The following is a 144,179-nucleotide window of genomic DNA, read 5'->3' as shown; positions in this document are numbered from 1 at the left end:
CTGCAGCCCCATCAGATGATTTATACAAATTATAAAATGGACTTTTAAGAACTATTAGGCCAGATTCTCAAAGGAAGAGTAAAGGCAAACCCCAAAGGATAAGAATTCAGTAAAGCACCCTGGCTAATGAGTTCACCAGAGAATAAGATGATACCTTTGATTGTCTGTATTATACAATAACTGACAGAGCTGTGGGATTCACTGGGGGAATTGTAGGTTCCTTCAAAGGCCCAGCTGAGATAATAGCATTATTAGCCGCATAGCACTTATTAATTTTTAACTATTCTTACACCACACGGGGATCAATTTCCCGATCTTGACAATGGGAAGTATTACATACCTCCCTGGATTAGTTGTTCTTTTTGTCTTCGGAGTCATTTGAGTAATTGCAGCAACTCCTGGGGAGAATTATAAATGATTTATTTTAATAAATTTGAAGTCTGCAAAAACCCCAATGGTTATAAATGTTCAAGCCAAACACATAGAAATCCTCACAATTCTCAGCTGCTTCCACTAGTTGTAAATTGTACCCAAGTTTTTGGTAAAACGTTGACATCTGAAATATTTATTCTAAGAATAATTAATCAACACAAGTTTTGAAGTTTTGCTTCTTGGAAAAGTTGAGTGTTTTCTTGTTTTCCCTCACTATTTCTTTTGATCAGCCAGGTGGCTGACACATGCGGAAACCCATCACCATGCTTAAGAGTGTCCAAACGAAACCCTCATTCTATAGAGGGATTAGCTTTAAAATTGGTGATGCTTTCCTTTTTTCATGGGGGGCTGGGTGGGAGGTAGCGGGAGGGGAGAAATGTAACTGAAAACTGACAAGCATTTAGACAACTTCCAGTTCCCACAGCTGCTCAACTGCTGACAGGCACATTTGTCATGGCATGAGACAGATCTACACGTTCTATTCTTTTCTCTCGGATGCAATGTGGCACCCAGGTACCCAGCGATGGTTCAAATATCAGCACCTCCAAAGCACGAACACCTGTATTGACGGCCTTAAATTCTGAGTTCTTCGTACCTTTCCTCCATCAGTTGGATTTCACTTTCATCGAAGAGGCTGACAAGATCTATCATTTGTTCAGGTTCTTGTTGGTAATACTGTACAAGCTTCTTCAGGGGTGCATGTCAGGTTACCTGCAAGATTTGGTGTTTGCAAATCTGAGGTGCGAATATTGCAGTTTCAACCCCTTCGTGAGTAGTTCATGGTCTAAGCTGACATGCCAGTGCAGCTCTGGGAGAGTGGTCATTCACTTTTGGCCCTTTACGGGATATTGCTGTGTGCAAATCGGCTGCCACGTTTGCCTACAAAATGCATGGTCACCACACCTTACTGTAATTCCTGTGAGACGTCCTCCTGACATGAAAGGTGCTATATAACAAATGCAAGGCTTATTTATTTTGGTTATGCACGTTATTAAACATAGGCAATCCTTTTTTGCGAGCTTGATAAAAGCAAAATACCTGTACATTGTTTCCTTACTTTGATTCAGAACACAGGCTGAGGCAAGTTATCTTGAAATGCAAGGGGTAGATTTTCTTTCAATAATGTAGCTGTTGAGATAGTGGCATTTGTTCATGTTTTGTAAAAGGACAATGACAGTTGTTACAATCTATACATATTGATTCTGTCTGATAATAAACAATTTGATTAGCCTTCATCCAACAGCCATTTCAATCACTGCCCCTGCTCCAGACCTGCACTAGAGCACCAGCCGCTCAGCTCGGGCTACCTCAAAATAAGAAATCCTAGTCTGATTAGGGCCCCGGCTTCAGTGAATTGGACAAGACAGCGGAGCGGTCAGGTTATTAACTCCCTCAGAAAATACTCTGCTCTCTCCCTAGGGCAATGCTGAATATTCTGATATGGATCGATAAGCAATCTCCGGTATGTACAAAATGCCTACAAGACTCATTTGTCTGTGCACACTCTCCCTTTGGCCGATATAGCACCTGCACTACATGTTCGTCCTGTTCTTTTTAAATAATGACCCGGAGTGCTGGAGATACACATCAAATCCAGTTCATCATCCTCACCGCTGTGTTCTAAGTGAGGTTAATGCTCACCCCTCCAGTATTAATAAATTAATATCAATCTTTTATTCCCCTGAAAATGCCTGTACCTACAAAGTGCAAGCAGCACCAGGCAATGCATAGTCTCATTGCTCTTTGAAGGAAATTGTACAGAGGAGAAACTTCAGATCTGCGTTAGCAGCACAATAGAAAACATTATAAATTTGTCCTATTTGTATATAGACTACATTTGCAATGGCAGATTTCGATAAATGATTTCTATGCTTTGTTTGCAGTGTTTTGGATTATTTTATTTGAAAATAATAATTCAGAATTGCAGAGATGTTATGAAAATGTATTTTGACAACCTACCCAGATTCACGTGCCTGTAAGACTATAAATGATTGAATTTTGCTCTTGCAATCGATGATGTTGTCACTCGAACCTCTCTGTAGGTCTAATATTCTGCCTCATCTTCATTTTGAAGCCGTTTCTTCTTAAGCACAATGGAAAACCAGCTTCTAAAGTATGACTCAATATAAGAATTTTCCAAAATTTTGCAGTCTTAAATTTTATGACAAAATGATCTTATCAGTGGAATTTCCAGTTGATTTTCTTGTAATCACTCCACCCTCTGCTGCCTGTGTAATGTGCTTATAAACTGCTGATAGCCATATTCCAGGTTGATTGCTGGGGAAGTATGACATTGTCAGACTTGCCGTTCTTCGGATCAGATGTTATACCGAGGTTCCGTCTGCCTGTTGAAAATTCCATGGCACTATCCATAATGAGGGGTGAGTTTCTCCTGTTGTCCTGCTCAGATTGGCTGCCACATTCACCTGCAAATACACAGTCACTACACATTAATTAAAAGCTCAGTGGAGCGCTTTCAGTAGTTTCGACATGATAAGATGCTATATCAAATGCAACAAAATAGTATTATTTTATTAAAAGGGTGCGAGAGCCCCCAAAATATCTTCATAACTCTTCTCGTTGAATAGTTGCGGTCAGGCAAATGGTTTGTGAATATGTGATCCTGTTTTTTACGGGGAGGTTTTGGTTTCGAGGTGACATTCTTAGAAGTGATTCACTTCATGGGTTTCTTTTTTCACTGGATAACAATGGGAAGCTGAGAGTGTGTGCCAAGGTCATTCTGTATGGAGCTGCAACATTCTCCTGCGCTCTAAGTCCCATTGCTTGTCAATGGAAGTGTGCGCATGAATATGTTATGAAACAGGAAGCCAGTACAAATCCACTTGTCAAAAAAAAACAGTGTGTGAAATGGAAAATCTTGAAGAATTGCACGGTTAGTCAAAAAGAATCTGTAACCGGACTGACCACTTTATTTGTGAGTGCAATGATGCGCGCATGTGACATTGTTGTCTGTTTCCCTGTGCTATCCTTAATCACAAAATAGAAGAAAGTCATGTAATTTGACTCATCCTAATGGTCAGAGGGATTATCCCAGAAGGATGGAGATATCCCAGTCAATGACTGTGTGGGGAACACTCCCAGCTTTGTTCAAATGGTTTCACCTGAAAGCCATTTGCTGCAACAACTGAAATACATCACCCCCATGCTTAAGAGTATCCAAACTTGACTGAGAGTTCTATGTATGCATGCCTCCTACACATTGATATTTTCCTGTGTCTGGAATGAAATGCGTACTCTCTCCCCGGAGGCATGTGCCCTGCGTTGTGATCATAATAGATATGTCTAATGATAGAACTGAACTTGGAAGGCTCGGTGAGCTTGCACTGATCTGAGAAATGTATTTTGTCACAGCAACTTGTCTCATACATTGGACTGTACCAGCTGAAGCAGAAAGCTAACAGTGAGTGCTACAGCCACCTTAGCTGGCAGGGTGTAGATTAGAATACGCCACTCTAAATATGATTTTAATTCCTCACATAAAGTTCTTATCAGGCTATTTGTCAGCACTTTGAAATGCTATTTTTTTACATGAATGGTAATATATAAATGCAAGTCACTTATGAAATCAAAATTTACAACAAACGGGTGTTCAGCCACCATTAGTAGAAAAATCAATTAAAAAAAAGGTTTCAGACAAAACTGCAGTTAAATGGATTCTTGATCCTATGATGACTGTGGTTGATAACATATTTAGCAGTTTTTAACAAAAAAATCATGCAAAATTGAAGGTCATTTTGGAATGGAGACTGACATTACAACAACTCTTCTTTTGGATGAGACATTAAACCAAGGTCTGTCTTCCTATGTGTAAGTATGCCGTGAATGTAGGAGTGCCTAAGGGCACATGCACACTCAGGGCACACATACCCTTGCCCTGGATTAAAATTTTGCAATAGATCTGATAATTTCCATCAATGTACAAGCTCTCCGAATATTACTTAAATAAAATTGAATGTCCGATGATTATCATTCGAAAAGGTAACATTAAAATAAAGTTAACGTACTGAAAACCAACTGCCGGCTTGCAAGGATCTGATCTTTATTCACAGTAAATAAATGTAGTGAAAATGCTCCAAGTTAACATTTCTGCTCCAATTTTCCATTCTGAGCTATGCATTCTATTAAGAACATTATGCTGTAAGAGTTGAATGTCTTACACCTCCCGGTTTGGAAAGGCTTTCCAGAGAGTGTGATGGGGGCAGGCTTCGTGCTCACTAAGTGTTGATCTTTACTCCTGAAATGGCAACATCTGGAAGCAAAAAGAAACAAATATCTTAAAGTTCAAAAAGAACTAATCTGTAGAAAACGATTAATTCATATAAATTCTTCCCTATATTGAAAAGTAGCAGGTCAGCATTGGTAGAACTAATCATTTGTTCGGTTACGCTTTGTTCTACTACAATATATATGTTAAAGCAACTATTATTTTACTATCTGAGGATGTTACTGATCAATTACAATTGCTGTTGAGATCTGACCACACTGCCTGGTTCTTACTAACATCACTGTTGAAAGAAACACATAGCAAGTTGTACAAATGCTATATTTTAACACTTGTTCTTGTGCCTGCCTGGATTTTCATTAGTTGTTGCTAGTCTTATATAGAAAGTCACCTTCTCCCATAGTCACTTCAGCCTCCCCCCTTGGTTGGCATCCAACCCCATCACTGTGCAACTCTGATACTTTAGCCCCATGTGAATATTATAATAATAATAATGATGCATATTGTAGTAACACACAGGGCCAGCAAAGATTATTAAAGTCCAAGTGGTCACTCCAAAAAATAGATTTTTAAAAAAAATAATCCTCAACTCCACTACCTCTCACATCTCTCAAATAAATGTTTCCTTATCTATTTCCTTCTTGCATTTTCTGTCACAATGGTCAGTCTTGTTGCAGTGGATCCTAGTACAGTTGCAAAACGTGGAAAATCAGTATTCAGGCTAACAATATGAAAGCCTAAATGATATGGTACTCCAAGCAGAATGTCATTGCATTGCTATGTATATCGTATACACTAACCAACATCAAAGGTTTTAGGTGATATATAGAGTAAATTTCCCACAAATTTGATTTAAGACTTGCTGTTGAAGTATATTTGGTGCAGTTATGTCGCATTAGACTCAATTTATCTATCAGCACTTTGCTGCTATTGATTTATTTTTAAATTAGATGAAGGCAATCAGTAAATTTCACCCAATCAAATACCAAAAAACATGGAGGAGATAGACAATTTAGGGTAATCAATTGAGATACTCTGTGATTTGCTGGCGTTCAATGCAGACTATAAATTTAGACTATATCTTGCAAGTTAGCAACTAATAAAACAAGTGGTTCTGACACAAAAAAAAACTTAGAACACGAGAATATAAGAGAATGTGGACTGGAAAAAAAATCCATTTGGCCCGTCTGGTTCTACAAGATTACAACAAGAGGTTTCATCCTTCCAGAATGCCAACTCTACATCTTCCTATTGCAGCATCAAGCTATTTTTTGCATGAATAAAGCTTCTCTATTGGTATTTTTGGTAGTTAGTTCTAACTGTTGACAACTTCTAGGTTAAAAAAAATATATTGGTGGCTTTCTGTTTCTGTTCTCAACCCTAAACCTATGCCCTTTTGACCTACCGTCTTCATAAAATGTTGTTCTAGGTTGGTTTCTCTATCCCATTGAATACCTTGGAAGCCTCCCCTAAGATGTGCCTATGCAAGGCTGAGGAGCCCTTGTTTAACTAGTTGTTCCTCATAGCTCATCCCTCTTATATTGCGAATCAACTTCATCACTTTCCTTTGTACTAACTCTTGGTTTTTGGCAGCCCTATTATATCATAGAGACTTGAACTGTACACAGTGCTGTTAGTGAGACTTGGCCAAAGCATGGTGGAGATCCGAACTCCATTGATTTGCCAATGTAGCCCAAGCATCCTGTTTAAATGTGTCTTGCTGCCAAGTCATTGAAATATAGTGAGCCATGAGTTGACTAACATCCTTAAGTTCCTTTCAATTTTCTTGTGCCAAGTTCTCTCCCATCCAATGCAGCACCTCTAACTAATGTCTTACATCCTGCATGCAGTACATTGCATTTATCTGTTACATCCCCACCTCTGCATTAATGTGTGCTGCTGCCGTCCAAAATCATGCCACTTAAATTGTGTTTCCCTATTGTATCAGTATCTTGCTCTTTTTGAATGATTACTCATTGGTGGTTTTTCAAGAACCCTAGATGTAGGTGTTTGCCAGAATTTTTTATATGCTCATTTGTACTAAATGTTCAGATTGTGCTTTCTTTAGCTATGCACCTGATACAGGAAAAAAGAATGCACTTTGGTCGCTGCTATCAATTCCTTTCTTTAAATCAAGCACTTGGACTATGTTGCAGCAGAAGCCAGTTCTTAATACTATTAGCTTAGGTTGCCCAGCTGTGACCAATGGAGTCTTTCTGGCAGTTCATAACAGCTATTAATTATCTCAATAACTGTGTTGGCAATGGCATGTCTGAACTCTGCAGTTATCATAAAGTTGTTGCAGAAAACAAATGTTGAGAATACAGGGCAATCATTCAAAGTAACATTCTACAGTCACATACAAACTGGCTAGATGATTGGCAAATTGAGCTTGGATGTGTTTGGTAAAGGGAACCATCAAAATCAAATTGCAGAAAAGGAAAGTTTCTTGCATGTGCAAATCCACTAAACTCTGCAAGTGGTGTCAGATTGTGCAGAAGTAGTTAAGATGACAATGAGATTGTTAGGGATATAAGTGGATCACTGGAGCATACATTTACAAGAGGCTGGACTGACATGTTGGGAGTGATGAGGAGACCATATGTGCAGCAGGTTCTCAACTTTGGTTGTTACAGTACAATTTAATAATAATAATAATCCTTGCATTTGGAGTAAGGAAACTTGCCCAACATTTCTCCCTGCCCAGGAATTGAACCCAGGTCCTATTACTTGTGAATCGAGGTGGGTGCTCTAACACTAAGCTACAGTATTTATAATTATATGGTGCTGTTCATGTTTGGAGGACATCTCAAAGTGCCAGAACTGTTATTGTTAAGAAAGGATATAGAAGCAGAGGAAATGTCCATCAAAAATTTTCAAGTTGTGAGCCACAAAAAGAGTGTTGGATGTCAAAAAGCTTACAATGGAGGATTTTCGCTGGTCACAGGTGTACTGCAGAACCCAAGCAATGTAAGACGTGCCTGCTCAAGGAGATCCCTCATTGCTTGTCTAAATTCATATTGGTGGCTAGAAACGAGAGCTGTTCTGCAGGTTGGCCTACCGGTGAAATATACAGATGAATACTTGGCCATTGGTATGTATGATGTCTGCATGAACAGTAGGACACAACCAGAGAGAAGTTGTATGATTTACAGGGAGAATCTTATCAGAATAAGGGAAGTCTGACACGAATGTTGTGACTGAAGATTAAGAAAGTTTAACCTGTACAGCATTTTAGAATGAAGAATGACTGTCTGAAGTGCTCTTTGTTGGTATCCATTGGGTGTGCATGTGTAAATATCACTTGAATTTCAGGAGGAAAACGAAAGGTGTATCAGAGTGAATTCACTGCAAAGATCCTGCTGATGCACAGTCCATTACAGTATAACATGCACTGAAATCTTACAACTATTTTGTTCTTTAACTTCTTCCAAGTTTACAAAATATAGTGACTACACGTTACTGTAAATCCGGTGAAGCACTTTGATACGCCCTCCTGACCTGTAACAGATGTAAGGATTATTATTTTAAGGATTATTATGACTGACACATCAGTGAGCTGTATGTTTTGTGTAATTGCTGATAACTATTCTATTAAAATAGGCTGGGGATAGTGACTACAAAGCAACGCATTAAGCGTAGGGTTCAGATGATATCATAATGCCAAGAACAAAGCTAAAAGCTCAACTAGTTTATAAACCATGTCTGAAGCCTGAGATGAGATCACAGCTTTGAATTCACTCCCATTTATCTGTTGTTTTATGACATGTGGAGTGGATGGGGGCAGCTGCATTGTGTTTTTGCCGTTACTATTATAATAAAGTAGTTGGGGTGCACAAAATCTCAGCCAGTGCTATAAATGGGTTCAGTTGCTGTCAACACTCCCGCATTTACTGTGAACGAAAGGCAGCTTGGTGCATCAAAACACCAGCCACACATATGCAGCGTGCAGGAAGTGATGTTGATGTGACCTGATGTTGGCTATTTTGGCTTCCTGCGTGTCAGCTTCCAATTTGAAGCTGACATTCATATTTTGGATTTTTTGAGTAAGGTAATGATGGGGTCCAAATCCCAAAACATGTTACAATGGGGTTCCATACTAAGTTTTTCAGTGCTTCTTTGGCTTCCAAAGTTAAATTTCCCTGAGTACAAATTCAATGTGTTGTATCTGTTGTCACTCCCTACCAAGTTATATCATTATAGTTTAACAGATCGCCAAATTTACCTGATGTAAGTCAATATCACAATCATTGCCTGTACAATTTCAGACACAGAAATGTGTCCGCTCACGTGTACATACTCACATGTGTATTATAATTCATATTTTATTTGTATCTGTATACAAATGTACGTACACATCCCAGGGAAAGTATCTGCAGACGAAAGTGCATGTAGGATTTGTTAATTGGTGTCTGAAATTGCAGTCTATATGTCCAATTCATTAAAATTCATATATATGGCTTTCAACTAAGAAGTGCATTCAGCTGCTATCCAACAATCTAGTACCGGATTTTGCTTCTGAGTATTTATTTTCTAAAGAAGCTGAAACAGATATGGTATCTGAGAAGCTGACAGATCGGTATGCGTGTAAGCAAAGCCTTTCAGAAATGTGCAGCGTGTTATCAATATTCCTGATTTTTTTAAAAATTGACAATTTGCATAGTTTCTTTTAGCAATATCTATAATAAAACATCTATTGAAACACAGTAGCAAATTTTTAGTTGACTAAATATTGCCCGGGGAAAAAATCAAAAGTTTTTTTGATCAATTTGCTGTGTTTCCAAAACTTGTTAGTAAACCTCCTTAATGTAATTTAAGACTGATGTACAAGGTGCTGACTGAAATTTATATTGGGATAGATTACTTATTTGACTTACTAAAAGTGTTTTTTATTTTATTATCCGGTGTCAAGGAGATCATCTTATTCATTCATCAGATTGAAAAGAGCGATCATTTTAATCAATCATGCAGCGTAGCTTAAAATCACTATATTCCATCCCCTGATGTTGCTGAAAGATCATTAATTTATCTCTTAGGATAACTTAAACATAATTTTATTCCATTACCTGATGTAAGTAAAAAGCAACTTTAATCTTTCACCCAAACTAATTGAAAATCATTTGTTCTTGCTCACTTGACACTATTGAAAAGTCACTTTATTTTCCGTACAAAATAACTACAGGGATAATTTGTGTTTGCAATGAAAGGGGAAATCAGTTTAATATTATCTTAAGAGAAGCTGAATTGCAGTATGACTGATGGAGGATAAGCCAGACTAATTTAAGGGTACTTCTCCAATATACGCTTCAGTGAAGTTTTGGTTTAGGGCTTCATATGTTATTTTAATGCTATTACCAAATTCAAGGTGAGCGATCTTGAGAGATCTTATGTTCCTAATGAAAATATCCTCATTATTTTATTAATCATGAACATTCCTGGTGATTTTTCTTTGAAAATTATGAGAAGCTGAGGGCTCTTGCAAATCAGGTGGGGGAATTTCAATCCCATTGAAGTGAATGGGAGCTTGTGGTTATGCATATGGAGGCAACACTTCTCGCAATGTTAAGAATAGTCAGTGCGTAGAGTGCGAACATTCAAATCTGACCAATTTTGGAGCAATTTTAATAAATAATCCTTGTATTTATTGTAGCACCTTTCATATCAGGAAGATGTGTAAAAGCGGCTCACAGGTTTTACTGTGAAGTGTAGTGACTGCCTTCTTTGTTAGCAATATTTAATCTGTTTTGGAGTTCTTTTTCCAATTGTGCTCATTGAGGAACAGGAGCAAGGAGGGGAGAAAAGAAAATCACAATTTATCTGCAAATCACAAGAGGTGCCAAACTATACCTCAACATTACTCCTAATGGTGAGATAACGACTGGTGTTGATTATCTGTACAGAACGTTTACCTCAACAAGATTACATTTGTATAGCGCCTTTCACGTCTGGAGGACGTCCCAAGGTGCTGGACAGTGTACAGCATTTCAGACCTGAGCTGGGGTTGGGGGGGGAAGGGAGGGGAAGGGAAGGGGGGTGGCGATAGCATGGTCGAAGAGGAGGGTCTTGAGGCGGGACTTGAAGGAGGCTAAGGAGGAGGCAGGGTGGAGTGACTGCGGGATGGAATTCCAGAGGTTGGGGGCAGAGTGGCTGAAGGCTCTCCTGCCAATGGTGAGGTGGGTGGGTCGGGTTTACAGTACAGAGTTGAATAAAATCTTAGTAAAGAATAGAATGCAGACTTGAACGCTTATCTTCTGTTGATGTAGTGCTCCAAGACACTACCCCACGTGAAGGGCACTATGTAATTGCAAGTTATAGTTGTTGTTGTTGTTGCTGCTGATATTACTGCAGCATTTTACATCTGTGGTCATACTAAGGATTCAGTTGGGTTTAACCCTTTGTCTAATTACAGTTATTAAGATTAAAGTTGTAGGAACTGAAGGCTTGGCCACCAATGGTGTTGTGGGGAGACTGGGGACGCACAACAAGCCCAAGTTAGGTGATGGAGGTGACGAAAACAGGGTAGGCAAAGATCAGAGAAATGAGAAGGTTCCAGGGAGTGGATAGATTTATAGGTGAGGACGAGGCACTTGAAATTAATCGGCTGGCTGACAAATGTACAAATGCCTTACACATTCCAATCGCATGTTCGTGTAATGCAACAAAAACAGCATTCAACAGCTTTTTCACGGGCTTTCACCATTCCTCTCAGAGAATCATCTTCAGGTTTGCAGATCATATAATTTATCTCCATTAATTTCCGACATCCTTTATTTCTTTTCATTCAACCCAGCGTCTCTTTGTTGCTCGTGATCTGATGGTTCCTGTCATTTTTATGCGGGATTCTACATAGACAACAATGAGGTTGTTGTAACACCCACCGGTAATCATTATTGGACTTCTTTCCCATTACCTCCAACTCTTTATTAAATCTAATCGGAGTATTGGCAAAGTAAACATGCTGGTAAAATGCTGCTACTTTTGAGTAACTGGTGTTTTTACAGATAATGTCCCCACAGCCCCTTTGTCACACTACTGTCAGACTGCCATGGAAATGCACTCCTTAGATATCTTAAACATGTTCACACACACATACACAAACAAAATCTTTGAAATGTCTCGATCTGCTGTGGGATTTTGGAAAAGAGCCTGTGCTCCATCAATATCCCACACTGGAACTGAAGGTACTAGCATCATTTCTTTCTCAATGTTGCATTCACATCACTTAGAGGATCTTTCCAATCCTACATACAAGTAGTATATCACTGTGGAATGTTGCCCTTTGAAACCATTGAACGTTAGATTGATGACCACTTTCTGTTGATTAAAAGTTTGTAGCTGAATACTTACTGACCACGCATTGCCAGTGCTAACCATTTCTTAGCACCAATTTCAGACATTCATTCTCGTGTATAAAAATGATTTAAAATTATACACTTTTATTCAGTGGCCCTTCAGAGCAGGAGCTAACTGAGTGCCACCTTTATCTTGGTAAACATCTTGAACTGGTCCTTGAAACAGATTAGAAAGTTGTCTTACTATAAAATAATCCTTTGGATGGAGAAAAAAAGTGGGTACTAACACAATGAGCTCAGAATAGACCTTGAATCTATCCTTCCAGCCTATTCCTAAAATGTCAAATTTTGATGAATGTTCTTTCAGACACTTAACACAACCTATGGGCAGTCAGTTTTCTCCTTATGAACCTCCGGATTGAGGATCTTTTTAAGAGACACAGAAAAACAGAAAGCATTTATTTTTAAATCAAAGCCCATGTACTTATCAAAGTTTTGTATGTTGAGTGCTGAGGAATGTCAGTTTGTGAGCATGTCTGTGTTGATCGTAAACTTCCATTTATCTGGGATAGATTCACAAACAAATGTTCGAGGTGAAAGGCAGTGCACTGCCCAATCCTACAACATTTCCATTCCACAAATATTCCTCTTGGGATTTTAAATGGTCTCTTGATCCAGTCAAATTTAAGTTTGAGAGTGGTACAGTTTAGCTTATTTTGTGTGTGTGTATGTGTGTGTTGGGGGGATGTCTGATTCATTGTAAATGAGAGGTATATTGATGATCTATTCAGTCACTCATTAGCATTTTAAAGATGTGATTTTGATACTATGACCATTCTGTTGGTTCACTGCAGTATAGCTTTGGATACATTTTGTTACAGTTTACCTTGAATTGTCTTGCGTGGTTCTGACAACGATAAAAAGCAGATAAATAGTTAATAGATTAATACGGTACTCCTCGCTTCTCAATCACCATCTAGGGTGTATTACCATGAAGAGTGATTTCAATCCAGGGCACTGGATTCATTTGAGAAACAGTTGGATGCTGTAATGATATGGTAGGATTGGCTTCCTGGATGATGAGATCAAAATGTCTGATTTCATGTGGAAATGTCTTGTGATCTTGTAACAGTTTTTTGCTGATTTTAGCAAATCAACTGAATCAAAGTAGCTTTAAATATTCATTAAATCTCATGTCTTGCATGTTGATATTAGGGTCATTGGTATACCATTTCTATGATTGGAAAATATAAACCTGTTTATACAGGAGATGATCCTTGTGAATTTAAGGTAACCAAAGCATTGGTCTTTTTTCTAGTGTATTTATGCATAGTGTGCATTTATTTTAGCACTATTCTATACAGAGTAAACTCCCGACAGCACAAAACTGAATTGCACAAAAACAATCCAACGGCAGTATATTTTTTTAATTCAACTTCACTAGCAGGTGAAATTTTGTTAGTTTAAAGAAACACACCTGTTTTCTGAAGATTATAGGAATGATAGTGTGAGCTTGTGAGGTGGGGGGGGGGGGTGGAGAAAAGGGAGACCATTTGGAAAGGAATTTTGCAAATACAATGAAATTCTAACAGGAAAGTGGTTAATGCTCATAAATTATTAATAGCCTGATCATGGATCACACATAATCAATGTTGAGATCTATAATTGTTGTGCCTCTAGTTTATTATTAGCATAGATTAACTCAGTCTCCTTACTTAGAATATTTATGACCGTGGAACAGCAAAATACAATTTCAGCTCCAATTTAATAGAGGGGTGTATTAATGGGAGGATTCCTTCATTAAGGAGCGTGACTCTTTCTGTAATCGGAAGTATATCGCACCAACTTGCAGAAATTCTGTTGGGGATGGTAGGTTGTGTAACAAGCTTCTAATTTCCATGGAAGGAAATAACCACAAATTAGAGTTATCCTTTAGCAGCTCAGTATTAACTGGGCACAAAATTTATGCTTCTCTATACCTTGGTGTCCTCGTCCAATTAATGCTGTCGGCTCTTCATATGAAATCTGCCACACGTCTGCAGTTCTGTCATTGATAATGGTAATCTTTCAATTGATTAAGAAAAAATAATACTGAATGCACCAGTTTCACTTGCTGCAGATATCTTAATCAACAAAACAAATCGATTTAAGAGCTAACCAACTAGCACTTTGTGCATTTAAATATGTTTTGAATTGACACTGGAAAATATTGAATTTATTTGTTACCGTGCAGTTTTGTCAGTCTCCAATATTTTTGGGGGGTGACTGACACACCAATCTGAGCTAACAGCAAAAGCAACTTTGTTCATTCCAGTTGCAGCACAGTAATTCATAAGTTTTGATCTAATTTCTTTCCAAACTATTAATGGGATGCTGTTGAGAGTTAGAAGACAGTAAATATTGTCATAACACCATTTGGGAAAGTAAATTCATGATGATGGTTTAGCTAAAGTTCATCTGAAGTTTATATAACTAGGTGATTACAGGTTTAATAAAAACTATAACAGTTGAATAATTTGGAATAATTATTAATGTGTGTAAATTAGGAACAATAATTCAGTATATTCATGTAACTTGAATAATGCTAACATTTGCTTACCAAAATTTTTTTTACTTTAAATCTTGCTATGCAATATTTTTAAATTTTTCTTGTTTTAGTGATTAAAATATGTATTTTCTTTTGTGCGACTGTTGGAATAATCCTTGCGTCTGATCCGATATCTCGGCGGATATCACAAATCATACATAAAATAGAAGACCAACTGCTTGTCTTAACTCCATGGCATCAACAATCTGGCCTTTGTCCTACAAAAGTAAAAATAAATTATTTTAATTGTTCTCTCTTCCGTGATCCACAGGCATTCATCGTCACGGGGTTAGAACATCACTCCTAAGATACAGGAGGCAGTGACATGAAAGAAGATTTAGGGCCTCCCAACCAGCTCTTATGTTGCTCAGATGCACTAGTCCCCATCAGTCTTTTTGCTTCCTGACAGAGACAGCAAGCAGTGTAGTGTCTAAAGTGAATCTCTGCTTGGGCCTTTATGTGCCTATTTAGTTTCGCTTTCAAAGGATAAATTAGTCTGAATGCAGCTTTGCACTAGAAAGCTATCCAATTAAATAAATTCAATTTTAATTTGCCTTAACTGGTGGCTGATTAATCATAGCTAGCACAGAGTTATGCTCCTTTAGGTGTTTCTGTAAGTATTGTTTGTTTCACTGGTAACAGACTTTGAATAGGTAGGAATATATCTGAAAATGTTGGTGTTCCACTCCTGTATGGACAGGGCTCGTTGCCAATACGCTTTGAGCAAGTTATGTTCCACCTTAAGTGAGCAGGAAACAAAAAAATGCTCACCAGCTTACATGTAACTTTGGTTGTGTTTTCCTCTCCTCTCTGATCCTTCATTAAGTCTCTTCTTCCCCGTTTATCTTTGTGCTGTCTTCAAACCTTTTTTGCATCTTTGTGTTTTTTTCCTGCCCATCTATCTCACACTGTTTAGATTTGTGTATATGATGCGTTTAACCTTTGGCGTAGTTTCTTTGGCATAATTTCTTAAGTGTGAAGTCTTCACACCATAAGTCACATTTATCCCAAGATTTCTTTATACTTCTAATTCCTAGTTTTCTTCTTCTGGTTTATTACAAATAGGGCTGTAACTTCAACACATCCACTTTCTTCATGATTTTAAAACGACTTGTGTCAAATCTCCCCTTTTCTGGTCTTTTATTCCAGTGAGGACTGAGTTTAGCTCCCAGTGCATCTCTCGCATCTTATTGATTTGTGACCCGGTAACATTATTGTTGCTCAATCATTTTTTACACGTTGGGTTTGATTACAAAAATACAATGAATAACCTCCCAACTGACAAAGGAAATAAAATATTATTTATTACTGACATACATTGCAACTTTTAAAGGCATAGATAAAGTTTATCAATTGAACTTCAGTATGCCAAACCACAGGGTTAAACAGCATTAATAAATAATTGGTCGCCTTATCCTTTAGCATCTTAGAAAAAAGTTATGCTTTGAACAATAGTTGTAATATTTTCATTAGTGAGTAAATTAATTGTCAATTAAGTAGGTACTTACTTACAACTGAACAGAGTTTGAATCTCACGTGTAAGTTACTTTTTATCTGTGGCCTAGATACTTGCAGCACAATTTGCCAGCGAATATCTGAATAGATTGTGCAATCATAACTTCCAGAAAGTTACAAATTATGTGGATTATTACACAGACTCAGTAATAAGACTATATTTATTCTTGATGTATGCAAATATGCATAATTATTCAAGATCTACATCAACTGAGTGGGAGTGTGAAATAATTTTTTCTGAAATGTATTCATTCATTATAAGTTGTGATGACAGCTACTGACTAGTATTTCTTGATTCTCTACTAAAAGTGCAGAAGGAGCATATGTAAAGATATCCATGTTTTCTGACAAGACTGTAACACATTTAAGAGTTAATCCTTTTAGTTGTGACGTATTATTTAAGCAACAAACCTCCCCGAGCAAACTTGTTTGTGTAATACTGTACCTATTCTCTTTCTTTTTCTTCTATTTTACGTTATGATTTTGATGATCAGTATTGCTAATCAAATAATGTTTGTTGCTTTATGAAAGAAATACCACGTGTGAAGATCTTCCAGGTTAATTAAATTGCCTGTGCAATATGACTGCCTTGCTTCATTTCAAAATTGCTTGGAAATGAAAAATACTTCAGTATTTGAAGTGCTCTCTCATTCTATACATCTTCCTGATTCTGTATTTTAATAAATAACATGACAAATTGACAAAAAAANTTCTACTGCGCAGTTCTAACAAAGGCTACATGTGCACTTTCAGAAGTGTAAACGACATCTTGTGCTCGGAGGCTGTGTTTACTTTCCACTTTTAGCTGTTAGAGCTGTTTTGAACGTTTTACTGTGAGTCATTGTTGGAACCGAATTGTTCTGTTGGTATCATCCATAGTAGAGTTATGGAAAAGCTATGATCTGGATTTTCTCCTCTTTTAGGGTTCAGGTCAAACATATTTCAAATAAAACAATTGGAAAGCTATTCTTTCTGACCTGAGCATTTGCAGTTCCTGAATTGTTGAAAGCAGAGTTGCTGAGGCAGGGGAGGCAGTGGTTGTGGAGCAGGCCTGAAGCACATATTATCCAGGACCAGGGATAGCCTTCAAAGGACAAAGGTAGCCCACATAATATTTGGGAGTAAATTAATGATAGCTCTCTTCACAGTTGCATCTCCAATTTGTTTAGTCTACCTCCCTACAGCATCTGATGGAAGGAGATGCTGATTTTCATGTTAAATGTCTCCCCAAAAACCAGAGTCCTGCTTCTGATGTTTGTACAGGGCAGCACATTTCCATGCTTTATTGTGGAAACCAGTCCCATGTTAGTAATAAAGGGATTGGAGGGAACGTGGAATCACATTGTCTAAACTAACACCCCAATGTGGTGCTGGAGATGGGCTGGATTGTTGGAGGTGCCATCTTACGGATGAAAAGTTAAACCGAGGTCTCATCTGCTTGTTCAGGTGGACGTTAAAGTTCCCATTGCACTATTCGAAAGGAAAAGGAAGTTACTCCTGGTTTGTTTGTCAGAGCCAACAATCCCCCAAATAAAATTGATCAACTCCCTCCATGGCTGTTTGTGGGACATTGCTGTGCGTAACTGGCTGCTGCATTTTGCTCACAAAATAGAGTCAATCCACTTTACAGTGTATCCTGAAAAGCACTTTGAGACGTGCTCGACAACATCAGGCGCTGCATCAAATGCAAGGGTTATTATAAGGTGAATAAAGTAAAAAGTTGCCTGCTAATAGATCCCAATGCTACTGCAGCTATGTTGTTTTGCAATGTAATGTCTCTTTCCAAATGGCTGAAGCCAGTGTGGCCTTCATCTTGTATGTTTTGTGTGTGTGCCTTGGGGCATGTCTTGTCTTCTCAAGGTGAGAATTGCTGGATTGGCAGCTGTTGTAATTTCCATTTAATCTTCCCATAGAATCCTTCACATTGTTTCTAATATTCAACATTCAAAGTTTTGTCAAAATTGTTTCCCTTTTTAAAAAAAACTTAAACAGGCCAATAAAAACATTATTGATGATAAGTTTCTATCTGCAAGAAAATAAAATGTACATTTCTATGAAGCGTTTGTCAGTGTAGAGAAACAATAACTAGTAAAGGGATTATTTAGACTGCTCGCTGGTTAGTATGGGCTGCAGGGTAAGTTAAAGACATAGCCGTGGATGGCTGGCTACATCTGAAACTATCAATGCCATAAGGTTGCCATCCCAGAACATTTGCAAAATCATTTATTTATAACTCAAATCTATTGTTATGACAGCAGGCAAATATAATTTAATAGTAATTGAGCTTGTTTCAATAGCTGTAGTTACAACACAAATAGATCATATCTTTTTTCCTCTTTTCCTTTGCTAAGTCTTGTACGCTTCTTCCATTAAATAAATTAAGTAAAACCTTAACAAATGGTTGAGGTGATGAAAAACTGCTGCAGTGACAGCAGGGGACACATTGAACGATCTCCTTATGTGCAACAGCATGAATGTTAGCACTGCCAGATGTACCCACACCGCCACTAGGTTGTCAGCTGTTGTGACATGTAAACCTGATATCCCACGAGCCAGGTGCTGAGCAGTGACATCAGGACACACCTTGTAATGAGCTGTGAAAAATATCACTTTGTCAAAGATTGAAACCATTGCTGTTGAGAAACTGAAGAGAAAAAAGGCAGCCCTTTGAGAATCTATAGAATAAGCTCCATTAAACTAATGGTTGGTAATATAGTAGTGTAGTGTTTGGTGCATTCTGATTGTCATTACATATACAAGCTGCTACTGATGTAATGATGAGTCATAACTTATCATTGAAACCAATTATTATCAGGCAGAACTAACTAAATAAATCAGACCACTGACGATTTTGCACTATTTTTGTCTTGTGTGCAATTAAAGTGTATTGGAAATGAGGTATTAGTGCCTCATCTCTCAGACAGACGTGAATCTGCCGGATATATTCCATTCCAGATGCAATAGTATCAAATCAATAACCCGTTCCTTCAGTGTATCTGTATCCAGCTAGTTTTTGGAGTGCCCCAAACTAATTTCAAGTCAGACCCATTGCAGACCGCAGAGAGAGGAGACTTTTAACACATTGATCTGAACTGAAGCTTGGAGACCTTGTGGTGAAACAACAGCAAAATAACCTACTGTGCCCCATATATTTTGTACCAAATGTACAATTCTAACCTTAACTCATCACTGCGAATATATCGGATTGAGTGTGACCTTTCAGGTTAGGAGGACGTCCCAGAGCGCTTCATAGGATTTACTGTGATGTGTAGTGACTTTTTTGTAGACGAATGAGCAAGAAATACCTAACTTGAGGGTGGGTAGTCAATGTGAAATCCAAAGAGGTTACTTTGATCTTCTGTAACTTATAAGTAAACGATAATAATAAAGTGCCTTCGGCCTGCTGTTATGCCAAAAGCTCATTCTATGCATTGCAACTGTAAGTGTCATCCTTGTCTGAATAGAGAAGGGTCATCCCGTTTGAAGTTATAATCATTAAAATCAGTTTTCCCAAGTTCAGATAGTTGCATGTTTCACAGTGCATTTACTGTTTTCCAGTCCACATAGACAGTGCGCCAATGCACAAAGCATAAGAGTAATAAGTTCCCACCCTTGCACCCTACCATGTGAAAAACAACTGACATTAATATAGTGAAATGCATGTTATTGCATTTTAAATCAAAACTACTTTTCCTGTCTTTTTTAATTTATTATGAATTTTTATTTTACATAATATGCTATTGGATGACTTAATTCATGCTTGGTGGTAAATTAACCTGTTTAAAAGCTCTTTATTGTGCAGTACGTATAGGTAATTGCCTCATATTTATTCCTAAATGGCCAGACTGACTGAGGCAGGATATTTGCACCTTGATATATTGATAGAAATGTGTTAGCGTTTGGGAGACTGTGGGACTGCGGTGGGTTTGAACATGTTCATTCCATCACTGAGAGCTGGCCAGGTTTGAATCTAACCGAGTCTAATAAATGCAAATCTCTCTCTTTCAAGCGCCAAGAGGCTTATATGAAAGTCTTGACCTAGCTCCAAGTGCACTACACTTGAAAGCGCCAAACTGATCATAACTCGGCACTGATTTTAATAATAATAATCTTTGCATTGGATATAATGGCTATCACGTCGTTGAGACGTCTCAAAGCGTTTCATTGTAAAGTGGATTGACTGTGTGTTTTGTGGGTGGCAGCCAATTACACACAGCAATTTCCACAAACAGTCGTGGATTGAGTTACCCAATTTTTTTTGTCTGTTTTGAGGCTTTGCAGTTTTACAGCACTCCAGTCTATTACCCCTGAAAGCAATCCACCAATCGACTAATGAGGATTCCTACTTACTACTAGGTAAACTGAGGCGTGTGGAGTAAAGAAACTTGCCTAAGGTTTAACCTCGCCCGGGAATCGAACCCAGATCCTCTCGCTTGCGAGTAAAGCATGCTAACCACTACGCTATGGGACTCCATTTTGTACTACACTCATGCCCACTTACATTATACCGAGACGCATAGTAATAGGAGCATTTCTCGCAGGTGCAATTGGGTATCAGTGGTTATATTACAGCCTTCCACCATATCTCAAATAGAAACCGCAGGTCTCCTCACATCCCTGTTAATTAGGTTTCAATTTCTGAAGTAAAGAAACATTTTAAGGGAGAGACCATTAATAGCCCCTATGTCAAATGTAAGGACTATTATTAAAATGCCAAAAAGATTCTTGCACCTGTAATCCAGTACTTGTTTTTAAAAATAAAGTGAGAAATGAATCCCACCATAAATGACAGTTCAGGAGAACTAGCTACTAACTGTCTGCTGGGTAATAATCATTGTGAATTGTATTGACAGATTGGGCTTTGCTGGGTCATTATAGGTTGTGATCAAAAAGTGTGGAAAAAGTTCTCATTATACTTTCCAGACATTAATTTTGGCATTTTTATACTTGTATCCTATTAAATACCTTAAGTGCCTTTTGATAATTGTGCTTTGTAGTTTTACAGCACTCCAGTCTATTCCCAGTTCAATTTCCTCTCTTACCGGTTGTTTGAAATATTGATTTCTGACAGATGAAAGCAAACAATATAATCTCATATGCACACTATAAGTGAGTACGTTGAGGTGAAGTAATGCTTCAGGGAATGGTCATATTTGAAATGTTTTGTTTTATTACATTTTGTCAACAGAATTTACATAATGCAGCTGTTATTTATGTAAAAAGCTACACTCTTGACAGCTAGCTGATATTACCTATTCCTGATATGCTTTTGCATTTAGTAAGATAAAAGAAGAACCCCCTAGGTGATTACAATGATTGCAACAGCTTAAATCGCTGTCGGCTGACTTCAAGCAACTGTGATTTATCTTCCTGAGCTGGTGGAGCTCCCTGTCAGTTAACTCTCAGAGTACCGTCTGCAAGGCTTGGAGGCTTAAAGCCCATTTACTCTGAGAGATCAAATACAGTTCGGACAGTGTGAAATTACCTGTCTGATGCATGCAGTCGCACGTCCGGCGTAACAGCAGGAGATGAAGAAGAATTTAAATCAGAATGTTCTCACCAGTGAATCTAACATGCGGTTTAATTTCAGTTGAATACTGAAGTAAATGCATTTGTGTTTGACTTTGAATCCGGATCTATAAACTCTGGTATAAGCGGGTCTTCAGACATAACATCAGGTACAGAATGTGGGAAGCTGTACCCTCGGATTTCATTCAGATGTGGGGGCGGCAAAGTCCCAAACTACATCAGTCTTTGAGATTATCATTTAGATTAGGTTTGGGACCATTTTCTTTGTAATGTCCTTTTCCACATTTAAAACAAATAAGGAGATCAGAGTACTGAATTCAGAGTGGCAGTAAGTACTATTTGCCATTGTAATATTTTATTTGGTTACGCATTTATTTTGACTTTTTTTTGCGTCCAAAATATGACCAGATTATTTGCAAATTTGTTGCAATTCTATTCATGTGTATCAACGAACTCGCTTTAACAATGTTCATTCAAGACCTGGTATCACCCAAGACCTATTGAAAGGCATAGTGGGAGTGAGCCAGAAACTATTTGCACTGCAGTGTTCATTCGGCAAGGATGAGAATCAAAGTGCTTCCAAGACCACTTCTTCAGCGGCCAAGCTCCAATGCCATTCACTTTCAAATTGCACTATTTAACCATGCAATTTCATGCCAGAGCATTATATCAATGTGCGAATCATGTCAAAAAGAGCAGTATAGACACGGTTAGGATTTATTCACAGAGCAAACTTGTTTGGCACCTCATTGGTTAATTAGCCATTAACCTTTGTTTTATAACCAGGATTAAATCTGAATTTTCAGATATCTTTTTGGAACTGTCTTTCCTTTTGTAGTTGTCCTATGGAGGGCTTCTCCCTTGAACTAGCTTTTTTTTTGCTCTGCATGTTTAATTTCAGATTTACAGCAAAATTTGGACTGCATAGACAGACACTATTGACTTTCTTTGACACGTGTAATCCTTTACTTCATTCCAGACACTACCACTGTACAATCAATCCTACGTACAATCAATCGTACGTGCCATCAAATGCTTGGGAACACATTCCACTATAGGGGTGATGGCGGTCTAAATATTAAATTCTTAAATCAGTGCCATGTTTTATTCTCGTAATCAAATACGTTTAATCTTTTGCTTTAAAGGGATGTTGAATAGAATTTCCAACAGTTTTTAATCAGGCCCCCTATGTATTCTTTAGATTTTTTTAAAATCACCTCCTGAGCTTATTTCTCAGAGTTTGTTCCAAAGTAACGAACCTCAAGATCCGATTACATGCTACTGTGCAAATGCAGAAATGACATTAGAAACTGTCAATTGTGATATTTGCACAACAAACGTGACTGAAATGGATTAATAATTGTATTTAATACTGTGCTTTATTCTTCAAGTATTATTATAGCACTTTAAATAAAGAACTTTATAATTCATAATAATTATTCTTGATTGGATACGGCACCTTTCGTTTTGAGAGGGCATCTCAAAGCACTTCACAGGATTTACTGTGAAGTGCAGTAACTGTATTTTCTAAGCGAACATCCTCAAGTACTCAAATTCTCAAATGCTCCTTAGTCTGGGTACTTCATAACGGATACTAGTGAAGAATTATAGATAAACTTTGACAAAAGACAGTGAGGAAGATGTTTTGCACTGTTGGATCTTAAGATCATTGTTAAAAATTGCATTTTTATAATTAAATTTCTAAGATACAATTTGCCCCTGAACAGTCTACTGTAACCACTGGTGCGGTAAAGTTAAGACACCAATCCTTTTTACTAAATGTCTTTTTAATATGCAGTCAATGATTCCATTAGTGGTCACAAATCTAACCTATCATCTGGTCTCCCTCAATCTCCTAACTAACTCCAGGTAAAACCTGGGATTACATACTCCCTTTTTTCAGTGAGCCAATAGGGATTTATTTTGCAAAACAATTTTCTATTCTGAATTTTGTGGGTGAAAAGGAGGAATTTTAGGCATTGAATTAACACCGGCAGATTGTCCTTCAGCACCAACGCCCGAAATTGCACTCTGTGCCTATGCGCAACTATACTTTTGCTGCTGTTTGTGAAGAGAGGAATTTTGGAGATGTTTATCCAACATCTGCCACACTGCAGTGCGTGCTAGATTGTAACTGAGTTTTGCAGCCTTTCTTCGGATTGTACAACAATGTAACTCACCAAGAAGCAACTGTTTTGTTGGTTGGCGGTTTGTACAGAGCTTGGCTCAGTTATATCTTACTGGGAATTCCTTCCAACAGCAAATTCTATATGCAGTAGTCATACTGGCAAAGTTGAGAAGCCTTATGCTCATGGCTGGAGGCTCGGTTACAGAAATAAGCCAAAAAAGGATGTGCAGTAAATTGAGACACATTAGGAAGAACTGCTATTCACTTCCAACAGTCCTATATACACCAGGCTCTGTGACTAATTTCATACCCATGAAATTTAGCAATAAGTCTTCACTTTGGTCTGTTAGCTTTGCCTATGTTCTCATCAATAAGCTTTAGCTGCATTATCCCCTTTTAAAATAATTTGTAGAAAATGTTAATGGTATCCTCTGAGATAGTCAATGACACACAATGATTTGGGTGTTTGTTTTCGAAACCTTACCGTGCTTCCCATCAAGCATGTTAATCCGAAATCCTGGAAAAGGATTGCAGTAAACATTGTTCATCTTGCTATGCTGTTTCATGAGCTCCTGTTAGAGGCTTAAGTATTACAAAAAAACTTTCAATGTTTTGTGTGGGGTAGATGTTGTTATCAGGGAGAACTGTATAATAAATTTTTTTGACGTCCCTAAAATGAATTTGTGTTAGCCACTAAAATGTCAGCTGAGCTATAACGATGGAAGAATGGCATTGAAAACATATTGTATATAAAGTGTACAATATATTTTTGTCAGCGTGTCAGTTCAATGTAGATCAACTCTAGTTTCGAGATCTACAAATAACGCATTGTAATTATATGTGGGACAGGGTCAGCAATCAATAGACTGCAATATCTGCTCTCTGTCACTCACCTACCGTACAGTTCATGTGATGAAATTGCATCATTGTATTCAACAATGTTAAGTAATAGATAGCCAAAGAAACCAGCGAGGCATGGCATTGTATAGGTGCTCACAGATCACCTTAATTCAACTATTTTCATTGTATGTCTGATTTCATCAACACTTGGGTCTCGAGGGAATTGTGTCAGGGGGAAAAAAATTACTTTTATTGTAATCTAATGATTAGTACTTACACTTCCCACCTCTATGATATGGTGTCAGATGTCACTGCTTCTCTGTGTCTGCCAGCTCGCTGCAGCAGATGGTGTCTTCGTACAGCCGAGGTAGGGCAAGACGATTCTGAGTCTGTTGCGGTGGATTGCGTTTTATCCACATTGTCTGGATATCCTCTCTCCACTTGCCATCTCTGTTTGAATCAATATAAGAGGATTTAGTTTCTTTAATGTACAGGGTCAATTTTGCTTATTGAATTTTATATCATGAAGATTGTTTTCCACTTGTTCTGAAGTTGTGCAACAGTTTGAAGATGTTCAAAACCATATGTATCCCCATTTTAAAATATGATATTGATTTTACTTCAGGCTTTAGATGGCTTAATTTTGCCAAGTGGAAAATATTGGGAATTTCAATAGCTATTTAATATGTACCATACCCACCTGGGCGACCTGCTGTAACATGATGCATATGATTTATTGCCATATATTAAAGAATCACAAAAGGTAATTCATAACTGTTCGGTGTCCACACACTGTAGCACTTATCAAGCCCTGTTTGTCTCCCAATTCCCAGTTCTTTCATTGGAAATAGAAAGGGTATAAATGAAATAGATATTGAGCGGATAGATGATTAATATCTGCACATTCCTATCATATCATGCGCTTAATGTTAATCCCCAGTCAGATATCCGTGCATAATATAAGTGTTGCTTATTGATTAGTATATACCTATGACAGATTTATAGAATGGATTGACGGCACAATGCATTTAATCCAAATCTACTGCATTGCTGTTGTAATTTTGATATAAGAATAAAGATAACAAATTAAGTTAAACCATGAATTGTTTTAGAATTCTGATGCTTCAGTACTGCGTGTCCTTACTGGAGGTCCTTGGAGAAAGAATCCGAGACCTGAATTTTTCCCTGATCTCAGCATTAAGATCATTGTCTGAGTTTTTTAACATAATGTAGTATTTTGGAACAATCTTAATATCAATCTTGATTCGGAAGCCGGTTTTCAAAAGAATTGTGGAACACTGTGATACGATCAATAGTATACCCGAACAGTATCTGTAACCTGGTTACCATATCACACTCCATCTCCACTTGAACCCACAGTCCAGGGTGACGTTCTAATACAGTGCTGGATTGTGCTGCATTGTCAGAGTCTGCCATCCTTTGGATTAAACGTTAAATTGAGACCCTATTTTCCTGTTCTGGGGGACTGTTAAAGATCCCATGGCACTATTTTTTTTAAAAAAGGAGATTTTCTACCTGTATCCTGGCCAACAAAGCCCCAGATAAAAAATAGTTGATGATCGTGGTAACTAAATGCTGCATTCGCCTGTAAAGTACACAGTCATTAACACTTTACAGTAAATCGAATGAAGCTCTTTGAGCATCCTCCTGATGTGAAAGGTCCTGTTTCAAATGCAAGGATTGATGCATTATTACCACCATTGGGTACTGGATCTCAAACTGTCTGAAATTGAAGTCAGCCTCTGTTTGCACCTTGCTCACACGTTTTAACAGCAATTTTGCAAATCATTGTTGGTATTTTGGAAGGATGAGCTCAAATAATAACAACAATCCTTGCATTTGATATAGCACCTTATCACATCTGCAAGACAAAGCGCTTCACAGGATATACTGAATTGACTGCATATTTTGGGGCGAAATAGGACACTTCTTCATCCCCACCTCTCCAGTGATCTCCAGATTTGTGCATTTGTTTTTAAAAGAACTTTTTGTTGTTGTTGCAGGATGCACTGCATTATTGGGGAGCAATAAACCAGAGTGCCCGGAAAATAGGTTCAGGTCCTGTAATAAGAAAATGTGAAATGAAGAAACTGGGTAAGTACCAAGCCTATACTTATGATAACATTCGTCTGATTTCGTTCTGATGCCTGAGCTACCTGTTGATTTGTATCTGTTGGAAAATCTAAACACTGAGACTTCTTGCATGGTTAGGAGGACGCAGCAGAAATAGAAAGAAAACAACAATTTTTATTCATATTGATTTTTCAGTGAGATAAGTCTTGCACCTGGGTTCCTTTTTGGTTACTAATGAACCTCTTAGACATGTAGATATTATGCAGCAGCTATAGACATTATATTAAAACTATGCTGTTTACTCTGTTGAAATTAACAAAGAAACTGCTGCAAAGGTTATAAATTTTATATGCATTTAGTAATTTTTTTCAGCTTAACAAAGTGAGGGATGCCTAGAATGGAAACCTTTTCCGCTTGGCATCCAGTACAAAAGACTCCCAAGTTCCCTCTTTCTTTGTCCCCCAAATAATCCTTTAGAAGCTCAGGAGTAGGATCCATTTTTTCCGGTGATTTTGCCAAATACAAAGTGGCCAAAATTTCACTTAATTGCTACGAACTGGATCACTATTCAAGATATGCAACTCGAACACATGACAAGAAGCTAAATTCAGTCACTCTGATTAGGCCTATCTCGAAACGTAATGTGCTATGTAGGTCATATTGAGGAGGCCTAAATCAGGCAAGGCAACCTGGTGGACAGCATTTCTCTTCTACCCCTCCTCGTCCCAGGGCAAGAATGCTTCAAATGATCTCAGTGCAGTGGTCCCAACAACAGTCGTCATGGAAACTCAGCCAAGGCAAAGATGAAGTTACGCACTGTCCTGAAAAGTAGCTTTCAGTTTACAGTGATATCCACCGATTTAAATATTTGCAGAATCTTAGACAGAAAGTGTTTGCATATTTTAAGGGCAACCAAATAATTTGTTGTGCTAATGGAAATAAACTGGTTCCTACAAGATACAGTGGCCCCTTTCTTCAGGTTTGGAAAAGTACAGCATACGTGATTAACCGTTAACTTTAATCCAGCTTTAATGTTTTGTCTTTAACTGGTTGGTTTCTCTTCAAATACTGGTCTATTTCCACAAAGAGTATTTTATGTTAGTGTGGGAAATGTGTTAAATGTCAGCAACAGCTCCATGTAGATCCAACATATTATACGCAAATAAAAAAAATCCTTAACTTGATATAGTGTCTTTTACATCAGCAGGACGTCTCAAGGACGCATCACAGCAGATGCTGTAAAACATAGTGACTGTGCGTTTTGTAAACAAATGCAATCAATGTGATTTAGTTTAGTAAGTAGTTCACTGGCCAAATTTGGCGTTGGGTTCATAATATAAAAAAAACTTTTTCCAGCAAGAAATATAAACTAAAACATTCAAAGTCTTTGATTTCAAAAGTGTTCATTTAAAAAAGTTAAGTGAGAGAAGACTTTTTAACATTGGTAACATGAAGGTATATCACTAATTAAGACGTGTGGTTCAATGTTCGTATATTAGCCAGGATATGGCATGGTTTTTATTTAGATAGAAAAATGGAAATTCACTCTTCGGTCCTGCCATGCTTCACAAGATTCATAGCTTTAGCTAATGGTAATCATTTGAAACACTCAGATGGGGAGATAAATTGCCAACAACTAATTAAATTCTTTCAATAGGGAAGAAAGTTGCTGCAAGCTATTTTCTACTAATTTCTTCATTTGCAGTACAATTAATTACAATACATCAAGTTGGATACAAACCGCTAGATACTTTTAAATGTGTTCATTATGGGTCCACAGACATTGTTAATGTATGGGGGCACGCATGGGGTAGCTAGCCCTCTGGGAGATCTCAGATAACGCTTGTATGGATACAATATCTTTTTAAAGTTGAGATATTGGGTTTTGTGGTACAGTGCATTATTAAATGTACAACTGATTTTCTAAATTGTGTGTGTGCTTATCAGGGGTATATACGTCATGCAAAGTGTACCGTATTGTGAAGACATTTAGTTGGAAAATGCTGTTTTTGTATTTATAATAATAGGACAGTTATAGGGTGTTTTAAAGAACTCAGAGTATGATATTTCCACTGGCTTAGGATCGTATACATAAATAGAGACTTGTATTAAGTTGGGTGCCACGTTTATATGAAAACCTACAGACTTAACCATTTCCTAGCACTGAATGGGTATGTATCAGTTTTCCGTGAAAATGAGGAAACATTTTAGTGGAAAAGAATTTGAAAGCTGTTCCTTATTATTCACATTACATGGCATGCAACAAAATAAACAAGGTACAGACTCTGCCGATGGTATAGTGGATAAAAGTTCAATACTAGACCAATGTTAGAGGTTCAAATGCTGTGCTGAGTTGATCTGAACAGGCAGTTTGGCAAAGGATTCCTAAAAATCCTTTACATTTTATCCGTGCTTTTCTGCAACTATTCTAGGGTTGTTATTTTACATGAAACTACCTGGGTTGCCCAAGGCAAGAGCTGCTTTTCTTCTTCTTCCCATAAGTCAACAAACCAATGTCTGATTTTTTTGGGGTTATTTTACATTTAGTAATTCAAGCAAATGTCACTTCATAATGAATTGGGGGTATGTTTGATCAAGGCTGATTGTGCAGTGCTGGGTGTGTGCGTTGCTGTTGGAGGTGCCGTCTGTCAGCTGAGACGTTAAGCTAAAGTCCCATCTGCTTATTCTGGCGCATGTTGAACATCCCGTAACAATATTCAAAAAGAGAAGGTAGTTTCTCCTGGTGTCCTCATCAACAAATCCCCAGATAAAAGTGATCATTCACATCATAGCCGTTTGTGGAACATTGCTGTGTGCAAATTGGTTACTGTGATCACCGATAAAATAACTTGCAGTAAATCCAGCTTTGAGTTGTCCGCCTGAAGTCTCCAGAAATGGAAGAAACAATAATTCTGGAATCCAGAATGGAGGCTTAGGGGTAAAGCTGGATGTCACTGGCAAACGTGCAATCTGACCCCTTGCCTGTGGACTGGGTCTATAGTTGAGGAACGGGAGAGCCTGCAGGCCCCTATATATTTGGATGTTCCAAACATTTCATTTTGCAGACTGGTTTAGCTATGTTTGTTCAAGGCTGCGGCATTAGTACTAATTTGCAGTATGATTAGTGAGTTTGTCAGTACTTTTTATACATGGCATTAATCTAAGTCAAGCAAAGATAACTGAAAAGAAAAATAGTCCAAAACTGATATCAAATATCAACAATGGACTGGTATTAATTAACTTGAATTCTAAAATACAAATTTATACAAAGAATCGTTTCAGAATTTTTATTACCGTGTCATATGATTAAGTTCACAGAATAAGGGACACATTATCTGCTGCAGATCTATTTCCCAACGCCTGTTATTGTTCTATTATGCCTATAATCTATGTGTTCTGAATCGGAGGGTTCTAGGTATGCATGTGACACATCTGTATAAATTGTGTCTGTGTTTACTGTTTGCAGATGATGTTCATGTGAGTATTTTATTGCGTGGAATAAAATGGATGCAATGTGAGACTATATCATATTCATATTGTGCAAAACAGAAGAATTATAGGTGGCCTTATAATTCAGTTTTCTGACACAGGCTGTCCACCAGCAAAATGTGGAATAATCGCCATCAAATGCTATCTTGTGCCAGTGTCCCCTTCTCTTTCACCTTTTGCCACCCACCACTGCTGCATAAACAAAAATTGTATTTAAATATCCTTATACGTTGGAGGTGGGGAAGTAGGCTAGGATACAGATGATAATGGTGATAACCTATATTTGATATGTCTTCCTTCACATTGGGAGGGTGTCTCTAAGTGCTTCAAGAGACTTATAAAGTCTAGTGAGCAATTTAGATGTGAACAGGACTTTCAGGTGAAAGGAAGTTTGAAGTTATAATAGTAAAAATCATTGCATTTGATATAGCGCTTTTCACGTCTTTTAGACATCTCAAAATGCTTCACAGAATATACTGTAAAGTGAATTGATTGTATATTTGTGGGCGAAACGCAGCAGCCATTTGCGCACAGCAGTGTCCCACAAACAGTCGTGGATTGAAGTGACCAATTTGATTATTGTTTTTTTCTTGAGGGATTATTATCAGGCGTGTGGAGTAAGAAAACTTGCCCAAGGTTTCGCCCTGCTGGGAATTGAGTCTACCAACATCTACTTATCCACCAGCTGGGAACCAATTTTAATGCAGTGACAAGTGATTAGAGACTTGGGATCCGGGCGTCACCTAATCCTGGATATTATGGGTTGAATAATTGCACAAGACTGGCCACCCTTGGAATGCAAGTGTATTGTAACATTGCTGTGAGAGTGTATTGCAACCCTCCTGTTACTAGCCCAATCCTGATAGTGCGAGAATAAACCAGCACACCGTAAAATGGTAGTCATGTGTCGGTCTGTTTTTGACCACCAAAGTCTGCATTTTGTTTCCTTTCCTTAAAATGTCATTGACCTTGTAAGTTTGAAACGGCCAGCTAATGTCCATTCCCCTGATTCCTTTTGGAAAATACAGTAAGAAAAGAATAGGCTGGTGAATTGCTTTCTGAGTGTGATTTTTGAGCTCCTCTATGCAAAGCATCCCTGCCCTGCCATATCTGTCTGAATAAGTTGTGTCATTGCATGCTTTCCCAGTACAGTAAAGGAAAATGCAATGATATACACTGGTATTGGGTATTGCTGGCCTGGTATAGAGTATAATATTAGATTATTTGAATCACTGTATTAGAGAGAGAGCGAGGCTCACCATCTGCACCCCTTTTAGAATCAAACGATTACAGATATATCAATAGATGCAGTCATTAACCCAGTGAGCTTCAGTGATCACGTCATTTCAACTAATTATGTTAATTCAGCTTTCTGACAGTGTCAGGCTCGGTGACTCTTCTGAGCCAGTTCCCCTGTATCACTGGTAATCTGTATTGGCAGTGATCTCATCCATACTCAAATATTGGGGGGAACAGGCAAATTAAAAAAAAACAAGAGCTTTTAACACTTTGTATCAATTTTTTTGTGAATAAGCTGTAGGGCTTCTATTGAAAGGATTGCATTAGACACAGAGCTGATCACAGTGGTGGGTTGCTACTGATGTCTGGGATCAGTTTGTTTTCTGAATGGTCCGACAAGAATTTTAACATTCTTGTTCACGCATTCAAAACAGGAATGTTTGAGCTCCTAGTTTGTGGCATATAAGTGCATGACTGTGTGGTGGTTGATTCTCTTTAGCTGGATAAGAAATTAATCCTGATTAACTTAGACAGGAGGGAATTTTCATATTAACAGTGGCACAAAACAATTATGTCCTTTCATCCCCCTCAGAACAAAAATATCCTTAAAACAAATTCCCAAAATCTCTTACCCCATCTGGCAGGTTTCAATCCCATGCAGTGTTGATTTGTAGTTTTTTTTTCCGCAGTGCATTTGCTGCTAACGAAAATGCCTTGTTTTATTAATGCAAATTATTCTAAAATTGCTTGGGGACAAATTTATAAATGACTACAAATGCTTAGTTCATTTTAACATATAAACACTTCACTGTACACCTTGTCTAACTCTAGGTCATTTGGTATATCCCAGCAGTTTGCCTTTTCCCCAATGACTGGTTATTTTTGGAGGGGAAGCTATTTTCTCCCAGCTTTTCTTTGCTCAATAAATTCTATTCCATTATTGTGTGTGCCTGCTTGGCTCTGTAGCACATTGTGGACAGTTTCACCATCTTGCCTGAGAGGGAGAAATACTACAAAGCTCAGTCTTGGAGGCTAAGACGAGGTGAAATTCCACCTTGTACATTTAAAATTTTCCACAATCCTGCATGATCTTAAATTTCAAAGACAAAAGGCTAAGACTAGGTTGAATTTGCCCTCTGCGGAACTTTAGGAACCACCAACACCTGAGGTCTTTATTTTAAAGGCAAGGACATATAATAAATTCTCCCTGTAAAATGGAAGGGAATACTGGTACTCATGCTGTTCAACAGCATTGGTTCTTATGACACTTTCAACCTGGAATGTGCAGGCAGCCTGTCTCTTTACAGCCGCGGTCACTCAGTGGCCTATTGATTTTCAGGTTGGGGATGAGCAGAGAGTAGTAAAGAAGTAAGATCCACAAGCAGGGAAGCCAGATGGGGAAATCATTCTAAAATTATTCTAAAAATTTGTTTTTATTAAAACTGGTTTTAGCACGTTAGAATGTTTTTTTATTTACAGCCTGAATCGGGCTTTTTAAAAGCGAAAGCAACATTAATGATACCAATTATTCAATAGTTATGAATTTTGGTGGATTGCACACAGGTGAAATGGTAATAATCCCAGAAAACCTTCAGATTTTATACAACATTTTTCCTATTGCTCCTGTTTCTAGCTAGATTCTCTGGTGCCAGGCTGCCCCCTGAGATTATTACTCCCAAATTAGCCATTGCTTACGTGTGAGCCTAGATTGAGTGCTGACAGATACTAGGGGCATCATGATCCTGATTCTGTCTATCTGACGTCCATTTGTTGACCACTACAGGCACTTTGCTACAGTAAGCACCAGAAAGCAATCCCTCATGAACACAGGCTGATATTTATAAATTGGGACCAACAATTTCAATGGCATTGCATTAACTCCCAAGCCCCAGTCGGCTAAGGGAAATCGTTCTAACATCAATGGATGACCAATACCTCTGTAGGTTCAGCTGATTAGACCAAATAATTAAATATTACTTAGCATTTATGTCCTAAACATAGCAGTAAAACAGATCAGATCTTAGCATGGAGCAGAAGCTTCTTCTGAAAGCTTTGGTATACCATGTGAGAAAATGGCATTATCCTCTGATGTTTCATGACAAAAATCCTTGCAACACAAATTCCTAGAAGATGTCTTCTCCATCAGTGATGGCCACAGTTGCTACTGTTGCTGCATAAAGTATTAGAAGCGAGATGGAATCTGCTTGTAACTAACACTGACAAGACAAAAGAAGCAATGCAGAGGATAGAAGGTAATCACAAAAAAGGAGATTGCTGTGGCTAGGATATGTAATACTGAAATGAACACCAGAGGTTACCAGACACTGAGATAGATACCAGCAAAAGGAATGAGGATACTCAGAAAACAGGGTCTGGCAGGATAATATAATTGAAAAGGACTAGTAAAAAAATATACGTGAATCACATACACCTCACCTAATATCTAAGTTATCCTTGTTTCTAGTGCATCTTAAGTAGATGGCCAGAGCTCCTTATAAATATATCCTTTAATGTAAGGATGATCTACCCTGGTATCACTAGAATGTTTTCAATTTTAATGGCAGATGTATTATTAACCCAGAATCCATTTTGCAACCGCAAGTTCAGGAGTGACACTGGGTGATTATGTTACACGTTTGGAGGTAATTTCAGTTGAATTCAGACCTTGGAGGTGCTGTATAATTGAGATGAAATGTCCGTCAGTGATAGCTGATGAGTTAAATAGTATGATCAGAATAGTTTCGCAGAAAGATTCATTCAGTTGAGCGTATCCTTTTGTCATGTCAGTCCAGGGAACGTTGATTTGCTCAACTGGCTGCAAAGCACATTGGTTCACAACCTGCTGGACTCTCTCACCCTATCATCATCCAACTCCAGACAACAGCTCTCACAAGTGGAGCCAAACCCAGTGTCATTTCCTCACCATCGTGTCCCGTCAATCCCCCAACCACTGAAAGTGTCTTTCGCCAACTCACTAAGCTAATGGGAACTGATCTCTAAATCAGGACATTCCCAGATATTCAGGGGAGAGAGCTGGACGAGGGGCCTGTTGTGAATGTTGGTGCACATCATTCATTTGTGGTAAGAGCGCCACCCACTGTAGAGTAGTATAATGTGCGCAGTCTTCTGAAACTTGTTACAAGTCAGTGCAGCAGTGGGAAGGAGACCACAAAGTTTTTAAAAACTTGGATTGATTCATTTTCCTTCATCACATCCCACATTGTCCTGGAGGATTAAATGAAAATTGCCAACACTAGTTAATTATTAGTCTATTAAGCACTTGTCTCGACTTTGCTGTGTGATCATTACTTTCAAACATAGAAAACAGTCTCTATGGGGGTTGCCATGATGCACAGGAAATTACACAGTAACTAATGTCACGTCCTGGATCGCTCTTAATAAATATAGTGTTACTCTTGTTTTTTAATTGTTCGTTTCAAACCAGTTCTCAAATTGTTTTTCTCTGGTTCGGAAGAGAAAACAAAAGGGGATCTTGATAAAAGCCAGCAATGGCAGCAACAATCTAATGTTTTATTACTTTCAGTAAAGCCCATCTGCTACAATAAATAATAAATACAGCAATGCAATATCTAATAGTTACAGGGGTTGAAATTCACCTTCGAGAGAGGGCTTGAAATTATTTTGTTGAAGCTCCTAAAGTGTTGTAGTGTACTTGTCGTATGTGGCAGGGAAAATGATTTGAAACTTCAATAGCTCTAAGGCCTCCGGGAAAAACAAAGAGTTGCCAGCAGTACATTAGATCTCTCTGTGCACAAATCTGAATATAGCTGCTGTGGTTTCAGGTGATGCATACTAACTAACGTTTTCCTGCAGACTAGCAAATATTAAAGCTGGAACAAAGAGTTCTACATTGAGAGGAGGCCTAATAGAGGTGCTGAAGAATTTTATGAGGGTATTTGACGAGGCTAATGGAGGAGAAACTACAACTTCTCATCAGTGAGTTGTAACTAGAGCATAAGCCTAGAGGTGATGAAGGCATGAATGAGCTTTTCAATAATAGATGGTTATTAAGATGGGGAATTCATGATCAAAACTACTGGTTGAAGTAGTATCTCTAATAACTTTTGAAAGGAACTTGACCGAAGGTTTAAAGAAAACTATATGAGAGAAAGTTGTTAGGGGAGTGGGACTAAATAGGGCATTTTTACAAGGCCAAGTACAAGCACATTGGGTTGAATGGCCTCTTGCTGTACAGTAAAATCCTATGATTTTAAGGTTGGGCTCGCTGTCAATTACACCAAGGAAAAGGTTTGTCCTATGAGACACTGTCTTAGTGGGTTAGAACGTAATTAAACGACGGGTCATTTAACACATTGCAGCTACAATGAGAAGTGATCTTATCGGAGAGATCCGTAAAATTCTTTTACCTCCTACTGTATATTGTTCAGTATGTCATGCTGAAACATGATTAATCCTCTAGAAAAGCCTCTGATCTCCTTCATAATTAATTCTTCTGGACATTATCACGCACTAACATATGGTTCCGTGACCCAGACTGGATTTTATACTGAGAGGTATGAGATAGTATGTAAAGTAGGCAGAGTATAACTGTTTCATTTGATGTGAAATGTACAAGTAAAATATTATGGTGCTCTGCTGGAATTGTCCAAATATCTGTTTTTTTTATTGAATAATTGTCATAAATACCATAACTTATAAACTAATCAATGAGTATTTTATTTTCTCAAGCTTTCAGGACTATATTGAGTGAGAACATTAAGCCTCTCAGATTGTCTGATCGTATGATATGGTTAGGTAGCGAAAATAAAAAATTATAAAGTGATTTGCTTTGTCCTGTCTTTGTAGCGCAATAGATATTTACTGTGCAGTAATCTCTACGGCATATTATATGTTCCTTTCTTGGCCTTTGGGTTTCTGCAATAATTTTTGCCCTCAAGTTTTTCTCCAATTTTTATTTCATTCAGCAAATAGTATGCAGAAATGTTCATCTTTCAGTCGGCTCCTATTGATTTAACATGATTTATAACCTATGCCTGTTTATGATTAATTCAAATGCACTGACGGTATGGGAAAATACAGACATTAATTTTATCCCAATCACCAATGCTTCAGTGAGACTCAATGGATGGCATTTGGCACATTTCTAAAGTGATTCTATTCACAAGCAAGCGTTATAAATATTGAAATTATATTACGCTATGAAATTTGATCAATTACATATATTAATGGAAAGCATGACTCATCCCATTACTGAACCAAATGCAGCACAAATTAAGGTTAGATAATGCAACACCATACGTAAATAGCAATAAGGGACGCTCAGATGTGCATTAACTTAGATGGTTGTGGGTTTGTTTGGCTTTGCTGCATTGCTGGAGTGCTGACACAGACCTCTGGTCACTGTGGAATGATAAGTTTGTGTGATTTCATATTGCAAAGGCAGAGCTCCGAGATGCTTTGGCTTTTGTCTTTTCCAGGGTTGCTATGTCCACCGAGAGATGTGTTTTTTTTTCTTTTGGATATGCCACTCTCTGGAAACGTGACAACACGAACACACTTTAAAAAGGCACTAGTTTAGTCCTCAATGGTATGTATCCCTATTAAAATTCCTGTCAAGTCATGGGAACTCTGTTCCTGCTGGTTGGCATGACCTACTTCCAGTTAGTTACTGGAAGGATTCCCCATTTGCGTGACTTGGATTCCTTATTAAGCAATTCTGCTGAGGTGCGTTGGCCTGGTCAAGAATGATGTCTCACTAAGTGGAGAATCTCTGCCATGAACCCTGTGATTCGATGGCCATCTTACTCTTATTTGTTTTAATATAACACAAGCATTATTTTTGTACAGCAGGGAGACCTTGGCCAGTTTTAGCCTTATCAAGATTTAATGCTGCAATCCTAATCTCTCTCTCTCTCTGCCCTCCACCCACAGTGTACAAACAAATATTATATCCACAACACGTTTCTGTTGAACATTAGCCAGAGCTAACCTGTAGACCGTGGCACTGCCATGTGGAAAAAGAATACAAAGAAGTAGTTGTTAAAACGGGATCGTTTAGCCAATAAACCAGGCAGCAGCAAAGTCTCTGCTGTACAATGATTTTGTGCAGCTAAGTCTATTGTGATTGAAATTGTTTTTCACATTTCTGAGCCTAGTCTGCTGCTAAAGATGCAGAATAACATGTCATTCTGCAAAGTGCCCATCATTGCATTTGTTGTGCTGACTGTACGGAGTTCCTGTTTGGCCCACAGAATAAGTGTTAATTGAAGGGTTTCCATTCACGCAGCTCAATTGCCTCGAGCTCCCAGTACCACACAACCCCTAACTGCTCGGCACTGCTAAGCAAGTCTGAGAGAAATAATGCTTTCACATATGCTATTAAAAGCTCATTAACATGCACCTTCCTCCTTATTATGGTCTGAACTATTGTACGTTTTTACAACAGTGCATTAAGGCTGATCACACGCAGTGGCTTTAATTGTCAGGGGCAATAGCTACGTGAAGTATCATAGCAATGTTGTTAACCTCCTGAGGTCTGCATCAACATTGCTGCATCAAGCGCTTTTTTTTTGATCTGCATGGAAAGAGATGGTGCATCTCTTTTCTTTCATCCACATTTGTATTGCTAGAGTCAATAGAGATCGTTTTTCCATTTAATCGGTGTATTTATGTTGCTGAAAGTATGTGCTGCATTTGCACACAGCAGTGACTGCCAGAGCTCGAGAGTCTGTCTGGAGTTTGTTGATGAAAACCTCAAAAGAGGATCAATAATGGGCAATTTTAATAGCCTCTGAATAAGCAGATCATATTTTTACAGGATAATTTGGAATAATCCTGCTTGAAACAGGCCTTCATTATAAAAATCCACTTAACATCTGATCGTCTTCAATTTCTGAATCCTAATAACTGCTTAAATCCAGATTAATTTGGGGCTACGGTAATATTTCTTCAGGATTTATGAAAGAAGATCATGCACAAATCTATATTCTATCAGCATTGAGGGATTATAATAATCGGGTAATGCAACAGAATGTTTTAATGGTTATGCTGCTGGCAATATTCTGTTACAAATGGACAGCAGCAGAATATCAGATACAAATGATGCCTCTGACAAGTTAAATAAGTTATACTCGGAATAGCAAATAATTTATGTGCTTAATTAAACTGAATGGATAATGGGCCTGTGGGGTCCTTAGTCAAATCTCTCTCTCTCTCCCTTTAATAAAACCTAGGCTTCACTCACATCTTGAAGGAACATCATACAATATATTGTAAAATATTTCCAACATGAACAAATGTGTTCATTGAAAAAACATGCACTTTTTCAATTTGTGATTGTCTAGTGACTATTGCTTATGCTACTTCCTGATGATACATTATTGCTCTTAATAATTAAATAGGCCTTCGGCTTTCTCCAAGACCTTATACAGGACTTCACTAGAGTGTAAAGCTAAACAGTAGCCTGATGCCTTTGCACAAGCATGTACATAAATGCTGATACCTTCTGAGCATTAGGTACACTGCACTGATCAATATATGGACCTTTCTGAATGCTCTTAAATTAATTTAACCCTTTAAAAGCTTCAGCTGCATTCATTGTGTTAACAATATGAAATTCCTGCTTGTTAAAAGCTCGACATTAACTTCCACTTCCACCATAACCACATTCATTTCCTGTTCCAGCTACTGTTCATTTCAAAGATTAATGTAGAGTCAGCTGCAACTATGAAATTATAAACAGGATTTTAAAGATTTAACTGTTAAGTTGTAGCTCACCTTTCAACAGAAGGAAAAAAAACTCTGCATCTTGCTCATTCTATAACCACACTCTAGTTTTACATTAACCAAACTCAAAGGAAATAAAATCAAAATGCAGTTAAGAACGAATGACACTGGTTTGGATAACTTCAGCACAATTTTGTAGGTTGAAGAGGAACAAAGAACTTTTTTTAAAAAAAACATTTTTGCAGACGAGCCATTAGAATTCTGCTTCGCCACAGAGTACACAACAGTGTCATTTTACTCTGTCTGCTAACACAGCCCGGATGGATCGCGTAGTCTCCCCTCTGTGTTCCCTCAGGAGTATTTGGAACTGAAAGCAGCTGGTGTGGTACAAGCAGCCTTGCCCTGAGTGCCTCTTACTTATCATGGGTGTGTAAATGTTTTCACCTCCAGTGATCAGTGTGCTCCACAAAGCACAGTCTCTGATGGTTAATTGGTTAATTTGAAAGTGGAAGCGAAGCCTTTTCCTCTTCTGGTTTACGGACTTCATTAACAATAATATTAGCAATCCTTGCATTTAATATAGTGCCTTATCACGTCCTTGAGACATCTCAAAATGCTTCACAGGATATACTGCGACTGTGTGTATTTTGTGGCAAATGCGACAGCCAATTTTCACACGGCAATGTCCCTCAAATAGCCATAGAGTGCCACCAGCTACCCACAAGTTATTTATAGATATAATAATAAGTGACAATGATCATTGAAAAGCATAACCTACAATGCAAGACATTTTAACAGCAACATTTTTGTAAACTAATAGAGCAGGCATATTTGTTCATACTCTTACCCCCGATCACACCTTAGCAAATGATTGGGGTAAGCACTTGGACGATTGGGAAACTGTTTCCTTGAGATTCACAGCCATTTCTGATTCTTAAATGAAATGTAAAACGTAATGAGATGTGATGGGAGTGATAGATACAGTGATCGCCAGCAGTGTTTGACTTGGTGGTCCTCTGAAAAAGGAAGCAATTAAAGATGATAGCCCTGTGAGGTTAACCAGAGATGCTGGAGCAATCCCTTGGAAAGTACTGTGACGCCTCATACTTTCAAAGATTTGCCAACAAAACACACAGTTACTGCACTTTACAGTAAATCCAGCGAAGCACCATTTTCTGATTGACAGGAGGTGAATGTGCATCTGTTGGGCTCTTGTGCCACATTGCAATACCCGCCAATTCTCCGCCTAAACTGTCATCTTTAACAATTTTGGTTATAATTATGAATTGGACTCATAGGGTGATGGTTGATTGACAGTGAATGGGACTCATACTGTTAAGTCTGCAGTCAGAAATTGGACTCACACTGTTACCAATCTACCAGTGAACATGTTTTAATTTGTACGTGCCAGGAAATGAAACTATCATTTGATGTCATGTGGGCCTCTCTCCAATCCTGTATCTTAACTCCCATTACCAACAAATCACTACTGAGCACTAAATGATGAAACTTATCTGGGTTCCTTGAGCATGAGGACATTGCTCACATACTGGCACATTGCAGTCTCCTGTTCCCCCAAGGTATCACTAGACACATACATTCCGCTTGATATCTACCTTCATGGTTCCAACCACAGACGCTGACTATGAAGTGATCTTTTCCAGGACAATGACTGACTGCCTGCAAGAATGCCTCCCCTCTACCTCTTGTATGTGTGCAGAGATCAGAGATCTCTGATGAGATCTGATGAGATGTACAGTGGACACATGCATACAGTCAATTTGATTCCTGTACAAAGGTGTGCTATTTTATTTGTGAATCAAAACCAATTCAGATGCTTTAAAATTATTCAAAGGCTAATTTCAAGAGTGGTCGAAATTTGGATTTCTTCCCCGGCTGCTATTTGTGTGATGAATAAGCAAGAGTGCGATGAAAGGAAATGATGACAATGGCCCTATTTATATGAAATCAATAATGTCAGTTTCTTCGTTGATTTCATTAAATCCACTCTAGGACAAGTTGTTATTGCATCCCATTTAATTGGAGTTGATCTTCCGTTGAGGATATTTGCTGACAAATGTTGATAAACCTCGAAATGTCAACTAAATTTGAAATCTCTCAACATCTGGTGTACACCTGGAGGCAGAGAACTAATGGCTAGTGTCTGTCACAAACCAAACCTGCTGCTCAGTTCAACAACCTGAGTCTATGATTGCCAACAAGTGAGCTGATGCTTTTTGTTGAGAAAGCTGAAAAGATTGGCTAACGATTCACCTTTGGATTTTGTTAACAAAATGTGACAAATTTCCAGATCTTTATGGCTAAATAGTAAACAAATCACACATTGTCACTGTCCTGCACACTTCAGCAAACCTGTCAATAAACTAGTGGGCAGCAAATTGGTCACTCCAGAACTTCACATGAACGGGGTCAATAGCCCTCTAAACGCCGAAATTCTTACCAGAGATCTGATCTGTGTTCATTTGTCTACCCCTCCATGCTGCCGCAGTCATGTCGTTTCATCACAACGTTAGACAAGCATCTTCCACTGCACCAGTGTGAATCTCCTCACTTTCTCCCAATCACTCGTCCCCACCAGCTCTATCGTAGACTCCCTACGTGGAGTCAACATTTTGTCATTCCAAACAAGTGGAAGCTTCACCCTTTATCCAGGGAAGAGAAGAGACTGCTCCCCATCGGATGGGTTGGGTTTGAAACCAGATGCTAGAGATTGAAGGATGCTATATTAACTCACTATTCCCTTTCCCCCTCCGACCCACATTTTATAATGTGTATTTTTATTTATGTAATGCCTTTTCATGACTTTTTTTATTTGAAGACTTGAGAGCCAGAGTCAAGCAACTGCAGATTTTACTGAATCGTTCACTTCCAAGTCAATCAATAATCCTCTTGCAATCAACAGAAACCTATACATGACCTTTTCAAACAATCACTAAAGCTCTCAGTGAAGAGGTGAATATATGTGAACGAGCTATTATGTTAAACTGTCTGAGTATCATTAGAGACCATGAACTTTTATTTTACATTCATAGCAGTCAAACCTTCTTCTGTAGGATATGCTGCCACATTGTGGTTGCATTATGAAACTGATTTAAATTGTTAATATTTCACCAGCTATGGAACATTAGTAAATAAATGGTTTGAAGTAATTAATGAGACAATTGTATAATGTGAAGAAGAATCTCTCAAACATGAAGAGGATATTGTAGTTGATCTTTACTGTTTGATCGAGTATGATGGATGCTTTGTTGCAGCATATCTAAATTAACATAATATCATTGTCAAGGGACTCGTGAAAAGGTTCAATTACAGCGCAATCTCATTAATACCAAGGCTTGTTAAACTAACAGACAGCCCCATAGACTCTGTTATGCAGACAAAGACTGTATGTGTTGGAAATACAATTAGCAGATGAGTGTCTCCTGCCTGAAGGATGTCACTTGTAGTTCTCAGTTTCACTCCCATAAAAATACATGAAAATTCGTGGGTTAAGACTACAAAACATAAGACTCTTTATACCATGGCGAGAGAAACAATAAGAAAAATAGGCCTCCGGTCATATATCTACAAGTCCTGAACAGTAAGACCATTATGTTGTATTAATACAGCTGGCTCCACATTGCCTGATCCAACTAGAATCTCAGTGTACTGAACTATTTCCCATTCACTCTCATCATGTACAATTCCTGATCTCTTCAAGCAGAGCACTTAACACTTAAATACAAAATCCTGCTACAAGTTCCCTGTTTGCCAGCCTGGATAGCACTGCTCACTGAACACAATCAAACTGTGCCAAAGACCACCGTGACATATTTCAGAAACATAATATCTAAGTTATTAAATTGAACCCCTGGGGCACAAGAGTTACAAAGTGTTTTTTTTAATGCAATGAGTTAATATAACTGCGGAGTCAATGTAATGTGGTTTACATTTTACATTGATCACAATCCAGCTGTACTTAGTTTACTTTTTTTTAATGTACTAAATATGTTTGATGTTTGCACGCCAATCCCACTTTCTATGCTTTGCCTGCTTTACTTGAAGATATAGAATTGTTAATTGTTAAGAATACTCTTCATAAAAAGAATAATCCTTGCATTTGATATAGCACCTTATCATGTCTTCGAGATGTCTCAAAATCTCATTACGAAAAGCTTTCTGGTTTAAGAACAATTTATTTTTACAAGTAAGAAAATATACTCTTGTTATTTCTTCCTATTCTTATAATAGGGTCGGTCAAATGTGTTTTCTAAGAGGATTCCTTAATAAGGGATCCAAGTGAGGACTTATTTCAGGTAACTGGAAGGATGGAAATGTACTGTATATCACTGTCAGAGGAAATCTCAAGTTGGTGTGTTGCATTAAGAAATTGTTACATGTAAAATCCCAAAATATCATGTTACTGAATGAAGTTCTTACATTAGATCTAGCAACTTTAAAGTCACAAGGACATCTCAAAATGCTTCACAGTACTGTATATACTGTAAAGTGTGACTGTATTTTGTAGGCAAACGTAGCAGCCAATTTGCGCACAGCAGAGTTTCACAAACAGATTAATTTTATTTCGAGGGTATTGTTGACCAAGTCACCAGGGAAAACAACATTTTATTTTCAATTGGTTCCGTGGGAACTTCAATGTCCACTTGAAAAGGCAGATGGGACCTTGGTTTAACGTCTCATCCAAAGGCTGGCACCTCCTGCAATGCAGCAGTCCCCCAGCAGTGTATTGGAATATCAGCCTGAACTTGTGGGTTCAAAGTCCAGGGATGGGGTGTGAACGTGCAACTTTAGGTTGAATTTTAGTGGACTTAGAACTATTGTCTTAATCAGAGTTCCTAGAAGCCAAAAATAATTTTCAGTCACGGCTCAGCTCCTTCTGCTCCTCACACAACAGAAACTGTTGGGCGCTAAAAGTAGCTATTTGTTTGCTTCAATGTGAGTGATTTGGGATGTGAAGTTGCTGAATTCTTCTGCAATTCAAAACGCCTGTTGTTTGAAGATAATCAGAATAATCTGTACAAGTGTCTGTACAATCAACTTTCCAAACAAAATCTCTCCCAGTTAACTGTTTTGACTTTCTCCAGAACAGAGGTGCGTATCCTTCTGTGAATGAGTGACAACTGTACAGAATTCTGCTCAGGGTATCTCGACTTTGCTGTTAGTCTGCCCTACAAGGTCACCACACGCTTTCAGGTTTACTCCTGTCAATTTCTGTTGCTTTTTCACTGAAAAACATGCTCCCACTTGTGCGTTTCAGTGAACCATGCCTTGCGGGAAGGACAGGCAAGTTCAAGGAATCTAGAGTTCGATAGAGACTTGTAAAGTTCGTAGATAACCCACAAGAGTATAGTCATAAAATATAAATTTGTAAATATGGTATTACAACTTTCTCTACAAATTGCGTTACATCTGTCTCGGAGAGGAACATACAGCTGAACACAAAATGCCTCCTAGTTGATAACCATAGAAACAGCTGTGTAGCACACAGCAGCTGGCAATACAATAGATAACCCTGGGAGGGAAGTGTACTCCAGCTGTGGTGAGTCGAGGAGAAAAATGAACAGGGAGGATTAGCTGCACCAGCCCTGTTTCAGCGTCTGTGTACCAGGCCTCTGATTCCCTGTAGTGTAACACTCCGCTCATTCAATTCCCACTTAATGTCTCTGCAGCTCACTGATCTCAGGGCTATTAACACTTGGTGGCTGCTGACCCCGGTCATCCCACTTTCATTCACCAGTATGCAACAGATTTGTACTTACACACTCGCTGGGACCTCACAGGGTTGCAAGAGGGCGGACATGACATTGGCCCTGATCTCAGTGCCCTCATAAATGACCCCAATCAAACTTTGCCATTCTTGTGCTATTGATACAGTGCACCTTGCCAAAGGAGGAAAGGCCCAGTGAAAATGCGCAGGTCGTTAGGGAAGCACAGCAGCATTTTCAAATGATTTGTAAAGCTTTGAGCGACATTGTAATAAAACTGTAACAAGATCATAAGTTTTTAAAAATCCTAAGGAAATGAATAGTATTTTTTTCTTTTTGTTAACCTTGAAAAGAAAAATCTAGCTCAAGGCAGAGGTTATCTTTTACACAACCTTACTTTAAACATTAAATCGATTTATGTAAATATGGCACAGCATATTTTAAGCAGAATTTTCACAGTACAAATCTAAATGTAATGCTGAGCTGTGCAGATTAATTTTAACAGCTACTTTTTTTTACATGACTGCTGGTTCTTTGTCTGTATTTATTATTCATCCACTGGAAGAAATGTCAGGCTTGTCTAAGGAACTGAGTGAATGTACGTTACAACACTATTCACCTCTGAGACCTCAATTTAATTCTGGCCCAGACAAATTGGATTAAAAAAAAATTCTATTGCATAGCTGTTAAGAATTCTAAAAGAAATGAGTTAGGATAATCTCAAGCCAACTTCCAGTTCATGTGAGGGCACATCATCAAACTACCCAATTGCTTCTACTATAAGACTAACTGAGGCACTGATTTTCTGGTCTCTCTCACTCATTGTTAGAATACTTAATGACACCAATAGATATGAACTGTTGGTGCCCACAGAGCTCAGGGTTGAAACACGGTAGATGAGCTGCACTGCTGCATTGTAATCCATGCTTGCAGAGCATAATGTAAAGAAAAAAATCAGAGGGAAGGAAGTGCAACAAATATGTTTGCAAGTGTGAATCTTATGATGGTTTGAGGACCAAGGTTACGGTGCTTAACAAGAGATAATAGGCTGACTACCCAGTTCAAAGATTGTGTCAATGCTAGTGCAAAATCCATAACTGTGCTTACCTTCCAATTATTGACTGCGTTTTTCTGAGTTTCAAGAATGAATCATGGTGGAAATGATCCAAGAAAAAGACCTTGGGTATTTTATGTTGGGATCTAAAGCAAAACTGGGAGATAAACGCTGCAGCTCACTGATCAAAGTTAATAATGACCTTTTCCTGAAATTATCATATTTGCTAGTGTTGGATCTAATGAGGAGTTTAGGAGGATCTTCTTCACGCAGAGGGTGATGAGAAGGTGGAGCTCACTGCCAAAAGCTTTGGTTAAAGCAAATAGCAACAGTGTATTCAAGAGAAAATGTGATGACACCTTGGGGGGAAGGAGGGTGACCAAAGGCATGGTCGAAGAGGAGGGTCTTGAGACAGGTCTTGAAAGAGTCAAGGCAAGACTCGCAGTTGTGAGACTGTTACTGAAGCAACGATCCAAGCTAATGATGGCTGTTTTGTCTATGATGAATAGGTGGGTATCAGTACTGGGAAATGAGTTTTGAAAAAATCAAAAGGTTGTGTTTGAACTTTATATGGCTTAAAATATTGAAGTGAAGTTTCTTTTGTTATTTCTTGACTATAACATCAGCTCTTTAACAGAATCAGATGAAGGTCTATTCTTTCACTATTCCCTTTGCACTAATGCTTTCCACTTAAGGGTTCAGTTTTATAGCGTCTGCAGTATCTAAGCAATTTGGCAAACTTGTGTGGAGAATGAATGTTAATTAAATTAATTAGGTATTACGTGCATATTAATAAAGTCAGCCTGGTTCAGATGGTAGCATTGTTAGAGTCAGAAGGTGTTAGATTCAAACCTTTCGTTGGGACTTTGAGCTCATAGTCTGGGCTGACACTCCAATAAAGTGCTGAGGGAGTCCTGCATTGTCGGAGGTGTGGTTCTTTGGGTGAAACTTTCAGGGGGTCTTGTTTGCCTGACAGTTGGATGGCAAAAATATTGAAAACCCAGTGTCCTGATCAACAATTGCCCAGATGAAAAAAATGGCAATTCACTTCATGCCTGTTTTTCGGACACTACTGTTTGCAAACTGGCGATTTTGTTTGCCTACAAATACACAGTTGTTATAATGTACACAAAACTCTGCATAGGACTTTGAGGAGTTTTAGCGTGATAAGGCATTAAATCAAATGCAAGGAATAAACATTGAATCACATTTGGCTTTATTTAAATTTACACGCGTTTAAACGTGAAAGCAGTGCTCACAATGCTGGAGTAGAATTGCAAATAATTTCTGCTTTAAATGTTGGATTGATACTGAATAAATCTGTAGTACTGATTAATACTGTATACATTAAACCAACATAACAGATTGAAGGCACACGTGTGCACACACGCCAGCTGTAGCCTGCTTCTGCTAATGTGTTAATATTCTGAGGCTTGAATTTCAGTGAATTTTTTTTTCAAAAACCCAGATTACAATGAGTATTTTGAATATGATGAATATCTATATTCATCGTCAATAACGAGTTTAAGAGTTTGCTCAATCCTACGGTCCTGGGTTATTTGAGGTTAGGGTTCAAACGCCACGTGAAGACATGATGTGTTCTGTAATTAAAAGTATTTTGCAAAAGGTCAGGTTGGTGAAATTTGTTGTTTTCTTAAAATAAACCTACACAGTCAGTTCCCAGGAACTAGATCCTAAACATAGATATAGGCTTATAGAGTTAATACCAAAAGAGCCAGTCTTAAGGCTAATTGAATCGCAACTCTCTACATTAGCACTAGACAGATACATTGAATTATCTGCAAAGAAGCCACTCACTCTACTCACACAACAAACTCGTGGCATCCAGTGTGCAGATCAATTGGATAAACATATTTTTCTGATTCATAATTAATTTTCTAGACACACAATAAGAACATTATTTCTGGTAACTAAAGAGGACAAGCAGTGGCTTAATCTTGAAAATCACGACCTGCTTTTGACCTCAGAATTCCATACAAAACAGTAGTGCTTGACCAATTATCTCTGTGGTTATGTGAAATTATACCTCGTGGACCAAGAGGTTATTTATGGGTGATCATTTTTCACCCGGAAGTGAATCTTGTGCTGTCATATGACTTCAGGTCACCCAAAGTTCCAAGGGCTTCACTTGCTTCACATACTTATTTTTATTTATAAAATGAGTTGTGTTGATTTGGAATTACTGAAGTTCATTGTTTTTGTTTGATCAAACCATTAGCTAATCTCCTCCAACCTGCGGAATACACACACCTCACATATTATATAACATATCCCACTAATATAGTCTGAAATATTTCAAGTTCTCTTGAACTCTCACTAAATCCCTTTGAATCGCACTCTTCCTCTGCTTTCAAAACAAATCTAATCCTTCATCCTTTTCAAGTTATTGTAAAGAAATTGCACTTGCTGATTTTATTCTCAAAGTAGCTTCTGTGGTAACGGACTTGCATTTCTGAATCATTCATAGTGGCATATTATCACATGTAGAATATTTATTCAACCTATTGCAAAGGGTTTATAAAACTTGCCACTGATGCCTGTGATGTAAGTTAAATATGTTAACAATGAAGGGAACTCACAAGCATAAGGGACTTTGTCATAAATGGGGAAAAATTCCACCTGGATTTACTCAATGCGGCATTTTAGGAAGTCCGGTATTTGGCAAAATGTTAAACTTAGTCTCGCTACAAACTAATTTTAACAGAACTTACAGAAAAAAGGCTTCAAAATTAAGGCCGTGTTTAAGAATTTGCCAAGATCAGAACTCCTTAAAATTGATACAGAGAGTAAATCTAGATAGACCCAGTGGAATTTCTCCCCACTGGTAGCCACTTATTGAATAATCTCCGATATTCACCAAGGATACTTTATCAGAGTGCAGAAATTCTACTTATGAGCCTTGACAGATTAAGAGACATGAAACGGATCTTGTTTTATAACGTGTCATTCAGATTCCAGCAATCTTTTAGCAAGACAGAAGGCCGCAATTACCCAGAATAGAAATGTGCCAAAAAAGTGATCTTCAGATATTCTTGTCGTCATTGAGTCGTGGTTAAAAATATTTCTGTTTCAGTTATTACAGCTAGTGTCGAAATAGATTCGGAAATTATCCCATGCTTCAGCTTTCTTGTCTCTTAATAAAAAAAATTACTGCTTACAGAAAATTTATTCTAGCACATCTGGCAAGAGTATATTCAATGAGTGAAGCATTGTTGGAAACTCCTTCGGGCTATCATATTTTCACACCAATGTATCACATATTTATAACTGCTGTCATATTTAGTTCATATCCATATGTAATTGCCTTATGCTGTTAGGTTGTTAACAATCTAAAATGGTGCACAGATGCACTGCTTTGATGTGCGGTTTGAGTCTAGTGTTTGATGAGACTGAGTATTGACCAGGCTGTGAGGCATAACAGCTGCCATTAAAACTGTGACTGTAGAACTGTATTTTATCGATTGCCTCTGCTGTGCCTCTTAATATTATTTATTGAAGCAGGCTATCAATGGGAAATGCTTACTACCTCCTCTTATATGTGGTAATTGATGGGAAGTGAGGCATTGTGACCCCTGCTGACCTCAATGTACTGAAAGTCAGATGGATTGCATGTAACTCAATTATGATTGATATTATCAAATTACACGATGCACAACATACTATATTGGCTCTTTCCAAGGAGATGTATTGATTTATCTCCTTCTTTCCCCCACCCTCATCAATATCTTTTTTTCAAAAAAATAACCATTTGAATTAACCTGTAAATAAAAGCAATATTACTCGGAACGCACAATTAGATGTTTGCTATTAAAGTTATTAAATGGTAAATGTAATAAATAGCCACTTAGTTAATAAACTTTCTTAGCTGTGGTAAATCATTGATTACTTATTGAGCTGTGAGAAAGTTTACTTTTTAAAGTAACCATCTAATCGAAACACTTAAGACTACACAAGACAATCACAATTCTTTTATATTTTATGCTGCTGATGCCGTGACAGGAGAAATCTCTAAGTGAATTTAAATCATACTTCACGTCTGACAGTGACCCGCCCTTTATATTTACCTCAGCCAAATTAGATTGTTCAATTAAAAACAAAATCTATCATAGACTTACTTACAATACTTGTTTTTCTTAATTTACTGTGGATGGTAATGTAGGCATTGCCTGGAGTATGAGACTGTAAGCATTCTTTCACTCTTATAAACCGGGTTTGGTAACTGCCCCGGTTTATATGAGTAAATAGTGCTGAGGCTTCTTATCTATAACTGCTGGAACCACTGTTTGATGAGTTGCAGTGTCTGTCCTGTTTGTGGTTTGTAGAATGCTGCCAATGTACTCACAATCTTTATGTGCAGTTATGTTGCCAACTCTAGCCTTAGGAGGAGTTTCTAAGCATTCATTGTTCATTTAAAGTGTTCATTTAAACAGACCAGTAGTGGTCAACATAGATTTAGAAGCAATTGATCATCATACCTGGAATTCTTTGTGGATGGAACTGATGAATGGAGTGCTATCCAGTGATTCTAATTGAGTTGGATTTTCAGGGCGTATTTGACAAGTGAATGACCAATTGTATCTGTACCGTTGTTGGCCAACACAACGGGAGAAACTCCCTTCGCTTTTCGAATAGTCCCATGGGATGTTTACCATCCACTTGAACAGGTAGATGTTAGCTCGGTTTCACATCTCATCTGAAGGACAAAACCTTTGACAATGAAGCCCTGCCCTGGCAATGCACTGGAGGGTCAGGTAAGACTATGAGCTCAAAGTTCCAACATCAGAACTCAATCTTCTAATTCAGAGGTACCAACTGAGCCAGGTTGACTCACTCCTAAATTATATTTTGTTTTGTTCAAATTCCCATATTTTCATTTTTCCCTGGTCATTGTAGAAGCTGGCAAATAAACATCTTGCTTAACTCAGTATTAAACTGAAAGAGAAAATGTTAAATCCTTCACAACAATGAGGGAAAGAATTGCAGGGATTGTATTTCATTCTAATCTAAAAGTAGAATTAGATTACGGTGGTGCCACAATTGTTGACCATGAAAAATATTTTGAAATAGTTATATCCCTCCAATATCAATACGCATCAAATTCCTGCTTCACAATATCTGTCCGTGAATATTGTCCCACCTAAACTGAAAGTGCCTTTTAGATCATTAGAAGCAACATATGACCTGGTGCAGACAGGAAAGTACAGGATTTGGCCACTTTCAAAGGGAATTAAAAATGTCTTTCTACCTACCAGGTAATTAATTCCGTTCAGGTTTGTGGTAAAACATCAGCAAATGCACATACGTATTCAAAGTGTACACTATTTTACTCAAAACTGCATCACTGTGCAAAGAGCATTGTCTCTTCTATGGGACTTCTAGCGTTTCAAAGACAGAGATCCGTTTGCAGAATGGTGTTTGTGGCTAAAAATATGACGGATCACAGGATAGTTCCTTGAGACGTTTCTTATCACTTAGTAGAAAAATTCCTAACTGGTTATTTCAGGTTATTTCAACAAACACCGAGGCCTTAAAATCCTCGTCTGTATATAACCATGAATAATGATTTCCTCTTTAGTATTCAGTGATACCATTTTAACTGTGTATTTATAACAGAAGGGTATTAGAGCTCTTGTCCACAGAAGGTAATGAGGTCTAGCTCTGAAGTACTATTAGATTAGAATGAAATACAAACCCTATTACACTATGTTGCTGTAATTATTATCAGTAAGCTGTAATATAAATATGCAAATTATTTTGCTTGAACTTTAACATTTTCTGTAGAGGCTATTCATCTCCTTAAAGTATTACTTAAAAGACTAAAGAGGATTCATACATCATTGCCTGCCGTTTGGAGAACAAATATTAATCAATTTTCACTTTGCAACGGTGTGCGGCAGCTGTAATCTGCTTTGTGCTGTTGCGACCCAGCAGTAACTATAGCACTAGTCAGTCCGCAAAATCATGTGGTAAAGCAGAAGCAGCATAGGATTTAATAGAGTTCCCGGCACATCAGGAAGCTCTAGATAACAATCGTTTGGCAACATTATTATTCATCATACGGTATCGCAATGAAATTATTTTTAAAATAATATAGTGTCCAAAAGTAAAAATGATAAGTACTCATAATAAATGAAGGTTTCTTCGTAGTTGTAATCAAATACCATTGGAGGTTCTTCAAATGCAAAGATTAATACCTATCTGTTTCCATTCAATCTGAGCAACAAGGAGGCCGCCTTTCTGATAGTGCCTTCCTGTTTGACTCCCAGCTGAAGGCTCTGAGTTGAAGTGCAGCCCTGAATACTATTACACCTGAAAGGCAACTTGATGGTCCACCTCATGTTGGTGAGGGGCCGAGGGCTGATCTTACCCCAGGGAACCTCACCTTGTTGGGGCAATCACAGAATTAGTACTACCAGCAGGGATAATAATAATAATAATCCTTGAATTTGATATAGCCCCTTATCACGTTGTCAAATTGTCTCAAAGCACTTCAGAGTGTTTACTGGAAAGTGCCGTGACTATTTTTTATGTGAGCATGGCAGTCAGTTCGCACACAGTAATGTCCCACAAATAGCCATGAAGTGAATGACCAATTTTATCCGGGGCAACATTGGCCAGGATAGCAGAAGAAGCTACTTTTTTCAAATAGAGCCAGGGGATCTTTAACATCCACCTGAAAAGGTAGACAGTACGTTGGTTTTAACATTGCAGTCAAAGAATGGCACCTCTGACAGCCATTCCCTTAGCATTGCATTGATGTGTCAGCCTGGACTATGACCTCAAAATCTTGGCGTGAGGCTTCTAACTCAGAGGCGAGAATACTACCACTCTTCATGGATGAAAGTTCCGCCCAATGACTTCTTACAGCTGCCCAGAGCTTCTGGCTCTTCTTGAAGGAAGAATGAGATTTATTGGAAAAGAGGAATGATATATAGAATATTTTCCACATTTTTAGTTTTGGCCAGTGACTGAAATACATGTACTATATTTCAGAAGTGAGTATTTGAAACAGTATAGAATCGTGACTAGATTCTTTCTGTGTGCTTATAAATAGCATTTGGGATTTCAGCTACACAGAAAACCTTTAGGCAGTGCTGTTTATGTCTATGTTAATATATCGTTTGAAAAGGTTAGGCTTCCATGCATCCACTGTCGTGTTTATGAAAATGGATGGTTCAGTTTTAGTCAGAGATTTGCTAAACCACACAGGGAAATGAAGGGTAACTGTTCTACTTACAATAGGACTTTAGTAGGACTGAAATATTGCTGCAATTTTCTAGTTATGGGACGTTTCAGGAAAACGTTACGTGGTGTTTAGTTTGCTCACTCCCTAAACCCTCAATATTTCAAATGCAACCCTTATTGTGCTGTACAGTTGTGTTGTTTAACGATCCACAAATTAAGATGCATTCATATTCCAGCATAACCCACAGCGGAAATATGTCAATACTAAAATGGTATTTAGTGGTGGTTGGTGCTGCGTCGACTTCAGGGCAGCTGAACCCATAATTTAATGTATTAAGAGAAATCCGGTAAAACCTTTATTACCCCAGGAATATCCCAGCCACAGCTTCTGGCAGCAAAGCTCTCTCATGTTTAGACAGATGCAGTTTATTGAGTTTGGATTTTCAGAGCCATTTTGTTCATGTCATTCATCACAAGACAAACACTTTGCCATCGCCACAGCTTTTATTCCACATTAACGTTCTGGCCAAGGCAAGTTCAAGGATATCTTTCAACTTTCTTGCGTTCTATTTGCTTTAATGTTATGATTATTTTCTAGTAACATGGCAATGGTTATTATAAAACTTGCAACATGTACATCCTATGGAACCCTGTAGCTCAGTGGTTAGAGTACTTGCTTTGCAAGCGAGAGACATGGATTCAATTCCCGGCAGGGCAAAACCTTGGGCAAGTTTTCTTACTTCACACGCCTGATAATAATCCCTCAAGATAAAAAAAATAATAAATTGGTCATTTCAATCCACAACTGTTTATGGGACGCTGCTGTGCACAATTGGCTGCCGCATTTCACCCACAAGTATACAATCAATTCACTTTACAGTATATTCTGTGAAGCGCTTTGAGATGTCTAGAAGACATGAAAAGCGCTATATCAAATGCAAGGATTATTATTATGTGTACTACATATTACTACTCTATGAAAGCACGTATACAAAGATTGTGTTCCAACCTGTTAATTCTAAACAGTCGACTGTGTTGAACATAATCACCCCTAAGACATACATGATGCACAGGGAAATTGGAATCCTTTGTATTGTATTCAAAGTATTCCCCCAAGGAAATGAGCAGAACTGGTTTGTAAACATGCTAAATAATGATGAGAGCCTCAGTTCGAATTAACATTTGGTATCTAATTTGTTGGTTGGGTTAACTAGTTCCCTTAATTACGCAAAGGCTTTTGAGCAAGGAAGTGTGCTGGAAAATTCAGGAGGCAATTGCTCCCTCCAACATTCAAGTATGCCTGTAATTCCCTCTATACAGCACACGTGTTTGCACATCATTAACCCAATCTGCTAAGAGTTGTCAACCCATCTTGCAAATTTGAACCCGCTTTCTTACTAACTCTGCTCATACCCACCTCCAGGGATGAAGCCAGAAATTTCACCTTTGCCATAAAATTTGATATCATATAAAGTCATCAGCAGGAACTTCCATGGGTAGAAATCTATCAAGACATCGTTCATGTGATTTTTTTCAGTGTGTGATTCAATCTCCTATTCATTTTAATGGGATTAGAGATTGACTCTTTAAAATGAATTCCTTCTCGACGAGCTGTCTTATGTATTGTCTTCCTGACATCATGCACTCTTCATATGAATATTTGATTTTAAGAAAAAAATATTTAGGTATTAGCAGGACAGAAAATATCCCCTGATACCACAGGTCAGGGTCAGATAATGCTGAGAAAAATCACTATTCTGCCAATAATCAGACAAAGTCACCCAACCCACCCCAGATATAAACCAGTCTACCAACACAAACACGAAGCAGGGATATTATGCACCAAGTGATGGGTGGGAGGTATGGGTAGATACTTAGACACTAGAATGCTGACAAAAGCAACGAGCACCTTCTCAGCTCTGTAAATTACCCATATTCCAGCAATAAAGTACTCGTATCACATCACCAACCAAAGTGACTGAACATTGTTGTCCTTTTATGAAAAGCTGACTATTACTATGTTAGCCAACACCACACGGGTTATTATTTAAATGCCTGATGTATTTTGTACTGATGATCATTACATGATTATAAACTGAGCTGTCATTGTTTGAAGTCCAAGCTGATTAATAACCACTAGCTTTGGGTTGGAGTAAATTCCGTCTCTACTTGCAACATACATCATTTCAGAACGCTTTGCCAAACGTGACTCAGGAGCTTGCTTGATTGACAAACCCCCAAAAAGTCAGGCTGAGTCTGAGCAAGGGAACGTGCTAGAATGTTCAGGAGGTGAATGCTGCCTTCCACTTGTGTTGAGACTTGCAATCAATCACGTTAGCGCTGGAAGATCAGACGATTTGACTGTGTTATGAATTTAAAGGCTCAACCTTGAGACTTGTAAGCACTGTAATTGTATTTACAACAGCATTCTGTTGTGCATCCATCGAACTCTCTGGTGTAGACACGATTGAAGCCATGGACAATCCACCTGCATGTAAATCAGCACAAATTGAGGTGTTTGAATCATTACTAATAAAAAGGCCAACTTCCAAATCAACATAAGCAAGCTAGTCACACTGCGCCACTATTAATGTTTGTGAATGAATTTGTATCCATACAATACTGTCTCCCATGTACATTACTGCTATTATCTACCTGTTGGTGCGACCACCAGTGGACACAAGTCTGAAAGAAGCCAACACCCAAACACCATTGCTCCCCCATCTCCCTACAAATGGTCACAATCCAGAATCCTGATGGGTTATTAGCTCTTACTTGTTTATAATTGTAAAACATTCTTCTTTGCGAAGCAGCACAGTCTGAAGGGCTGCGATAGGACCTGCAGCTTTCACTTGTACATGTTTTTCGAGTGCAGAAAATGCCTGAAGCCCCACAGAATGCTCCAGCTCAAACCTGCATACAAACATGTTTGGTGGCTTCTAAATAGATTTGTCTTTTGGGCCAATCCAGATTTATTACCACAAAACAAAAATGGCACCAAATTCACCATTGCCTTTCCAGAAGAGGAATTACAGCCCTGAATTGCTATGAGTATCACTAGTACTGTTGGGACTATTGCCAATAATAAGAATAAAACTCTCCCCTGCTTTAAAGACAGATCTAATTTAGCCGAGCAGCTTTTACGACAGAAAGCTCAGTAAATACATAGGGATTACACAGTGACCTCCCCTCTCAGACAATGTAGCTGGCTTCATTGTCTCTTCCAAACTGCCGATGCTCTCCCCTGTGCCTTCAGTGTCACGCGCCATAATTGGTTAAAAATGCAGCTGAAATACACAGTATTGAACATTGAGCTAGTTATATCAATGCTACTAGATCTTAATTCTCGCTGTTGTCAGCGCTGAGTCTGAAATGAGCCAGAGAACAGCCCGAAGCACTGAAGACCACTGTGTCTTTCAAAGTGAGTATTGACCTCGGAATATACGGCTGAAGAGAATGTCAGTAATCACAACTTGTACATTTGCTGCCGCAAGAGCTGATATCAGCATTGCCAGTAAATTGCATTCGTGTAGTAATGGCAAAAAGCATTGACGATGTTCTGCACCATGACCCAGACCTTCCTCAATGGTCAAATAGTGATAACGTGTTTGAAATGTCAGAAACGTTTGTGCCTTAAATCACAGAATATCTTTTGTTGGACTCTGACCCAGCTTGAGCCACTGCCACACACTGCACACTGTGATGTCAACACAATAGATCAACTAGCCGGCACTCAGAAAACAAGGTATTTTAACACTTATAAAACAGTCTTAGATTCTTGTTTCAAACCGGTCATCATAGTGATGACAGCACTGTTGAAGTTCAGTCGGAAATGCAGTGCTCTGTATGAAGCAAATATTTTGCCATAAACTATGAAATCTGCCTTTGCACATTAAAAACTGGCAGAAAAATAGAAGTAGGGTTTTGTCAAAATGACAGGAATATTTTCTACATTGTGTTGTGTTGCTGCTAAGTGAAGTTTTGTTTCTCTTCTTATTGGTCCACCATTAAACTCTATTCAACCTATAATGTCATCAAAATGTACTTGGATTCCTCATTCTGTGCCCATCTGATATGGCCAGATTCCAGCTGCTATTTTAATTCTGTCATTGTGGACCTCAGGTTCACTGCTGTCTTGACGACTCTGCCTCCCCTGACACTGAGGTTTCTGCTTGTGAGTCAATTGAACTCATGAGGTGTTAACTGTAGCCTGTCATGTGGCCGTATGCACTGTTGCTGCAGTCATTGTAGATGGTGTTGTTAGCGCCTGATAAAGAATCAGATTAACTATCTCATGCTCGAACTCTTCATTAGTAATAAGTGATCTTCTTCTGGCAGTCCTCACTGTAAAGAGATGTAGAGCTAAGCGAATAAGCGAAGCAGAGCGGTAGCAACAGACGTGGAAATGAAGTTTGTTGTAGCGGTGCATGCACCAACGCTTGTTACCTGACCCAGGCAGGTCACGACTGCAATGTAATGGCGATGGTATGCCTCGAGCACATTCAGAATGATCAAATTTCACAATGAAAGCAATTGCGCTACTTCATCTTATTAGTTACTCTGTGCTAGTGGTGTAATGGCAGAACACAAAGGTCACACACAACCCAGGCTGTTATGTCAGATTGGTCTGGTCACTCAATCCACAACTGTTTGTGAGACACTGCATTGCCCAATTGGCTACCTTGTTTCGTCTACAAGATATACAGTCAATTCACTTTACAGTATATTCTATGACGCGCTTTGAGATGTCTTGAAGATGTGATAAGGGGCTATATCAAATGCAAGGATTATTATAGATTAGCTCTTTTGTAAAAGAGAGAGTGAAAATTAACTCTTTATTCATCATACTTGGGTGAAGGGATGGCACTGCCATTATACACTGGTGGCAGTTAGGTGACATCCTGGGATCAGCCGGCTCGGAACGTTCCGCGCTTAGGATATTGTTGCATTTTACTGAAAGACATTTTAACCTGAGTGAGCTTCAATCTAGCCTTCTAACAGTTATGGTAGGGATGGGGCAAGGAAGAGAGGGCCTGAAACTTTATTCTGGTTGTCAAATTTGTAGGTGTGCAATGTCATTAAGTCATCCATCATGAAATAACAATAATAGTCTTTGCATTTGATATTGCGCATTATCACATCTTCTAGGTGTCTCAAAGCGCTTCGCAGAATATACTGTAAAGTGAATTGACTGGATATTTTGTGGGGCGAAATGCGGCAGCCAATTGCGCACAGCAGAAATCATACAATTCCTGGTACAATTGCTGGGAAAAGTGTCTCAAGAGATGCCTGGCCAAGGTCACACTTTGCCTTTAAACATCTACACAGGTTGAAGGAATAGCTCTGATCTCGCCAGAGTTAGGATATATACAGTACATGTATAACAAAACTGCAGCCACTTTAGTCCAGATCTGCAGAGCACAGCTCCGCAACAGCTGGTAACATTACTTACAGTGCGAATGTGCTGCAGTATATTGCAGCTTTAAGATGCTGCTGTCATCTACAAAGCTTAAGCTGTCAACAGTACTGTTTGGATCATTAAAAGGAAGCTGAGTTCATTGCACTCAGAGGGGATGTTGTATGACACATTTTTGACTCTTTTGAAATTGGCCTGCACAGACATATTGTAGCCTTAAAATGTAATGGCTTACAATATATTAACCCTTATGGAAAAGAAATACTGTGCATCTCCCAGTTGGTTGCTACACATCCTTGCTATTTGATGACACATGCTTCCAGTAATACTGATCTCTAATTTATCGCTGTGTGCACTAAGTCTGTGTTGAAGCCACGTGAGGAACTCTGTAACAAGTTTCAAAGCTATTAAGCTGAATGAGTTATGACAGCTGTAACCCAGGAGGGATCAGGGCCAGAATAAAAAACAGTCTACACTACAGACAAATGATGATAAAGTGATCCGTCTAATCAACCGTCAAAGAAAATTGACAAGGGCCAAAACCCTTTGTAATGAACAGCACAGTCTGAGCTGCCAATGAGATAAATTGAAAAGCCACATCTCAATGAAGATCAATCTAAATTCCTTTTAAAATAAGGTGCATCTTTCACTTGTGAGTCACCCAGGGGATGGTCTGAGGTGTCCTATTTGTCACTTGGCCATCCCAAGTGGACAAAATAAATCCATTCTAATGTAGGCCCTCAATTTTGCCTTGAAATTGAGGTTTCATGCATAACTTGTTGCCCGCTGCACAAGCCCAGAGCACACAGACTTACACCAATAAAGAAAGGGCTTTGCATAGCTAAATTACAGCTACTTTTGTCTTTAGTGACCACCTTAAAAATGTGTCAGTCTGTTTGATAAGCTGATGCACATGCACAAGTCACAATTAATCTTTGCCTCCCTGGGATGTTGCCAGAGACAGATCGATGGCACAAGAAATATTGAACGCAACAGCCCACCTACATTTTAATCTGTTTAAACTTTACATTATATCGTGAAGCTGAATAAAACCGTACTTGTAATACAGATCATTTTAATGGACTGCTTCTGCCTGACATAGAGAGGTCTGGTTCTATCTGACCAGACTGTGATAGGACATCAAATGGCCTTTTTCTCTTAGATTGTTGCACTGGATATTCATAAAGACATTAAATTTGTCTCACCACGTGGTAAAATAATAATGACATGGCCTGCCAGAGAATAATGACATGGCCTGCTTCTTGTACCCCGCTCTATCCACCTCACCATTGCCAAGTGGGCTTTCAACCGTTCAGCCCCCACTTTCTGGAACTCTGTCTTTGAGTTCCTTTGACTTACTACCTCCCTCTCTTCATTTAAGGCACGTCTCAAGGCTTCTTTGATCATCTTTTCTCCCCTCCCTACCCCGTTTGTCTGCCACTCCCAGCTTGGGTGCCTAGCCAGTAGTGTCAAGTGCTTTGAGACATCCACCCAATCCTCTTTGGACTTTGAGTACCACTCAGTTCCATGGAGGCATTTACTTTGTGCAGTATTCTACTTTGCTAAAGTGGATCTCAGTGTCGCTCATTTGCTATCGCTTTTGATTCAACAACATATTATTAATGAACTAATCTCCTTCACATTTTGTGGAGATTAGAACTTCAGGGAAAAAACAAACTAATTGTGCTTGAACAGAATACTAGCCTTTATTCTCCCAGTTTATTTAAGAAAATAGTGGAGAGGACACATTTTAATTGGTTACACCTATGGAGAATGGGTAATGTCTGTCAGTGCTGTGAGCCCTCTCACGGACCTCACATTTTTTTTATTGAAGCCCTACAAAATGGGTTGCTGCTGGTGTTGATACATTAAATGTAGTTTTGTTCTATGTTAATCCAATGTTTGGGCCAAGACAGGTCTAAGGTAGAGTAAGGCCCTTTGTATCGACCAGACAAAAACATGTCAGTGATTTTTTTTCAGCTGGTTTAGTTCCCACAGAAAAACAGGAAGTATTTCAACAAAACTAAAAGGGTACTGAAAATTAAGTTAGAATAAACATATTAAAATGTTCATTCATGTGTTTTTCGGTGGGGAAGTTTTTACAGTGTGAATTTAATAAATATTGTAACGTAACATATGAATAAGTATCTTCCTACAAAACAACCCTAAATAAACCTAGAATTTATTTTTTTTAAAGTGTTCCGCCATCCAATTTTTCTGATTACCTTTGCTGGTGAAATCTGTAATCTAATCTTGTCTAACCCTAACTTCTTTAATAATAGTGACATGACCAAGTGCTTGAAATTATTTCAGCAAAGAAATCAGGTAATTTCTTTGTAAATCAATATAACATTTTTTTGGGTTAATTGCAGACATATGGTAAGTTAATGTAAAATGTATTTTTCAAAAGGCCTTTATTTTTGCTTCATCTCAAGCACTGTGCTGTCAGTAAGACCTTTAATTTTCTACCTTTGTATTGCGTTGATCAAAGTGACCTTTGTTTGAGAGCAGACACAAATCAATTTGCTCTTGCGCAACATTTGACAGACAGCAGCACAACGTATAATAAATGACAATCGAGCATCAGGAATAAGAGAATATAACTGTCAGCTGCTTTTCATACCAGTAATTTTCAGAAAATGTAGTATGTTGTGTTTCAACTAGGATTTATTTGCTCATCTAATAACACAGATGGTAATAATAAAAGTAACATCTTGTGTGAAGAAAAAAAAGAGACATTTCATCTCGCAATAAATAGTGGCTGAAGCATTGAACCTTGCCACAGCTGATAGAACAATGTTGAATATCTGAGCCCTTGACAAGGAAAAAAAGTTGCAGAAAATAGCAATTTATTTTTGAGTTGAGAAAAAGATTAAATGGAATGGAAATCGAATCGTGGTTATTTTTGTTGCCCACAAAAGGGGCACAATCAAGAAGTGTTTTCCCAGCTGTCAGCTATGAGGTGTATTCGAGCAAAGTTCAGTGACTGTTTTCCCTCACCCTTCCCTATCTGTATGCTCAATAAATGGAATCTTGTTGTTGTTGTATATCCAACCCCCAGTGTCAGCCAGTACTGCGTCTATGTCTGTGCTTCCTCTCATGGGCCTTATTTTCTTGGTGACCCGAGCTGTTTGCAGTACAGTAGCTGCAGCCTGACCAGAGAACTATACAAGCTTGAGTATAACTAAAGTCAAGCATCCTGTTTGCCATGTTTATTGCTGTCTCACACTGTTTTGACATGCGGATGTGGCAAATCTGGTTAAAAACTGACAAGTACCATGATGGGCAGCCAGACAATGAGTTAGGGTTATGTTCATGCTATGTCCAAGCAAGCCTTGCAGTCCTGAATTATATTTTTAATATTCAATATTAAAATTCTTTTGCCTCCAACTCTTCAGATTGATGCGTATATGTACATGACTGGTACACGCTACTTATTTTAAGACATTGTTTAAAAAATAATCTGAGTAGTTTTAAATTGTCCCTTATGCATCAAGTTTAAAGCTAGTATAAATGTAGAGTCTTTATCTATCTCAATTACTGCTTCATTGTCTCTAGAATTCTCTTTTTTAAGCATTATAGTCTGATAACTTGTTTAAAATGCTTTGTTCAGTAAAACAATTTGTATCACAGGGCAAGGTGGCATATTAAGTAAAATAATGATTCAATAGTGATATTTGATATTGTTCCAGACGGTGATGAATTGCACAAGCAGGTTTTGGTCTTCTCATTCGCTATAATCGGTTGATAAATATGTTTATTCAGGGTTACTCTAGCCTCATCCATTAGAAATATTGTTTTTCTAAACATTACATTGATTTAATTTAACACTAATCAATTTAAAATGGTTCTGACAATTAACAAAGCTTCAAATATGACCTTAAAGCAATAAGATTCATTAACTATGATTAGGATTAAACTTTTCCTAATGGGACCATTTTTCTTCTGAGGGTATTTTTTTTGCAAGCCTACCGTTGGTCAGTCAAAATGAGATCAATTATTATAAATTATACATGCTAAAGTTGATTACCCAGTACTCACTAATTTGTGTAATTAATAGCCTTTTACAAGGGAAGCAATTTATTCATAACTCTGCCTGCATACATATCTGCTGCCTTTGTATAGCTGGAGTAGGGTCATCTGCCTGCCATGTAATATCAATATCAATGGTGTCAAACACGCGTGCTAATTAATCCCTGAATTAAATGAACCAGTTATAATTAAAATCAGCATTCTGTCAACCTCATTGTCCTATTATTCATGATAATCTACAGGTTCAAAAGGCAGCTCTAATTAACAATTCATATGCTATCTTTATGGTTGGAAATGCAGTTGAATGGCTGTTAACAGCTGGCATACAGAGGATTGTGATACACAGAGGAACTTCACTTTTAACCTCTTTGGGCTAACTCAGGCCTTCTGATTTGTTCTGTTTCTTAAAGGCCAGTGTATAATACATTAATAAATACATATTTATGGTCAACAAATTATTCATTCTCTATTGGAGTACAATAAAAGGTTTATCTGTCCCAGGTACTTCTTTCCAATTCAATAATAATAATCCAACTCATCAATCCACGGATCAACTAATCATTGGCCTTTTGATTGTTATTATTACATCGAAAATAATATTTTCAAATTCAATCAATTAGGTGATTTTTTTCCCCCTAACCCTAATGGATCGATATTATATTTTGGAGGGTAAAATAAACCATTTTACAGTAACTTGAGGGCACAATTTTGCAGCAGAATACTGAATAATGTGAAATGGATGAAAGCAACTCAACAGGAAAAGTCAATAAAGTTAAAGCTTCAGATGTACAGAAGATTGTCAGTTAATGTAAAGCTAATTTAAGCTGCTCATTTTCCTGCTTTTAATCATTTTTTTAAAAAAAACTTGCATTCTTAAGCATATAGACTATTTGCATATGATAACAATAAGATGAGTATCTGAACATCTCGTAGCTACATAGGATTTAAAAGTCTTGGTGGCAGACAAAGCTCAAACTGCAGTTGAATCATTTTGCATACAGTACTAACATAGCCTCCAGATACCACCACTGATTTCATGCTGTCTTACACTGAGTTCAGATTGGATTCTGGTCTTTCCAGGCATTTATATGACAACTGATGAAGAGCAATGGCAGTGGGCCATCCGAGTTGTTGAATCTTGCTCCAAAATACAGCTGTAGAGCACGATACAATAATCACTACTTAGCTGAAGTAACTAATAATAATAATCCTTGCATTGCATATCATGTTGTTGAGACATCTCAAAGTGCTTCACAGAATATGCTGTAAGGTGAATTGACTATATTTTATGGGTGAATTATGAGAAAAAAAACAGCTATAGGAATTCAAAGGTAATCTAAAGGTGAAGAGTGAGGATCAGACGGAAAGCAAGGACTTCACTACAGCATTTTCTATAACTAATATATTATCAAGTGTCCAAAATAGAATACCTATTGCTATACTTCAACAAATTTTCCTTCAAGAAAAATTAAAAGGATGAGGTGCTTCGTGTTAAATCTCGTTTCTTGGATTTGGTACTGTTTAGCCTTTTAACTTGTCCAGGGTAGATGTGTTTTAAATGTACACTCAGAATAGTAATGTGTATCTTATCTCCCAACGATGGAAACTGATGGATATTTTATGGATTTGGAAGATCACTTCTGCTGTAAAGAAAATCTAATTATATTTATACTCTGGCACAAATCATTTTAGAGACTTGCTGTCATAAAACATAATACATTACTGAAGACAACATGATCAGCAGCCTATTAATATTTGCTACTTCAGCCATTCATTTCTTGCAGTGAGTATTAAATTATTTAATATACAGTACATAGTTCTTACAGTAGAATAGACTCTTCCACTTAAGTCATTTTTTACTGAGTTATTTAACCACTCAAAGTTATATCAAAATCTATATCTATTAATCAATGAAGCATTCCTTTTATGAAGAAAACCAGGCGCGATTATTTTATTCTGTTTATTAACTGTAGTATGCCTCATGCACACAAAGCTCTAAAGAGTTTAAAGCCAAACTCTGAACAAGCCACTAAACTGTGAAATACCTTGTGTGCAATAATGGTTTTACCACCAACATTGGAACAAGAGTTTACACAAAAGCTTTAATTCAAGAGAATTCCCAACCTGGCAAATCTGCAGTTTCACATAAAGCTGCGTATTAGTGTAATGGTGATAACAGACAGTAAATCCCTTGCAAGAAGAGTGCTTTTAAATATTGTTTCTGCATATAATTTACAAACAGATTTTATGAAGAAGGTTGCATCATTATTTTCTAGTGGTAACTTTGCGGATGGTTTGCATCCATGCTAATAAAATGATTCTGAATAGTCATTTTATCTGCAGTACAATTCACTACATTAGATTTTGTTTTATGATTCAGTGCCTAATGGTAATTCTCACATTGCTTTCATATCAGATTCACTAAATTTCTTTTCTGTTTCAGTGCGTTACCTTTTTGAAAGACACAAGCTCGGGTTAGGGCTCTTCAGCCTTGAAACACAATTCAGTGAGGGACCTTATCGAGATGATTAACATTTTAAATGGGATTCAAAAAGTAAACCCAGAACAATACCTCTGGATTCACCATAACAATAGAATAAGAGGACATATATTTAGAGTTGCAAAGAACAATTTCAGGATAGATACCATGAAGTTTTTCTTTACTCAGAAGGTAATTATGAGCATCAGGTCCCCTTTTTTCAAGATTGAAGAGCTTTATCTCATCCAGTTGTTCCTCATACCTCTTCCGTCTAACACTCAGCACCTCATTGCTCTTCTCTGCACTGCATCTAAGTCAAATTGTTCTCCAAGTCACTTGGGCATGCGAGTAGAAGATGAAAAATAGACACAAAGGGGTTAATCTCCGCTGCTTGGTAAATTTACCAACTTTTGGCAGCCTGTGCTTAAAATTGGAGATTTGCCAGAAAGTGGAGAATAATACGGGCTTTCTGCCAAAGATTGTTACACTTACTGACAGTACAGAATAACCCTTGAAAGCGCAACATATACAGTACATTTTATGGAGACCCAGCTGCTTGTAGTATAATTCTCAAATATTATATATGCATTGTTTTTAAAAAAAACATAATTTGTTCAATAAATGTTATTTCACAAAAGCATTGTTTGTAATAATAATAATAATCCTTGCATTTGATATAGCGCTTTTCACGTCGGGAGGACGTCCCAAAGCGCTTCACAGAACACACTGTAAAGTGAATTGACTGTATATTTGTGGGCGAACGCAGCAGCCAATTGCGCACAGCAATGTCCCACAAACAGTCGTAGATTGAAAATGACCAATTTTATTATTGTTTTTGGTTTTGGAATGATTATTATTAGGCGTGTGGAGTAAGGAAACTTGCCCAAGGTTTCGCCCTCTGCCTGGAATTGAACTCAGGTCTCTCGCTTGCAAAGCGAGTGCTCTAACCACTGAGCTACAGGACTCCACATAGTCTGTGCAGTAAACCAGTAGGATTATGGAATTTGGTAAACTCCATAGTGAACTCCAAATCCCTGACTGTCCAGCGACTTGGGACATCCTCCCGGTGTGAAAGGCACTATACAAATGTAATTAGTGGTGGTAATTCATTGGATCCCAATGTTTCAAGATAAGAAATTGAAGATCGCAAAGACTGTTATTTGTTATTCCTCACTCATATGTTTGAAAGCGATGCTTGCTCAATAAACTAGAGCCCAGACATCATGTTTCCTTATTCCTGCACAAGCACTAGCACTGTTTGACGTGGATAACACCAAGTCTCACTTCTGTTTTACTTGAAAATGGATTTACAGTCCTTTAGTAATAGTTCCACAAAGGAAGGCAATGCCCTTCTGTGAATGTCATTCACAGAACCACAGTACCTCAGGAAACATCAATAAACATAGTGATTTCTCTCTCTCTCCCCCCACTCCTGTAAAATATCTAACTATAAAAAGACCTATACACCACATAAACGAGTGGACAACAGGGAATGGATGTGTTGTAACCTAATCTCAGCATTTTAGCAGAGATAGTTGCGCTGTCGCTGTTGGACTCCTGGGGGTTTCTGACAAAATCAGAACACCTCCATTAGGTTCCAGCCTTTTAACTCCAAGCTATCTATTATTCTGGATTTCTCTTATCTTTGTCTGGCTCGGCTGCATTTCAAACACGAAGAATGGAGCAAAGGACAGAAGAAATTACAATGCAGCAATGTTTCTGACTTACCAATCGTACCTTTAACCACATGGTAACATGCACATATGATAGCAGCACATCTTTCAAGTGTTTGGGATAACCTTTCGAGGATTGCTACTCCTTTATTCACTGTTACCTTTTTTTTGAATTTTAGTCCTCACACCTCTGTGCTCCTCCACGTGAGAAGCATTTCGCTTCGAGAACGCAATGACATGGAAAGGGGGAATTGCAAATGCTGGGCTCGGATGAGATCGCTGCGATCTGTTCTCCTGCTGTTCTGTGGAAATGATAATGACATTTTGGAACAGAATGCATGTGCCGAAATCCCCTGAAACAGTTCCAACGATTGCACGACGAAGGACAGAACAGAGCAAACCTGAAAACGTTTCCTGTGCAAAATTTCAACGACTTTTTCACGTGAGAGTCTGATCAGACACTGAAGCATATCACAAGTATATCACTCTCTTTCCCACACACTGCCCCCCTTCCCCAACCTCGCTCGACCCCCACCACCACCCCCCAAACTCACTTCACTCCGTTAATCAAATGGGGAGGGAGGAAATCATTTCCAGTACAGTTATTCCCAGATCAGTGTGAGAAAGTTAATGACTATCTGAAAAGTATTTGTTGACACAGCAGCTGGCTTATCACACTTTTTTTTCACATCTTTATGCCACAACATATGCCAGTCAGTCAGAGCATGTGAGAATACAACCATTGCTGATAATGCACCAGCAGATGGGCCGACGTATTGTTATTTGCACTCAAGCTTTGAACCCTTGAGGGATCACCCAATAAAAATCAAAGCATATGGACCATTACAGGCTCATTTATGTTTGCTGGAAGCACCACCAGCTACAGTTTTAATAAACTGCAACACCTTCGTATTGAATGACATGCATGGTAACGTGACCTCTCGTAGAGATGGGGGGGGAATCATCCCCAGTATCAAGAAATCTGGCAAATCACAAGTATTGCACTTGTGACACCCATTCCTTCTGGCTCTCGAAGTGATGCTGTTGGATTTTTTTTTAGCACATGCACAGCAAACAGAAGTTGTCTGGTTGTATGTCTTCCAAACATCGTCAGCTCTCTTTGGAGTTCACGTGGGCTTTTGTGTAAAAGTCTGCATGTAGGAGCTAAACCAAGCATTTAAAAATTAGCGTAAGACTTAAGGTTTTGTTACCAGTACAACTCATTAGCTGGAATTAGAATTGGCGAGTGCAGTGATGATTATCACATCACTTAACAACAACAACAAGATTCCATTTATAGAGCGCCTTTCACGTCGGGAGGATGTCCCAAGGCGCTGTGACACCCTTTTCCCCACATCCCATGTGTTACTCACTGTATGCTACACTTTTGATGGTCAAGCAGAAGCAATATGCATGGCCCTCTCCTATTGATAGCCAACCAATGGAGTAGTTTTGACATGCTACTCAATGCTGCACACAACCACCCTGCCAAAAGAAGCATTAAACTCCAACTGTGAAATCAAACGATTTGGGAGTATTTGTTTCTTTAACAAAAATACGGTTTAAGTGATGCCATATTAAATAATGTTATTTCACCATTGCCCACAACCCCCCCCCCCCCAGGCATTGGGAGTTTTCAGTGTATCACGTGCAGCACTTTGGAAACGTTCCTCCCAAGGTAAAAGGTGGTGGTACCAAGTGTAAGGCTTTTATTATTCACCTGCCTTGGATCAGATTTAATGACACATCTTCAAAGTGACTGCAGTATTACCAAACAGAATGCCCCATTAAAAAGTTCAGTTCCTCATGGTTTAAAGCATATTACAGTGCAAGAATGACTCTGCTTTGCTTCTGTCAGGTGAGAGAAGCACTCCAGGTGCAACAGTACACTGTGACAGCATGTGTTAATTATTCCATTTACCTCAACTTCAGCAGCTTTAATGATGCTTTTTGAAGCAATTTGTGTTCTTTTGAATCTTCACACCTCATTAGCTCCCTACCTCCATGTGTTTTTGATGCATTACCTATTGTGAGTTTCAGGTGAAATGGTAAACTCATTTAGTTTGCTAATAACTGCCTTCATCTCCTTCCTAAAGAAACATGAAATTGAAAGGTGCTGGTGATGTTCAGCTCACATCCTTTATATCTGATGTAAACTAGAAGTCTGGCTTCTTTCACTGCTGCTGAAGAATCACCCACTAGGCAAAAAAAAAAAATAACCCAAAACTCCCAAATTAACTTGCTTTTAATTTCAACCTTCACTTTTGGTGTAGACCTACATATTGTAAACTTATGAACAGAAGAATAAATACTGGTTGGATTTTCTAACCCATTCAACTCTGAAAGATACCAGCAGATGGCACAATAAGTAGATTCCACTCATACAGGCTTAACAAGGTTGCTGGTTTGTTTGCAGGCAAGTAATTGAAACAGTACAGAATGTCTTTACCAAAGTGGATTCAAAGTACACATCAGCCTTCATTAATGTCTTTTGAACTTTAGAACAGCCTTTATTGCAACTGTGATAAAGATGGAAGGAATCATTAATCTTGAATGTGCTCAGCTTTACAAATGTTCATTTTCTGTATTTGCAACATTGCAGGTGAGGTGACACTTGGAATATTGTGAGCACCTTCAAAAGTTTAAGAAGTTCACTGAAACATAGCAGAGCAGAGAGCACAGGAATTCATCTGAGATTGAAGGTTTGGAGAGTAGACTTGATTTCATTGAACAAACAATTGGGGAGAGGGTGCATCAGGATGCAGATTTTTAAGCTGTGAATGGCAAAGATAATGTCCATGTAAAGATAAGCCTAAGACTGTGCTTGCTTATTAGAGGATGCAGGTTTAAGCAAGATTCAAAATATAATCATTCCACTTTACAATGTTTAGTGAAGTGCTTTCAGACATCTTAATGATGTAAGATGCTATTATCAAATGCAAGGATTATTATTATTATTATTTAAGATTCTCTCCAGAATAGTAATGTGTAGAACAGACTCCCAGCTATAGCAATTGATGCAATGTCACTTAATTTGTTTAGGGGAAATCCTGCATAAGCGAGATTTAAAATGCTGACTCTGTTCATAGATTCATATGCGGTCTGCCTTTTTGTTAGAATATAATGGGGTTCAGAATGAATCTGCTTGCCTTACTCATAAAATATTAATTGTAGTAAAATGATTTGATCCCGGAGCAAATAATAGTTGTGGTATTTATTACAAGCACTGAATGTTCTCCATCTAGTTATAATGGCCAAAACTACAATTCTATTTCAATGTAAATCAGTCTTTTTAATTTTAAAATCTGAACATTTGACACAGATGAAAACAATTATACATGAGTTTGAAACAACCACATTCTGAAAAATTCTGCTAAATACTTTTGGTTTGTTTCGTGTAAGGCCTGACAACTTATTAATACACACTAGTTGAAACAAACAACACTCGAGGGGAAAAAAACTCTGTCAAGTCATTAGAATTTAGCACTCAAACAATATAACTGAGGTTCACGTCAGTCTTGAACAGCTGAAACATTAGCTGCTGCAAAATTTCTCTTGACCCAAACTATACTTATTAAAAAAAATTTTAATAAAGCTAGCTTCCCACCTAAAAAAAATGTTCTATTGGAACCTAAAGAGAATGGAGTTCTCAAAACAACTGGAACCCATTTAAAGTAAAACATAAAAATGCATTCAAAATTAAGTTTTCATTCGAATCAAGCCAATTCAGTTAACCATGCGGCAGCAAATCTAGTTTCTATGATTTGAGAATCAGAATTATTGTCACTAGCCCTGATTCATTGCTCACAAGCTTAGAAAGTATTGCAAGAATTATTGATCTTCACTAGAAATAGGCTTTGATTAAAAAAAGGCCAAGAGCCACAATGGGTGTACATCACTTGTAAACTTTAAAATCTAAATATGCTTTGATGTAGTTACACGGAAACAATATCAACAAAAATCGACTATTAAGTTAATAAATTGGCATGCTATACCTATACATTTACAAGCTTGTTACACACGCATGTTCACTATATTTTAAAACTGCACCAAACTCTTGGTTCAATTGGGGCTCAATACAAATACAATCATGAAATTGTTAAACACTGTTTAAAAAGAAATATGATTATACGTTTATCAATTAATCAAGAATGTTGCAGCATTGTGTATTGTCACTTTGAACCGTTTTATTTTTCAAAAAACACCAAAAGAATTTATCCGTTACCTATTTATATCTCACTGAAATGTTTCAAAACAAATTGTTTATCAAGGATTAAATGTTTTCAATATATGTATTTGGTAATTTTTGTACACGTTTATCAAAATGAGATGTCACTGATGTCAAAGCACTCCGAGATGCTACCCTGCATGAATCGTGCTATGTAAATGCAAGTTGTTCTTGTTGTTGTAGATACTTAAAAAGTTAAAGCTCGGATAATGCAAAGCTCCCTTTACTCTGTCCCTAATGCGGTAAGTATTTTGCTCTGTGAACTTCACTGAATAAATTAGTTAAGGTTAAAGTGCTATGCTGTATAGTTCAGTAAGTTAATCTTTCACTTTCCCCGTTGCTCTTCTGCAGGCTAAAAACCTCCTTCAAAATGGTCCAGACCAGATCAATCCAAGGACAATTCACAGTAAGGCCACCTCATTTGCATAACAGCACCTTTAAGAAACCACTAGATCAAAAAAAAAGTAATATTCAGGGATTGTCCCACTTTCCAACTCCATATTCTGGCATCTCTCTCTTGACTTTTCATTATTGGTGATCAAAAAATACTTTGGCTCCAGTTCATTTGACTGACATCTCACCTCCTTTCAAAGTCAGTTTGGATATAATAATAATCCTTGCATTCGATATAGCGCTTTTCACGTCTTCTCGACGTCTCAAAGCGCCTCACAGAATATGCTGTAAAGTGAATTGACTATATTTATGGGCAAAACGCAGCAGCCAATTGCGCACAGCGGTGTCCCACAAACAGTCGTGGATTGAAAATGACCAATTTTTTTTGTTTTTGTTTTTGGAGGGATTATTATTAGGCGTGTGGAATAAGGAAACTTGCTCAAGGTTTCGCCCTGCCAGGTGTCTCGCTTGCAAGGCGAGTGCTCTAACCACTGATCTACAGGATTCCACCATCTTACTGTATTGCTATGAAATGTATGGTATTGTCATTTTCCTACCCCTAAATATTGAAAATGAAAGGAAGAGCTACCAATGGTCTGAGATTTAAGTATCTCTTTGGACCGAACCTTGTCCTTTTTCCATTGTTGTTGTTAAATCCGCTGTTAAAATGTCAGGCAGGAGGGAATGTGCATCGTCCCCTGCCCAACAGTTCACTTGCTTTGATCGAGTCTGTTGTATTGAGACAGGAATTGGATTATAACTTTTCAGTTTGGATGATTACGCTCGACCTTTTAAGAGCAGAAAAGGACAGGAGCTATCTTTCTACTCCCCTGGAGTGAAATGCTTTAGCAATTATTGAAAAACTAATTATGGAGCTTGTGGGATATGTGGTTAAAAAGCCATTTCTGTAATCGCAAGAGTAATTCCCATTTTTCAAGTGCCATTCATAATGCCATACCTGAGTTTTTATCAAAGACAAATTAACATGCAAGCTCAAACTCAACAGGTTTTACAAAAATAATAACCTCATGCATTTCCTACTTCAGTTGTAGTCGCAATTCAAAATATAAATTAAAATCTAGTGCATCGCAACACAATTAATCCAGGCATATGTAGAGAGGAACAATCATTTTATCTTCTCCATTGTTATTTAGGTCCCCAACATGCCCCCATGACTTTCAAAGGCACAAAGGCAACCTGTTCAGACCTTTGCTAATGCTCTTGAACAAGCATTAGGTGCATAAAACTAGCACAGGTAGATAATCACACCCATATTTTTCTTCACCTTTGCCAGCTCGCTTCTATTCAGGTAGATTTCAATAATGAAGAAAGAATCTGCAAGCAATTTATAACAATATACTTGACTTCTACTCAGATAGCACAGTCCTTTAAATAAGTTGTTTTGATTTTAATGATATTAACCAATTTAAGGAACCCAAACACTTCAAGGATGCATTAAAGCTGAAAAGCAACATACTGCAAATTTGGACTTGAAGATATAAAAATATATAAACTCAGATCAAAAGTATGGTTTACTGATGTGAGCTGTGGTCTACAACATATTTGGTAAAACTTCTCATTCACAAGCCTCAAAAATGTTAAGCAGAAAATTAATTGAACCAAAATCACTAAGACTCTTGCAAAGCAGTACAAACACATGGAAAGTAGCAGTAACTAGCAAGTCATCAGATTTACTATACCCGTGATAATGAATGGAAGTTTGTCCAAGCAATATGTGCTAAATGGGCTACATGCAAATTAGTTTCTCTGCTTGACAGTTCAGCAATGTTCTGAGGATGGTTGATTTATATTTGTAATAGTAAACCAATCACATTATTCTAAAAAATATTATGATTTATCAACAGGTAAGAACATTTTCAAAGTTAAATCAAAGAAAATGCAGTATACATTTACAGGCTATTGTCGAAGCTTCATTTTAGAGGCAAAAACTTTTAAAAGGAGCCTTATAATCAACCACAGCAGTAGAGACTTCAGAAATATTAGACACATATAACACTGCAAATCATTTTGCTGCAACATTCCCATTTATTTTCTGCACCTAGGACATTCCTTCACATGTAATAATTTAAGTTGCTGCTTTGCTTATTTAAAAGTCCATAGTCTATTTGTACAAACTCATGGTGGGACTCTGGTACATGCACATATAAGCATCGCATAACAGTCTTCGAGCAAAGCCATGAATACTTTTTGGATCCAATTCATGTAGATCTTCTGGTGACATTTTTAAGTACTTTCCTATCTCTGGACACTGAGACACTTGGGGTATGTTGAAGCCATTCTGCCCACCTAAGAAACCAAATGGAAAACAATTAAAGAATGACTTTGCTATAATTCTTTTTATGTGAGCCTTATTATGCACATCAGACTATGCAAAATTGAATACTGTTTACATATTAAGACATTTGGAAAAGCAATCCTCTTTCATGAAGTTTATAGGTTGTAGAGCTAGGGTTGTGGTATAGCGAGTATATAAATAGTATCGCAAGTAAAGGCATAAAAGTGGTATATCATAAAACGTTACAGTACCATCTCGATCTGCCATGCTGTCAAAGAACAACCATGCTGAGTCATCTGGGCCATATTTGACAAAAGCAACATAATGACTCGTCTCTATACAGAGCACTGCAAACAGTTTCATCTTCTGTCTAGGTACACAACATTGTCTCCAGGCATAGTCAGCCATCTGTTCTGGGAGACACACTTTTCTTTGCTTATGTCCTTGTCTCTTATGGTGGAGATGTACCTGAAATAAAATAGATCATCAGCATATTTTGCAATGGGTAACAAACACTGTTGTAAATGCCGAAATTGGGCTGATGTCACAATTACTGCACATGTACTTATGAAACATCCAGAGAATATAGTTAAAGTATTGCCTAGTCTTTTTGCTTGTTTTTAGTGATTTCCTGTCCACACCCTCTGGAACTACATCCTGGAATCCCTCCACCTCACCCCCTCCCTTGCCTCCTTCAAGGTCTATCTCAAGACCTTCCTCTTTGACCGTGTCTTTGGACACCTCCCACTCCCTCGATTCCAACCCCCAGCTTGGGTGCAAACACTTAAAAGTCCTGTTTTTTTTAAAAAACACAGTATACCAATATTGTCAATTTCACGCGTCAGATCACAGACGTCATTTCCTGTTTTGCGCAAAGGCAAAACAGAAAGTGACACTTGTATAGATCTCAAGTCCCAGAAGTTGGCCATTTTAGCACAAAAACTATCTGATGTGTAGGAAGTGAGCTGTGCATGTGCAGTGAATTGTACATGGTTCACACTGCAGCCATGTTATATTTTGTTGCACTGAATTTGCATTATAAAGAAGCATAACAGGCCATAAAACACACGGCTGTGGTGTTCCATATGGTAAATTTCTAATCTTGGTTCAGGATTCAGCTGAGGTTAGAGATTTTCAAGATTATGCAGAGATTAAGAAGGAAGGAAGAGTTACAATTATATTTGAAACCATCATCTGGAGGAGCATTACATTGTTGGAAAAATCCTTTGGATGACTCATTTAAATTTAGGTCTTTACTGCCTGTTTAACTGAGCATTAAATACAGATCACACTATTTGGAATAATGCAATCTCAAATTTAGATTTTCAAAATTCAGTAGATACTTACTTGCGTATTACAAGCTTTGCAGAACTGTTTGATTTTTCCAGCAGTTATATCTGTGTCATCATAACATTCTCTGCATTCAACGAAAGCCAGACCTCCACAAATACGACATTCTCTGGGTGCTAAAATATAATAAAATATTAGCGATATACTTCTAAATACCTTAATATTTTGGTGTAAGATTTAGTCATAAAATATTTCCAATGTTAGTTTGAATAAATTCTAATTCTGTGTTTAAAGTGAGCAAAACAGTAATCTATATTCATTTTGGTAAGAAATAACGATTTGACAATCAATGACAAGTTATTCTAGTCACATGCTCGAGTGATTTACCAATTTAGTAAATAATAATCCAAGTCTAGAATTGGAATTTATTTGGTTATTGATGTATATACTATCCAACAACAATTCTGTGGAAAAAAAACTATATTATAAAAAGATCAGAGATAATTATATGGCACTGTCCCCACTCCTTCAGAATTGTAATTTACTGAAACATTTTTCAATGGCAAAAGTGTGATATTGTAATACAGCATTGGTTATTGAATTACAAAAAAACTTACACAAGTTTATAAACAAGCTGTCAGTTTGAATTTTTTAAAATAGTATTTCTGTTTAGTATATAGTACTATTGTTACAATAGTATTTCAATAGTATTATTGGTCATTTGAATTACAGTGATGAACTGGCATTAATTTAGGAAAATATCTTTCTGGATAATATTCTTACTAAATTTGTTATACTGAACACTACCAAAATGCTCTTTAGAAAACTGGTAGTACAATATGTGCAGAATAAAATTCAGAACACAATAATACTCAGTGAACCCCAAAAAAGTGTAAGTTTCATTTAAGTTTAAAAGGTGTACAATAGTGAATAATAGACAACATCCACATTACTGAGGGTACTTCATAGAGGTGTAAAATATCTTAAAGTAAGACTGAGAAAGTAAACCCAGAATAAACTTTCAGATGAACGAAGGCAGCAGGACAAGAGGGCACATTATGTGATAAATCACAAGGTTCAAGGTTGTGAAAGACAATTTCAGGTCAGACATCCATAAGTATTTCTTTACATAGAGGGAAATTAACATCTGGAATAGATTACCAGAAAGGGTGGTTCAGGCCAGGACACTAAATTCTTATAAGAAACAGCTTGTTGCTAAAGGGAAGACAGTAGGGTGGGTATTCTGAAATAATAATAATAATCCTTGCATTTGAGGATGAGATCAAATGGGCCAAATGGCCTTCTTCACCCATACCTCTCTTGTAATGTTATGTGGACGCTATTAAAATGAGGTGGGAAACATGGATCCAGATTTAAAGAGAGATGAAAAACGGTAAAAATCTATAAAACCTTGTTTATATTCATCAATAACAATTTTGAACTTTACCAACTTTCCTCTTCCAAATTAATGTTCTGTTTTACGGCTGTTTGATGGAACTGTAATTAACTCTTCAAAGTTTTACTCCCTCCAGTGGCAAACAGCTTTACTACAACTAAAGATTTGGAAGTGAAGCTGATAATTTTATGGTCTTTTTTGCAGACAGATTTGTACAATTATCCAAACTAAATCTCAGTCCATGTCCGTGGGTAAAAATTTTAACAATAAAAAGTCTGAAATCATGAAATATTATAAAATATTATAAAATCATAAAATATTATAAAATAGGTATATAAAATATTAAATATCAGATCCTCCATTGGTGGATCCAAGTGGAATCAACGACCAGTGTATAACACCTATATATAAAACGGACCTAGGACATTCTCGATTTCTTAACAAACGTGAATAAAAAGATACCACAAATAACAAATGCCTAGTATGTTTTGTGGAGGAATATTATTAAAGAGATAAGTGCTGCCTCTCAGATAAGGGATGAGGTAACACATATAGGTGAGGTGTAATCTCTACATCTCCATAATGTTGGATAGAAATTGCCAAAGCAAATAAGAGTTAGTTAGCCTAATTTTGGTCTGGATTTCATTTTTCACTTAACTTGTGCTCCAAATACAGTACCATAGGATAATCCTATTAGCTACCCAAGCAATATGTGCGTCAGACTGGCTCAGTTGGCAGCACTCTCGCAAGGTTATGGGTTCAGGGCGTTAAAATAGAAGGACTACAGTTATTTTAAAAATCACTGAGATTGTGACTTGAAACTGACTACTCAGAAATCACATGGAATAAAATAATTTTCCCAATTTCTTAAAGTGTAATATTGGTCGCACATTAACCTACCCTGAACATGAGGAATAAAGAGGTCAAGAGACATCAAAATTGAATAAGGTCAAGATCCTCAAGGCTTCAAAATGCATCAGCCATAGGGGAATAACTAGGTAGTATTTTACAAATCAAGAGTTTGCTGATGCAATTGTGAAAGCCGGTATTAATAACTTTTCTGAAGCAAAGGCCAAATCCAGGCTTGTACAGGTTGGTTCAGAACAGATACGTGGATGTGAAACCTTTCCATGATGAAGGATTTGATTGGGCGCCCTTTGCTATGCTTGTCCAAGAACTTCCCAGAGCTAATTCTAGCTCTGCGTGATCTGGACTTCAACCACTGCTTCAGCTGAGACACTGCCGAGAAACAAAGAGGATTGAATACAATAGTTTTTTTTAAAAAAGTTCTATTGACTCAACTGTTCCTTCATTTTGGCTAGGATTGACATTTTGGAATCTGAACTCCGAACATCTTGGCTATTCCAATATGTAGTTAGTACAGCATTTTTTGGTTTGTTTAATTAAAACAATCATAATATATTTACGCTCTTTTAAGGGTTCCAAACATATGGAATACAATGTCATCAATCATGGTGAATGCAGAAGCTGTAGATTCTTTTGTGAAATAGACAAGTTCCTGAAGGAAAAGTGAAAAGATAAGGAATGGCTGATAGGTTATGAGAGATAGTTGAGTTAGGTTAGTCTCTTTCAAAAACATGTCCATAAAAGGCTAAAGCATGGTAAGGTGAATGAACACAACGACACTATAATTAGTTTTTTTACATAGTATATTTATAAGAACATGAAACGTGCTGAGTCACTTACTGTCTTCTAATAAATCTGTAATATCCAATTCCAAAGATGGAAAGATTTTATCAAACATCTTGAATTCTTTTCCAAATCGAGGCATCTGAACTATCAGACATGAAGGGGCCTTAAAGAAATAATATATGTGAATCAATGCTCAGAAGTCTTTGTTGTTCATATCTGTATTCAATTCAAAATAAGCAGTAGAGAAGAAATTTACGAGCTCAAAAGAATTTGGAAAGCTTTATACAGGTCATAACCATTACCTTTGAAATTTAAAAAAAAAACTTATTCATGATAGTGTAATACAGGGTGGTCCAACCTTTTGGCTGCTGAGGGCCGGACGCCTGATTTGAGAAAGGTCCGCAGGCCACAAAAGCAACATTGCTAGATAGGCAACAATACCTTTTTAAAATACTCCTACTCTCTCCCAGTCACTCCAAATCGCCCACTGCCTCTCCTGAGGCTGATTGCGGCAGCACGGAGAATGACGGAAGAGGGCGCAGCTGGGAGATTAAACAATGAAGTTCGTGGGCTGGATGAAATGTGACCCGTGGGCCGCCAGTTAGACCACCATGATGTAATACGTATGGTTATTAATGATCATAAATACAGCACCAGTTTGGCCAATTTCTCCTAATAACACTCTCCAGCACTTGAACTCAGTTATCATTTGTTGAATCTAAATATATTATTTTAGATTTGGTTTGTGTCTCTAGATTATATTACTTTCAATTGAAAAGTAAATGGAATTTATGCTGCAAAACAGCAGAAACAATAAGTAGTCTGATTTTGCATTCCAAAAGCATGGGTAAATATCAGATTTGGAATTGTGTATGTCATAAATTTCCCTATATGAGAGAATCAATGGAAAGTTGCGCTAATTTTTGACCTTCTATTCAGCATTTTAATGAATACCAAATAACAAATTTAAGATTCTAGAGTTACAAATGTTTCATATTGTCATTTCCAATGATGCTTGGTTTCCTACCTCAGCAAATTTAAGGTCACTGCTAATAAAAGACCATTCAAGCAGTTGTTGCATCGTTGGCACCCCAACATTTTCATTTTTGTCCATGAATATCTGGTAAAAGTAACAGTCTTGTACTTTTTGACCCGCTGACCTGTTACAAAAAAAAGTAGTTTTACAAATATTACGGTGCATTACATCATCTCTTCTTACACAACTGTCCACCAAATATTAATACACTGGAGAACCATTACGCTGCGTGACTGCTTGTTTGTATTCACTAGGTTTATCGGCGGATTTGCATGTCACAGCTACATTAATAAACCATTAATGTGATGCACAAATAATAATAATCCTTGCATTTGATATAGTGCCTTATTTTGTCAAGATATCTCAAAATGCTTCACAGGATCTACTATAAATACTGTGGGTGAAAAGTGGCAACCAGCTTTGTACAAAGCAATATCCCTCAAACAGCCATGGAATGGGTGACCACTTTTATTTAGGGGAGTGCTAGTCAGAACATTGGGAGAAACTTCCTTCTCTTTTCAATAAGTGTTATGCAATCTTTAATGTCCACCTGAACAGACAGACAGGACCTCAGTTTAATGCCTCATCCAAAAGATGGCACCTCTGACAATGCAACACACCCCAGCGCTGCATTGAGTGTCAACTTAGACTATATGATTCCAAGTCCCGATGTGGTGCATAAACCCACAACCTTCTGACTTAAGAGGCAAAAATGCTACCACTGAGCCAGGCTGACCAATGCTACATTAGTGATTACATATTGGTAGCTTTATACTCAGACAAACAATTCTGCACTAGTGTTCACCAACACTTGAGCTAATTAAGGTAGATCAAATTCCAACTAAGATGGAACTTTTCTTTGATGTTTGCCCAGTAAGAACAAACTACTTAAGACAAAAAAACTGGTGAAACAGTACAGCATAGAGCAACACCCAAGGGAGTTGTTGGCTATCACAATTTCTATATCAAACAAAGTGAACAGTTAAAAAAACATTTGTATAAATACATTAAAACATTTCAATATTCAGTTTTTACCTGATTTTCAACAAAGGTTCAACTTTTAATATGTGATGAAACAATATGTTGAGAAATTCCTCAGGGTCTGTAAAAAGGAACAAATAATGTGAAACACTAGATGCATGAAATTGAAATGAGCTCTGTGCCAATCAAAAGAAGCAGTATATCTGAATACCATTTCAAATAGCAGTTGCTAAATTTGTCAAAAAGTTTCTAATTCTATTAAAATTATGAACTAGCAAAATCGTCTTCGTATTTTGTTTCATTTTTACAACTTATGCTAAAATCTCCAAGTAAATCCCTGCCCTCCTCAATTTTCCTTTTATGGTCCATTCTATAGGAAACGCTTAAGAGTAGCAAGATGCAGTCTACATTCATTGGTCACTTTGTTCAGTAAAGCCCAATTTATGATCGTTTACGTTGAATAATTACAGCAGTTTGCTTTTTGGGGTTCTCAATCTTTTTATTACACTTAGCAATTGAGCTATGGCAATTAACAAAACTGTCAGGCTGGCTCAGTTGTTAACGCTCTCAACTCAGGAGTTAGAGGGTTGCAGGGTTTGAGCACATAATCTAGGAGAACACTCCAATGTAATGATGAGGAACACTATTTATCAAGTCGCCTTTGTTAAGCCCAATGTTATGCCCCATTATAGTATTCAAAACATTTATTTTGTTACAAATCCAGACACACCTTTTTCTTCTGAAGTAAATCCTGAAGCGGCCTCAACTTTTTCAAGAATTCTCCGCAGTTTCATTATTTTAGTTGCACACACATATCCATGACTAGATGAAAAAATAGGAAATGATTTTAGTAAATATTCTTTCATTTCAAGTACTTGAGAATGCCATGATTAATGCAAATATTTTGTTCATTGAAGAGAAAAACACTGAATATTGACTTTTATACCAGGAAGGCAGCACTGCAATTCATTGACATATTACTGGTACACTCAATAAGTTATGAAATTATGCAAATTTTATTTTTACAAAGTCTACAAACATTTACCTTTAGATAATTCAACATTTGGATTTTCTTAAAAAGATATGTTTTAAAACCTCATAGTTTCTGAAGTATAAAATGATTATATTGCTTTAAGCATTGATATCATGAATTGACGTCATTATATAAAATTCACTATACTATTCACAGTACTGCTTACTTTCGAAGGGGATTGACTATTTCGGTCCTCAACAGATCTTGCGTATCTTTATAAAATTCAACATCATCCTTTTCTTTAGGTCTGAGCAACACTGTGTCCAACACAGAACTAAATGAAAACATACTGTAAAGAAAATATTAACAAATTAGCAACACACAATATTTAGCACTATTAGATAATAGAAACTGAAATTGACATTAGTTGCTTCAGCCAACCTTTGAATACTTACCAGAACAAAGTTGAGTCTAAATAACAGGAATTATAATGTCCTTGATACCCCTTTTCTTCCCGACCATTATAGCCAGTCCTTCTTTTTCCATTTTGGGAGGTGTGTTTTCTTTCACTGTTTCACTTAGATAACCTCCAAATGCTGGAAAAAAATAATTCTTCAATCAACTTCTAATAGATGAAATTTCTCCTCTTTTAAGAGATAACTTTGAATGAAACCATACTATATTAAATATTGGAAATGTATATATGTAAATGTTCAGATGAGTCTGAAAAAAACTGTTAATATTAAATCTGTCAGACATGTATAGTCGAATAATTCTCAATTTAAACTTAATTTATTAAGATTATGCAAGATATTATTAAAAGGGTTAGGCAATAGCTGCCTGGAGACACTTCCATAGAAACATGGGCGTGGATAAAGCCATTTTAAAACAATAAGTTACTTTTAATGAAACTTATTTCAAATCATTACTACACTGTGCAGTTTTAAAATTATTCAATGATTCCAGTCAGTACATTTGCCCAGAAGCTCCCATGCATAGATCAATTAACAGCTGGTTTGATCTGTTCATACAGCTGTTAATAGTTGACTTGATCTGGCCAATACATCTTAAACAGTTGACAGATCACATGGACTGAAAATGTGAACTGGTTTTATCACATACATATAATGCAAATGCTTTACACAATCTGTAGAAAAGATTGACAATGTTCATATGTCTATTACAGGTGCACTTATCAGAAATGCTGGACAAACATCAACTCAATGCATATTTGCATAAAAGTCACCATACAGACAAAAGCCAAGTGCTACCAGATGAGTGAATGTTCATTAGGTAACAGAATCATCAAACAAAATGCAACAAACAGTGCCTGGAAATGCATCCAATACAATACTGGTACAATGTTTATATTGCTTATATCAGGCAGCATTAAGCAGTAGCAATTTTGGATAAACATTAATTGTAATTTCCTTCCAATTTCCTCCCTTTCTCTCCTGAAGGAGAGAACAGCATTCCAAAAATACAAGCAGCCATTCAGTACTTTTTTCATCTGCTTGCCTAAGCAGTAAATATTACCATTGACTGTAAGTCTCTTTGAGACGTTTCGATATTACAAGTGCCATAGCAAATGCAAGTATTATTATTTGAGTACACAGGCATCGCAGACAATTTTTTTCTCTACCTGGAACAGATTATGCAGTGCAGAGAATATAGGCACAGGTTGGCAAAAGAAAACGCTTGAGGCTTCCTGAGTTTGTGTTGCAGTACTGCTGGAGTTTAACCAGCTAAAACTGCATAGTTGGTATTGAGACCACTGTCTGGCAAGCTTCCCAAGATTTTGGTCCATGTCTGCTCCATGTCTCCCGCCCGACCCACCATCGCTAGCCGGGCTTTCAGCCTCTCTGCCTCCACACTCTGGAACTCCATCCCACGGTCCACTCGCCTCGCTTCCTCCCTTGCCTCCTTCAAAGCCAGTCTCAAGACCCTTCTCTTCGACCGTGCCTTTGGTCTCCCTCCCACCTCTCTACCTTCCCTCACCCCTTCACCACCCCTCTCCCATGCTCAGGCCCCGACACCTGACTATACAGCGCTTTGGGACCTCCTCCCAACGTGAAAGGCGCCTATAAATGTAATTTTGTTGTTGTTGTTGTTTTCCGACCTAGTTCCACCCTACTTGTTAGGGCTTTGTCCTGCAGGCTTAACAGAAACAAAGCGGGAAGAAACCCTGCCCCTCCAGGTCCTTCCAACGAGCCAACCTGCAAAATCTGTCATCAGCATATAAACACCTACCATGGGGGGAGTCGCTAGTTAACGATCAGAGGAGAATACTGACTCATTCTACTGTGCCTCATTGTTGAGCCATCTTAGATATTAGCCAACTCAGGACAAACCAGAGATTCAACCATCTGATCTTCTACATTTGTACGGTTCAGAACTATAGCATGAAGGGATTTTAACCTCAAATTTGTTAACATATTTCCAATCAGTTGTCAAATATTCAGAGAATTTTCAACAGTAAACTGAGAAAAAAGCATTTATTTACAATATAAGCTTGGGTTACACAATGTGAATAACTACTGTATATTTTAAATTATTTTGTTATGAAGTGTCTTCAAATGCTTTACTTTTCTCCAGAAAACTGTCCAGTTTTTAAAAATATCTTAGGCAGGGGTTATATTTATATATATATATACAGATGTTACTAATTGGATAGCCCTCTGTCATTAATTAATTAACCTTATCATAAAATTCCAATCAATTTATAGGACACAATCTTCAAAAAATCTCAATTAATGACTATAAATAGTCATCATATGAAATGGTAAAGCACAGCATGCCTCTCTGTCCCTCCACAACCGTCCTGCCCGAGCACTACAATAGCTAGTCTACACAAATTATTTTCCATGCTCTACATGCCTGAATCTTAGGCTATATTTCCCAACACAAAGTGGTGTTCAATAAATGCAAATAGAATTGTGATGTCTGTGCAATTCTTGGTCTCACTGCTTTGTTGAATAGCAGAACTTTGTGAATTCATTACCCTGAAGTCTATTTATGGAGTTTCTAACTATCAATAAAAAATATTTTGTAAACATACTGTTTACTTTTAATCAAAATGCTAAGAAATGCAGCATATGAGGCAGATTTCATCAATTTCCTTTCATGCTACATGGGGAAAAGGCAATTTTTTTCTAGTAATAATTTAAAGGACACATCACATACTTGTGAAAGTTAAAACGAAGTTATCCAAAGCATACACTCTAGCTAGCAGAAGCAACCTAAAGCCAAGCAACTTAAATGACCGAGCAATATATCATTGCAACCAATTTTCTTAAATCCTATTTGGGAATGGCAAGCTATGAATCAACACACTAGCACAGTGAAAAGGCAGAATTATATGCAAATAATTACCAATAGAATTGCATCTTTCAATCTGATTTGGGTGATGAGGCAAAGATGTAAATCTCGAATCGGGCCGGCAGCTTTTAAGTTTTACAAACAAAGCCTTCTTTGATGCACATGTGAAGTAGCGCAATCCCTTGAAGGTACCATCTGTACAGCCTACACTTTCTTCTTCCTAAATGAAAAACAAAAATCTATAGCTTCTGTTTCAAAGCAAAAAAAACTCTACCTTCTGTCCACCATGAAGAGTCGTTTAACAATAGTTGAAAATGATCTCTCATTTACAACGGATTTCTTATTCATCTTATAAAAATATCAATAATCACTTCAATCTCAGCGACTACCAATTTCTCAGATAAATTTGAGTTTGGTAGTTTAAAATAAAAAGAGGGAAGATTACTCACCTGTGAGGGAGATACATTGTGGAAACCGGGAAAATTCAATGGATGCCTACCCTATGAAGAATGCTGTGGCATTAATCATATCAGCGTGCACCACAAATGATTGTCAAAGAGCCATCTTCACTTCTTAGGATTCCATCTAAATGTGAACATTGAGCTACATGCACAGGTTTGGAAAAATATCCTCAACCTAATCAACAAGCAAAAAACTGGAGAACAAGACAAGGATACTTAAGGCTTCTGTACCAGGTTTCATATCCCAACTTCACAAATTGTGTAAGCCAGTAAAGTCTTGGGTCCCAGTTGTTCTATACAATACATGAATTTGCTTCAGATATGACCATTGACCTAAATGCACAATCCATGTAAACATACTGTACACAGTTGAACATGATTACACGAAGCCTGTAGTTTACTTGAATTTTTTAAAAAAATATTTTCTGAAGTGAGATAACTTTTTGTTTTGTCTGGATTCTGTTCTACTTTTTTATATAAAAAAGGAAACGGTGGAAGAAACGTACCCAAAATTCAAGGATCAAAAAGCTAAGTGCACATAAGCTGTTGATGCACACTTCCATAACAGACAATGTGGATGAGAACATTTCAATCTTAAAAAGCAAAAACAACTCGTATTTATATAATGTCCTTCACACGGGGTACTGCCTCAGGGCATAAAACAATGGCATAGTTTGATGCCAAACCAAATAAGAAGCTACAAAAAAAATGAGGAACAACAGGAGTCACTGAAATTAAAAGATGACTGACTTACCAAAAATGGAATGATTAGATTGCATTCATTCAGAGCAGACACTTCAAACAACTATACCAGTGTATTGTCTCTTAAAGAAGTGGAAGAACTATTCTATGCACTTTGGGTTTGCTGATAGATTAAAGCATGGGTAGATTAAAGATTAAAGCCAATTACGGGGGCAAACGGAAGGAGATTAAGCTAAATAACAGCAACAATGCACAATGTTTGCTAACTCCATTGGCAAGGGTTAAGGCTAAAAGTAGTTTCAATTACTTCATTTTTAAATGTAGAGATATTGCCTCAGCATAGCAAGCACTAAATTAAGATCTCACAATGAAACCAATTAAAGTTCAGCGCTTGTTTTGACTAGCAGTTTTCATAGAAACCAGAAGCTGAAAAGTAGGATGTGATCACAACCCCTTTCAAAGGCAACTAAACAGCAAAATATATGTGCTCATACATCCCAATGAATCTGGGTTTGAGTCCTTTGATTATCAAATAGTGAATAACCTGGACCTCATTATGAGACTGAGGATCAAAAAAGCACAAAATCTCCACTTCACCTGTAGTATGCATATTAACAAAAATCTGAATCTAATTTCAGTCATTTGCCCCATTTTATAGCCAGGCATTCAACTTCGTTTAGTTCTGGAAACCAGCCCTAAGAATTGTATATGTGCCCGATTCATTTTGTCCAGTATCAAAGTATGAAAACAAGACATTCAAAGAACCTTACATTCTATGACTGGGTGTTGCAATACAGATACAACCTAACTTGATCTGTATTGCAACATCCACTCCGACTAAGAGTGGAAAACAGATGGATGAAAAATGTATGTTCCCCCATCAAGAAAGGGAGGTAAGTCTAGAATGAAGATGAAACTTCTTAACAAAGCAGTAATAATAGCTTTCTGGGCAGAAAGAGAACATGTCTACCTGCAAGGTCCCTATCAATATAAGAACATAAGAATTTTTTTTCGGCGAAAGAAGACCAAGGTCCATCTAGTTCGCTTTCCCCCATCCTGGCAGTCGCTTGGCACATCGTGTGTTAAGCATTAAGGACCTATAACATCCTAGATTGAAAACAATAGGGCTACTCTTTGCTTGGAAAGTATAATTGGGTTCAAAAGGCAACAAGATGAGTTGTGGAGGAATACGATTCAGGGATATGCTGAAATGGTAGATGGAATTGAGGGATATAAAGAGAATTGGACTTTCTGTGGTCCTGAAAGTGCTGTGTTGGCTTCCCCCACCAATACAGGTCTATTCCACAGCTAGAATCCTGACAACAGGGTTTTGAACTATGGTGTGTACTAAATCAATAGTTTACCCTTCCGAGTTGATGTAGAATCTCTTAAAAGGAATCTTTCCTCTGCTTTATTAAATAAAGAGACAGACAATCGAATATTTTTTTTCTAGTAAGATGAGCTACTTTCCCATAGCATAGAAAATAAACTGAGGAGGTATTTTTACATTCAGGTTTGCATCCATACTACTTACAAGTTCAAGTCCAGCTAGTTGTTCATTAACTCCCAGAGGATGGCCAATCCACCGAATTACTCCATAAAGAGGAGGATTTTCATTCACCTCAACCAATGATCCTACTTCCAAGCTATGCTGTTCCTTTGCTGGTGTTCCAGTCACTTCAATGTCCTGATTCTCACCGATATTCAAATCCATCATTGACTGCACGGACGAGGAAAGACCTTGGCCAATGCTTCCATCAGGGCCAAACTTTTTAGTAAGGCTGAAGGGCAACGAATGACATCTATTTTCATTTGAAAGGGAAGGTTGAAGTGATGATCTTGTGGGTGGTGACTGACTGAATTTGGAGTGTGTATCTGTGAGTGATTTTGCAGAGTCTTCACTTCCTGCAAATATGAAAAGTTTCATTTTGACAATATTAAAGGCAACTGTTTAAGTCACAGCATTCATGCTCATTTCTCTTTGAAGATTTTCTTTTAGTCTAAATTAGTACCCCACAGCATTACAAAATACAGCATTAGAATTATGAATCAGCTAAAAGCCAAGAATATGCAATAATTTTGTTTTAAGCCAGCTAACCATGCTTTGTTTCTCTATCTATCAGGAGAAATTTAGTGTTGTGCCAAAACAGCCATATATGTAACAATAAATTTCTCTGTAATCAACTGCAGATCAATGTAAAAACATAGTTCAAACTAAAAATTGCTACTAGCAAAAAATGACCAAATTCAGAAAAATCCCTCCAGTGTTGTTGTACATTAATTGACACACTGTTCTGACGAAGGTTCATGGACCCGAAATGTTGACTCACTTTCCTTTCTCCATAGATGCTGCCTGACCTGCTCAGTGTTGCCAGTAACTTCTGTTATTTGTGACACAAAGGGCTATCTGGCTTGTACATAAAAGGCTAATTTAAATAGTTAATCTTTATTGAGAGAATTTTAGGTTCAAAAAGTCTAGATGAGGTTTTAGTGATGTAGTATCTGAACCTTCTAAAATAAAAGTTCTTGGGATGCCGACTGAATCTATTTAAGAGCAATGGTATCTATAACCTAGGTTTTAAAATATTGCTGGAAAATGTATTACCAAGCAAAATTATGCAGTCTGGACATTAAGGAATTAAGATGCTATTTATTCAGTGGTTAATGAAATGTTCTGTAACTTCCGACCCCAAAAGTAATCATGTCACTGAATTTGGCTACAAATTGCAAAAGAATTTGATATTTTCCAGTGTGACTGAAATCATTATTAATTAAGTTAATTTCAAGTTTATACCTAGCCCTTAGTAGGTGGAATCACTACAATCACTAGGTTACAGAGCTGGTTCGATCAAAGATGTGGAATACAGTATCAATTTCAACTGATACAGAATCAAAACTCTTCAACATACTCAACAAGTTCAACAAGTTCGAGAAATAATATTCTGAATAATTGATCAACTGAGTGACAAATAATTCTTACACAAACTGACAAATGATATATAAATATATTTATAATTGCGTGACAAATAATTAAGTTAGGTCTTTAAAACATCTTAAAAGTAACAGCTGCAAACACCTTTACTCACCTGAACAACCTTTAATTTTACTAAATGTTAAAGTGAACCAAGAGTTGAAATCCAATCATGAAAATATCCCACTTACTAAACAATATAAGAATGACTCAATTGGATTTTAGTACCTCTATAGAACAGGATTTATAATATGATATTCAATCGATGTAAATGTCACAAAATCAAGATAGTTTTACAAATTCCACACAATGTTACACTGGAGGTCAAACTGACTAATTTCATCTTGGATCAAATAAACATTGATACCATCTCCATTGTGTAAGTGATATCGAACCATCTCTTGTAACAGGATTCCTTAAGATCTGTTCTTATTGAAATTTATAAGACAAGCTGAGCATTAATTTTGTAATAGCTGAGTAAAATAGTGTTCGGTAATGTGAGTAACCGCAGTGAATCATTCCAAATAATGAATACAAGTTTCCACTGCAATCAAATTAGTAAGCTTTGTTAAAACCATACCGTGACCTTCCAAAATTCAATCTGAAGATGTTCTTTTCTTAAATACTACTGTGCATCGTGTCTACTAAATATGTAAAAGTAAAAGCAATAAAATTAATTTATAGAGATGTTCACTAGTGTACTGAAGATGAATACGTGATCCAGCAGTAAAAGTTCATTTGATGGAAAGGGCGGTTTAAACAAAATTTCACCACTATTGAAATGTTTACTTTATATAACATTTACTGTTTTCCGTTCAATTGGTAATTGTCTGCAACAGAATTCTTTTACAAATATGCATTTATTTAATATATATATTATTTATATATATAAAAATATATTGTTCCCTCCACTCAGCTGGCTCTGGCCTGTTCCACATCCCCCGACCCACCTGCCCCACCATTGGTGGGAGAGCCTTCAGCCACTTGTCCCCAACCTCTGGAATTCCATCCCCCAGTCATTCCGCCTCGCCCCCTCCTTAGCCTCCTTCAAGTCCTGCCTCAAGACCCTCCTCTTCGACCATGCCATCGCCACCCCGCTTCCCTTCCCCTCCCTTCTCGCTCCCTGACCCCAGCTCGGGTCTGAAATGCTGTACTCTGTCCAGCGCCTTGGGACGTCCTCCCGAAAGTGCGCTATACAAATGTAATCTTATCGTTGGTTATTTACAAAATAGGGTTCATTAAAAGATACTTTGAGTATTCAAATTTCCTAGCAGGTTTACAAAATGGAATCCATTTGTTGTTTATTGAATTTCTGCAAGAGCAACTATGAATGCATTAGAATGCTTAACATTACACAAACAAATAAATAAAAGGGAAACTCTGTAGCTAGTGAAACTGCTTATATCTAAGTAAGGGATGTTGGGGCATGCAGGGTTTCAGTAGAACTTGCTTAAATCCAACTTATTTGAAAACGTTTCTAGAAAAATTCCATCATTAAAACTATTGAGAAACCAATTTTATTTTACTGCTCTATTTTGAGATCTTAAGGCTATGAAGCACTTGGTACTGAGACAAATAATACAAGAAATGTAATTAAGCACAAGTTGCTAGGAGAGAGCTTGAAATTTGTCATTACTTTATGTAATAATCCTATTACATCAAAAATCCATTGACTATAATCATGAATGCAATGCTCAGAAAAAGTTAATTTTATATTTTAAATTCATATTGTTGATATGAAGGAATTTGCAGTGGTAACAAAGTTAACCAATCTGCTGGTCAGCTAATCAGAACATTATATTTTACTTAACCATGCGTTAACATTTAATCCGTGTTTATCTTTGATGAAATTTGCTGATATGCACAATACACCATTTCCCTTTCAAAGCACAGTACTTGTTCCATCCAGTTATTCAAAATATTGTGATTTTCAAATGATGGTAACTTCATGACAAATCAGGCAAATGTAATGATTCAAAAATGCAATTGGCTAGGAGGTTGTCATTTAAATTATGCAATAAACTACAATAGCGCCAAAAAATTGTAGCTGTGTAGGAATCAGTTAGCAGCATGCTTTTTTACCGCAAAAGCTTGAAGAAAGATGTAAGCTCATAATTCAAAAGTCAGAAATAATGATTGTCAACGACACAGCTACTGCCATTTTGAATACAGAAACAATAATATGCACATGGGAAGCCTGCACCATTGGTACAGGTTGCAGTTTGAGTCACAAAATGTGACAGCTGCGATGCAATCAACTACATTTATTTCAGAAAGGATTTAGTTTAACAAGAAATCTAGCTGAATGACCAAGGGCTATTGTGCAGGACATCACTAAGATTGAAAAGAATGTTTTGGAGGCAAACGATGAGCGAAAGATGACCTGCCAGAAAACAGGTCCTTGTTTAGGCTTGTGTTAAAAGCTTCAGAAAAGCCTTCTCTAATGGAAGAAATTTTTGGTCTGACAGATTTGGGTTTCTCAAGTTTTTGCTACCAATAATTTTCTCCGCGTCTACTGAACTTCTGTTTTCTTTCCAATAGGACAGGTGCCAGCTGCCCTTATGATTCCTTAAATTCCTTACGATGATTATTGGCAGGCTATATAATAATAGAGTAATTGCAGAAAGCATTGTTCTGACTTTCACCTAACATAGATTACTATTATAATATGTATTCGCCAAACAGGTTTCTCCTCCCTAGCCCCAAGCCAATTATAGGATTCTTACTGAGATTAGCTATCTCTAACAAACTGTTGGATCAGAAGAGATTACGACCACGGATATCAATACACGATGACTAAGAATGGTAAACAGAGTATGGATATGTGAGGGAAATAAAGGTAAACTGTCTTTTATTGCCAAAGGCATGGAGTTGATCAAGGTTTGACAAAAATAGCAGGGACATAACTTAATGTCAGTCACGGTGGTAGAATGGAATAATTTGAGAAGATTCTTTACCTAGATCCTTAAAATTGGCATTAATGGAGAAAATTGAGCCAAAAATATCAGGTTTTTCTGGAACATTGGCAAAATAACTATGACAGGAGTGGCAGAAAGCGAAATTCACAGAAATTTCAAAAGACAGCTTTACGTATTTTGGATTGATTACCTTCATCAATGTACCATGTGCTTTTTGATTTTGTTTGCGGATCATTAGATGTGGTATGAAATGTGAAATGAAATTCAGATCTGCTCCTATTATGACCTGGCGATTTTCCAGACTGTGAAGCCAGTTCTGTAGATAACAAAGTGCAATTGTAATAAAGATAGTAGGAATGCTTTAAGGCAAATCCTATGTTAATACCAAACTCAACATTTATATTTAAGTAGAGATTTTGAAATAAGCCGATATTCAAGTTGCCCATCATCACATCTATAATTATATCATATGACGGTTTATACCTCCATCATTGTTTGAAAGAAGATCTCAGAGAGATTCTATAGTTTCTGCAAGGAACTGTGCTTATATTCAACTTGAATGCTATTCTACAATTTGATCACACTCTAGAAACATATATTCGATCCCAAGAATCTTTCATACATAGATTTCCATTCAATGGCATAAAATGTGAGGCCAAGAAAACAGTACCTTTGCTCTTTGATTTGTACAAATTTGATGCAATCCTTTCACCAATACCTCCTGATGATCCAATGCCTGGTTTCTGATGTTGTGCTTGTGTCCCTGGAGTCGTCTCTGAAATGTTTTCAGAAAATATTAATTAGCACAATACTACAGTAGGCTAAGGGGTAAAGAGAAAGGAAGGCTGTAGGACTGATATGTTATCCTTAATAAAATTAAACCAATCACACCACGTAGTGGAGGTCACTCTCACCCAAACCTCTCAGGAGACTCGGTACTGTGCACCATAATGCATGTATACCCTATTTTATCTCCTCTCCTGACCTATCCCAAATTACCCTTCTGATGTGGAGGAAATCATTACAGAAGAAATGTTCCTCCCATGCTCTAGAGGAAGGAGATTGAATGTTGTCCACTAAATTCTGATTCTCTCACAACCCCGAGGAATGAGACCACACAGTTTGTCCTGTTGCAAGGGTCCTCATTGCCTGACACTCACATCCCAATACTCAGTCAGCCATGCCCTGTGATCCCACAAACTAAGAACATAATACAGATCTGTAACAGATATGTTTCTCTAATTAATATTAAAGAAATATTCACTAACGCATGAAGATGAGCTCTGTGAACTAAGGCAGAATAAGTGAACATTATAGATTATTTTTCAAACATTCAATTCGAGACCTCAGCCAGCAGTCAGATAATGAGACGTTTTAATATATTTTCCTCTTCATAAACAATTCCTTCTCTGTGATTTCAGTTCAATTTGCGACATCCACTGGCATAATTGTTAAAGATTGTTCTGACTTATAACCAAGACTCTCTGACATCACAAAGCTGTGTAACTGATGCATAATTAAGTCTACGTTTACTGTTTACCAATTGTGACACACCAGAAAGTTTATCGATCAAATAATCTACATTTCATTGTTGAAAAGTAATGTCATATGCATTACAAGCAGCTTCACAGGTATACGTCAGGCTAATTATTTGTGATATCTTTGTGGTATTATTTTGATAATTCCGTCAATTTTGAACAATTTAGCCCATTACATTTATATTCACACTTATTATAAATTCTAACATATTTTAATGTCAGTGAACAAAAGATTTTCTGAATTTTTTCCAACTTCTAAATACTTTACATTGTACTATCAGGTACTGTTTTTTTTCCTTGGGGATGGTGGGCTCAGGAATCATTGGTTAATTCAAAGGATTTGCCTAGATTTTAAATAAAAAAGAGACAGTTTCAAGACACTTGTGACCCTTCCCAGTCAGTGACTTACTGCAGTAATCCAGCTGAACCCATCCTTAACAATCAAGGATATAATTTATAAAGGCATGAATTTTGAAAAGATCTAACTTTCTAATGTCCCTGTAGGCAATTTTATATCAAGGCAAAAAGAGCACATTTCAGAAAATATTCTAATGAAGCAAAAATACTTTTAATCTTCCAAAAAAAATGTGTGGAAAGTGTACCTAGCATTACATCCTTTATCTTCAAAAGGAGAATTCTTTCGTCTGGAGGAACGTTACACAATACCTTTCCATCGTATATACCATCCCAATCTCCAAGTTGATTATCCTGCAAGTGCAAGCAACAAATGCTTATTCCAACATTATAAATTAGTAATTGTTACTATTCTGGGGTCAAAGCAATGCTGTACTGGTACATTTTAAACATTTAAATTAAAAAACATAAGAAAGCATAAAACAAGAAAAAGTACTGTTGTATGGAAATATCATGACTTTAAACCCTTTAGTTGTGATCTATATTGTCTGATTATCTGAATAGCGAGTATGTGGGAAGTGGCTGGAAACTAACTGATTGTAATCTAGCCAGGAGCTGAAATGCAACACTTGATTCAACAATTTACTCAGGATTCTTCTGCAAACTCAGTTATAATTGTGTACGTTCATATAGTTTGTTGCACTGTTCAGTCTGCACCACTTGCAAGGTAATTAATTTCTTTTAGTGAATATATTTTCTCACCATATCAACACCAACAAAATAGCCATGGGTTTCCTTTCCAGGCAACAGACCACAGAATACAACCGTGCCAAACTCTATTTTGTTTCTGATGTACGTAGACACCCTCGAGTTCACTTCGATAGGTTTTCCATTAAAATCCAAAATGTCAGCATTATTAGATTCAAGTACACCATCCTCTTCATCATCTTCTTCAACAATTTCCAACTTGTCAAAAGCAACAAAGATTCCGCAATCTTCATCACAGTTGAAGAGATGTTTGCCTTGGTAGCAACCATCTGTATAACCCCGCCCCCAACCTTCGTCCTATAAAAAAAGATCATTTATTTTACAAATAAATTCAAGCAGACAAGAATTTGAGTACACAAAAAAATCACAAAATAAACAAAATGTTAAACAAAAGTACCAGACACTTTTTCAAACACCATCTGAACTCCAATCAAATACTCCAATATGAAAGGTACTCACTCAGAGAGGGGTTTGAAGACAATGATAAAGTTATAAAAGATGATCCACTGAGATACTTGCAGTCAGTGGAACTTGGTGAGGATGAGGATATTAGTTGTGGCAACACATGTACAGGAGAGAACTACAGTATACGTGTTGTAAAGATCAGTCTGAACTTCTAAGAGTAGAATTAGAGAGGTTGGCGAAGAGAGCGTTGGAAAGTTCAATCTTCAATGTGGTAATGATATGAATAAAGCTTTCAACAGTAGTAGAGGTGAGAAACTGATGTAATCAAGCAATATTCTGGAGTTGGAAAAGATCAGTATAGTTCATGGGTCAGAAAAGATTTGAGGCCCCTGGACCATTATAGCAACTGGCTTAAAATGACAGAAAATCATGTTTTGAAAATGTTGCTGTTAAGTATAATGCATAGGCCAAATTAATATTGTTTGTATTCAGATACAAAATAATTTGGCACAAGTATTTACCAGAACATAATCTTGGATATAACCACAATATGCCTTTTTTTCACCACATGTTTATACTATGTTTAATTGTAATTTTATCAAATAATCTTCCAGCGGCCACAATGTCAGGTTATATACGTCTAAGCTTTTAATTTTTAAAAATCTTTACATCACTACCAATCAATTTCCATGACCACTCTGATGACGAACGCCAGCTAAAGGTTACTTAGTTTTCAAAATACTTGCATCCGACTGACATTATGCCCCACAATGACACGCTGTATGATATTTAATGAGGTTATTTTTAACCATTTCTAGGCATTAATTCTGTATTTTTCTCCAAATCAATATATTTATAAATGTTCAATGTCACTGGATAAAAAGCCGTGAGGCAGGGTTTTGATGACCATGGTCAGGTACACTCAATGGCACTGTACAAAGGGGAAGAAATGTTTTTTCAAAGTGAGATATACAGTGATGTTAAACTTGCAAAAGGAAATGAGGGAGCTAATGCAAGATTATATAAATCTTATACAATTATAGCTGTTAGTCGATTGGCAGATTGCTTTTCCGGGGTTAATAATCCCTTACAATATATTATAATAATAATTTGGTCACTCAATCCACAACTGTTTGTGGGACACTGCTGTGCCAATTTGATGCCGTGTTTTGACCACAAAATACAGTCAATTCACTTTACACTAAATTCTGTGAAGTGCTTTGAGACATCTCGAAGACACTATATCAAATGCAAGGATTATGATTATATTCTTATATAGACAAAGGCTAGAAATGTTGTCTAATTTCCAGCTTTTTATTAGCAATATATTTTCTTTTATAGTCATTTGTAATGATAGCAGGAACAATGTGAACACTTACCAACAATTCAACTCCAAAACATAATCCAGACAGCGGGTTGCTTTGCAATAACGGTCCCTTAAATCGCACAATGCCAGGTGTTTTTTCTTCACCAGTCCTCAGCTGAACTTTCACTTTTGTGCCACAATCAATCCAGAGTGCTTTCTGTAGTTTTGCTTTGTCTTTAGACAGCATATATCTCTCATCGGGGTTTGGAATGGCTAATAGCAGCTCAGCTATATTTTCATCAATTTCCTGAATATCCTTTTCTTCAACAGACATGATAGGGTATGGTTGTTCTAAGCACTGCACTGACACAAACCTTTTACTCTTACTGGTGCCATAGATATTTGACATATGATGGCCTCGCTCATTGTTTAACATTAATATTCTGCCTTTTGGCAACTTTGCAGACTTCTGAGTCACTCTGTCATTTATACTACAATCTTGAACAACCAAGTAATATTTGTGTTCTTCTCGAAGCGATACATTGGACTTCTCATTGCTCCTTAAAGTGGAACTCATGATGATACAAAAATTCACCGTCTGGGTCAATTGTGCTTAAAATATAACTTGTAACTAAAATGATAAAGAGCCATGAAACATGCTCACTTTGCTTTTTGCTGTATATTAAAACAGATTCTGCTGCAGAATGGTTGAACGAAGTGCATCAATCACACATTCATCTAGAAAAAGAGAGAAAGTATTTCAATAGATTTGCTCAAGAACAACTATTTTAATCAACCAGTCATATTGACTAATTTCTGCATAATGCACAATATATGAATTAGCATTTACAACTCGTAAAGTAAGAAACATATCTACTTTTACAATGCAACAGAGAACCTGTCACAGTCAAGTTTCCTGATTAGTTGGTAAATTGCATTGCTTCCAAGAATACAAACTTGTATAGAAAAAGGGAAATGTATCTTGTCAATCAATAATTAAGGTGCACTCAATTTGTTATAGTGTAAAATTGTGCAGAAGTTTTAACATTACCACTGCAGCAAAATATACATATCTGATCATACATTATTTGAAATCAACCCCATCAATGTAATCTTATTATCTTTACCCCTCTACTGCCTCAAATGGGCATAGATTATCAGATCTGAAAGAGCAACAGTCAGAGAAACTATTGCAAACACTTCGTGGTTTGTCTCTTTGTCAAAGTTATACTTTTATTAAGATACAGAAATAGGTCAATACGCAAAACCAGGGGGTAACGTCTCAGGTTTACACAATCTGAGAAATGTTAAAAGAGTTGGGACAAAACGTAGGGGTTGAGATCAGACAGGTAAAAGAGCTGTCATTAACTAGTAAACAGTGACAGCCCCGAGCAATGACAGTATACCCGCAGCTGTGAGAAATCAGTGTGAGAGGAGAGGAGCGAGAGAGAGAGAGTGGTGGTTTGTATCTGAAAAGGGAAAGGAGGGCGAGGTGATGGGGGGGAGAAAGGAGAAGTGGGGCCCAGGGCAGTAACTATAGTAACCAGAGCCTGCGCTGCACCCCGAGCCCCAGCGGTACCCCACGAACCCCGACTGACACTTGGAAAGTCAAACGTCTGGGGATTAAAACACGTATTTACTTCTTTCTCTCTCTATATATATATATATAAATAGTTCTCTTTCTATATATATATTTCTCTCTCTATATATATATATTTCTCTCTCTTCTCTCTCTATATATATATATCTTCTCTCTCTATATATATTTCTCTCTTCTCTCTATATATATATTTTTTATATATATTTCTCTCTTCTCTCTCTATATATATATATCTTTTCTCTCTATATATATTTCTCTCCTCTCTATATATATTTCTCTCTTCTCTCTCTCTATATCTATATTTCTCTCTCTCCTCTCTCTTTCTCTCTCTCTCTCTATATATATATTTCTCTCTTCTCTCTCTGTCTCTCCTAATATTTTTTCCTTCTCCCTCTCTTACAGCACAGGATGCACTTACAGCCTGGCCTCCTAGGACGGCAGACATGTTCCTCCGGTGAACCTCCCGCGAGAAGCTGGTGTGTGTGGGGGGGGGGTGTCGGGTCGAGAGGGAGGGGGGTGGGGGGGGGTTAGTTCCTACCACTGAGGGTCGCCGACGTTACTAATGGTGGTGGGGGGGGAGGGGAGCGAAGAGCCAACTCTTCCGCGGAGGAAAGAAAGCTCCAGAAAGTTCAGCCCTCGGCGAACGGCCGCGGCCTCGAGTGTGACACGAAGCCCGGCCAGAGAGCCCGCCTCCACCCCCTCCCCGGATTGGCAGGCGCTCCGGACCTGCCAACAATGGGAGCATGTGAGTGGCGAACGGTGCTGCCAATCACAAGCGAGTGTGGGCGGGGCCGTCCCTCCCCCCGCCCCCGCACTGCCCGAGCGGTGGGCGTGGTTATCTCACAGAGTGACAGGAGGCGATGTGGACGGTCATTTGTTGTTGCAATGTTATTTCTGGATCTGTTTAAATTCCCCTTTCGCTCATCGACACGTAAAGGCAGTAATCAGCCTTGCCTTTGAGGCGACTCGTAATCACGTCACCGAGACGCCCCGAAGCGCTTCTCAGGATCTGCGTGTTAAAGTGTCGGGGACCGTGTGTTTTGTGGGCGAGCGTGACGGCCCATTTGCACCCGGCAATGTCCGTATGGCGACTGACCGATTTCATTTCGGGGCAATTGTTGGCCAGGGCTCTGGGAGAAACTCCTTCCTATTCTCACGTAGTGCCACGGGATCTCCATCTGAACAGGATCATAGAACCTCATGTTTTATCTGAAAGACCTGATGCCGCACACACTCTGCACTGCATTGGAGTGTTCGCCTGGAGACTATCAGTTCGAAATCACAATGTTGGGCTTGAATACAGTGTTTGAGGAAACCCACCCCCCAACCCCACCAGATCTGAACCAAAGTGTGTCCACAGGAAAATGGGCACTCAGTCCAACCAGTGGGGACTTCCCACCGTTGTGTAATGAGGAAGTATGCAGTTGAACAGTGCTAAAGTTTTTTTTNAAAATAATGCATTGAAATAGTTTCACATTAGATATTCAGTAAGTGAACGGTTACAAACTACATGGTTGCCCTTTGAAGTACATGTGAAACACTTTGAGGCATCCAATGCGAAAAGCACTCAAATCAAATGCAAGGATTATTGCAGGATGATTATACAAAAGTGAAGTCATTTAGTTAGATAAAAAAGGCCAAGGAACCTGAAAAAGTTAGTGTGGCACAGAAAGTTTGATTTAAAGACAGTAAAGGTGTTCTACCTTATTCTTTTTGGTATTATAATCATGGCATTTGATATAGGGCCTTACTACGTCTTCAAGACGTCTCAAAGTGCTTCACAGAATATACTGCAAAGTGAATTGACTGTTTATTTTGTGGATGAAACGTGGCAGCCAATTGCGCACAGTAGCATCCCACATACAGTCGTGGACTGTTTATTAAAGTAGCGCAAAATGTAGGGAGAAAATTAATTCCATTTATTTATTTAACTCATTCCACATTTGATTCCAGGACTGTTCTGACTGATTGTCTGCCAGACATCAAGTCCTGGATGAGTCTTCTTTCAGTGTAATGAAGCTATCTTGGTTGGTTTGCCAGCAGTTTCACAATTCTGGCTCTGACTCCATCCATCAATCTCTCTAGCTGCTCCCTTAGATTTTTAATCAGTCAGTTCACAGTCTTGGCCTCTGCTTGACTTTTACTGTCCTTCAAATCCCAAATTCAGTCTGTTGCTGAAGACTGCTTTTTTCCATCTCTAAAACATTGCCTGTTTACACTCTTACTTAATTCCCATTGTTGGCAAACTCCTCATTTATGCCTTTATGACCTCAAGGGTAGACTTTTCCAAAGCGCTCCTCGCTGGCTTCTCTGGCTGCACTAAGTTCTGCACACCCATTAATTAAGCAATTGGTTCCCAGTGTGCCAACAGAATGACTAAGATCTTTTCCCTAACGGTAAAATTGCTTCATCTGCTTTTAATCTCTTCTAGCCCATCTTCCTTCCATACTTTGTGCGCACCTGATTCTGGTATATTAGTTGCTTCTTACCCCATCCCTCTCGCCCTTGGTGGCCTTCTGCCACCATGCACCTGTCCTCTGGAATTCATTTCCAAAATCTCTCAAGGATATCTCAAAAGCATCTTAAAGGTTTAACTCGTTGACTGGGCTTTTGGTCAACATTATCATGAATGTTGGGGGAAAGCCCAGTCATCTTTCCCCCCTCAAGATCATCTCTATTATCTTTGTCAGCCACTTCGAGATGTTCAACCTACATAAAAGGAACTCATCAAGCACAAGTTCTGGTTGTTAACTTAAATATTTTTATTATATATTTACCTGATTCAGTGATTTGTTTGACTGTTTTGCTTTAGGATGGCAAAAGCCATAAAAAAACAAACATCTTCCTTACGTTATGAAGTGATGGCAATTATAGATGTAAGAATTTGAACAAAGTTCTACTGAATAACAGAGTTGGAATTGATAAAAGTTCACACCAAACAGTTCACTAGATCTTTCAAAGTGATGCTAAGCATTTTCTGCATTAATTGCAAATACTTTATGTTTCTGCCACACCCTCATTCCTTTATTTTTAATGCAGTAGGACAATAGCGGTAGCCTTACAGAATTTTAGAAAGAAACAAAATAAATTAGGTCAAGCTGAAATAGGAAAGTATAGATATTTTCAGAACAGGATAGTTCAGTCTTATACACGTCATCATTCAGCAACGGAATTCGTCATCAAACACCTTCGTAACCTGTTTAGAATGCAGAAGCATAAATCTCTTCCTGTACACAGCGAATGTTAATGTGGGGGGAGGTAATTATTATGTAAACTGCTGACTCTAGAGATTCCTTTCATCAGATCGGAATTCTAAAATTGCTATGGGTAAGACTGCACCCTTTCTTAAAAAAAAGTAATATTTTGCTGGTTCAGAAGATAGCTTTCATCAAGGACTTACTCCGGTATGCAAATGTTTTGTAACAGAATCCAGTACTGCTGCAGCTAGGCTTCTTATGTATTAATCTGCTTGTAACAAATATTACTACTATTCTCAACTCAATGTAAATAACTGCACTTGTTCCAGGATATTATACAACATTGCTAAACATCAATGCTTGTAGGATGTCAAGGTTATCTACCAGTTTGCATTGAGGTGCATTGAGGTCTCCACTCTAGCCTCGGCCAAGTCGTCCTTCTACTCCAGGATAATCCTGGAGGCGAAGAACAACCCCAGGCTACTGTTTTCCACCACAACCCGACTCCTCCGTCCCCCCCGCCACCCCGCGCAGGTCATCTCCTCCAACCTTCACTGCGAGGAGATGCTGGATTTCCTTGAATCCAAGATCAAGGGAATCCGCTCCGCGGTCACTTCCCCTCCAACTTCCACCCACCACCCACCCCTTCCCTCCCACACTCCGACTCCTACCCATCCTCCCCTACACACCTTCGTACCCGTTTCCCCACCCTCTGTCACTGAACTCATCCTATCCCTAAAACCAACCACCTGCTCCCTTGACCCCATCCCCACTCCTTATCTCCCAGCTCCACTTTCTTGCCCCACATATCACTGACATCATCAACCTGTCCCTCTCCTCTGGCTCTGTCCCCATTCCATTAAAAACTGCCATCATCACGCCCACCCTGAAAAAACCCTCCCTTGATGCGTCGCAGCTATCAAGCTACCGGCCCATCTCCAACCTCCCCTTTCTCTCCAAGGTCTTGGAAAGAGTTGTCGCCTCCCAACTGCGCTCTTTCCTTTCCACCCATTCTCTTTTCGAACCCCTTCAGTCAGGTTTCCGTGCTGCCCATAGCACAGAAACTGCCCTGGTCAAGGTCACCAATGATATCCTGACCATCTGTGACCAGGGCTCCCTCTGTCTCCTCGTCCTCCTCGACCTATCGGCAGCATTCGATACGGTCGACCACGCTATCCTACTCCACCGCTTGTCCTCCCACCTCAACCTTCAAGGCACTGTCCTTGAATGGTTTAGGTCGTACCTTTCTCACCGTCTTCACTTTGTCTCGACGAATGGCTTCTCCTCCACCCCCCGCACTGTCTCATGTGGTGTCCCTCAGGGCTCTGTCCTCGGTCCCCTCCTCTTCACCCTCTATATGCTCCCCCTCGGTGACATCATCCGCAGACATGGAGTTAACTTCCACATGTATGCGGATGACACCCAACTCTACCTTTCCTCCTCTACTCTCAACTCCACGACCACCGATGTCCTGACAGCCTGCCTGTCCGACATCGAGTCCTGGACGAGAGACAACTTTCTTCAGCTCAACGTGCGAAAAACCGAGGCCCTCCTGATTGGCTCACGTCAGCGCCTCCGCACCTCAGGCGCTGACACCATCAGCATCCAAGGCTGCACTCTCCACCTCTCAAAGCCAGTCAGGAACCTCGGCGTTTTGTTCGACCCTGAGCTGTCCTTTCTCCCTCACATCCGCACCACAACTGGCACCGCCTTCCATCACCTCCGGAACATCGCCAGACTACGGCATTACCTCACCCCTCACGCTGCTGAAACCCTGGTTCACGCCTTTGTCACCTCAAGGCTGGACTATGGGAACTCTCTCCTCGCCGGCCTTCCCGCCACCTCCCTCCACAAGCTGCAGGTCATTCAGAACTCTGCAGCTCGTGTACTGTCCCGCACCAGGCTTCGGGACCACATCACTCCCACCCTCGCTCGCCTCCACTGGCTCCCCATCCCCCAGAGGATTGATTTCAAGATCCTCATCCTCACCTACAAGGCCATTCACGGCCTTGCTCCCTCCTACCTCTCCAACCTACTATCCCCCTACCTACCTGCCCGTACCCTCCGTTCCTCTGGCTCCGGTCTGCTCCACGTCCCCCGCCCCAACCGCCCTACCATCGGTGGTCGGGCCTTCAGCCTCTCAGCCCCCAGGCTCTGGAACTCTATCCCCCAGTGCCTTCGCCTTGCTTCCTCCCTTTCCTCCTTCAAGGCCGGTCTCAAAACCTTTCTCTTTGACCGAGCCTTCAGCTCCCCTCTCGACTCTCTTCCCCTCCTCGCTCCCTCCCTTCCCTCCCCTCACCCTGACCATTTCCCCCCTGCTCGGGTCATGACCCAACTGTGCAGCGCCTTGGGACGTCCTCCTGACGTGAAAGGCGCTTTATAAATGGAATCTTGTTGTTGTTGTTGTTGTTGTGGACATGAATAGGTGACTGATAGACAGCTTGTGGTTAAGAAAAAAGGATGGTTGCTTACGAATGATTATCTTAGTGTTCAAATTGAGAAGTAGTGGGCTTCAGTGAACCAAATGGCCTTTCCATTGTATGCTTTATCTTACACCTTCCTACAGTCTTCTGCAAGCCCTTTTGTCCCAGCAGTTGTTACACTGTTATTTCCCAATCAAGGAATATTAGAGAATGCATACAGGAAATAGACACAACCTTAAACTGCAAATGGTTGAGAATGGTTCATTTGTTGAACGTTTACTAAATTAAGGATCTTACCTCAATGCTAGAAAGTCATAACTGTGCTTCCGAAGGCCTGCAAATTGCTGGGCCAATTAAGTTGTTGTGAAATAATCTAAATTAGAAAAAGTAAAAAGTCAGTGCCGGTTCCCAGAAACCTTCGTATCTGACACAGGAAATGTAGGGCCTATTGTGTCACTGTAACAACCTACAGTGTATAATATTTTGCCCTTTTCAAAAGTTTTTGTGATTTTAATCTTTGTGATTTTAGTCCTTGTGATTTTATTTAGAATCGACCATTTGTTAAGCAGTTGTGAAACACTGACAAGTCTGTCCTCTCTGCCATTTGTAAACGCCAGTCCCATGTTCAGCAACTCATCTTATCATCTGATTAAGTTCTACTTCCACATTTTTTTGAAAGTTTTGACTGCCAAGTACTCGGTCCACCAGTTTGGAAGCACCTTCATCAGAAATGGTATTTGCCCAGAGTCTAGTAGGTAATATTTATGAAATGAGTCAAAATAAATTAATTTTTAATGCATAGGTAGTTTGGGACACATGTGCACGCGACCGCCAGGAAGGTGGAAGGCAAACTAGATGGAGCTTGGTCTTTTTTCGTCTAGCATTTCTTATGTACTTATGTTATGTTCACATGGGCACCAAATTTTGTTTGTTTGGAATAAGACAAGATTGTTTTTATTGAAGTGAATATGGTATTTGTCCACTAGGTGGCAACGTCTTACTATCTGTAGATTAAATAGTTACTGTATTATTGTGAGGACAAGGGGGTGGTGCAGGACAAATGAAGGTTAGGATTTAGAAGCCTGGATGTTAAACTGATATCATGCTTATATGCAGCTCCAGGTAATAAGAGCTTAGATTTCACTAGTCAAGCGCAGGCTTACTGTGTCTAATACCAGCAAGTATTATTCCCCATCAGGCACAGAGCTATCTGAGACTTGTAATTTGAAACTACTTTGTAGTTTGTATTTTGAAGGAATAGCTGAAGGGTACGTTTACACCAGTAAAACGCACAAAAGCATGGAATAAACCTGCTCCCTCAACAGCCACATAAAAATCTTCCAACATGATTTGGGTGAATTTGTACTTCTTCCTCCAGCAGAGCAGTGGACCACAATTGCTGTACAACGGTCACATGTAACTACAATCTCAAAACGTTCAGCAATCAAAGGAATTATTCAACGTTATTCAATAAATTGTCAAGGGTCATCACTAATAATAGAAAAAAAATAGGGAATATAAGTGAGAAAATTATTGTTAATTCCAACGCCAATTAAATTAGCAAGTTTATGAATCAGCAGAAATGTAGAAACACGTTAGACATGCATTATTTGTTTAGAAACATAGTGAAATTTACAATTTAACATAAAATAAATAAACCTGCCTGCTCCCTCCGTTCAGCGGGCTCCGGCCTCCTCCATGTCTCCCGCCCAACCCGCCTTACCATCGGTGACCGAGCTTTCAGCCTCTCTGCCCCCACACTCTGCAACTCTATCCCACAGTCCCTTCACCTCGCTTCCTCCCTTGTCTCCTTCAAGGCCGGTCTCAAGACCCTCCTCTTCGATCGTGCCTTCAGTCGCCCTCCCACCTCTATGCCTTCCTTTACCCCTACCCCACCCCTCTCCCATGCTCGGGTCCTGACCCCTGACTGTCCAGAGCCTTGGGGCGTCCTCCCGACATGAAAGGCGCTCTATAAATGTAATTTGGTTGTTGTTGTATGCTGAAGAGAAAGTTCTTGTAACTCAGATGAGGGCCGAGAAGTCAAGATATAACTGCCAAGTTCTGATCAAACTCATTTCTTCTTTGTCCTATTTGCATCTCTTTTTAACCGCAGACGTAGGACTCAAAGAGCTGTCTCATAAATCCCAAATGCTGCATTCTCAAACTCAAATCACTTACTAAATGGGCTGGCAAAGTCCAAGCAGGAAGAAGTTGCTCAATTCCTGTATCACCAACTAAAATGTACTTCAGGCATAAACCCACTGAGTTTTCATGGGTTCCAGGCGTAACACTGGGCAGTGTATTCAGCTTACTCTATCCCGAAATAGGTCAACTCTTAAGTGCTCCACTTTGAACTTGCTAATGGCTGTTTTGGCTAGATGACTGCCCAGCATTTTATAAATGCACTTGATCCACCAGACAAACTTTGTCAATATGTGCATGCTCTTCTTTTCCCCGCACACAGCTGTTGGTATAGGCAAGAAGTGCTTCTGTAAGCTCTTTGCTAAGTATTTTTGTACTTGTTCGTGCTTCTTAGGCAGCTTATGGACGAGATAGGACTAACTCACAAGCTCTCTGTGCTGCTGGAAAACAGACCAAACTTGAAGCTAACTGTAAAGGCAAAAGGCAAAATACTGCAGATGCTGGTGGAAATCTAAAATAGAAACAGAAGTTGCTGGAAACACTCAGCAGGTCAGGCAGCATCTATGGAGAGAGGTAAATGAATTAAAGTTTCAGGTCGATGACCTTTCATCAAAACTCAAGGTCCCGATGAAAGGTCATCAACCTGAAACATGAACTCACTACCCTCTCTCCTTAGATGTGACTGCTGTTTTTATTTTCTAAAGCTAACTGTCATTTGCAGGTTTGGTTTCTCAACTTCCTGTAATACTTCTCCTTTCTTTCTATTTGGTAGATAAGTAATAATAATGTGAGCAACGTTTATCCACACTGCTGGCATTATGTTCAAAGTGTAGAACTAAGCTTCTTCTGAAATGTTAACCAAATGTTACGTGAATGTACAGAGACATTGTACAGTGATTCATTTCACTGCACTACATTTGTTACTGGTGCTATTTCATTGCTTCCTCACATTGTCTGGACATTGAAAGTAATGTGTTACTACCTGTACGAGCGCTAGAAGCTTTCTAGATTGCTTGCCCTAATCTGATTCCATTTATTTTATATTGCATTACTATGTTTGCCTACAAAATACATAGTCACTGCACTTTACAATAAATACTGGGCCATTGAGACTGCCCTCTGAGGGATTTTTAATAACCTTGTCTGGTTAGAAACTGTCCCTTTCTGTTTGAATATATTATCAAAGTATATAATTTCTGTGCTCTGGGAATTGCTATATCTTATTATACCTGTGATGTTCTTAGTTCCAAATAGGTCAGACCATCTCACTTAGCATTCATGATGCTAGGCTTAAAAGACTCAATGGTCATCCTGTGTGAATAGAGCTAGAGATGAATTTAACTGATGGAACTATATATGAAGAAAGCATTGCTTCAAAAAAGTTACTGAAGATTGAATGTTATTAATCATGGCTTCTTTTTATGGCTAGTGTTATGCATCATGGTGCTTCCTCTTATGGTCAGTACCATTGTAAAAGTCCCTTTGATCTTTAAATCTTCTGCCAGTATCGCACATTGCAAACTGTGAACACATACAGCTGCTCTGCTTTACATGTATATTCTGTTTCAACTTTAGAAAATAAAGTACGGGTTATTTCTTCTGGGTATTTTTTTACTGTGGTCTTAATAAGATGAAATCCTGCAAGCAATCTTACAGCACAGAATGCACTCTTGCAGTCCTAATTGCTGCAAGGCTATAATATTTTCATTACTTTGGAATAGCGAAGCTCAGGCCAATATTCCATTTATCATATTAATCCCCTTCCTCCAGAATCCCAGCTATGGAATAGATTCACTTTGCCTTTAAATACATAGTCTCTATACCTTACAGTAAAATCCTGTGCCGTGCTATGAGACATATCAATCATATCAATCAATCAATCAATCATACATATCAGTAAGGAGCTACATCAAATGTACTGTTATATATACTGTACCTTTGAATGTGAACCAGTACCTCTCTCCCTTTCTCTAACATCCTTCATTGAATGACCGCTTTTACCTGGGGGTTGATTGTCTTGGACACTGTGAGAAACTTCCTTCTCTTTTCAAATAGTGCCATTTCACTCACAAAATACACAGTCAATCCACTTTACAGTCTATCCTTTGAGACATGGTAAATTAATCCTTGCATTTGATATAATGATTTTCAAGTCTTTTAGATGTCTCAAAGCGCTTCACAGAATAGACTGTAAAGTGAATTGATTGTATATTTTGTGGGCGAAACGGAGCAGCCAATTGCGCACAGCAGTGTCCTACAAACAGTTGTGGCTTGAGTGACCAAATTATTATTGTTTTTTTTCTTGAGGAATTATTATCAGGCGTGTGGGAGTAAGGAAACTTGCCCAAGGTTTCACCCTTCTGGGAATTGAACCCAGGTCTCTCGCTTGCAAGGCGAGTGCTTTAACCACTGAGCTACAGGACTCCTTGTAAGGTGCTATACCAAATGCAAGGATCATTCTTATTATTATGGGATCTTAAACGTCCACCTGAATAGGCAGACAGGACCTTGGTTTTTAATGTCTCACTTGAAGGATGGCACCTCTGACAATGCAACACCTCCCCCAGCACTCCCTGATACACACATTGTTAATATCTTAATAGGTAGAAAAAATGCTTATTACATGCTCCATTTTTCACTCCAATCTAACAGAGGGAACTGCACAGAACTGCAGGATGGAGAAGTAATGTTTTAAAAAGGAGCTTTACAAATTATCAATAAATGGTCCATTTGCAGCAGTCACTATTGTACTGCCATTGGATACCTCACCTGTAAATGGAATGTACTGATAAACAGTGAAGGTGACCAGAATAATATAATAATAATAATCCTTGCATTTGATATAGTGCTTTTCACGTCTTCTAGACGTCTCAAAGTGCTTCACAGAATACGGTGTAAAGTGAATTGACTGTATATTTGTGGGCGAAACACAGCAACCAATTGCACACAGCATTGTCCCACAAACAGTCGTGGATTGAAAATGACCAATTTATTATTAATATTATTAATATTATTAACTGAAGCTAGGTCACTAATAGGTCATTAATAACCTGCAAACATGCCTTGTCTGGAGCAAAATGGGTAGTACAACAACGACAACAAGATTCCATTTATAGAGCACCTTCCACGTCGGGAGGACGTCCCAAGGCGCTGGACAGTTGGGTCAGGACTCGAGCAGGGGGGAAATGGTCAGGGTGAGGGGAGGGAGCAAGGAGGAGGTAGAGAGTTGAGCTGAAGGCACGGTCAAAGAGAAAGGTCTTGAGACCGGCTTTGAAGGAGGAAAGGGAGGAGGCAAGGTGAAGGAACTGGGGGATGGAGTTCCAGAACCTCGGGGCTGAGAGGCTGAAGGCCCGGCCACCGATGGTAGGGCGGTTGGGGCGGGGGATGTGGAGCAGACCGGAGCCAGAGAAACGGAGGGTACGGGCAGGTAAGTAGGGGGATAGTAGGTTGGAGAGGTAGGAGGGAGCGAGACCGTGAATGGCCTTGTAGGTGAGGATAAGGATCTTGAATTCGATCCTCTGGGGGATGGGGAGCCAGTGGAGGCGAGCAAGTACAGTACTTTAATTGGATTTAAAGTGACACTGCCTTTTTCCAAACCTTTTCTTGCCAGTTTGCAAAAACTAGCAGCAATAATACAAGGCGTGTGAAGACACATCACAGAGACATTTACGATTGAGGTCAATGCAATCCAATCAAGAGAAAAGTTCTTCAAACTTGAAAGAAAATGCAAACGCTTTTTTTTCCTCCAAGCACTTTCTGATGAATCTAGTGGCCCTTTTAAAGACCTGCTCTTTCATTTTCATTTCGCACAGACTCCTCCCTTTCTAGAGTCCAGAAGTTTAGAATAGAGGAACATCGCTTTCATCTTCCTCTATCGCCTCCAATCATGTAAACCACGGTGTCACTGTCAAGACTACGTGGAATCGATAGAAATGTGTTTCAGCAGCGTAAAAGTGGAAGCAGACACTTGTTGATTACCTTCCTGCAAATAGCCAAGTCTGCTTTGCTCCATCAAAAGAAGGTTAGTTCAACACTGTCCAAAAATCTTTGGAAGAATCAGCAATGGGGCGAGGCCTGCGTTAAATATAATAATCCAAGATTTAGTAGACTTTGCATTATCTTCCTGTAGTTCACAATATACATTGCACACAATATACAGACTCTATTTGACCTCATTGCTCTGCACATCGTTCAGGCAAATGTTACTGGTGATTTTGAGTGTCTGCATTTCTCGAGTTAGTGAGAAAGACTGAGTGGTTAAATAGAAGTTTAAATAGTATAACATGAAACATGTTTCCTTCGATTTTTTCTGCCCTTTGCCCTGACAGCACTGACTTACCCTGAAGTTAAGTTCCAAGGGTGGTGGACACCTCCTGCAATCTATTTGGGATGTGGGTAGGTATGGAATGGGTTGGGGGAGAGAGAACAAATGACATCTAGGTGATATTGTCACCCAACAACCTCAGCTGCACTTTCCATTAAGGAGGCACTGGTTAGGAATAGGAATCTTGTCTGATATTTCCTACTGTGCAGGACCCCTGACAGCATCCTCACAGCTTCCTCAGGTGAAAGCTTCAGACTCAAATCTGAGGCCTTGTGTTTCTATGTGACTTGTTTCATTCTAAACGGACTTTACCAAGTGGAAGAGAAACACTTTAAGAGAACAGAGATTTGAAACTGTACAAAAGTGGGTTTAAAATCACTGTTGTTTTTTTAAAAAAAAGCTACATCTGGGAGGAGAGAAATTATAACACGTTAAAGGGATATGAATTTTTTTTTCTATGTATATTTAGAGTTTTGAACCTGGGGATTCCTTAAAGAAAAAAATATGTGGGACATTATTGCAAGCAAATTGGCTGCTGCATTTATAGTTTGTAGTTCACCTACTCAAGCATGTAGCAGGTGTTGGTGTAAATGTGAATGTGTACTGCCAAGAGAATAGTTTGCGTCAGATTCCCTCCAGTGTAAATTCCGCATCATGAAGAGTAAAATTAATCTAGATCCATGACTGAATGAATTAGAATGCAACAGTTCTCATGTCACTGGTAGATATATAGTTTGGACGAAGCACAGTTGTATAAATATGTTGCAAAAATCTTAACGTGGTTTCTGATTGAAGTTCCTGTCAAGCGGCTGTTCTGTACTGGACATGGCCACGCTCAGTTTCCTGAATGCTTGTAATCTTCACGCTTGCCTTCTCAACCACTACTAAAATCTTTCCCCCCCCACCACCATCCTGCATTATGCTTCAGTCATGAGGTTGGAGTGACATGGGCTTCATGGCCTTTCACAACCCGTGTCAAAGCTCACACCGTACAAAGCTCAATTCTCCTGCTCACTCACACTCTAATAAAATTCTGTTAGAAGCTATTCACCGACGAGCAGTAATATTAATCATAATAATTTTTTCCATTTGATCTATGCCTTTCACTTTGGAAGGATGTCTTAAAATGCTTCACAGGATATAATGTAAAGCGTAGTGACTGTATTTTGTAGGCAGATATGGCAATCAATTTGTGCCCAGCAATGTTCCACCAACAGACATTAGTAGAGTGATTTCGAATAGTTAACAGCAGGACAGTTCCCGCTCCTTTGCTAAGATATCCATGCACACATGAGCTACGTGTGTTGACATAACACAGTTGTGGTATGTCTCTGGCTCAGAATGTTGTGGGACAAAATTGTGCACCAGGCCGAGATCGATATCCAGGTTTACAGTTTGTTGTACTATTTGAGGTCTTTTAGATAAGATATTAAATTGAGATCCTATTGGTGTTTCAGGTAGATGCTAAAGACCCCACTGCACTAATACGAGGTGCAAGTGATTTCCAAAAAAATACACCTTATGTTTCAAACTGTAAGATTGGAACGGCACCTAGCAACAATGTACAGCTATAACCTGCTGTGGGATTTGAATAAAATGCTTAGAGTATTGTTAAACAGTGCTGCTCCATGGGATAATCCCCTGACAGGTGTTATTACAAATAGAGAAGGTGAAAAATGAGGAAGAGGTGGATTTGAGGTGTATCTTTTTGAAAGGAATGGTTTAGTACTGAGGATCTTAAAACCACAAATCCATTTTGAAACCAAGCAATTTCCCCAAACCAGGGCTTGGATTAAGGAACAATGCCTCTGTAAAATTCTGTACCTACCCTAGAGCATTGCCGTTGAACAAATCCCTACTTCACCCCACCTTTCAATATTGCAAGAAAGCTAGACTAAACCGGCTTTAGTTAATCATCACTTCCATGGATCCCTTTTAGTCAGTAGTTTCTAATCTTTTAAAAAAACATACTCTTGCTTTGCGCAGGTCTGTGCAGTCACAGCAATGGAAGATAACAAACAATATCAGGACCCTTCCGAACCGAAGAAGCCTGGTCTTTCTGAGACGCTCTGCAATGTGAAGCTGAATGATGAAGTAAGCACCACTGGAACTGACAGTGCAGCTCACACAGCACAAGGAACAATGGAACAAGCGGCTCTGGATACCACACCAGGTCAGAGATGAGTCCACTAAATGCATTTCCACTGCTGTACGTAATCGGCTGCTGTGTTTTGCCCACAAGATACACAGTCAATTCACATTGCAGTGTATTCTGTGAAGCGCTCTGAGACGTCTCAAAGACGTGATGAGGCATTATATCAAATGCAAGGATTATATTAATGTTTATCTCTCTTATCAACTCCAAACACCATGGATATAATCAATGCTTGCTTCTCAACCAGTAGTGAATGAGACGTGCGATGGACATTTTACAGATGTGCTACTGAGCTAAAGCCAACCTCACCTTTATAAAAATTTTGTCTCTCAGCGTATCACAGTCCTCCAGTTCCGGAGACATTGCTCACCACAAAACAACTGCTGCAGTACTGGACTGCTGTGAACAAGAGAGTGAAACCCATTCGACTCCTCTTTGACATCCCAGAAACTAGAACAGTGGAGAGTCAGTGCTCCAAATATGTGGTAAGTTTGATTGAGCAGCCCAAGATCACGCATCACTATATATTGATGATCCCTGAGCTAAAGCCAAAGTTCCCTTTGAAAATTATTGTTTTTTTAGTATATTATAGTCCTCCAATCGCACAAATGTTGTGTGTTAAACAGGACGTGTTGAAGTTAGGAAATACTTCAAATTATACCCTAAATGCACATTGAGGAGTTTTTTGGAGTGTACTCTTTGTATTTCATATTTTAATGTTATACCCAGATCTTTGAAAACACAAATGACTGCTCTCTGTGTTTCCTAATCCATTCACAGCAACTGCACTGCTTTCTAAGGTTTCTGCCTGGAAGCTTTATCATGGGTGAAAACAAATAGTGTATGCATTTTGGAATGTCCCACTGAAAAAAGGGGAAGCGCAAGAGAAAGTGCCTTGTCCTTCCTACTCCCTCAATATTCTACCATCCACTTCCTGTTCCAAGCAAACTTCATAAAAAAGCCCATTAAAACTCCCTGACTGATGATCGCCATTGATAATTTCTCATCATTCAACATTGAATAACATCACATTTTTCAAGTGAATCAAAAATTCAAGACATATCTGCCATGATTAACTTTTTTNGGCAATATTACATTAGAATATATTAGAATATACAGCACAGAAACAGGCCATTCGGCCCAACTGTTCTATGCCGGTGTTTATGCTCCACTTGAGCCTCTTCCTGCCCTTCCTCAACTAATCCTTCAGCATAACCTTCAATTTATTTCTCCCTCATGTACCTATCGAGTGTTCCCTTAAATACATCTATACTATTTGCCTCAACAACTCCTTGTGGTAGCATGTTCCGCATTCCCCCTACTCTCTGTGTGAAGACATTTCTTCTAACTTCCCTATTTGATCTATTTGTGACTATTTTATATTGATGTCCCCTGGTTTAAGTTTCCCCACAAGTGGAAACATCTTCTCTATGTCTACCCTATCAAGACCTTTCATCATTTTAAAGACCTCTATCAGGTCACCCCTTACCCTCCTCTTTTCGAGAGAAAAGAGTCTAAGCTTGTTCAGCCTTTCCTGATAGGTATAACTTCTCAGTTCGAAGCTCCTTTGCAATATTGTTGTGATCTTCTATCAGTTTTTAAAAAGGCTATTATTCTATTTATGTGTATGGGGCCCACTGAAATGAACTGATAAAATCAGTCAGTACAGAGAGGTGCTTTACATGTATTATACAAACCCATTTCTTTCACTACAATCCACAATATTACAGTTAAGATACAAAGAAAATCTGCCTTTTTTTAAGAAAAAAATACAAATTATTTTTCGAATTTTCTCCTTATTGACATAATCTACCTCTGCTCCTGCTCTGCACTCCTCTTGCTGAATTGCACTGGACAGTCAGAGATCCACACCCAAGCTAGTGGTTGGGATCAGGAGGAGTGGAGGGCAGGAAGAGTAGGTGTAAGAGGGTGACGGAAGGCACAGTCGAAGAGTAGCTTCTTGAGGCAGGTCTTGAAGGAGGCAAGGGAGGGACGAGGCAGAGGGACTGTGTGATCGAGTTCCAGAGGGTGGGGGCAGAGAGGCTGAAGTCCCACCTGCCCAGCTGCAACACATTGCACACCATCAGTAGAGGTTGCTGAAGATTGATCAGGACATGTAATTTGGTTTTACCTTTCCAAACATTAGGAAAGCTAGGGCCAATTTAGCCTTCCCATGTCACCCAAGCTGAGACCAGTAAACTCAGCAGCAATTGACCAGCATTTGAATCAGCGAGCTTGTGAATTGTGCTCTCTTTAGCAATCTGCCACCAGCGAGCAACCAATAAACCTGGTTTATAGTAATCTGGTGCTGAATTTTGCATGCTCACGTATGCTGCAGAAGTCTCATAGAAAAGTAGATTTTATATCAACAGTTAACATGAAGATAACAATTAGTCTCATTTATAAAAGGAAAGCAAGAAAAGAGGGAGGGAATTTCAGAGGTTAAGTTTATAATATTGTGGGAGACATTAAAACTTCTATTTGGCAGTTTTTTTAAAATGAACAAGTGAAGGTAACAATTAAAGTAACACAATTCAGTGTAAATTAAAAGTAAGAGCAGAATAATTGTTGCTTTTAATTTCTACTTTATCCACATTAATATTACACCCACCACAGCCTCACTCTAAACTAACTGATCTCTGTGCCAAGTAGCAACAGAGAATGGAAGAAAAAAAACTAGGAAGGTATCAACTCTAACACCGATGTGTGTGTTCGTGCGGGAGATAAGATTCTTTGCAAAAATAAAAGGGAAAACGGATAGAAAAACATATGTTGGGAACATAGTTAAAAGAAAATGATACTCTTTTACTGACTCATGCTAGTGTGTGGTTCCACAGGTTCCAACTGCACTCAAGTAACCTACCAAACTGGCCAATATAAATGATTCCAGGCGCAGAGAACTGAGCACACACCTACCTGCCTCCAACATCCATTCTTTCCAGCAGGGGGTCACAAGCAGTTGAGAGTGGATTAATATTACTAGCCATTACATAACATTAAGCCTCCATCTCAAAACATACATCTTTGACCATGCTTTCGGTCACCTTTCCCTCTCCCTCCCCATCCACCCCAGCTTCCATCCACAGTCCGGGTACCTCTCTGACATTGTCAAGCACATTGAGAAATCCTCCCGACATGAACTGCACTGTAGAAATGTAAACTATTATTGGGTTATGTATGGGTTACTGTTTGTGCCACAGTTCCAAAGCAGGTGGCAGCGACGTGTGAGGTGCGTATTTTTTATTTTGGTGGCTGCAGTCTAGACAGCAGGTTGATGCCAAAATTATATTAAAAAAAACAACAAAGAGCTACCATGTTTGCCTGTGGCAAGAGTAATTAGTCACAAATCAAAAGCGCGTAGCTCCAGAACAAACGACCTCCGTTGCCTAAATGAAATCTTATTAAGTGTGAATGAATAGGATTTATTGCTGATGGAGTCTCTGTAGTAATGAGAGCCAGAAACAAAGCTCTCATTGGTGTTCTTCTCGTGTCATTCTTCTCGTGTCATTGCATTTGTTTGTACTTTGGAACATCCTAATAATAAAAAGAAAAAAAATGTAATACTTAAAGAGCGACAAAAAAGTGGTTGCAAGTGGATCACAAGGGTGTGGGTTCGAGAACTCAGAATAGACTGAACTGACATTCAATCACAGTGCTGGAGGAGCACTGCATTGTTGGAAGTGCTGTCCTTTGGATGAGATGTTAAACCAAAGCCCTGTCCGCCTGTTCAGATACACGTTAAAGATTCCACATCTGTACTGGGTTTCCGCATCTGTCAGACAATTGGCTGACCTCCCCCCAAAAAATCAGTGGATCCCTTAATCAAGCTGGTCCTTGATCTAAATGCCTGCCTTGTGCACTGTACTGTACTATACAGTGCGGTTGCTTGAGACACTCACTACTTTTGTCCCTTATGCATCAAATGGACTCCCCTCACACACACATACACACATGCTACTTGAGAGACAGAATTCCATTAGTTAATGTTGGACTACACACTGAACCCTTGTGGTTTCTAATGAAATATTTTGTCATTCGGTGATCTCACTCCGAACTGTTCAGAGTTTATGTCCTGATCATTTTTTACTGTCACAGATGTACAAAGTGGTGGTGATAAGATCTGGCACGTACGATGGCAACCAAGCTTCCATCGAGAGGAGATATTCCGATTTTGAACGATTACATAAAAACATCGTCAAGAACTTTAAAGAAGAGGTGGAGGAAATTGCTTTTCCAAAGAAAATTGTATCTGGAAACTTCACTGAAGAGAAAATCACAGAACGTAAATTGGCATTCATAGACTATCTGGGAAAGTTATATGCAATCAAAGACATCCGTAATGCTGAGGAGTTCACTGACTTCTTCTTCCTCTCCGAGGTACGAGAAGGTTACACGTGCCTTCGAGGCGGACAGTACACAAGAGCTCTGGACATCCTTCTCAATGTCTTGAGTTTGCAGGAAAAACTGTACTCAACTGACTCGCAGAGGCTTGTTCCTACACTCAGTGCCATCAGTGTGTGCTGCAAAGATTTGGGCAACATGGAGAACGCCTACCGTTTCAGTGAGAAAGCCGGAATCATTCTGCAAAACTACAGTCACCATAAATATCTTATCCCTCTGCTCAAAACCCAGATTAGCCTGGGTTATTCACTGGACAAAGATATTCGCCAAGTGGGACAGAAGGTGGCAGATATGGAGGAACTGCAGGGCCAAAGCAACATGATCTCACTGAAAGAGCTTGTGGTGCAGGAGTACGTGTGACAACAACATCAACTTGCATTTATATAGCGCCTTTCATGCAGAATAGACTCGGAGCTCTTAAAATATGTCTTCCACAAAATGTTATTGCACCAACTGTACCTAAAGTGTATCTATAAAGTACATATCTCATACATCTTCAAAGGCTATCTTAATTTTACAGATTGTACAATTGATTTCTCTGAAAGCAGGCAAGATCTTTCGGTGAAACAAAAATTGCTTTTACATTTTTAAAAAGAATCCTCTTTGGATACTCAAATTACACCTTTAAATCACACGTCGCAAAATGCAAATCATCAGTTATTTTAGAATGTGTTTACTGTTAAACTGTAATAGCCTGTGTACTTATACGCTGGATTTTATGGTTGGTAATTTCAAATGATAATAATCGTTGAATTTTTTTTAAAAAAAGGCATCAAATACAGCACTATAGGATTTGGTAGCTGCCTATTCGTTACTAGACAGCAGCAAATCTATTTACCAGAATATAAAAGTTACTTTAGATGTTGAGAATAAATAGTTTGAAAAGGACGTGGGAAACATTTCGGCTCGTCAGTACTTAATGGACAGATTACAAATGAGATTTTCACAAAGGATGGGCATTTTTAACATGCAAATGAATCCCCTGAAATCGCTTTGCCTTCTGCATCTTCCCACAGAGTTCTCAGATTTATACCTAGGTCTGGAAATTAACTCGTGTCAAACTCAAAGGAGAACCATTCTTACTTTGCCCCATCCTCCAACCTCACATTTTCCATGGTGACCACTAGATGGTGCTGGTCCATATGCTGGATATGTTCCACTGAACCGTCCAATCTGAATAGACAGTGACATCAGCCGTTCCCAAAAAACAGTCCATCTCAATTTATGTCTGAATGCAGTAGGGAGGTGCGGTGTGATAAGAGAAAACTTGAATCAAGAATTCATGAGCAAAATAATTTGACCAGATAAAGGTTGCGGAATATATGTTTGATTTGTAACAAATAAAGTAGAGGATACTTTGGAGATATCTAGGGGATACTGATTCGGGAATTATGGAAGGTGACTTTTTCCAGTGTGCGTGGAACACTATTAAAGCTTTTCTCATGAATGAGATGGAGACTCTATTTCATATTTTCTCCCAACTATTTATTCGTATCAACCCGGCTCAGTTGATGGTACGCTCACCTCTGAGTCAGAGGTTGTAGTTTAAACCCCCCTAGAACTGACAGTCTGGCTGACCTGCCAATACAATACAATACAGGGTTGGAGAAGTTCTGCATTGTTGGAGGTGTCATCCTTTGGATGAGATATTAAACCAAGGTCCTGTCCGCCTGTTCAGGTGAACGTTAAAGATTTCACAGCACAATTCAAAAAGAGAAGAAAGGAGTTTCTCCCACTGTCCTGGCCAACAATCCTCAGATAAATAAATTGGTCATTCACATAATGGGGATACCGGCGAGGAGGCTGTTTGAGTAGTCCAGCCGAGAAGTGACAATACATAGTAAATATGCACAGCTACTACACCTTACAAAAAAAATGAAGTGTTTGGAGATGTTTAGACGTAAAGTGTACTATATCAGAAGGATTATTATTGTATTACTCATTTAAGGAAGAAGAAAAATTGACCTTTGTAAAACCTATTTGTATTATTCACAGGGGACCATTATAAATAGTGAGTTTAATTTTCACTGCAGTCATGTGAGGAGGATTTTTCTCTTTTCAGCAATAGAATCACTCGAGCAAAGATTCGAATGAGCCTGTTTACAAGCTGACCTTGTCACAGCAGTTGTTGCATTTGCTTTTGTGCTTCAATAACTAGTTGCAGTGTTAAAAATAAACTGCTTTCAACAACAGCTTCAACAATCTTGATATTTCAGAAGCGACACCGAGGCAGGGTCCCACTTTCATGTTTTTCCTGAGTTGAACTAAAAATATTATATAGATGTTTCAGATTGTAACATCCCACCTGGTTCTTAAACCCATATTACTAATAATTAGGGGAATTTATAATACTTTTTGAAACAGTTTGATCCCTGCATGGTATAGCAAGGGAGTGGCGGGGGTGGGGGGAATGAAGAAAAAGAAAAGTAATTAATATAGCATTTCCCGTGCGTCTGCAAAGAAGAAATTTTTAAGTGGCTTTGGTGAGTTTTTATAAATCAGACTAGTTAGCTATTTATAATCTGACTGAAGTGGTGTTATTTCTTGTCCCCTGTGAGAACCAAATCCCATTAAACTGCATGGGACACGTTATATTATCCATGCAATGCCCAGATCCTTCCAGTGACTCTGTGGGTAGTTTGAGATATGGCAAGGGCAGGGCAAGCAAGTAACTACTATTAATTTAGGTGCACCTTCCTAACCCTAAGTTTTACTACCAATAACAATGAGGCTCCACCATACAGTCTGTCAGCCACAGCAACACAAAACTTAAAGTGAGGCCCAATATTTAGCGATTTCGGACTTATGAGATTGGGAATCTGAGTGCTGTGTCCTTCAAGGAATACAACACTCCCATCCGCTGTTGAAATACATTGCATCGGAAAAGAGTTGTGGTCTGTATGGCTCAATGCTACAGCATGGCTGTGTCTCTACCCAATTGGCCATCAGGGAATCCCTTATTGATCCAATTATAACCATAATATAGAAGAGTGGGGTAAAAATTGCAGTATTCCTTAAACTAGTACTGGTTTAAAGATGAAGGCAACAGTCACCCTGACATATAATGAAGTTTAAAAGAATAGGTGTAAAATATTTTGAGTTCAAGTGAGCAATGACTAATTTATCTCATCTTTCATAGAATCAGTGTATTTGTGTGTGGGGATTAAGTGCTCTGGGACCCTACCCTGCATCACGGGCACTATATAAATTCAAGGTGTTGTTATATACAAACCAAAGGTTAGACTCCTTAAAATAAACAGCAGCAATTCTTGGCAAAAGTTGCAGCTGCAACCAAACATAAAAGCCCATTTCTTTCATAAAACGCAAGCCAATTAACAACTGAGTTTGTGCTAAACTTCTGGACATTTTCGAAAGCATATCACACGCAAGGATCAGTTCAAATGTCAAAAACATTACAATAATTTCACAGGAAATGTAAAATAGAAGAGTTATAAAATGATTGCAGTAGCCGGTTTCAGAGGATGATTTTCTATTTCTTTCGTGTTCTGACAATTGCTTTTGAGAAACATCAAAGAAGAAGTCAACTATGTAAACGACATGAAAATTTTCTTTCGATATTAAAATGCAAGAGGATTGATGTTAAAATTATCTCCCTGGTTTCTCCAGCCCTCAGATCTGTTAAACGCCAGTCATGCTTTGAGTTTAGAGTGGTGATATGAAGTACAAAAGGTGCAGGTCTGAATAATTACATTAGGAGCTACAAACAGGGCAGCACGAGTTGTATCAGTACTATACGGCTGTGAGATAATGTGACAAAATTTCACTCATACTGATTCCACACAAATTCAAAACAATATTTCCCAGGTTAACAGAGTAAGAGTTAATAGAGTAATAGAGGTTAGATTGGCTATTGCTAGCACTCTTGCCTTTGAGTCAAAAGGGTGTAGGTTCACGCACTACATGCAGACTTTGAACTCACAACCCAGGCTAACACTCTCATGCGGTGCTTGCTTGGGGTGTTCTGCGTTGTAGGAGGTATCGTCCTTTGTAGTAGATGTTAAACTAACGTCCCATATGCATGTTCAGGTGGACTTTAAAGATCCCATGGCACTACTCGTAAAGCAAAAGGAATTCCATCCGCCCTGTGTGCTGGCCAACAAACTGCCACATTCACCTTAAGGCTGTTTGTGGGACACAGCTGTGTGCAAATTGGTTGCTGTGTTTGCCTGCGAATGCAGTCACTAGACTTCACGGTAAAATTCTGTGAAGGGCTTGGAGTCATCTCAACTGCCTGATAAGAACAACAAAAACTTGCATTGAAAGTGTTAGAGTGCTTAACACCATAGGGATAGGTTTTTATTATAAAAACTCAATACAAGCAGGAATGATAAATTCTGGATGCTCATATGTCTATTCAGTCTTCAGTACATTCATTTTACGCCACTCTGTAGAAGATCCATTGAATTCATCCACCCAAACCCCATCCCCTCATCCCAACCACCCCCCCCCCCACACACACACACACACACACACACACACTACCAGTGTACTTTCACAGTGCAGATCTAGTTTTGCCAGAATTTAGCTTTGGAATTTCACTGAACTGTAAAGCTAAGGTCATTAATAATTGTTAAATTGTATTAGAAGGAAACTGAACCCAACGTGAAAGCTAGCAAATTTCAAAAGTTTGCTTACAAACCACACCTTCCTGGCAGGTTTTATGAACCATCATCTTTTTGAACAATTCAACTTATAACAACACACCTGAAAGACATCATTATTTCCCCTTCATCCAGTTTATACTGTATAATAACCCCCCCCCCAATGATATCATAGCTGTGAGGAGTTTCACTACTTCTGATTTAGGCTCATTAAGAATAAAGTAAAGGCATCACGTGGTGTTGCACTGAGATATATAGACACACAAGACCCCAGGTTCAATCAATAATCTGTTCTGAGTTAGCTGATCTCAAACAGTGTGGCTTAGAACACAGCAATTGGCCTTTATCGCCTAAGGCTAGGAATGAGAAATCAGCAATGTTCCTGCTCCCGATTGCCACCCAGTGATCCTTATTGAAAACTATATGTGCGTGTGTGCGTACGTTGGGCTCAACAGCAGCAGAACAGAACAACACAGAACAGAACGTGCTCTGAAAATCTGTGGACACTTACCGGGCCGACTCATACATGGAGAATGATCACTTGGACAGTGAGCTACAAGCACCTGCTCAACCATCTTGCAGCGCCAGTCATTGTTCTCAGGGGGTAGAAGAGAAAATGGAAAAGAAAGTGGATTCTATTACATTAATTGGTTAAATTGCTATCAAAATTGTAACTTTCAATTAGACTTTGAATGAATATTCTCCTAAATGGTCTTTCCCTATTTATCTGATCTTTTCATCTAATTCCCATTCATTTTTACAACTTAGCTTCAAAATAATAAAAATAATCGTTATAATTGGTACTTATATTTCATATAGCCTTACAATGTCAAAATGTCTTGCTTCACAGGTAAATACAGTCGAGTGCAAGTGTATTTGTAGGCAGACACAACAGTTATTTTTGGATACAATGTCCCACAAACAAACATGAGGTGAATGAGCAATTTATTTGGAGGATCGTTACTTAGGACACTGGGAGAAACGCCTTTCACTTTTCAAATAGTGTCATGGGATCTTGAAATCCACCTGAACTCTGCAGCCCGTGTCCTCTCCCGCACCAAACTCCGCGCCCCATCTCCCCCATTCTCGCCCGACTCCATTGGCTTTCCATCCTTCAGAGGATCCAGTTCAAGATCCTGGTCCTCACCTACAAAGCCCTCCATGGCCTCGCCCCACCCTATCTCTGTGACCTCCCAACCCGCCAGCTCCCTCCGCTCAGCCGGCTCCAGCCTGCTCCATGTCCCCCCACCCGCCCCACCATTGGTGGGAGAGCCTTCAGCAACTCTACCCCCAACCTCTGGAATTCCATCCCACAATCACTTTGCCTCGCCCCCTCCTTAGCCTCCTTCAAGTCCTGCCTCAAGACCCTCCTTTTCGACCATGCCATCAGTCACCCCCCTTCCCCTCCCTTCTCCCTCCCTGACCCCAGCTCGGGTCTGAAAGGCTGTACATTGCCCAGTGCCTTGGGACGTCCTCCCTACGTGAAAGGCGCTATACAAATGTAATCTTGTTGTTGTTGTTGTTGAACAGACAGACAGGACCTTGATTAAACATCCCATCTGTAGTCAGCATACAGTTCTTCTATATGTCACTGGAATGTCAACCTACACATGTAAACTGTAACTGGACTACGTTATCAACAATACTTTGCAAATCACTTTCCTTAAACCAGCAGTTTGTACATATCCTCACAAATACCTTACAGTTTCTCTCATGTAGATCTTCCAACGTTTCAGCTCATTCAGCATAGTCTGTGCATACATCTTGAGCCTTATATCTGTGTGTTTCTGTTATTATTGATACACTGTATTAGTCATGTGTTTATTTGGAAATCTGTAGGTGGCGTTGTGCATCTGTATCATTGTAAAAGTGTGAATAATAAAAAAAACTGTCACTAAATATTGGGCTTTTCCAACACTGCCATATATGCTATTTATTGTTGGAGCTGCATGGCTGAACTTTTGACCCAGATTAACCAAACTGAACTACTGTAGGTGAATGAAAGTCTGGATAAAAGTGCACTTTAATGGAAGTCCGAAACTAACATGATCAGATGTATTTTGGTCACGCTTAATCACTGAATTGAAAAATAGTCTTTAAAAGCAATCAAATGGCTATTGGCTAACTCAGCACCTTTTGTTATCCTTTATGTGTAACCAGGGAAACTGGGTCTCTTGGCCCCAGGTCAGATTCCTTTTAATTGTACGACAGATCCGCGCCACCACTTTCTGTAAATCAGCTTTTCAAACAATTGTTTTCCTACCATCTGTACAGTACTTTTGCCATGATGAACAAGAAGCCTCTCCTTTGACTCATCCCTCTGATAAGCACTAAAGGATGTCAGAGAGACTAATGAGAATTGCCTCCAGCTTTCTTCAGTAGTCCCTTGTAAAGACGGCCCATCAATCTCATCAATCGCTCTGTGCTTAAAAGCAACAGACAATGTCTAAAGCACCAAGTGATGCTGAAGAAAGAGAAACGTTACGCAGGACAAAAGACTCATCAGAGAAGCTGATCTCTGAGGCAAAGTTCACTTTCCTTGAATTAAAAAGAAGGATTTGATTCAAAGTTCGCTGTTGGGCCACATTGAACCCATCCGTGTCTGTGATATTTATCATAATTAACCTCAGAAATGCTTTGGCTCTTCATATTTAATAGGAAAGGGAATTAATGAAAGATATCAGCAGGGGTGATCACTGCCAACAGAAGTGACTTGGATCTTCCCATCTTTTTGGGGGGATGGCAGACTCCCAGGTGCATTTGTTATCGTGATCTACACATATTTTATTCTAGAGATGAACCTGACCAGTTAAAGCGAGTATATATATAGATGCTGTGGCCACAAGGTACCTAAACGCAATCCCTCCTCTATTCCCCAAGCTTAATCGCACTTTCTAAACTCTCCATCAAAGAGAGATCCTCAATTAGTTTGCTCTCATTAAAAGTGACAAGGTATAAAATACATTTACAATTCCTTATGTCCATCATATTTCTTCTGAGCCTTTGCCCTCAGTGGAATTATTTGCATTGGGATCCATTTGATACTAAAAGACATCAGCTACCACAAGCTAAATATGCCTAAACAGTATTGCAATAATACTTAAAACAAGTAAAATACCATACGATCTTTGAGAACAGCATTTTTGCAGCCTCTCCCTATCTCTGAAGCACAGTAGGATACAGATAGTACTGAAGGATACACTTTGTTGTCAGAAATATTCACAACACCAAAGTAACTTCTGTAGTAAAGCAGTATTAAATTAAGATACATTTAGAAGATCATGGTACAGTTAAGACTTATTAAAGGAGCTTCAGACTATCTTCTCAAGAAAAGTGTGCAGATAACCTTTAGAGCAGGGTTTCATTGTTGTAAAGAGTTATTTCAAAGGGTATTTTTTAAGTCTTGGAGCACTGACTGAGATTCAACTAGTGGAATACTCCCTAGTGAGCTCGGAACAACTTAAAATATAACGATAAAATTGAACATTTGTGGATCTTAAATTATTATACACTGTAATTTTAATGAGGTGATTTGTTGCTGTCTGTCAATTATTTACAAGGTTCATTTGAAAATGATTTTTTAGATTTGGTAGCTAATGTGGATACCATACATAGTGAAATCACATTATTTCAATTTAAATCTGTTTTTCATTGTGCAATGTGGATGCCAATTGTTTTCAATACCAGCTTTTATAGTAACTGAATTTCACTTCAAAGGATTTTGAAGCACATTATTTACATCCTGAAAGATGCCAATTGCAGAGTACAGAAAGTACAGCACTGACAGAGACTGTTTGCTGTACACCCGGGCTACAGTTGAAGACTTAAGATGGTGGGGTTGCACTCAAATTTTGCTCAATTCTCAATACCTCTTTCGGCTTTCCGCTTCCAACTCCAGTTCAGGGAGCAGCCCAGCTCGGGTACCAATGGAGTTCTGTTAAGAATCTAGGGACGTTCTGTCGATGTGAAAGGCATAAAATAAATGTAAGTTTGTATTGTATTGTGAAATTGTAGTTGAACTGATAAAAAAGCAACAATTATAACATCTCTTTCTTTTGCCTTCTGGCTCAGATAAGCTTCAAAATGTTTAAACCTGTACAGAAACTGTTGACGTCAGAAATGGGCAAAATAAATTCCATACCTGTGAAATGTTCAATGAACAGCAGACTTGCCCAATTCAGTTTAGGTCCTTTAAAAACTTGAGGTCAGAGAGAGATCATCCCAAAACCCTTCCTGTATTCAGGATAAATATTTTGGGATGGTAAACAGTATGACAGCAACATGTATTATATAAAAATAACTTCAGAAAAAAATGTTGTGTCTCACAAAAGTAGCTGACAATGATCAATAAGATCAACCAGGATTGTATTAAAGCAACCTTGTGCTTATTGGCAGGAGAACGAATGGGAAATTCACATAGAAAATGAAAAGGGTACTTTTATAAACTATTAATTGCTGCCAGTTTTTTTGTTCTTGGAAAATTTATTATGAACTTCAATGCACAGAGCACCTTGGCATGGATCACACAGAGTAAACCAGAAATGTGAAACTTAACAGATGTGCACATATGTGCAACAGATTGTACAACATACCATGGTTGCACATTCACTATTTCATTACGATACACAACACAGGTTATGATAATGATTCTATTTCACACGCCATTCATGTAATGACAATTTTCCTTGTATTACATTTAATTCTTTTAATGACGAAAGTTCCTTGCAGTTTCTAAAAGGGATCCTTGAAGTTATCAATTGAAAGATACAAGAGACATCTGTCTCAATTGTTGATTTGGGTTGGTATGTGAGAGTTGTACTGGACACCAACTTTAGCTTGGACACTTAGCTTGTCCTTCCGTAGTGCATCAAGAAAGGTTGAAGGCACTCTGGTCATTCTAGTCTCTCTTCAATAATAGCAAATTTACGTCACCAGTTCAACAGCAAGTATATAGGACGCCTGTCCAAACATTGCCCCTCATGTTTCAGAACTCCTGGGTGCTTGTGAGGTCTAGGGCTAAGCTGTGAAATGGATTTGTGATAAAAAGGGGAAACAGCTTCAGCGAGGGAGGGCTTCAGTCTACACAGAACTGTTGCACAATACCCTAAGTCAGATATTCCATGCATTTTCTCTGATACTTATTTAAATGTTGTCCTTGCACCATTGAAACAGTCAGCGAGTAGCATTTGACAAGTAGTGGAAATAACATGAGTTTGAGTTCCAACTGATACAAAGACTCAAACTTCCCCTAGGGTGGGAAAGAGGGGGAAATGGCCAGAGTCCTCTTCTTACAACAGTCAGGCCACTCCCTGGAGAGAGTAACTAGTGTTGTTGATCGCATCTACAGAGAAGTCCTGCTCTGTAGACTGGAGGAGAAAATGGGATGCATAGAAACCAGACTTGAGCAATGATAATTTCACAGATTAGAAACATGTAATTTGATCAAAACTGAACATTGTGAGAATTATGAGAATCAATAATAAGCAATAACACTTCTTTATAACTAGTTGTGATACGAATGATCGGCTGCGGTTTGCTTGCTTGCCCAGAAGATGTGTACAGAAGAAGCCGGAAAACAAATCACTTCTGGTCACACTTGTGCTGTAAATTATTGTGCAACACACTACACTTGAAAGTGATAATTAATACAAATGATATATCATTCATCATTCAAAACTGCACCTTATAAGTGCTACCACTTTCTACAAATTGCAGACTTACCTCTTTCCTCAGGCTTTCGGTCATCTTTCTTTCTCTCCCATTCCCCAGCTCAGGTGCCCAGTCATTTATGTAAAGTGCTTTGAAATGTCTTCCCTTCCTGATGTGAAAGGCACTGTATAAATATATAGTGCATTGTAGCAACCTTACTAAAAGAGAGAAAAGTATTTGGCCCACATCATGGAATGCATGGATCAATTTAAACCCCCAAGTCTCCTGATACTACAAACTTTTTCTTTTTGTCACCAATATCATGTGTATGACCATTTGCATTTTTATTTCAAACAATCTTTTGAAATGCATCTTTCCAAATCAGTGACATTAATACTCTTCTCGGTGGATCAAGGTGATAAAAGGTCACATAGCAATTATGGTTTTCATCACAGCGATATCCTGTGCGGTGGCACTGGGGATAAGAGTTTTTCCTAAAGAAAGTTCAAATACCTTGGGATTCAGGATGGCTTTTGTTTCATTATTTAGGAACCTACTCTCTGTTATAAAGCTTGCTGTGGAAAGTTCATGGTATGCAATGCATCAATTACAAGGTTCCAGACAGTTATTAAACAGATTGAATAAGACTAGTTTCAAAGACAACCTGCAGTCTGGTTGCATATTTATTCTGTTAATTTTACTATTCTCTTTTACTTTTAAGTTGTGAAGTATGATGGCACGTATGCATTCAAAGCATTTTAGAGCATCTCCAAAGATAAATATAATGCTACACAATAAAGGCCCAAATGTATCCTTCAATTCAATCTACACTTGCAGATCAATTTATATTAATTGCATGTTACATAGATTTAAATGGAACATCCACTTTGTTATTTGTCTGACTTTGTGTAGTTTGGGGTGATAGAATAATGAATACAAATCGATGCATCTGGTTTTGTGTTTCTTACTTGTGCATGAAATGAACAATAAATTTCCAGAAGTTAACATTAATGAACTGTTTAATTGGCTTCCAGCATGTCTACATTGGCATACTGTACATTGAAGCATGGGAAGGTCGGACTTAAAAAAGGGATTGAAAGATCTGTGACAAATATTTAGTACTAAAATGTTGATCAAAGTATAGAACAGTTTCACTAATTCAGCTGGACATCAAGCAACAATCAGGTCACCCACTAGCTGAAGACTCCACACCCGGATTACCCCAGTCCTTGCCAAACTCCACTGGCTCCCTGTCACAGAGCGGATTGATTTCAAAATCCTCACTCTAGTGTTTAAATCCACTAGAGTCCATGCCTTGGCACCCCCTATCTCTCCAACCTCCTCTCTCCTCACAGCACTACCAGCTGCCTCTGCTCTACTGGCTCCAGCCTCCTCCTTGTCCTTCGAATCCTCTGTCCACCAATGGCGGCTGTGCCTTCAGCAACTACTTCCCGAAGCTATGGAACTCCCTCACTCAATCCCTTTGCCTTGCCCCCTCTTTCCCCATTTTCAGGTTGCGCTGAAGACCTTCCTCTTTGACCGTGCCTATGGTCACTTTCCCCCCCTCCCCTTGGCTCGGCATTGGGCCCCACCATTGTGAAGAGCCCCGGGATGCCACCCAGCATGGAGGGCTCTATATAAATGCAAGTTGTTGTTGTTGAAGAAGTTTGGTGATGGGACTGCTATCAGCCCATTGTGCATTGATTTCTGAGTATTATGTTAGATTCAATGGTGTCCTTTGTCTTGACATTTTCCTTATAGGAGCTGAAACTCCTTAGGGAAACTGCGAAGAAGACAGCTGAGGCTCCAGTATATAAATATATATATATATATATTAGAAATCTGTAGAGAAGACTGGAGAATGGCCAATGTAATACCCATTTTTAAAAAGCGTGATAGAGCTAATCCAGGAAACTCCAGGCCAGTCACCTTAACATTGGTAAACAAAAGGCTAAATACTGCAGATGCTGGAAATCTGAAATAAAAACAGAAGTCGCTGGGAACACTCAGCAGGTTGCTTAATGTTGGTTGTGGGCAAAGTACTAGAATCTATAATAAAAGATGAAGTAACTAGTCATTTGGAGAAGGAGAATATAGTTAACAACAGCCAGCATAGATTTACGAAAGGAAGGTCATGCTTGACCAACCTTATCAAATTCTTTGAAGACGTAATTGATAAAGTAGATGCTGTGGATGTAGTGTATCTGGATTTCCAGAAGGCCTTTGATAAAGTGTCACATGAGAGGTTCATGACTAAAATAGGGGCATGTGGAATTGTAGGAGATGTAGCAGAATGGGTTGAAGATTGGTTCCTAAACATAAAGTAAAGGGTAGGAGTTAAGGGTATCTTCTCATGCTGGAAAGAAGTAGGAAGTGAGATCCATGTTAGGACTGCTACTGTTCACCATATACACAAATGATTTGGATCCTATCTTTGTTGAAAGATTCGCCACATGAACTGGGGTTTTCTGCCTGTGTCCACTGGGATGCCAAACTAGGAGGAACTCAACAGGTATAGATTTAATAAAGAACCACATAACTTATCATTCTACAACCCAGCCTGCTTATGAAAATAATCATCAGAAAAATGGATGATTTAGCATGCTACATCTCCAGGCTCCCCAGAAATATTATTTATCTTACGAGACTGAGAGGCAATATTCCTTAAATCTAAAGGTCCGGACTAAAAGGAAAATTTGAATATAAACTGCAACTCATCCCTTTGTATTCTTGAACCACATCAAGAGAAAGTTTAAGTATACACTTGGGAAATAAATATATTTTTGTAATAGAATTTAATTACTTTATGTTTTGTGAGCAGATATAAGTGCGTTCTTTAAAGAGGAATAAAGGAAACCACTGCAGAGTCAAATAACAAAGTGCAAAATGAAACCTTTCATTAGCGTTTGTTTTAAGTTATAACACAGGCTACGTTAGCCATAACTATTATGAAGTCCAGCAGCGCAGCACACTTAGTTGGCGCAGATGGGAAGGACCTGGGCTGATATTAATACCAAGGTTTCTCAGACTGCTTTGTCCTGTCTGGCGACAAAGAGAGAAGCTTTTGAGAGCTGTACAGGAAGGCTGATCAAAAGTCTTGGGTGGTTAATCTCAGGTGCAAATGAGAGAATGAACTGTTCTGGTGACACTGGTAGTTAACCATTGCTGCCCATGTGCACTACCAACAGCTTGTTATAGAATAAAGAGGTGATTGCACTCTGTCTGCTATGATGATGAAATGCTGTATGGAATGGGACTACCTAACGGGAGGGAGTTAATAGAAAATGTGCAGGAAAAAAGATTGAGGTCACCTTCGTAGCCCCAGTCACAGACCAGTTAAGATCACAAATTCGTTATGGATGAAGAACCCATTTTGCCCCATTGAACCAATCCATTCTGACTTTTAAATGGGAACAGAACCTAAAAACGTGGTTGAGGAAAATTTTAAGTAATTGTTATTATTTTCGATGTACAATACATTCATACTAACATTAAAAAATGTCACAAAAGCCAACATTCCAGGGTAGATGCTAAATGCAATCATTATTTGAACTGTGCAAGGTAGATGTGATTTGTAGCAACTAGTCAGATGTTGTGAGTGAAATAAAACCAGATTTTAGTGCCCAGTCTAGTCCTATCTGACTAGGAAACTTTGACAGTTTGTGTCATGCAAAATAAGTCTTTCTTTATCCATAGACTGGGAAACATTATGGCAGCAGAATTACACTCAATGAAGAAATATAACATCCTCATACACTTAAAGAGTTAAAAGTAGAATAATTACAGGTACTATTGAAATGCTGACATTTCATAGCTTATTCGCCACAGCAGTAGGGCTGTCTCAAGCCAGATATCAATAGAGAAGCTTACGGTATCAGCAGAGTAACTGCTGCCTTCATTAGTAACATGATATCACAGACTGCTGATTAATAGCAGGAGGGTGCTTTAATCTGGTGAGACCATATGCAGAATAACTCAAAACAGCAATAACCATGGTTGTAGGATGGGTGTACTTAATGGAAAGGCAGACCAGCTACGGACATCTCTTCTTTTAATTCTTAAATCATTTTAATGGGCTTTTTTATTCTGTAAGTTATATTTACAGATATTTAATGTGGAATGTTACAACAATCTACTCGGCACAGCTGCCAGTGATATACTTTAACTCAAATTATTTTCAAATAGTTTAAATTCCAATAACCTGTTCAAGGATTGGCAGTACCATTGGCCTTAAGGTGACAGAAGTAGTTATCCAACAGAGTATTTCTGTCGTTTTCATTCAGACTGGTTGTTGGACATTGATTATCAAACTCCTTGTTTGCCTTTTATCTCAGGTTCTTCTCCACTGTTCAGCATAAACTACATGGACACCTTGCAGCTTGGCATTTCTGCATTCAGGCTGTACCTTAAACACCATGCTGAGACTTCAAAGAACAAAGAGCTGCCTTTGATGTCAAGAAATTCAAACGAAATTCACAGACAGTGCTTTTCAAAAACCTATACTGTTACTTGATATTTTCCGTCTTTTTTTACTCCAGTTTTGGGTAAAAACTGAAACTTTTTCAGGTACTTTAGAATATATATTTTTGTAATCATTGTGTAAACTTGGAGAGTGTTATACGTTAACATACCAACAGCCAAAATTAGATTACTTGTTTAACAAGAGTAAAAGATGCATGCCTCTCTCCAGGTCACTGTGCTGAACAACCGATGGGTTCTGTCTCAGAACTGAATTAACCGCTCAAATCATCAACTATCCACGCCACATTCTATCAGTCTTATATCTGTAATGTGCTTACAGTTTAAAATGGGGAGTGACACTTTGGGGAGGCTAACCACAGCTGGGATACAGATGTGGTCTTTGCAGTATGCCACAGTTCTGACTTCATATGTGAGAGATAATTTGTTCTCCCTCTTGTACGGTGTCAATGCTGGTGATGAGAAGAACATTATTCACACCGCAGCCCAGTTGCTAAATTGCTGGAATCCACCATTGACTGAGAATGTGCACTTGGGTTTCCCCTTTGAGATTGAGGTTACCAGCCTTGGCTTCCATCTGAAAGAGGGCAGATGGTTTAAGCAATGTGGAGAGAACAATGGCTGAGCCAAGGTCCAACAAGAGCAGTGAGTTGGGTGGGTGAAACCAGCCAGGATTCTTGCTCCTGGTCCTTTTACAGCATCCTCGACTGATTATAATAATACTCCTTGCATTTGATATAGTGCCTTATCACACCTTTGAGATGTCTCAAAGTGCTTTACAGAATACACTGCAAAGTGAATTGACTGTATATTTTGTGGGGAAACGCGGCAGCCAATTGCGCACAGCAGTGTCCCACAAACAGTCATGGATTAAGTGACCAAATTATCATTACTGTGCCTGTGTCAGGCTCAGTTGTGATGCCCTCTACACTTCAGTAGCCTCACAACATTCACTGCCAACCACCATAGAGGAGTAATGGCCACTTGGGTGACTGGGGGGAGGAAGGTAGGTAGAGTATTTACTGGAAGGCAACTGGTGCTTGTGGAACCTCACCCCAGCAGGAGGAGGCCAGACTAGGAGGCAGTGGGGAGAAAAATAAAGAGAAATAATTTTCACACAAGTTTAATAAAAATAAATAAGTGAGTGATTTAAAAACTGCCCTTTCAACTCAGGATCAGATGATTGAACAAACTATGTTAAACATGTTGATTAACATAGAGAACCAAGTTTGAATTGAGTCAAATAATGGCATTCAGAGTGACAGCTGCCCTTACTCCTGTCTGTTACTGTATTGCCTCACAACCTGAAAAGTGGTCACTTAGTGAGGTACCAGAGCGGCTGACAGTATCCAAGAAGCCTGGACAACACAAATATGTGTCTTGGGGTAGGTGAGCAAAAAGCTACCTGGTGAGGATGGGGGTGGAAACCTCAGGACAGACATCAAGCTGACTCACAAGACCTGGACTCTGGTCAATAATCTATTCATACAGGGCTGCCATTCGCTAAATGCTTTACCAGGTACATTTTTTTGGGGGGGTAGGGTGGAGGAGTGTGGGCTGCAGGCTGTGTGATGTACTGGGAGTTAGTTATCTGCATGAAACACAGCTCCCTTCTCAAGGTACTACATCTGCCGGCGAGATGCTAGTAAGTGACTCACCCATTTTTTTTTCTTTCTACACTATCATCAGAGCTGCCTCAACATAATTACTGCTCCAACTCCTCGCCTCTTCTCCGTCGATGTGAATGTACGTATTAGCCACATAAAGAGTAACACAGAACAGCAGACAAGCCCAATAACATCAGACCTCGAGTTTAACAGGATCTGGGGGAGCAGCAGAGAGGTCAGACAAAAGATAAGTAAAGATGTATCTAGCTGACTACTTTATTTTCTTATTAAACCGTACACATTTTTATATTAACATCCTCAGGTTCTTATTGATTTCCTCTCCAGCGCAAACACTCTTCTTATAGGCAGGAAACCGCAAAAAAATATATTTTGTAATAAAAAATTAGGCACTGGAGCTTTCCATCTCGGCACCACACATCTCAATGACTTCAGTTTTCCACAGCAACACTTTATGTGAACTTCTCGCCTCTCTTCATTGTGCCAGATGAACGCTGCTATACTTTATTAACAATAGATCGTCTGACCATTTAGCGCAACTATTTTTTTTCTTTTTTTAAACTTGCTTAAAACCTCTGAAGAAAATTTCCTATTCAGACAATTTACATCATCCAGGCAATCTGCTTTGAAGTGCTCCAATTAATCTGGCCATTATGCTAAAAAATAAATGATCCACTTATCTACACACAGAAATGTTCAAAGCTTAAAAATTCCCCTGAACAGATGTACATTATCATTGGCTTTGCCTATGCTCTTTGCTGCTGTATTAGTTAAGAGTGTTCCCTATGTCCCCTCACATCCTCCCCACTTACCATCTACTCTTCACAGAGGCTTGCACCCCACTGTGCCAGCACACACATCAAAGCGCTCTCCCTATCTGTTAGACACAAAGCACAAAGTGAGAACATATGGCCTCTTTTAATTTTCCCAGTATTTAAGTCAATATCACTGCTTTTCTCCTTTGGCAAAAACATAATAGGGTTCATCTTTGCCCATCAAAGCAGAATCTCTAGCACCTCTGCAGACTCCCTCTGTATACTCTTGCCAATTGAACAGTTACTACTCTGTATCAGTGCTGGCAGCACATATGAAGAAATCACTAATTTTTAGAACTGCTTTTATTTCTGTAGATCAAAAAGATGCTTTCAAATGATGAAAAATTGCCAGATGTGACTGCAGACTTTTAGATAAGAGGATTTAAAGCACATGAAAGGCTCCAGTGTGTAATGCAATAAAGGAAAATGCTCACATTTTTATTTCGGTTCCTTTAATGCTGATATCCGAAAGTTTTAAGTTCTGCTCCACAAGGGCAGCAATGAAACATATTTGAGGGGCTAACACCTCCTAGTTATTTTAGTTTAGAAATAAAAATATCAGGTAACTTTAACTTCAATCCTCACCTTGCTTATTGCTTTGTTTCACAGTGGGCCTTCAGTTCATTATTTCAGACTGGCACAGAAGTGGTTTTGCGTGGATGTTTGTTTCTTTTGTCAAATAAGCAAAAATCATGAAATGAAATGCGTTGGAGATGCTTCTGCCCCTTATCCTCCAGACGCAGTGCATTCGCTAATGTCAGAAGATAAGCCCAAATTGTGTGTCCCCCTGCCCCCCACACTCTCCCCGTTAAATAATGTTTGGTTTCTTTTTAAAACATCATTAGAGTGATTTCACACGCACAGAAAAAAAAGTTAACCAAAAAAGGGAGCAGAACAATAGCTTCGATCTGGCCAGCTAATGTGCAACGTGAAGCAGGGGGGGTGGCGAACCCCCTGATGAGAACAAAGCGCACATCGCAGGATCTGTCACTGTTCCTAGCACTTGGGGGGGGGGGAAATAATGGGATGTTTGCAGAATAATAATGGTAACCATGCAACTTCAAGGTACCAGCCAGCCAACCCGCCCGACCCAGGGCTTTTGGCTCACAGGATTGAAGACATGCTGTGAGAATGAGAGCAAGGAATCCCCAGGACTGTATCTCAACAATGTATTTTAACTCCACAGTCTCATGACAAAATGATGGTGATGGGAAGGGGTGTGTGTGTGGAGAAAAAAAGATTCCCGATGTGCCAACGCAGAAAAGGCACTGGTTTGTCTTCAGAAAGATAAATCAGTGGTTTCAAAAAGCTTTTTTTTATATATATATAAAAAAAATCCCTGCTGGATATTGGGGGCTGGTGGGTGCATTGAAGTTAATGAGAATGGTGTGCTTTTTTTTGCCTCTGGCAACAAGCGTTTGAATTCCTACTGATGGGATGAAAGTCTCCTCTCTCTCTCTCTCTCTCTCTCTGCTGGTTGCCAGCCCCTAAGTGAAATGAATTTGGGGGCTTTTTTTTCAGCCTAGTTCTGAGTGAGCTTATTGATGCACAATTGGGAAATCAGAGATGGTCGCCCGATAATGACTAGAAACGGGGAAAATAAAAAGATGTCACGTTTTCTGAGGCAGGAGGTGTTTTATGAAGTGGCACATTGTTTGGGGGTGGGGGTTGGTGCAAGTTAGTGGGTAGAGTCAAGTACAGAGCACATAATTCTGCATTTATCTGTGCTAGGTCTGACTCAATGCTGACAGTGGGTAATAAAGGTAGAAGGATTTTTCCATTTCTTTATGAGGATTATAAACAGAATCTCGCCCACCCTAATTACAGCTACACACCGCACATTCCAGTTTCTGATCTCTTTGATCAGATCAATTCCATCTTGGCATTTTAAAATAAAGGAAGTTTAACCCATACATCATGTGGTGCAATGAGAGGCATAACAATTCAAGATCTTTCCTAAACCTTATGTCTCATCTTTGAGCAAAGACTACCTTGGAACCAAGAATGACAAATTGAGCTTCATGTGCTTGTCTACTTTAGTTTGGCAAGGCAGCAGACATACATATGGATTAACATTTATTTCATATATCCTGTACGAATAGCAGCAGTTGAAATAATTTGTCATCTTACGTGAACGTATTGTCTTCATTACTAATGCACGTGTCCATTTACTTTCCTCTAATAATTTGTGTGACATGGTGGGGAAACATTCCAATGTGAATTACCTCTGTAATCATCTATTCAAACATGGCTTCCATTTGCTAAATGCTTTACCAGGTACATGTTTTTTGAGACTATATAGAAACAGAAGATTACACCAGGTCAGGCCTCATATCTAGAGATATCTAATTTTCCTGCGTTTCAGTATTCACACACTTCACTACTTATCCTGTCGAGAAAAAGAGGCCTGAAAGTATATCCCATTCTCAGACAGAAAGGCTGTGATATTCGTCCTGTTCCTACATGATATGAAGTTACAAACTATGAGCAGCATTATAGAATCTTACTGCTATTTTTTGACAGAGAACAGTATTATCTATAATAACTACAATAACTATATCAATTGGTTCCAAGTTTCAAACAACTGAATTTCAGATTGATTTTTGCTTTGGGCTGCTGGGAGACTGAGGCATAAGAAAACCCCTTGCCATGTTTTTGAGTCTCCAGTTCTAGCTACTGAAAAATCATGGAATTGGTGATCCTATTTGTTGGCTGTTGGTGTGAAGTTTCAGCAGTTGTTACTCAGCACCTGAGTAAAACCTGAGACCTCCATCACAACACGTCTAACCACTGAATCCTGAGCAAAAGAACAGGTGCTTGCAAACCTACTCTTCGAGTATCACCTTCCAGCCATCATGAGCCTAAACCCTAGAACTTCCCTTCCATTCTTTTAACAACCATCAGTTTGAGATAGGTGCGGAGATATCACCTAATGACCTGCCAGTCACTGCTTAAACTACAAAGTAGAAAAGTACAGTGGAAAGCCACATTACAAAGTACTAAAAGGAGACAAAATACAGGTGAAAGCAACTGCTCACTGCCAAATCACATTGATCTATGCATATTCATCAATTTATTGAGTTGAAATACTGAATCACAGGGGTAGCTGTGAGAGCTATGGAGCAATGATCCCAATCACACTTATTCATTATTTATCCCTTACATTTCTCCACACCATTTATTATACATAAACGCTGAATCCTTCAACCTGCCATCATCTTGATCTATACCCAGGAAAAAAATGTTTTGGTCATTTGGTAAATGAATAACATGTCTGAAGCAATGCAAGCTAATGTCTCCACACTGATCTTCAGCTGACCTGACCACAAATTGCTTCCTGATGTTTTCACTACCAATTCTACTTTGCAATTACCCCCAACTCAATGCAGCACTTTTAAGACTCTCTTTGATCAGATCAATTCCATCTTAAAGCGATCTGGTTATCAGAAGATTTTGCTTGCAAGTGAAATAAACCACTGTCTACAAAGAGTTTTCACATAATGGACAGTATTTCCACCTATGTAAAAGTTAGCAAGTTTTGTTTTATATAAGATGCTCGTTCAACACAAGAATCATATCTTCTCCTTATTGACCTTAAGTATAAATAAGCCGTTTTCCTCCAAGCAGTCAGCACAGCAACAATAACTTGCATTAACACAGTGCCTTTCACATAGGATGAACATGTCAAAGCTCTTCACAGAGATGAAAGGGAACAGAGAGGAAAGGAAAGACACTTTAAGGGTTTTGACCAAATGCACAGTTCAACACCGAAACAGGCCATTCAGCCCAAATAGTCCATGACAGTGTTTGTACTCCACATGAGTCCCTACCCTCCTAATCCTCTCTCCCATATTCCTCTATTCCCTTCTTCTTTGTGTATGCTATAAGTTAAATATGGATATTTAGATGTTTTTAAGAGAGTTTTTTTNAAGACAGCAAGAGAAGGAGTGTTGCAAAAGGATTTGGGGGGAGAGTTCCATAGAATGGGGTGATAATGGCTGAAAGTTTAGCCAGTGTGGTAAGACAGATGGAATGAGGAGTGAACAGTAAACCACGTTTCTTGGAGAAACTCTGGGGAAGAGAGCAATTGCGGTCTGTGCATATCTGTCTAACATTAGGCAACACTGCTGGACATTCCGGGAAATTAACACTCTCTCAAGGGTCTTGGCAAGACATTTCCAATCTCTGGCTAGTGTAGCTCCTTTAGGGTGCATTCAAGTGACTGTGTGTATAACATTCCCAGTAAAACTATGTCCAGCCAGTCATAGCTTTTTGAAGGAAGAGCAAGGAGAGAAAATTAAAAATTGCGTACTTGTAAAATACCATGACGAAGCCCATCATTGCTTCACAATAATCCAACACAACTTCATTTACCACCTGATTACCCACTTAAATGGTCACAATAACTTTTATATATTCTCTTCCCCCTGCCTTTACTCTTCTTCCTTATTTCTGTGATACACTCAGTGATTCATTGCATGAACTGAGTGGGTGCACAGTACTCCAGGCACTATTCTCTATTGACTAGTCTGCCCAGTTCATCAAAGGGCCTTGGAAGGGAGACATGTCACTAAGAGATGGAATTCTTCCTATTGGTTCTAAATAACCATGAAAGCCAATGCCTTAATGGTTATTGCTGCTCTTGGCTGGGTGATATATGATTACCTTAACTTTTCTTTCACATTCCTCTTATATCCTTTTTCCCACTTAACCCTTTTGTTTCTTAATCTTATTACTTTTCAATTCCAATGCCAGCTATAAGCCTAGTATCACCTTTTGTGAACAGTTTAGTTATCATTTTTTCAGTCCTCTTTATCTACTCAAACCATTTCATTTCAAACACAATGTTCTGTGTGTCATATCCTCCCTGCCCTCTACAGGTTTCTCAATGGCTGTGCTCTCTATCGCAGCTCAGTTTTTCCTTCTTTTTCTACTCCACATCCGACTTAGATGAGGCCTTGTGGCCAAGATATTGTTTGTACCCTTTTCCTTCTTTAAACCAATAGAACAGCATGTGTTGCCACTTGTAGCCTCCATGCTGAGTCAAGCCCTGACTTTGACTTTGTACTTATGATCAAGTCCTCTACAGGTGACTTTCTTTACTTCCCAGCCAAGATGAAAGATGGAATATCTTGCTGTGGTTCAGCACACTAGCTCAAGAGAGTAGAAGGTAACTGGGGAGAGCCTTACTTCTCAATAAAGCCTACCTCCTGTCAGCAGATATTGATCAGCACTGATGCTGACTGTGAGATCATCTCACCTTCTTAGCTGAAAGAGAGCAGTGTGACGAGAGGAGCCCGGAGCATAGTAAAATAAATAAATCTAAGAAAAAAAATGCCAAAAGAATATGAATGCTAGTTGAGTCAGCCACCCTGAGTGTTAAAGAGCACAAGAAAATAAAACAATGAAAGCAGATGGGTTTTGTCAGTCTATGCTGCAATGTAAATTGCATACAAAAATCAGATGCTAACTGCGTTGCAGTTTATGTATTTGTTGTATCTGATATTTTTAAGGAAAAGACACTAAGAATTTATTTTCATTTGAAGGAGTCATGTCAATCAATCTAGGCATGCTGAAGGTCAATGCATATCCAGATTTTATGTAAGCATCATTAGGTTAAATAACTAATAATTTTGCTAAAACCCGGGAGAAGTACGGTATTCATTTGGTTATTGCTCTCAAAAATACCAGAGCTCCAGAATAAACATTTAAAAAAAGAAATTAATCAATTGTTTCTGATATAAGAATGGTACATAATTTGAAGGAAAGGATGACTATCTGGGTATTAAATTGAGAAGGCATTCAGAGTTCATTCAATTTTGTAACGAGTTGAACTGCAAAACTTCAGTCCTGATATATCAACTGCCAAAATCAAGTGCACTGCATATAATTCAGCAAGTTTATTTGTTGAAATAAAAACTCATGAAAGATTTGCTTCTTTGCCAAGACTAATATATTTGTACAGCCAAAACCCTTAAATTTGTAGTAAGCATGCAGTCCTGCAGAAAGACAGATGGAGCACTACAGCATGGAAAACAGTCCTCCCTATTGCATTCTTGTATAAATAGATGTCAAATGTGTTGATCTGAAAACAGCTGTCTCCTTCACAGAACAAAGATACATGCATATAATAAACATGGTGTGTGGAGCAATCTGCCAGTGCAACTTCATATTGGTTCAGGTCACGTTATATTTCTGCTTATTTGATTTGCTTCAAATACCAAACTGTTTTTGAGTTCCTTTGCTCCGTTGCCTTGGAAACAAATCAAGATAAGAAAGGCTATCAAAAATAGAAGCAAACCAACATAGTCACAAGATTATTACTTCTGTATGAAACTTCCCATTACTAATGGTTGTCATGGAACTTTGAGACCCGGGTAGGGAATTTGCAAACTTAATCGTAAATTTCAAATGTGCTCATTGATAATGGTTTCCGTAGAGTTTTAACACAAATCCATTAACATGACTTGATAAAGACTAGTCTTTAAATTGTATCCACTGTTAAAATTAATAAAATAAATCAGCAAAACATGAACATCTGAGGTGGGTTATAACTGTGATTTGTGAACAGCGTAGATAATTGTTTCTTGAAGCTAGCTCTAATGTTCACATCAGGTTAATTCAAATCAAGATCTTACACAGATTGCTTTGAACTCCTTCAAAATTGCAGAGATTAAAGATGACAGCTTTGAATGATGGTGTTGCTTTAACCAGGAGAAATGAGCCATATCACTACTCCTGACATGGAACTTTTCCCTACAAAATGTAGTCAAAAGCAGGAACTCTGCCCACACCTACAAAACAGAGTTAACCATTACTATCTGTACTAGTGTCACTTCTGGGAAACAGTGATTTGGCTGTTCCACCAAGTACAATTTTCTCTTAGGCTTTTTGTGCTTCCATCAACTATGTGGGACAATCTCATGAAACCTTTGTTCCTATTACGGCCAGCTCTAGCTGCATTCTATTTCAATGTCATCTTATATAGGTGGAGGCTTGTTTACTCTATTTGAGTTAAGGGTAGTTTCCTACTGCAGAGTGACCTTTTTTTTGGGTCAGCCATGTGACTGACACATGCGGAAATCCATCAGCATGCTTACAAGTATACAAACCAAGCTGAAATTTCCATGCATTCCACCTACACGTGGAAATCCTAGAGATAGATTGTTGGAATGGACTGCACCCTCTCTCCTTGGAGGGTCGATTCCTGCTTACCTAATTCCAGAAAGTATTAGCCGCAGGATGACAAGAGCCAAGACTTAGGGACCCCAGAGTGTGCGTTGGGGTAACTGCTGGAGTCTAACCAGGTAAGACCACATAGCTTGCAATTGATATTGCTGTCCGGTAAACTTTCCTACTGCTTGTCCAGCTAGGACCACCCTAAGCGCAAGGGCTTTGGCTTGCAGGGTTAACAGGAGCTGAGTGGGATGACTTGCTGCCCCCAGTGATTAGTCTGCCCTTCGAGGCCCTGCCGATGAGCCAGGCTGGCTGTGCTGTCGTTAGCAGTGCCCCAGAATACTGCAGACCCGCCTCGCTTAGGAACTGGACTACCGAGAAAAGCTACAGAAGGCTGGCTTTGATTCCGACATTTTGTTCACTTTAGGACCAGTTCAGCTCCAAGGAGACCCCACTTATCTCTGCCCCAAGGAGGATAGTCACTAGTCAGTTGTTTAAAATCGTTTGACACAAGCGTGGGTTTGAGCCACACTAGGTGGTTGGTAGGTACAAGGAACCTACCAAGTTTCCCAGTGGCCAATGTATCTCAGCATCAAATGCCTAATGCATTGAATTGTACAGCATTGTAAATGAAAACATTTTTTTGATGTCATAGAAATATTTGGTAATAAACTCTTGTGTGAAGTTTATAACAAAGTACGGAGAGATTTTTGATCTCTCTTTCTCACCGCAACCTTTCTTGCATTACTTCATACATTTGTTTCCAGCAGTTTAGTTCCTTCAGTTTCACTCTTTACATTCAAAATCTTCCTCCCCTTTCCCTCCTCCTTTGTCCAACTTCTGTATTCACAATAGTTATTTTAACTGCAGATCCACTTTTTTCCTAGTCTCTCCAACTGCTTTGGAGAATCAGTTCTCGTTCTTAGCTTTTTAACCTCTCCAGAGAATCTCTGCTCAGCTCCTGTTTGTCTCTTTATGTTCCACAGCCAACACATTTCTGAGCTCACCAGCATAGCTCCTTTGTTCCGAACAAATGTCTCTATAAGGAGCTGAAGATATTAAAGTGTGACCCCAAAAGTCCCACTTGCTGCCTCGCCAAGCCAAAATTTTTGATTGACAACTGCAGTGGCGAATCAGCTCCCAACGCACAGTGGTTTCTGATCACCACCTTCCCTATCTTGTGACATGTTCCTGTAACGTTGCAGCAAACATGTACATGATAATGTCAAGTTTCCAACTTCTTTAGCAGTCTACACTTCAGACTGCGAAACTCTGAAGAAACTGGTGTGACAGAAGCCAGAGAGATGTTCGTATTCAACTGGACAAGACTGCCAAATGTTTTCCACACAGATGGCAGTCCGTAGCAAGGATTGTTCCTGACAGTTTCAGTGACTGATCATACCTGTGCTCCTTTAATGAGTCAGTATCTATGCTAAACCATATAATTGCATTTAATTCAGAAAATATGGGCTGTTTTATCAAACACTTAATGTAAAAGCCTGCATGTATTGATGAAGAAACTAAAAGGAAGTGAAACCTGTTAAATTGAATAATGTAGAAATTAGGACAATCAATTTAACAGAAAATAATAATAATAATCCTTGCATTTGATATAGCGCTTTTCACGTCGGGAGGACATCCCAAAGCGCTTCGCAGAACACACTGTAAAGTGAATTGACTGTATATTTGTGGGCGAACGCGGCAGCCAATTGCGCACAGCAATGTCCCACAAACAGTCATAGATTGAAAATGACCAATTTATTATTGTTTTGGGTTTTGGAGCGATTATTATTAGGCTCTGTGTGGAGTAAGGAAAGTTGCCCAAGGTTTCGCCCTGCCTGGAATTGAACTCAGGTCTCTCGCTTGCAAAGCGAGTGCTCTAACCACTGAGCTACAGGACTCCACTGGATGTCAATTGGATGTCAGAGGAGCAATGTTACAGACAACGTGAAAAATCATTAATCTCCACCTGAAGAATAGGCAGATGGGTTTTCAATCTAACTTCTGATTCATAGGACGACATCTCTGACAATGAAGGACTTCCCCAAGACTTCACTGGAGTGTCAGTTTGCACAATGAGCTCAAATCCTGACGTGAGCTTAAACCCATAACTTTTTGACGAAGAGTTGGGAATGCAACAATGCTGAGCCAGGCTGACACCTGAAAATTAAAAACCTTATTCCCCAATGATGGATTCAACATGTCATCCAACCTCTTGGCACATCATATCTGTGGATGCGGCAGCAATAAAGGCCATTGAACAATATCCCACTTGGTGCATGCTGAGAGAACCCTCCAACACCTCCTCCACAGGCTTATCTACCTCTTCTGGGAGAAAGTCCTGCAAACAATTCCTTACACTTTGTGGAGCGAGAGATAAAATGAAATAGCAGTTGCAACAGATGGAATGGGCAGATGCAACATGCTGTATGGCTGGGGTAAGGGGAGGGGAGCAGAGGCAGGTTCACTGACCAGAACAGAAAGAGATTCAGCTGTGGATCTCGTGCCAGGTTATCTTGGCATATGTCTGAATGGTACTGGCACGAAACACATCTCTGAGCCTCGCCTCGCTTAAACTGGCACAGATACAGCAGGCATAAATTGACTAAACTGTATTACATTTTAGAGATTGGATATTAGCCAATTTGAGGTTTGAACCGTTTTCCAAAATGCAGTATCATCGTGACATTAGAACCACAACGGGAAGGTATGAGGCTCTGATGTGAAGACTTTGAAGAATTAACTGATTAGAGCTTAAATGTGGGTTAATTAAATGTGGTGAATATTTATGGCAGGGAGTTTTGTAGTTTCATATGAGAAAAATACCACGATGTACTCTCCTCTCTACGTCATATTTTACTTTGGAGGGAGAAAGAAATCATCTTTGTTCCTATATGTTCTCCAGGGCTCCCAGAACCACAGGGATTCTAGCATGCAGGAAAATCCAATTTAAAATGTAATTTGCATAGGGATAACCACCCCTTCTCTTACCCTGCTACATCAATTCTTTGTCAGTAGATGTTAGCATTGTAATAATAATAATAATACTTCCATTTAGTATTGCGCCTTTCACATCGGGAGGACATCCAAAAGGACTTCATATTGTAAAGTATAGTGACTGTGTAATGGTGGACGAACACGGCAGCCAATTTGCGCTCAGCAATATCCCACAAACACCTCCTAATGTGAAAGGCACTATACAAATGTAATTTGTTGTCGTTGTTACTCATCTCTTTGAAAACCTGAAAGGCCCTTTTAACCTTGAAGATAGAATCAAATTTGTCTTTATGTTAAGAAGAGTATTCTGGAAATTCAATGCTGTCAATTTCACAATGTGAATCAAATGCAGAGAACTTAAACCTAACGATTATACGGAGCTGTTATTGATGGCAATTTATTCACCAGAAATGCTGAATATCCAGAAATGCCTGCAATGTCAGAGACGTGCCCTGATAGTGCCACTGTATTTCACCATTTTATATTTTAATCCTTTACACTTTTAAGTTCTGGAGTATTAATATATTTGTGCATTTAATAATGGGATTAAAATGTAATATCCACAGTCCAGAAGCTAAGTCTCAAAGTGCTTGCAATTATTGCATTTTCCTACCCCAATATGGCAGCTGTACATCTAATAATAATCCTTGCATTTATTTGATATAGTGCCTCATCACGCTGAAATGTCTCAAAGCCCTTCTGTAAAGTATAACAACTGTGTGTTTATAGACAAACATAGCAGCCAATTTGCACACAGCAATGTCCTACAAACATCCATGCAGTAAATGACCATTTTTTTATCTGACCAGGGCACCAGGAGAAACCGCCTTCTCTCTTTGAATAGTGCTATGGGTTGTTTAATATCCATCTGAGAAGGCAAACCACTGTTTAACATCTCATCTGAAG

General features: G+C 38.6%; 2 protein-coding genes across 4 annotated transcripts; one reads left to right on the top strand and one right to left on the bottom strand.

Annotated features, from left to right (window-relative positions):
* Positions 1 to 71,761: 71,761 nt before the first annotated feature.
* cylda (cylindromatosis (turban tumor syndrome), a) lies at positions 71,762 to 97,750 on the bottom strand. Its single transcript, XM_007889445.2, is given in 18 exon segments — positions 71,762 to 73,609; positions 73,850 to 74,066; positions 74,946 to 75,064; positions 77,992 to 78,100; positions 78,965 to 79,097; positions 80,009 to 80,075; positions 80,685 to 80,776; positions 81,154 to 81,276; positions 81,383 to 81,428; positions 81,431 to 81,523; positions 84,300 to 84,465; positions 86,943 to 87,313; positions 91,488 to 91,613; positions 91,968 to 92,072; positions 93,438 to 93,543; positions 93,952 to 94,254; positions 95,742 to 96,406; positions 97,687 to 97,750. Coding segments are annotated over 17 exon segments (2,865 nt in total). The 5' UTR covers positions 96,246 to 96,406; positions 97,687 to 97,750; the 3' UTR covers positions 71,762 to 73,424.
* A 7,607-nt stretch (positions 97,751 to 105,357) lies between these two features.
* Positions 105,358 to 116,544, top strand: snx20 (sorting nexin 20). Of its 3 annotated transcripts, none has more exons than XM_007889444.2 (5): positions 105,574 to 105,603; positions 108,843 to 109,051; positions 111,341 to 111,527; positions 111,843 to 111,994; positions 115,605 to 116,544. In XM_007889444.2, the coding sequence occupies exons 3-5, from the start codon at positions 111,359 to 111,361 to the stop codon at positions 116,268 to 116,270; spliced, it is 987 nt and encodes a 328-aa protein (XP_007887635.1). In that variant the 5' UTR covers positions 105,574 to 105,603; positions 108,843 to 109,051; positions 111,341 to 111,358; the 3' UTR covers positions 116,271 to 116,544. The 3 variants fall into 3 exon arrangements, with proteins under 3 accessions (XP_042196259.1, XP_007887635.1, XP_042196258.1); XM_042340324.1 differs by lacking the exon at positions 105,574 to 105,603 and adding an exon at positions 105,711 to 105,751; XM_042340325.1 differs by lacking the exons at positions 105,574 to 105,603; positions 108,843 to 109,051 and adding an exon at positions 105,358 to 105,379.
* The last annotated feature ends 27,635 nt before the right edge of the window (positions 116,545 to 144,179 follow it).

This window comes from Callorhinchus milii, unplaced genomic scaffold, assembly GCF_018977255.1.
Source record: "Callorhinchus milii isolate IMCB2004 unplaced genomic scaffold, IMCB_Cmil_1.0 Scaffold14, whole genome shotgun sequence".
In the NCBI taxonomy this organism is placed as follows: Eukaryota; Metazoa; Chordata; class Chondrichthyes; order Chimaeriformes; family Callorhinchidae; genus Callorhinchus; species Callorhinchus milii.
Note: the sequence above shows the minus strand (reverse complement) of the source record. Positions and strands in the feature narration are given on the sequence as shown.

Bases quoted from the DNA above. Each gene is read 5' to 3' on its own strand.
- snx20 (XM_042340325.1), top strand. From the start codon at position 111,359: ATGGAAGATAACAAACAATATCAGGACCCTTCCGAACCGAAGAAGCCT. The intron at 111,528-111,842 runs GTCAGAGATGAG...TTTGTCTCTCAG, and splicing joins GGCTCTGGATACCACACCAG to CGTATCACAGTCCTCCAGTT. The intron at 111,995-115,604 runs GTAAGTTTGATT...TTACTGTCACAG, and splicing joins GTCAGTGCTCCAAATATGTG to ATGTACAAAGTGGTGGTGAT.